Below are 115,857 nucleotides of genomic sequence, written 5' to 3' on the forward strand. Positions count from 1 at the left end.
TGTTTCTGCCCCTCATAGTATGCTATTTCCAGGCCCATGTGTGGCCATTTCTGATTAAAGAAATTAATTTAAGAATTTATCTATTTTCATTTTTATGGTGTATGAGCATTTGCCTGCATGTATGTATGTACACTCTATGCAATGTCTGACTAGAAGAGAGAGCCAGATCCCCTGGAACTGGGGCGACAAGCAGTTGTGAGGCACCATGTGGGTGCTGGGAACCAAACCTGGGTCTCCTGCAAAGGCAACACGTGCTCTTAACTGTTGAGCCATCTCTCCAGGCCCCTTCTGGCATTGCTTTTGTCTTGTCTTTTTCCCCCTTCTCCTCTTCCTCCTTCTCCTCCCCATCCTGTGAATTAACACTCTTGATTTTATTATCTTCATAACACAAGCACTTAGAACGGATCACTCGGCTCTATCTCTGCGTATTGCCGCCCAGCATCCTCTTTGCTCTGAGGCTGAGCTCAATGTACTCAAGCTTCAGCAAATTTTCTCTGTAGTCTTACCTTCTTTGCAGAAAACAGGCTAAGCTGCCACCGTAGCCGCTTTGTTTCCTGTCAGAAGGTCACTTTCCTTGGGCACACAGAGAATCCTTGGTCTTGTTGTGCTGTGTCATTTTGTGTAGTTAATACTTACCACATTTCTTCTTTTTCTCTCTTTCTTTTCTTTTTTTGTTTGTTTTTTGGGGTTTTTCAAGACAGGGCTTCCCTTCGTAGCCCTGGCTCTCCTGAAGCTTGCTCTGTAGACCAGGCTGGCCTCAAACTCAAAAATCTACCTGCCTCTGCCTCCCGAGTGCTGGGATTAAAGGTGTGCGCTACCACTGCCCAATCTAGTTTTTAGATTTTTAAAGGTTTGTTTTATGTGCATGAGTGCTTTGCCTATATATATGTATGTGCACTGTGTTCGTGTCTGGTGCCCATGGAAGACAGAAGAGGGCACTGTGTCCCCCAGAACTAGAGCTCTGGAAGATTGTGAGCCACCATGTGAGTGCTGGGAACTGAACCCCAGGTCCTCTGCTAGATCAGCAAGTGCTCACCCCGAGCCAGCTCTCCAGCCACCTGTGAAATAACACTAGGGGCTTTGCTGGGTGATAAGATTGTAGGTTTAAAACTTTTATTTTTTATGCTAATTTGTATTTTCTGTAATAAATATCTATTAATTACAGGTTGATTTTGTTTGTTTGCTTGCTTAGTTGGTTGGTTGATTTTTCAAGACAGAGTTTCTCTGTATAGCCCTGGCTATCCTTGAACTGGCTCCATAGACCAGGCTGGCCTTGAACTCACAGAGATCCACCTGCCTCAACTTCCCAAGTACTGGGATTAACGGTATGAGCCACCACTGCCCAGCTGTATTAACTGTTTAATTGAGACAAAGTTTACACTTATGCTGCTGGGCCACCGGACAGATGTTTATGCCATGTTCCTGGTCCTCAGAACTGTGAGTCAAAATATACTTCTACCCTTTGTAAATCAGCCAGTTTGGGCTACTGGGGAATAACAGTTGGAAATCAATGATAGGAGCATAGGGGATCATTTTAGCTGAACCTATGGACTTCCATAACACTGACTCATAGCATGAGAAAGCTACCCCTTTCCAATCCTCTTCACAACCTTCCAGTGGGTTAGCCTCAAACACCTCACCAGCCTTCTGACACCTCACTCTTAAGGAAATGTGAAGTTTCATTTCAAATGTGAAGTCAAAGAGACTTGAGCCGGGCGGTGGTGGCGCACGCCTTTAATCCCAGCACTTGGGAGGCAGAGGCAGGCGGATTTCTGTGAGTTCGAGACCAGCCTGGTCTACAAGAGCTAGGTCCAGGACAGGCTCTAGAAACTACAGGGAAACCCTGTCTCGAAAAATCAAAAAAAAAAAAAAAAAAAAGAGACTTGGCCTCAGGCTAGGAGTGTTCACTGGGGACAGCTACTCCCAATGCAATTGATTTGCACACTCGACCTTCTACTTAGGGTAAAGATACAATGTCGTCTTAAAAATAGTTTCAAGTTGCAAAGGATAAAAGACAAACTTCATGGTGGTGCCTATATATAATCTCAGCACTCAAGAGGACTGTGAGTTCAAGCCTAGCCTGGGTGACATAGCAAGTTCCAGGCTTTCCTGGAGAACAGAGAGAGACCTTTTCAGAGAGAGAGAGAGAGAGAGAGAGAGAATGTTGCTCAGTGAGTGAGAGTGCTCGCTGTGTAAGCAGGAGGTACTGAGTTCAAATCCCCAGTACTTACATAAACACAAGCATAGCTGTCAATGCTTCCAACCCCAGCATTGGGCTAGAGACCTGTGGATCCTGGGAGTTCACTGGCCAACTAGCCTAGTAAAAATGATGAGCTTAAGGTCCTCTCCAAAAGCAAGGTGAGATGGCTCAGCATCTCATTTGCCATACAGTCCTAGTGACCTGAGTTAGATCCTCAGATCCAGACATTGAAACCCACGATAAGCCGGGCGGTGGTGGCACACGCCTTTAGTCCCAGCACTCGGGAGGCAGAGGCAGACGGATCGCTGTGAGTTCGAGGCCAGCCTGGTCTACAAGAGCTAGTTCCAGGACAGGCTCCAAAGCCACAGAGAAACTCTGTCTCGAAAAACCAAAAAAGAAAGAAAGAAAGAAAGAAAGAAAGAAAGAAAGAAAGAAAGGAACCCACAATAGAAGGAAAGAACTGACACTCAGCTGTCCTCTGACCTCCACATGTGTGTCATGCCATGTGTGCATGTGTTCATGCACACACAAACATACACACACATATGATGATGACGCTGATGATGATGGATGAGGTATAGATTCATAGTGGAAGAGACCAGATACCCTTCTCTAGCCTCTGCATGGGTGTCGGGACTAGTGCATACATGCACATGAGAGAAAGAAAGAAGAAAGGAAGGAAGGAAAAGAAGAAAGGAAAGGACGGAAGGAAGGAAGAAAAGAAGGAAGGAAAGAAAGGAAGGAAGGAAGAAAAAAGAAGGAAGAAAGGAAGAAGAGAAAAAACAGAGAAGAGGCGAGAGTGGAAAGTGCCAGGTTTTCCAATTCAGTCTGGGGCCTGGTGCCTCCTGGTAGAAGCCACCAGCTGGGACCTGGGACACCACCATCCTTGTCCCTGGGGCTCCCAGGATGTCTAGTAGAGAAACTCCGGTCTTTGGAGTCATCTGACTAGGGCTCCTGTTTTAATTGCTATTGAGTGGATATCTCAAGGCAAGTTGCTTATTTTGTGACATATTTTTCTCATGGCTAAAATGGAGATGATGTCAACCTCTAGGGTCCTGCTGTGAGGTTTGAATGAGATCACACACACACACACACACACACACACACACACACAAAGGGCTGGCCTTGACCACGTAGCATACTGTGAATGTGCATTCCAGGGAATTCCTCAGGTTCCTGGAGAGATGAGGAAGTGGCCAGAGTGTGAAATGTCACAGCATCCGAATCATCGTTTGAGGGGAAATTGTACTTGAGACATTCTTTACGTGAGCACGAGGCTGAACTCTGGGGGAGTCTTGCAGATGTCAGCTTCCAGCCCAACTTGGCCTTCCAGCCACACCTCATCACATCAAAGTGGGTTCCAGAAGCCCCAGACTCAAGGCCCTACCCTTTGAGATGAGGGAAGCCGAAGACAGAGCAGATCTTGGAAGCAGCAGCCAAGTGTTCCCTGACACAGAAGACTCCGGGGCCTAAGGAGCCAGCTGGAGGTTCACTGTCTGTCTGCTGAAGCCTCTGCTAGACTTTCTGGCTCCTCTACCCCTGGGAACCCAAGCATAAGATGTACTAAGCTGGCTCCCCTTTGTACCCATTGCCCCCATCAATTCCCTTCGTGTGCTCTCTGGGAGAAGACAGAGGCTGGGAGGAGAGGGATGTGTCTGGGAGGGCTGGTCCAGCCTGCTGGGCCTCCATGTCTGTATCCTTACCAGTGGCCTCTCCATGTCTGCTTCCAGCTGGGAGGGGATGGGACAGCCCCGATTCCTCCCAGGAGACCGCGAGATGACTCACTCCCCAGGATGAGCCAAGGGCAGCCTTTTTCCTGTAAAACTCATGTAGAACAAAGGAGTTCATCGTCCCACCTTGGAGAAGCAAATCGTGAACCAGAACATAACACCAGCTTTAACAACATGGAAGTTTATTAACTTTTAATATAAATTAATTCTGGGTGGAAATAGAATAGAACAAGGAACGTAGGAAAACCTCATGATGTTTTGGGGTGATTCTACTTGTCATACTCATAGTCCAAGATGACTGCCACAGCTCCTACCAGCAGGCTTAAGCTCCAGGAAAACTTGGCAGAGACTTTAAGGGTGCTTTCAAGAGGTTAAATCCATATCCAGTCACAACCCTAACAAGACCAAATGGGTAGGATTCAGCTAGGGCCAGGGCCACAGCTGGCTCCAAAGACAGCTGGGACATGACATCCTTTATCCAAGAGGCATTGGAACTAAACCTACTTTGAGGCTAAACTGTCCTTCTGCCCCCAGATGCTTCTCCAAATGGTACGTGCAGTCACGCCACTCTTCTGCTCAAGAACCTGTGAATTCTCGACATGGTCTTCAAGTTCCTCAAAACAAGGCCCCACTTTCCCTCCCAGCATCACATCCAGGCCCAGTTTGCCCTCCCCCCACTTCCTTTCATGCTGTCTAGCTCCTGCCCGGGCGTCCGTGTCCCTTAAACAGCCCACGGCGTGTCAACCCACCCTCCTTGATCACTCCACCCTTCTTCTGATTCGTCTTGTAGGATGCTAAGAACATTATCTTCACTGTGGTAAAATCTTTCTCCACTCTGTTTTGTCTGCTCTGGGGATCTTTCTCAATCTTCTGGAGGTTTCCAAAACATTGTATTCTTCCTTCCTTCCTTCCTTCCTTCCTTCCTTCCTTCCCTCCCTCCCTCCCTCCCTCCCTCCCTTCTTCCTTCCTTCCTTCCTTCCTTCCTTCCTTCCTTCCTTCCTTCCTTCCTTCCTGTCTTTCTTACTTTTAGATGGTAGTTCATATTAGATGTTCTCAAATTTGCTATGTAGCTAAGCATGACCATGAACTTGATCATCCTGCCTCAACCCTCTGAATGCTGGGATTACAGAATGAACTACACTTAGTTTAAGTAGAGCTGGCGCTGGCATGTGTTCTACCAAGCGAGCTACTCTCTAACCCAAGAATGTTCTTTTATATCACTAAGTTGCTTGAGAGCCAGGCATTTGGAAGATGTCTGGGACTGGTCACTGGCAGAAACCAGGGATCTATGTCAGAAGCCCTGGAGACGCGGTATCAGTGACGACATTAAGTCTCTCCCTCCAAACTGGAGCCCCCCACTCACCATCATTAAGTTGGCATCCCTACTTAATGAGTGAAGGATGCTATCTCCTGGGAGATTCAGCCCACTTGACAGCCCAGATCTCTCAGAGCACTGGGTACTGGCTCAGAGCAAGTCCAAGGGACCTTCTGATCTCCCTGTCTATAAAGGACAGACACTGACCAAGGTGTGACATCCCAATTAATCACTGAAGCTGTACCAGTGACCCTGCCCAGATCTGCCTGATATCCCCTCCTTTCGAAGGTCCAGGGCTCTTGGGATCAGCAAACACTGTGTTTCCCGCCACAAAGAGTTCAAATGCCCCACTCTGTAGCTCAGGGACAGCCACCCATAGACTGGCCTTCAGGCCAGCACCCTTCAGACTACAGCATGCTCTACCTGCTCTGTGGATGAAGTGGAGACTCCAGTTATCAGCCCACAGAAGTGTTTCACAACCCAAAGACTCATCTGGGCTGTCTCGACTCCTTCCCTGGGAAGCCTTCAGCCCTGGCCCTTGATTCCCTATCCGTTCACAGACTCTTACAGCACTAAACATCTTCCCTGGGGGAAAGGTAATCAAAAGTAGTCTCCCCAGGCTGGGGAGATGCAGGACTCATTTTGACCCTCTGCTTCTGTGTGTTCATGAAGAGGTCAGAGGACAACTTTCAGGAGTTGGTTCTCTCCTTCCGCCGTGTGGGTCCTGAGGACCAAATTCAGGTGTTCAGGTCTGGCAGCAGGGCCTCTACCCCCTCAGCCACCTCGAGGCCCAGCACTGTCCACTTTGGCCGTTTTGCTTGAGATCAACTTTTAAAAATGTGTCTATTTTATTTGTATGGATGCTTTGCCTGCATGTATATTTGTGTACCACATGTGTGCAGTACCTGTGGAGGCCAGAAGAGAGTGGAAGACCTCCCGGGATTGCAGCTAGATGGTGAGCCGCCATGTGGACACCAGGAATCCAAGCCAGGTCCTCTGGGAGATTAGCCAATGCACTTAACTGCGTCTTACCAGTCCCCTTGATACCAGTTTTTAGAAATTATATTTTATTATTTTGTCGAGTGAGTGTGTGCGCGCACGTGTGTTCACATGCTTGAGAGATTGTGTTCAGAGATCAGAGGATAATTTTTGAGAGTCATCTCTCTCCTGCTACAGTGTGAGTCCTAGGGATTAAACTGAGGCCCAAGCACCTTTACCCACTGAGCCCTCTTGCCAGCCCTCAAATTTTTGTCTGGGGTTTTTGTTTGTTTTGTTTTGTTTTTTGATTGTTTGTTTGTTAAGACAGGGTTTCTCTGTGTAGCCCTGGCTGTCCTGGAACTCACTCTGTAGACCAGGTTGGCCTTGAATTTAGAGCTCTGCCTGCCTCTGCCTTCTAAGTGCTTGGGTTAAAGACATGGGCTGCCACTGCTCAGGCTAAAAGTTTGTGTATGCCAGTTACCTTATTTTTGTTTTCTTGTTTGTTGTTGTTTGTTTTTGTTTTGGCCTTTTTTGTTAATTTCTCTCCCCTCCCACCCCCCACCCCCACTGAAGACCAAACTAAGGGCCTTGTTCTTGCCTACCACTGAGTTAAATCCCCTAGCCTTCTCTTGCCATTTTTTTGAGACAGAATCTCACTCTATACTTTAGAATGGCCTCAAATTCACCATTCTGCTTCAGTCTCCTGATTCCTAGAATTTCAGGGGTGTCACTATATCTGTCCAAGATAGAATACTTAATTGACTCTGACTGACTATGAACCAGGGCTGTGTCTGTCTCCTTACCTGCCTGACAAAGTGAAGGGGTCAGGTGGACAGGTTACCCCGCCCTTTCACCCCACTCCTCCCCAGTTCCTTGCTCTATGGAGAGAGGCGCCTTTAATCCTCGAAAGTAAAGGAACAGAATAGATACCATAAGCCTGTGATAGTCTTGCCAGCTCAGCACCCACTAGGCTGCTGCTAGACCATGGCAGGAAGAAGCCAGCTGGTCTCTGTTCCCTACAGCGAGAGTCACAATGGCAGCTGAAGTTATGACGCTGTGCCAGACCACGGCTCTTTGTGATCAGCTTCTGCTTTCTTAGTTAAGCCACACTAAGAGAGAGAGAGAGAGAGAGAGAGAGAGAGAGAGAGGTAAAAAGACTTGTCCAAGTCTATACATTTTAAAAAGAGTAGGCTCTTAATCCTTGCCTAAAACTGCCACCTTGCCCCTTGGCTGGACCTTCCCCTTCCCCTCGTTTTTTACTGCTGCTGGCGGTGGTGCCCTGCACGGGCTACTTCACCTCTCTAAACCTCCACTTTCTTTCCTGAAATGTACAGACAATAATTCTTCCCTGGCAGGTGGAGGAGGTTTCCACACACTGAGTGTGTAAAACACAGGGAGTGGCGGGAGAGCCATCACCCGCCAGCACCCTTCGGGCCCCCCAGCCGGGTAGCGGGCAGAGGAGAAAGACTGAGTTTCAGAGCCATCCAGCTGTCCTCCGAAGGCAGGACAGCAAACTCTCCTGGGCTCTCGGGTTCTCCCCAGGCTCCGTTCCACATCACAGACGATTAGTTACAGATACCGTCCCCTCCTCATGTATCACTGACAGCGCAGAGAAAGGGGTGATTGTTCCTCAGGAGGAAGGGTCTCTGGGCCCCTCTCTCCCACATAGCTGAGAGCCCGCACGGGGATGAGAGAGGGTGGAAGAGGAAGGGAAAGAGGGCAGACACAGGAAATGAGCGTGTGGTGGGTCCCAGGCAGGTGGACAGACCAGCTGAGGGGCCGCACCGTGGACAGACAGGGGTTCCGGGCAAAAAAAAAAAAAAAAAAAAAGCCCAGAACGGGGTTAGCAGGAACAGAGGGTAGCTCTGAACATCAGATCCAGAGGCTGTTTCCTCAACAGTAGCTTCCAGCTGTGGAGGTCCCTTCCCTTTCCCCCCGCCCCCACCCCACTACTAGATAGATACAACTCAGCAGGTGCCTGGCCTCTGGGTCTCACCAGAGAGCTTTCCACATCTCTGGCTGGGATCCAAATTCCTTCCTTCAAAGCAACCAGGGTGGGCCAGCCTGCCAGATCCCCAGCTTTCTGTAAAGCTGACTGTCAGGCCAGAGCCTGGAAGAGTCTAGAAGGAATCTGCATCCAGAGACTATCCGGATGCACAGTCCTGGCAGTCACCGCCGGAGCTACCTCGTGCCCTTGCTGGTCCGTGACTTTGCTAGGCCCTACACTTCAGCACCGGGCCAGCCATGCGCACAGTCCCTCTTTGTCACTCCCCTTAACACAGCTGAGACCAGCTGGCATTTCCACAAAGGGCTTTACTAAACACCAAGGAAGAACAAAAGAAAAATAATTACAGAAAACACGAAAAACCCAGCCCCAGCTGCCAAGTTCCCAAAATACAGGGTACCATTCCTTTGGTGACAGCGCATTGCCCAAGAGGCCTGGGACAAGGCCTCAGGCACCCGGCCTGGTTTTCCTTGTTCCCAGGCCTGTGGTGGGTGCCATCTTGCTTCCCACCCTGGGAACCCTTTGGTCACCCATGGGCTCATCTCTGGCCCATTTCCTATTCAGCCCCACCCCAGGCCTCCACTTTAGGCTTTAGGCTATGGCTAAAGGCAGGAGCTTTGTCCCCTAGAAGTTAGCAAGTCTGTGGAGACCAACACAGGTCATGATTGCACGGTAATGGGAAACAGCTCTCCACACTTGCCCCTGCTCCAGAGACTTCTACCTGCAGTGAGACATCGTGAGTATAACGGAGGAGTGGATCCCTTGGCAGATGGGAAGAAGAGGAGACCTGGAGGGTTGGACTGGTCACACTGATTAATTAATCCCCTACAGTGTGCAAGGTGCTAGAGAAACACAGACACACAGGAGAGAGTATTGCTCTTATCCATCTTAAGGTCTTTGAGGAAAGCAGGTGTGTAACAGGACAGGGACAGCTCCGGCATCGGGTGCCACTCTAGAGGGTAAATCCAGGTGCTGTGGTATTGACCTGAGTGAAGGAAGCGATAGGATGATGTTTGGAATAGGCCCCAGGAAAAGGGCTCTCGGGTAGAGGTGGGAGGCCCGAGAGCAGGAGGACAAGGGGCTTTTCCTGGGCCATCCTGTCACCTCTGAGGGAAGTGTCATCTAGGAAGGAAGCATTACGATGGTGCTTGGATTAGGCCTCAGGAAAAGGTTAGAGGTGGGAGGCCCGAGAGCAGGAGGACAAGGGGCTTTTCCTGGGCCATCATTGTCATCTCTGAGGTAAGTGTCATTTATGAAGAAAGTTCTGATAAGGTGTTCGGAATAGGCCTCAGGAAAAGGGCTCTCGGGTAGAGGTGGGAGGCCCAAGATCAGGAGGACAAGGTCTTTTCCAGGGACGTCATGACACTTCCCCAGAGGCAGGATCTGAACTGCCCCTGCAGGGAAAGAGAGGTCACAGTAGGGGAAAGGTTCACACGATGACACCAAATGAGAAAGCAAGTCAGATGGTGTTTGAGACAGTAGCTCACTGTGCAGCCTAGGTGGCTTCGGCTTGCTATCCCCCTGCCTCAGTCTGCCTAGTACTGGAATGAAAAGCCAGCACTACCAAGTCTAACTGAATCAGCAAAGCTTTATGTCAAAAAGTGGCAATGGGATAGTAAGGGCGTCTCAGAGAAGGACTGGGGGGGGGGCTCTGTGCTTGGGGGCCTGTATCACGGGGAGTCCATGCTGCCTCACCCCGAATATTGACACACACTTGCCCAGCACCCTGGGAAAGTTAGCTGCCCAGACTAGGACCTTCCCCCTCCTACAAGCTGTCTTCAGCACCACCAGGACAGGGTGGGAGTAATTAAAACCTACTTGATGGAACCGTGGCAGAATTCAGTGAGTTAATGTGTTGTAAACAGCAGGTCTGCTTCTTGGCATATAATGTGTGTTCAATAAACATCAGTTTTCCCCTTAAAACAGCATCAAGGGACCATGCTGATAAGCAGCTAACGGCTGGACAGGCCTGTGCCATCCTCGTAGCAGATGGATCTACTTAGAGAATCTCAATGACAGCGGATGCCAAGATTGTGTGGAGGGCGGACGGGCTGGATTGTGATGGACAGAACAGTTGTGTGCACACGCGTGTGCTTTAGTGTGTACAAATCCTCGATCCGTTGCTCTTCCGCAACTGACAGAAATAACTTCTTATTTCCCTTTTGTCTTTGCTATGCTCTGAAAGACTCTGGGATATAACTGTAGCATTTCTATTTCATTTTTTGTCTTTTTTGTTTTGTTTTGTTTTGTTTTTCAAGACAGGGTTTCTCTGTAGCTTTGAAGCCTATCCTGGAGCTAGCTCTTGTAGACCAGGCTGGCCTCAGACTCACAGAGATCCACCTGCCTATGCCTCCCGAGTGCTGGGATTAAAGGCGTGCGCCACCACCAGACACATTTCTCTTTCTTTACTAGAGACCCGAAATTGAGTTAGAGACCATGCCCAAGAACTACTATTAGCAACACATGCAAATACACACATACACACACTCACGCACACGCACGCACACACACACGCACACACACATGTGCACACACGCGGGGCCTTTCCAGTGCTCCATGACCCTATGGAGTAAGCACTGTCATCATTCCCACTTTGCAGGTGGAAGGAATGGACTTAGAGAACGAGAGACGTGATTTGAAGTCAGTTGCATGTCTGTCCAGAAGTAGGGCCACAGTACATGGGAGCAGAGCCACTAGCTCTTCTCCAGGAAGGAGATGATGACCCTCATGTTGTGGAGGTTTTGGAGTCTTCCTGGCTTCTGCCACCTTACCCACTTTGGCAAATTTGTCCCATAAGCCAGAAGGCTGAATTTAGAAGGATCTGGAGTTTAGGGACAAGAGACAGAGGGACACTACCCAAGGGGTTGTGTTTACGCGGGAACGAAGAGGAGTACTTCAGCATCCCCAGCCATCTGTGGGAATGGAAATGTGGAGGGGTCATCCATGTTGAGTCTCCAGCGTTTGGGATGGGGCCTGTAGCACAATAGGGCTGGAACTGGGGAGATGGCTCAGAGGTTAAGAGCAATGACTGCTCTTCCAGAAGACCCAGGTTCAATTCTCAGCATCCACATGTGTTTGTAACTCCAGTTCCAGGGGGCTGACTCCCTCTTCTGACCTCTGTGGTCATAAGTGGTATGCAGACATACAAGAAAACACACTATGGCTAAAGTAATAAATGTCAAATGAAATAATTTGTGAACAAATGTATGTACACACAATGTACACATTCCTATTCAAGTGCAGTTACAGGCAAACATGCTCAATCAAATATGCTCAATCTATTCACTATAATACAGATAATTAAGAATATACACCTGGGGGGTTCTAGAGAGATGGCTTAGAGGTTAAGAGCACTGACAGCTCTTCCTGAGGTCCTGAGTTCAATTCCCAGCAACCACATGGTAGCTCACAACCATCTATAATGAGATCTGGTGCCCTCTTCTGGCCTGCAGTAATAAACATAAGAAATAATAAATAAATCTTTTTTAAAATAAAAAAAGACACACCTGGGCCAGTGACATGCATCAACAGATAGGAGTGCTTGCCACCGAACCTGACAACCTGAGTTTGATCTCAGGAACGCACATGGTGGAAGGAGAGAGCCAACATCGGAAAGTTGCTCTCTGACCATTTCCACCCACATGTGTACCATAGCAACACACACGCACACACAAAATAAGATGAATGTTAAAAGATGTTCAAAGGGCACCCACTGGTGCACAATACACACTTGTACGCACATACACAGATCCGTCTGGGAATAGACACACTTAAACGCTCATGGGAACACAAGATGCTGTGATAGAGTGTGCATTACATTGGTCCACAGCATCCTTTCCCCATGCGCATACACAGTGACCCTGCACCATGCTCTGGAGCCAGGAAGACAATCCGTCTGCTGTACAACCCCAGCATGTTGGAGCTCGTCAACATGTTCTTTGCAGCCCCCGCTTAGCTGGCCGTGACTGACTGGCCCCTGGCTCCTGGGCTCAGAGCCTGCCAGACAGAGAGGCAGCATCTCTGGCAGCCCCTTGTGGGTGGGCAGCAAGCCACAGACGCAGAGGTCACTGGGGGTGAGATCCAGGATTGCCCTGGCCTCCCTGCCTCTGAATGGAATGTGATCCCAAAGCCACCTCCCAGGCTCATCTCCTCCCCCACAGCCACCCACCGGCTTCTGACTCTGAGCCCTGCCAGGTTTCTGCAGTCCGCAGGCTAGTCACTGAGGTTTGCTAGGGTGGTAGTGATGAAGAAAGGTGGAAAAGTTTCCAAGGAGGTTACCACGGAAGCACAGACACGCATGGTCACACCTTGATGCCCAGGTATCCACACGCGCAGGACACACACTGGCAGGTATGCACTCACTGTCCCATCAAAACACACACGCGGATACACTTTCAAACATCAGTCATCTTCAAGGCCACAGGGCTCACACACATACTACACATAATCATGCAAGCACACAGAGATACCGAAAGCCCCAGATCTGTGACACACAGATTTGGATGCTCAGTGGGTAACATATACACACGGTTTCATAGTCCCACACACAATGCCCATGAAGACACCACCTCGGTTCAGTACATCCCTGCTGCTCTAGAACACGTCCTCCTCCTGCTTGGACTCAGGAGGTGATACCAGGCTAATTCATTCCCTACCTCAAGTAGGTTGGCCTGGCCTGACAGGAGGAGGTGGTGCCGGACCTAGGTCTAGCCAGGTGCCTTGGGGTGTTTCCTGTATGCTGCCCACAGTTGGGCTGTCCTGTTCTTGCCTACGAGTTCAGGTAGTAGATGGAATAAAGGCAAGGTTCCGGAGGCACGTAGCTTGCTTTCTTTCTCTGCCAGGTCCCTGTCCACGCAGGCAGATGCCCGCGGGCACGCACGCACACACAAACACACACACACTTTTCTAGGGTGAATATGAACATTGTTCAGCATCTGCAGGTGGAGCCCTCTCATAGGATCAGGTTCTTAGTTTATAAAATGGACTTAGTAATCTTTTCACTCCCATTCCACCGGGGTTGTAGGCATGGCAGGAACTGGCCAAGAGCGGTCATAGCAAGATGCCGCCTTCTTAAGGCTGTGATCCCTGCAGAGGTCACTAAAGTACTCAGCCATCTCCATGGCAGATGTTGGACGTCAGCACTTGAAGGTTCCCACCGATGGTGGCACCAGAAGAGCCAGGTGCAACCCTGGCCGTCGCGGCGGGCTGATCTCAGAGCAAGCTAGCGCCAGGCTCGCAGGGGCCTGGCGAACTCCGAGGGCAGCGCCCCTTCCACGCCCCGCGGGGTCACGCGCACTCAGGTCTCACCGCCAACCCTCTCTCAGCGCTCCTGGGCAGCTCCTGGGGCCTCGGGGCTCAGTGGGCGGGGCAGGCTGGAGCCACGCCCCATGTACAGCCTTGAAAACCAGCGGCGGACTAGCTTCAGTTCGTAGCGGAGCTGCAGTCTGAGCAGGAAACTGCATCTTCAGACTTCTGCTCAGCCACGAGAGGAGCTAGGGTCACCGGACGACTAGGACCCTTTCACAGCCACCCGACTCGCCGGGCCAACTCCCCACCAGTTTCCTCAGCCACAGCCTTACCTGTGAGCTCAGTACTTCCCGGACTTCCAGTGGATGCTCAAGCTGACGGCAGAGACCCAGGACTGCAGTGAGTGGGACACTCAGCCCCTTACTCAGCTCTCCTCCCGTATCAGCGTCTCTCCCAATGGGAAGAGCATGGTGATTGTTCCTTGAAGAACCCTGACTCTAGACGCCTGAGAAGATGCTGGCCATGAAGCTGTTCACTTGTTTCTTGCAAGTCCTGGCTGGATTGACGGTACATTCCCAGGTAAGGACCTGGCCTGGCTTCTCTTGACCTTCTCGTACCAGCCATAGCAACGTGGGCTACGGTCTGAAATTACAGACCCACTTTGGAGAGCAGCTCCTGCTGAGATGCCCACGTTTTTCCCAGGGGGTGATCTGGACCTCAGGGAGGAGACCTCTGGCTGGACAGTCCCCAAAGACTGGGGGGGTGGGAGCTGTCTTGGTGGGGGCAGGGAAGCCGTAGGGAATGAGGGAGGTTTCCTGTCTGGCCCCTGGAGCCCAAATGGTTTTGCTAAAAGCATCAGTCCGCTAATCCCAGTCAGTTCCCTGGCCTTGTGGTCAGGGTTGAGGCCCCATGACCAACCAGGCGCCCCCAGGACCTCTGACCTCGCCTAGTGGGGGAAGAAACCAGCTAAAGAAGCTTGTGGTGGGGAGATGGGGCCCTTCCCCCACCAGTGCTCCAGTTGAGCCACGGGATCTTGGGTGGGCTTCAGATATGACAAGGGATCCTGCCATGCCCTTTTCTCCTGGTGGGTGGCAGCAGGTCCTGAGTGCAGGGCCTGGGGAAGTGAGCAGGGCCCTTTTCCCAGGAGCTGGGTGAGTCTGGCTGGGAGCCAGACTGGGCAGCAAAATCCTGACAAAGCCAATGCATTCCCTTCCTGCTGCACTGCCCCTGCACTGCCCACTGCCCTAGGACTCCTCAGCCCCAGCCCAGCGGTGCATGGGTTGTGCAGTCCTCTTGCTGAGCAGCCAGGCCATCAGCCTGCTTGCTGCAGTGTTAGCCTGAGGTGTAACGTTACTGGCAGGCAACACCAGCTCATGGCGCCGCCTGCTCCAGCCCCTGAGTTCCCACCAGCTGATCACCTCCCCCTGGGCTCTGGCACCCAGCCAAGGCGGGCTGTAGAAGGCCCAGCAGGGCTGGCCTGGGGGCTGGGTAAAAGAGAGACCCCACAAGATTATAAGCACTTTGGAACAGGAGAAGCCTCCAGAAACCTCTAGTCTCCTCCCCTTTTCCAAATGTGGAAACTGAGGCCAGAGCATCAGGTGGTTTTTAGCTGCACGAAACAAGAGGCAGCTCTGAGACAGAGCGGAGTGTGTTCGGAGGATGGGGAGGAGCTCAGGGGGGACTCACAGAGCAGAGCCCCAAGGAGATGCCCCTTCCTCATAGCTGCCCCCTTTGTGTCCACCACAGGGGACCCTGTCTGCTGGGAACAACTCAACAGAAGTAGAAGGTAAGCCAGCCAGGCCAGCTATGCAAGCTGAGCCCCTCTCTTCTTTCCGAATGAGCAAGCCCCAGCAGAGAAGGAATTGGTCTGAAGGGTGGTCTCAGGCCAGTAGTAAGCTGGGGAGGGTCTGCAAGCTGACGTCCACCTCTTGTGACCCAGCAACCTAGAGAGGTGTGGTCATGGGTTAGGGTCACCAAGCACACAGAAGCAGGACAGGATAGCCAGGGTGCATCCAGCTGGCTCAGAGCCCCTGCCCAGCATGCTGTCAGAGTGCAGATGGAGTCTTAGTGGACGGGGTTGGTGTTGAGTGCCAGAGACCAGGCCGGAGTTTGGGAGCTGAATGGAGCAGGCAAGCAGTCAAGGGGCTTAGTCAGGACGAGGAGTCCTGTGTGGCTCTGACCAGGCCTTTCCAGTGATTACAAACAGACGGCCTGTGTCACACCCTCCCTGGCCCTCTCACTCTCTGCCCTGGGTTGTGTCAAGACATAATCTTCAAAGGGCAGTAGGACCTTTGCCAAAGAGACGCACATGCAGGAGGCAGGGAGCTCATGCCAGGTCCTTCCTCCTTCTCCCTTCCTGCCTCTCTGAGACACGGAGGATGGCCACATGCCATTGCTGAGGCTTCCAACAGCACCATGGGAGAAGAGATGTGCTTGTAGGGTTGTCCTCACTTACATGGATAATAGCTGAACTGCTGTCTCGGGCTGGGAAGACCCTCTGCTGGCCTGCCCACTTGTCTCTTCACCAGCCCTGTGGGAGCCTTATCTCCCCTGCCTCACACCTGAAGCCTGGGCCACTGAATGATTGAGAGAAGGAACTCCCTCAGTTCCATGGACTTGCCCATTTTCTGAGCTCTCTGACATTGGCAACATATTGTGCTCTCTGGGGGGTTGAGGAGAGCCGCCTCTCTCGCCCCAAGATCATATCCCTTATTGACAGTTTTAGTATGTAGATCAGGCACCAGCTTTCAAAGATGTCTTAGCCTCTGTCTCCTCATCTGTGAAATGGGAGCATTAGATAAATACTTGATATTAAAAACTTTTCCCAAGGCTGTAAGATTCTGAGTCCTTGGAAGAGACAAGAGTGTATATACTTCTGAGGACCCCAAGTAGAAGGCTTAGAGGTTTAGATTCGGAGTGTAGGCCAGCTCACCTGTAATCCTAACAAGCAAGGGGGGCCTGTACTGTGACCAAGGAAGCCCCAGCTGTTAAAGTCTGACATCACTATTCCCTCCCATTAACACCAGAGTCAGAGGCAGCTTGATGGGTGCAGTCACAGCCTCTGATTTCCACCCCTGTTCTTCCGGGTCCCAGGGATGGGCGTGTCCCTGTTACTTGGCTTGACCATCAGCTATGCAGTAGGAAGGTACCAGTGTGTTTCACAGATGAAGAATCTGAGGCTCGGAGAGGCCCCAGGGATCAGGCAGAGCTCCAGGCACTCTTCAGCGTAGCGGATAGAACCAGCTCGCTCAGCCCCAGGCCTCCCAGCTGTGCAGGAGCTGAGCAGGCCTGAGGAGAATGGCCCTTGTGGCAGGCTGGCAAGGTGACTTGCCAAAGGACACCAGCTAGGCTCCGGCGGGTGGCCAATGGCTACTGCAGACCTTTCCAGAAGCTGGCTGTCCGGACTGAACAGGGTCCTTCTTGGAGTTCTTCCATCCTGGGTAGTATGCCGCTGGGGACAGATGGCTGCTCACTCACAGGGCTGGACAGGTAGCGAGGAGCCTATTCTGGTCCCAGTCCTGACAGGAGGAGCCTTCCCAGTCCTCTCGCTACCCACTTCCTACCCAGAACAGGTTTAGGGTTAGTGGAAATGCTCTTCACAGCAATGAAACCCAACCTTTTCCTGAGGGGGCAGTCACACATCTGGGAGGAGCTGATGTCTGTCTTTCCTCTACCAGCCTCTCACTGGGCCTTGGCTTTCCCTGCACACCCAGACAAGGGACCTCCAGGTAAACCAGGCCTCCGCTCAACTCTTTGGGCCTTTCTAGGCAAGTAAGAAACTTTCTAGGCCTTTCTAGGCCTCGGGATTTGGGGGTCCTGGAACCCAAAATGTTTACATGATAGAATGTGGATTACGTATTTGTGTGAGCAGTAGGGAGCTAGGACCCCTTTGCCGCTGTCCCTCCCTGGTGGCCGAGATTTTGTGTCGCCAACTGCTTCTCTCCCTTATTTACGTTTCCATGCAGAGATTAAATGTTCGTAGTGGCGTAGTGCTCAAGAGGGCTTTAGACTAAACACGAAGCTCACGATGCTGGCGAAAGGGAGGTGGCCTCTGACCCATTGTACAAAGGCAGGCTTTCCCTGGACTCGGAGGCTGCCTGTGAGGAGAGAGGCCTTGTTTCCCCGCTTGGGTCCAGGGAGAGTGTCCAGCAGCCTGGAAAAGTAGAGGGTCCCCACATCCCCCTCCAGGCCCTGGTCTAGCCCAAGTGCCTTCAAAGAGCAGCGTAGGATGGGACACCAGATGCCTAGATAAGTACAGTTTATTGCCTTGGTGCCTGCCCCGGCAGCCCCGCCAGCTCCACGTGGAACAGCCTCTTGGGTGTTTTCCACCAGCCTGTAGCCTTTGCCGAGGGTCTCTGCCATGTCTGAAGTTTATTTTCCTTCCTAGTGCCACATATCCTCGCAGGATCTGTAGGATGGACTTTGGCCCCCCCTCTGCCTCCTAGGAAGTACCACGGAAGCGAGGGTCTGCTGGGGAAGGCCACTGCTTTCTGTTAAGGCCAACTTGTAGGTGACCCTGGTCCCAAGTCTCCCACGAGTTGAGAGGATGGTCATCAGATGTGGAGCAGGCTGATCCAGGCCTGGTCTCAAGGCTGACCAGGACTGTACACCAGGGCACCAAACCCAGACAGTCTGTCAGGGCCTACGTGACCTTAGCAACCATCTATTCCCAGGCTGCTTCTCGCTCCCAAGCTTAGGAAACTGATACACCTGGAATGGCTAAGTGACCTCCCCAAGGTCATACAGCCAAGTATAGGGCCTGGAGCCAGATGGTCTGGCTTTGGCTGTTCTCTGAGAGCCTGTGTTGGAGCCCTGGTACCAGGCTACCCCTTAAAGGAAGAGCATCTTTGGAGGGATTCCAGATCAGTCCCCCCAGAGATATCACTACCACCACCAGGACATCGCAGGGGTCGGGAATGTTCCTGGTAATCCTCCATGAACTGTCACCTCATCAGTCAGGAGTCACTTAGCCTGTGTTTACCAGGGGGTCAGCTCCTGCCTTCCCAGAGCCTCGTTTTGGCTCCAGGGGAGATAAGAACCACCAGTGATGGTGGGGAGGATGTGAGCTGGGGACCCGAGCTCTGCTCCCTAGCGGAGCACCGCTCCTCTCAGAGCGCCTGGAGAAGGAAGGCTTCGTGGAGGAGTGGGGGCTGGGTACAGGCACATGGTCTCCCTTGGCCCACGCAGGGCAAGATTCAAAGCTGGGGCTCAATACTGATTTGTCCTAACTCCTGCAAAGGATGGTGGGGTCGCACAGGCGGGAGGCTGGATCACGTGGTTAGGCATGCTCTCGACTACAGAGGAGTGATGTCCAGTAGAGCGGGACACGAGGGGGCTGTGATGGGCTGAGGGCAGAGGGCAAGGGAAGGCTAGCCGTTCCTGGTAGGAGGAGGCTCAGGAAGCACCAGGTCAGGCTGGAGTGAGACCCAGGGCATAGTCCTCGAAGCGCCAAGGAAGTCTTGGACCCAGAAAGAAAAATACAACGAGAACTTGGGAACTTGAAAGATTCTGCTCTATTGAAATTTAATCTCCAAAGGGCTAAAGGATCAGCAGGGACCCCAGAGTGATGGCGGCAATAGTCCAGAGCAGAGGGACCCCACATAGGTCCAGGGGCTTCGTGGGAGAGGTGAACTTTGTGTGAGCTGAATCCAGGAGCCACATCTAACCCTGCTTACCTGACCTGGCCTTCTGTCTCCCTACAGTGGTGCCCTTCAATGAAGTGTGGGGCCGTAGCTACTGTCGACCAATAGAGAAGCTGGTGGATATCATCGATGAGTACCCTGATGAGGTAGCATACATATTCAGCCCATCCTGCGTCCTCCTGTCTCGCTGTTCTGGCTGCTGCGGGGACGAGAGTCTGCACTGTGTGCCGCTAAAGACAGCCAATATCACCATGCAGGTAGGGTAGCTCTTCCTGACCTGCCACCATCTGCCATAGCCCACACCATATCTGGAAGCCCGTGGACTCTCTAGGAATTACCCAGAGAGGGACAGAGGCAGGTCAAGGCCCTACAATAGGAACCAAGTTCCCAAGCCAGTGTCCCTCATTCCCAGCACAGGGTCTGTCCATCTAGGCTCTGAGCCCCTCACAGGCTTCTTACTGGTTCTCATCTTTCCCCTCCCACAGATCTTGAAGATCCCCACCATTGGCGATCCTTCCTACGCGGAGATGACATTCTCTCAGGATGTGCTCTGTGAATGCAGGTAGGTCCCCGATGGGCAGCAGGGACACACTGTGCACCTAGCAAATGCTAAGCCTCAGCAAATCCTCCGAAGGCCCCTGGGGCAGAAGAGGGGTTGCCTCCCCTGCTGCAAGTGTTCCCCGGCAGACACCTTTCCATTTTCTCAGACACCCTCCCAGACCTGAGGAGCTGGCCTCATCCACCAGCTTAGCTGCTAAGATAACGGTAGGAAGGGAAGGATGAGTCTCTCCTAGACTGCCAGGGCCCCCCCTCCCATGCATGTCACACCTCCACCCTCTGAGATGAGCAGCACCTGCCACAGGCCTCAGGAAAGGGTGCAAAGACATCACAAGCCTGTACTTGATTCTGGAACGGGCTGCCTGCCCACCGGAGGGAGCAAACCGTGCCAAGAAGAGGGCAAAACGAAACCCTCAGAGAAGGGAAAAGACAAGAAAATGGAGGTACAGCATTGTCTTTAGGGTTGCAGCACAGTCTCCCGGGAGCTGGGGCCAACGCTCAGTCTTGCTGTTTGTTCCCCAGGCTCTTAGAACCGTTGCTGCTGGGGACAGCGGCCTGCCATGCCGTCTAGGTTCAGAAAGAACGAGATAGTTAGATGCTGCTCTTTGCCATGGCCAAGGGCACCCGATTAGGGGTGTGGGGGTCCAGTCTGGAGCTGAAAGAAGGGGAGGGCAATCACCCCTCACACATATTTATCCAGTACCCACTGTGGGCTGAGGTGCTTGGGATACAGTGGTGAGCAAGATCGAAGAGATTCATGCCCTTCCAGTGCGCAGAGGAGGAAAGTCAGGCTCCCTGCAGTTCCCTGCCTTGTGAGCTTGGAAGAGGGATCCAGGATTAGACTTGGCCTGTCTCGCTCCTGCAACTCCATTTTCCCCCGCCGCCTTTCCTGGCAGTCACCATTTCTCTATAGCTCTAGTGCTAGCTACGCCGCCTGGCCCTGCCTGGCCCCAGGACTCTAGCTGCCTGCTTTGAACTTGAGCCCTGGCTCCAGGCTCTCTCCACTATGCCAATATTGGGGGCCTTGATTCAACCTGTTCACTTCGAGTGAGGTAACAATAGCTCAGTCATGAGCCGCCCACCGCTCGGCCTTCACCTTCTCCATCAGCTTTGCTCTCCCCGCCCCTCTTAGGACAAGGTGTGACTGGGGAAAACGGGCCAGCCCAGGACAGCACACACTCAGGGCCCCGTTCCTGGGAAATCCTGAAGTTACCCCCTTCCGTCAAGCCAGGCAACAGGGACACCTTTCTTCTCACTGCTGGGCCAACAGCCACGGCCCCAGAAGGCAGAGCTGGGACATGCCTGGTGACTGTGAAGCAGGCTCCCTGCTGTTGCCACGGTGGGGTGGGGGTTGGGGAGACTCTTGAGCCCAGGAGAGCAGCCTTAGCTGGCCGCCACCATTGCCCTGTCGTCCACAGGCTTGTCTATCATTTACTTTCCTTGAGGGAACTCCCAGAATGCACCCTGGAAAGAAAAGGGGGAAAGTGAACAGAGAAAGTATAGTAGCTAAGGACGGATCCGAGATTTGATGCCAAGAGGCTAGGGCGAGCAGAAACATGTGATGAAGAGCCCCCAGGGGGAACTCCGGCCTCTCTGGAGGTTGCCAGGACCTAGGTAGGGCAGGAGCCCAAGCACTGGGACCTCTGCCGCCGTTTCTTCACCAGCTCCCGTGCTGCCCCCTAGTGGCGCTGGCGCGGCTGCGTTACCGCGACTTAGGAAAACCGGGAAGTGGGGAGGTAGCAGGAAGCGCCCAATTACTCTTCTCTCCTTGTGTCTGTTTCCCTAGGCCTATTCTGGAGAAGACGAAGTCGGAAAGGTAAGCGTACTGGCTCGGAGCAGTTGTGGGGCCTGCCAGTTCCTGTCCTAGCTGAGGAGCCTCAGCCATGTTGTGCTGATGTTTTGCTTGTTGCAGGAAGAAAATCAGGGGGAAGAGGAAGAGAGAGAAGCAGAAACCCACAGACTGAGGAACCCCACCTGTGAGTGTGCTGGGGCTCAGGGCTGGCATTAAGGCTGGGCCTAAGGGGTGGGGGCTGCCCCGGCAGCAAGGGCCAATGGTCAGGGGTGGGTGAGATAAAAGCTTGATTGAGATCTCGAGGTAAGAACAGGGAATTCATGTTTTTTAAGGTCCAAGGTGCACCAAGGAACCTTAGTTCTTGCCCCTTATCTCTGTGTGACCTTAAAACAATCACTTTCCTTGTAAAAGGATGGGGCTGGCATCACAGCAAGCATTGGGCTAGTCTACAGGCCTCTGCCAAGCACTGTTGTGTGCCAGGCATGCGGTGACAGCCACACTCTTCCAGTGTTTGCCTTCTGCTCCACAGCTGGCCACTTCTGGGCAGCCCTGGGGAAAGCGCAGCACCCCCCGGTCGGGTTCCCTGGTCAGTGTCTCTGTCTTTGGGTCCCTTCCTTCTTCTCTCTTCTCTGTTTCTTGACCATCCTGGCTTCGCACCTCGGGGCAGCAGGTGGTAGTGCCAGGCGACAGTGAGCTGGAAGAGGAAGACCAGGGCAGGGACTCCCCCACCTGGTAACCAAGCCAGCGGGAGTTGCATGTCACACACACACACACACACACACACACACACACACACACACACAGATTCAAATGCCACCAGGCCATTTCTCAAACGTGGGTTCTTGGGCGTCTCGTTCAGGTATTTTCCCAACGAAACCATCAAAAACTCATGTGCCTCTTGCTTAATTTTAGATTGGCCATGAACTTATGCAGGGTTGTTTTAAATAGTATGCTATGTAGGCCACGTTGGCTTTAAACTTTCAGCAATCTTTCTGCCTCGGCCTCCCAGGGGCTGGGTTTACAGACTTGCGCCACTGCAAATTCTCTCTCTCTCTCTCTCTCTCTCTCTCTCTCTCTCTCTCTCTCTCTCTCTCTCTCTTTCTCTCCTTTTAAAATCATTATAACAAACAGTTGGGTTTAGAGGATCTAGCTTTCCGTAAGGGGAAAGGGCTGCAGGGAGGCTGTAGCGAGGACGCACCTCCTCACACAAAGTTAAAACGGAATATCCAAGAAGGCTGAAAACTGAATTCTTACAAAACAAAAACAAAAAACACCTGTTTGGGGGGTGGGGATGTAGCGTGGTGGTAAGGAGCTTGCCTCTCGTGTGAAAGAATCCCCAGTGCCACCGAACATATAATAAAAGAATACAAGCAGGCCAGGTGGTAGTGGAACATGCCTTTAATCCCAGCACTCAGGAGGCAGAGGCAGGTGAATCTCTGTGAGTTTGAGGCCAGCCTGGGCTACAAGAGCTTGTTGCAGGACAGAGACACCCTGTCTCAACAAACAAACAAAAAACAGACGACCAAACCACTGTCACCAGTTCTCAGTCTTTGGAACGTTTGTCTAAAGATTGAGGTAACCAGAGACCCTGTTGCGTGATGCCAGATTGGCTTCAAGTGTCTCTGTCACCGAACAGTTGTGTGGCCTTAGGCAAGTTTCTTAACATCTCTGTGGGGGGTCGTGAAGAGGGAGACAGTAACTGCTTGCTGGCCTGGGTGTGAGCAGCGTTCCCAGGGTGCTGCTCCTTGTTCTCTGCACCGGCCCTCCTCTATGGGAGGGGGCCTCGTCCTCCACAGTGTCCTGACCTCCCTGACTTGTCTGTGTTTGGTCTCTGGCAGGTTTGGTGGTGCTGTTCCCCCGGAGCTGACCAGCCCCTCAGAGGAGAGACCCCACACCCCGCTCATATATTTATTACCGTCCCCCTCCCAAATCCCTCCCTGCTGGTACCTACCCTCTATTTATTAGCCAACTCGACCCTGCTGAATGACTTGCTCCTGCCAAGATAAGGAGCATGGAAGGACAGGACCCTCAGGAATTCAGTGCCTTAAACAGAACGTGAGAGAAAGAAAGAAGCCAGCCACAGTTCCGTGGGAGCTTCGGCTTGGGAAGACGCAAGACATGGACGTGGCCTCACAAGGGGCAAGCCAGGCCCCTGAGGCTCTGGTTCTCCAGGGAAATGGAAAGAGAAGGCTCAGTAACTACCCTGGTCCCCACTTCCACCCGGACAGCAGCTCTGGCCATGGCTGCATTGAAGACATGCAGTAGAGGGGACCCAGCCATGTCCTCCTCCTGCTGCAATCAACTGTTTACCCTGGAGACCAGGACAAGACATTTGGCTCTGGAGAACAGAGCCTGCCTGTGGGCTTTGCCTTTCAGCCTAGAAGTTCACTCTTCATCCTTTGCAAAGCACCCACCCTGCCCCCTCTCTGGGACATAGGCAGAGTGGCCTGGGACTGGACAGAGGGCAGGCTGCATGGGGGATAATTGCCCAAGGACTTTCATCGCTGTGAGTCAGGGGCGTGTGTCCTAGTGTTACGGCTACGGAAAGCAAGCAGGTTCCTGGAGGGCCCTTGCAGCTCACCGGGTGTTTCTGCCGGAACTGTCTAACTGCCAAGCCAGATTCTCTTGAATAAAGCATTCTCGTCTGAAACCAACCTGTCTAGGCTATGTGTCTTCCAGATCAGAGAGGGGAGGGCTGTGGGGGAGGCAAAGACCCGCTTGGTGGCTCTGAGCCTCGCTAACTCATCTCAGAGAGCCTTCTCAGGTTGGGAGGGGGCATGTCACCATGGATGGCATCATAGATGTTTCCCCTTTCACAGCTGGGGAAACCGAGGCCTGAGAAGGCGGGATGGACGGTGCTGAGAGTCAGAGGTCAGCCTTACCCCAGGCTTGCCAGGGGACACTGCGTGTCTCTGCCTTTACTCTTGGCTGGACCTCTCGGCTTTGACACATGATAAAGGAGCTTTGCTACTGTCTCGATGGCCCTGGGTGGTCTTCAGAGACTGTCCCTAGATAATTTCAGGACTGCCCCCAGGGCTCGCCCATCCCCAAACATACAGTTCCACCTCTAAAAGTTGGGGAGAGGTTTGGCTCCAGGCTCCTCTAAACCCCATTTTCCCAACCCAAGGCCACCTTACACCCGCCTGGAGCCCGCACTCTGGATAGCCTATAAGTGGGACTTCCGGGGTCCTCAGACCTCAGGAAGGCCCCCTGTCCTAGGTTTGCTGAAGCACAATGTCCCCTCACTACTTGGGCCCTGGATGCCTGGCTTGGCTGCCACCTTCTTCCTTTTGCCTCCCAACTTCCTTCATTTTCCTCCCTAAAAAAAAATTAAATAAATAAAAAAGGAAAAAATTGTATTTCTTCGAGTTCAAATCACTTTCTAACAGCCGCTCAGCTGCTCCTGACACATGAGGCAGTGTGGTGTGAGCACCTTTTTCTGCTGTGTGTGCTGGTTGGAGAGCCCTACTATATCTTTTGAGGCTGAAACACACAGGGGCTCAGGGGGCCAGAAAGGTGCCTGCTTATGGGGTGCTGGTTCTCTCGCTTCCTAATACTAAGACCTTTTAATACGGTTCCTCATGTTGTGGTGACACACAGCCCCCCCAACCATACAATTATTTTTGTTGCTACTTCCTAACTGTAATTTTGCTACCGAGCGGTGTCTCAGTTCCTAAGGCCTTGGGAAATAGGTGTTGTTTGGTGGTCACGACCCACAGGTTGAGAAGTGCTTCTTTGTTTGAAGGTCATGACAGTGAGCAGGGTCGAGCAGGCTCTGTCTGTTCACAGAAGCTTGGAGCCCTGGAGGACGGTCCAGCAGTCCGGTCAGCATGTGTTCCTGGCGAGGGATCAGAGAGGGTGTGGGCTGGCCCCGGGGGACTCAGCTAAAGAAATGGCTTGCTTCTCTCTTCATCTGCAGCTGTTGGAAGACATCTTCACTGGCTGGGTTCTCTGAAGAAAGCACCCCTCCCTCACTCAGGCCTCTGGCTGGGCCCTGAGGACCCCAACCCCACCCTGTAGTATCTCCAAGGTGTTCAGCTCCTCCTCAGTCCAGCAACCTCTGCAGTAACCTAGACAGAGACCAGGGCAGTTCCTGGGTTAGAGGAAGAAACCCTTGTCCTTGGCCGGGCTGTTCACTGCAGGAACAGTAAGAAAAGGAACACCATGGTGGGTGCATTTGTGCAAGCCAACGGTCCTCTCAAGTCATCTGGGTCCTCAGGGACCCGGGTAATGGGCTTTTCACTCTTTGGTGGAATACCACTCAGTCAGATGTTCTGAGACGCTGTGGGGAACTGCGCACGCGTGCCCTTTGCCCTTGGCTCTCATTCCACTGAGAGTCGTGTGTTAGAGGCTGCAGGTTGTCATTTCGGTTGTGGGCTCAAAGCTAAGGAAAAGGGGGCTCTCGAGCACCCAAAATTCTAAAACAAGAAACTTTGGGGCTGGACCAGAAACACTTGCTTAATTAACTCAGTAAGAGTTAACTTGAGGGGAGAGGTGAGTTGGTTCAGTGGTTAAGAGCACAGGCTGCTCTCCCAAAGGACCTGGGTTTCATTTCCAGCACCACACATAATAGCTAACAACCATCAGTTCTGCAGGTCCAGGGAATCTGACACCATCCTTCTGGTCTTTTCATGGACCAGACACCCATGTGGGACACAGACATATACACAGACAAAACACTCATACACGTGGATGGATGGATGGATGGATGGATGGGTGGATGGATGGGTGGGTGGAGCTGAGGAACAGAGAGGGGGACATAGTTAAGGGGGCTAGCTTATCAGATAAAGGTGCTTATCTTAAAAACTCTGTGGCCTGAGTTCAATCCTTGGACCCCACAAGAGGGTAGAAAGAGAGAAATTACTAATTCTGCAAGTTGGTTTGTGACCTCTACATGTGTGCTGTGGCACATGCCACACACACATATACACACGTCATGCACACACACACATACACACACACACACACACACACACTAATAACAACAATAAAAAATTAAAAATCTATAGTTGAAGGTGGGCTGGTGGTAGAAATCTGTAATTCCTGTACTCTGGAAACTGAGGCAGGAGGGTCAAGAGTTCAAGGTCAACCTGAGCTACACAATAAGATTCATACAAAATTAAACAGAAGGGAGGAAAAAAGGAGGGAAGAAGGCAGTAAGGAAGGAGGGAAAGGTTTTGCCTCTCCAAAATGCAGCTGTGGAACATTAGAGATGGCCTTGACACTGCTCTGCTGGAGGTGACCCTTTGGTGTCTCCCCCTTCGGCTGAGTAGGGCTGGCTGCCTTGGCCCATAGCCAATGGTTCTTATACCAGCGTTCAAGAACACTGGTGCTTCGCCTTGGTCCCTTGGAATGCTGGGCTGTGATGGTGTTAGCCACCTTGAGGTCACCGTGTAGGAAGCAAGCTCAGACGACCATGGAGGTGGGAAGCAGAGGAAAATGCTCCATCAAACCCAAGCTCCCCCCCCCCCCGCCCTCCCGCCCCCGCCCCCGCCCCCGCCCCTCCCCCCCGCCCCCATAGTCATCTCAGCTGATGCCTCAGGAGGCTGGATGGGGAGAGAGTTCAGTGGCTTAAGAGCACAAGCCGTTCCTGCCCAGGACCCGGATGCAGTTCCCAAAGTCCAGTTTAGGTGGCTTACAAACTGCCTGTAATTCCAGATCACAAGTATATGAGGCCCTGGCCTCCAGGAGAGCAGCCCTGCAGTACACAGGCCCACACATAGACACATAATTACAGATAGAGATTACGGGGCTGGAGAGAGGGAGGGGTCAACAGGAAAGAGCACTTGTTGCTCTTGCAGAGGACCCGTGTTCTGTTCCGTTTTCTCATGTTTGTAGGCACCAGTCATGCACATGGCACACAGACAGACATACAGACAAAACATCCACATGTGGGAAATAAAATAAATAAATATTTAAAATCAAATTTTTAGTGATTTATCTTTATTTTATGTGCATCGGTGTTTTGCATGCTTATATGTCTGTGTGAGGGTGTCAGATCCTGTTTTGAACTGCCATGTGGGTGCTGGGAATTGAACCCCAGTCCTTTGCCAGAGCAGCCAGTGTGCTCTTAACTGCTCAGCCATCTCTTCTGCCCCTAAACAAATCTTTTTAAAATAAAATAAAGGTTAGAAGGGAGTTTACAGGCCTCAGAGAGCAAAGACAAACTGTTCCCGCCACGTCCAGCTTCCTCTCCTAATGGTGGGACCAGGGATCAGGAGACCCCATAGCGACAGAATGTTTTAGAGCAGCTCGCTCTGCAACAATAAGTAACCGACACAGGAACTCGGGAAAGGCAAAGAGGCAGCGTTCCAGGGAGTGCTGTCGACCAGGGGTCACAGGAAGCCTCATTGTGGGGGAGAGGTATGATCACACATATACAGCATTTATGACATTACGGTCACTCAGAGACGAGAGTGCTCCAAACGAGGATGCTGACAATGGGGTTAGGAAGGTTCCAATATGACTGGAGCATGATGGGCAAGGGAGGGAGCCAGGAGCCAATGGCTTTACTCTAAAGACAGGTGGAGAATCAAAATTTGGTGCAATGTGACAGAAAACCTTCAATGTGACAGAAAACCTTCAAAGGGTGTTAAGCCTTAGAAGAAAATGACACACACCTTTTTTCTTCTCTCTCTCTCTCTCTCTCTCTCTCTCTCTCTCTCTCTCTCTCTCTCTCCTTCTCTCTCTGAGACAAGGTCTCTCTACATAGCCCTGGTTATTCTGAAACTCGCTCTGTAGACCAGGCTAGCTTCAAGCTCACATAGACCCACCTGTCCTGCCTTCCACGTGCTGGGATTAAAGGTGTACACCATCACCGCCCGGCTGCCACTGGTCACTTGGAAAATGTTCTCTAGGGACACAAGGTTGAGAGGTCACAAATCTTCATAAGGTGGTAGCAAATCCGGGTGCAATTATGGTAGATGGTTCTAATAAGAGGGACAGGGCACAGAGAGATGAAGAGATTTAGGGCGTTCCCACGTGTGCTCTGTCCAACTGGTTCCTAAACTTCAGCTGAATCTCAGGGCCAGGCATTTTGGAGTAGATACATAGTAACTGTAGGTAGTAGACAGTGATGGGGCAAAATACATCCGCATGCAAATGTCCCACACTCCCACTTCCCCATCTGCTAAAGGAAGTTCCATTCTAAAGTATTTAGGAAGCTAAGAGCAGTCATAGCAGAAAGGCTACGTTGAACTACTTAAGAGGAAAGATAATTGAGAAGGGGCTGAAAGTAGAAAAGGAGTTTGGAGTTTGCCAAGGAGCCTTTGGTGGTGGAGAACATCTTGGGGCACGAAAGAAGGGCATTGGGAGCATGCTGCTGTGCTCCCCTGGTGCTAAGGCATGCTACTGTGCTCCCCTGGTGCTAAGGCTTGCCGCTGTGCTCCCCAGGTGCTAAGGCTTGCTGCTGTGCTCCCCAGGTGCTAAGGCTTGCTGCTGTGCTCCCCTGGTGCTAAGGCATGCTGCGGTGCTCCCCGAGTGCTAGGGCTTCAGTGTTACTTTAGAGTCTATTCGGTAAGACCAGGCAGAAACTGAGCCCAGCGGGTCACACAGAGCTGGATGGGACATCGCCTCTGCCCTTGGAAGTTTTGTTAAAAGGGGTTGAAGAACTGGCTCAGTGGTTAAGAGGATTTGTTCCTCCGGGCGGCGGTGGCGCACGCCTTTAATCCCAGCACTTGGGAGGCAGAGGCAGGCGGATCTCTGTGAGTTCGAGACCAGCCTGATCTACAAGAGCTAGTTCCAGGACAGGCTCTAAAAACTACAGTGAAACCCTGTCTCAAAAAACCAAAAAAAAAAAAAAAAAAAAGAGTATTTGTTCCTAAAAGGACTCGGGTTTGGTTCCCAGCACCACGTGGTGGGGCTCACAACCATCCTTAACTCCAGCTCCCGGGGATCTATCACCTTCTTCTGGCTTCCCTGCACACCATGTATGCATATGGTGCATATACATACGTGCATATCAACCACTCATATACACAAAATAAAAACTAAATTTAAAAAATTGAAAGAGTATTTATTAAATTTATATTAGCATTGCATTTATATAAATATTTATTAAAAGGGCCAGAGGTATACCTCAGGAGTAGAAGACTTGCCTAGCACACAGAAAGTTCTAGGTCCAATTCTCAGAACTAGGAAAAAAAGAGTTAGTCAAAGGATTAAGATTATAACTAGAAGGAAGGAGAAGTTAGTGGCATTTGAGTTGTTCCTTAAAGAATAGGCCATCATGGACCAGATGTGGTGGCATATGCACTCAGGGGAATGAGGCAGGAGGATGGTGAGTTCAAGGATAGCCTGAACAACAGTCAGTGTTTCAACAAATAAAATAACAGAGAAAGAAGGAGAGAGAGAGAGAGAGAGAGAGAGAGAGAGAGAGAGCACAAATCACCTCCCAGCTCTAGGTGAAGGCAAACTGCCGACTGAATTGAGAAACAGGTGTTTGAATGGTGTTTGTTCTCAAGCAGTTCTGGGGCTGCCAAACTGGGAGCCACTGCCGTTTTTTAAACAAACACTATTACTGGACCAAAAGAAATTTACAAATTTTCCTTTCCTTCTACAGATGAAGATATAGAGATCCAGGCTGTCAAAAGCCATGTGGATTAAGTGAGCCAGAGCTTTCATATTCGCCAGGAAGGACTGCCATGGAATGGAATCCAGCCCTGAAGCGGATGCTTCCTGCCCCAGCCATGGTACCTCCTCCACGGGATGGAGAGCAGAGTGGGGACGAAGACGGAATTGTACTCCCCACTGGAGAAGCTGGCCAAGCCATCTGTGAGGTGTGTCTGGGCGGGTCCACAGAAACAGCCTTTCCACAAACTCGGGTGGGAAGTCAAGGCTCCAGACAGGGCGGTGACAGGACGGAGTCTTGGTGTGGAAAGATGGCTGTCTGTCAGCAACAAAGCTTAACAGCTGTTGTTTCAGAGAAGCCCAACCCCTCCCTTTCCTGAGGGAAGCCTGAGCACCCCCTCCCATGACATTGGCTGTGTCTGAGGAAGATGAGGCCCCACCTCAAAGGCTCCAGGCCAAAAACATGGTGTTTTTGGTCCCTGCAGCCATGAAAACATCAGATGGCCAGCAGGAGGAAGGGGGCAGAGGCGGTCTCATAGCTGGACAATGGATTGTCACCTGGATGGCAGGTAGACACTATTGGCTCCCCCGCAAGGCTGTTCGGTGCAGGAGACCCATGCACTGTCCTCCTGTCCCTGCTCCCTCCTCTGTGGCCCTGCCCTGCCCTGCCTCAGCCAGGGCCACCCAGCACCTTAAGGCCGCTGCAGTAACAGGAGCCTCAGGCTGCCCAACTCACAGTGGCAGTGCCGAGAAGTGGTCCAGGAAGAGGGGGTCTAAGATTTGGCCTGAGGTCGGACAGTCCCTACAGGATCACCCTCCTCTCTCCCATGAAGCCTGTGGAGTCTTCTTCTCACTTACCAAACAAGTCCCCAAGGGGTGAGATCAGCCCTAGGAATTCCTTCCCCAGCTTCTTGGAGGGTCAGAAACTGACAGCTGGCCATGGCTGGCTGCCGCACAGACACAGAAGCCATGGTCTAGGGGAGCAGAGCCAGGCCCAGCGGGCTAAGATCACATGTAGTGGACTTCCTCCCTCCCTCCCCCATGCATCAAGCCAGGCCTGTGGGCCGTGTGTGTGTGTGTGTGTGTGTGTGTGTGTGTGTCGGGGGGGGGGTCCGCTAGAATTGCATAATTCCTAGACGAGTGTTCCCCAGGAGACTGGAAATACAACCTTGAAGAGGGGTCCCTCTTCAAGTCAGAATCTCTAGGAAGTGCCTTTGACTCCCCCTTTTATTGTCAATTTATTATTTTATAAATATGAGTGCTCTATCTGCCAGAAGAGGAGGGCATCAGATCCCACTATAGATGGTTGTGAGCCTCCATGTGGCTGCTGGGAATTGAACTCAGAACCTTGGGAAGAGCAGTATCTCTCCACCCTCCCTTCGATTCTTTGAGAGAGAAGCTCTGGCCAGTGGAGATTAGCTCCACCAAAGACACACAGTGCCAGACTGGGTGTGGTGGCACTCGACTGTAATCCCAGTCCTACAGAGGCAGAGGCAGGAGGATGTCTGTGAGTTTGAGGCCAGCCTGGTCTGCAAAGCGAGTTCTGAGACAGCCAGGCAGGGCCACACAGGGAGAGTCTGTCTCGAAAAAAGAAAAGAAAGAGACTCACAGTGCCTCAATGAGACTCCATCTTTGTGGATGGAGAGTTTTCTGACCCTCACCTTCCTTCCCCATGAGAATATAAAGTCTAATTCTCTTAAGAGAGTCTAATCATTATGTAGCTATGACAGCAGGTAACTCTTAGAACAGATTATAAACCTGATTTACACGGCCACTTGGTCCAGTAACCAGGCTCCTGAGACCCACACTCAGTCAGTAACAGCCCCCCTGCCTCTGAAAATAGCCAATCCACTGCGGGTGCTCCTAGAGTCAAGGAACGGCCAATGAAAGTTGGCTCATTCCTGAACGCTGTCCTTGCCCCAAGCCCCTCCAGTAGTCTGTCTATGTTTTCTTTTCTTCTCTTTTTGGTTTTTCAAGAAAGGGTTTCTCTATAGCTTTGGAGCCTGTTCTGGAACTCAGTCTGTAGACCAGACTGGCCTCAAGCTCACTCTGCCTCCTGAGTGCTGGGATTAAAGGCGTGCGCCACCACCACCCGGCCTTCCATATTTTCACTTTCCAAAGCCTGAGTTACTTAGAATTGCGAAACATAAAGGGGAAACTTCCAGAAATAAACAATCTGCGATTTTAAAACCATACGCTGTTCGTGGTGGTGTGATGCAATCTCTCGCCATCGCGGGCTATCCCACGGGGTGACGAGCAGCATCCCTTTCTTTGCTGTATCCACACTGTCTGTGCTACCCTCCGATTGGTCGCTGACTAGCTGTCTGCTGTCGACTTTCATTTCAACCGTGATGGTGTCACAATGCTTAGATACGGGGTTTGGCACAGGGCAGGTTTTCAAGCATCAACTGGGAGTCTTGGAGCACATCCTACCCTTAAGACAAAGGGGGCTACTGGATCGAAGGACTCTCTACCCTCCTCAGAGATGCTGTGCCCTGCCAACACAGCTCTCTCTCTTGCTTAAGCAAGCAGCAACTGCTTCTTGTTTCACATAATTGGTGGCCATATCTTCTTTCAATATTCTCCTCCAAACTCTTTCCTACAATCGGCCACAAATTCTCCTAAAATCCAAAGAACAAGCAATAAATTTGTTTTAAGGCTTTGGTACAAAACCGGCCTAGCTGCAGATGGAAATTATTTCCCCAAAATACCTCTTTATCTTCTCTGCCCCCTCCACCAGAACCCGGTTCAATCCTGGCAAAATGTCTGTGGACCATCCTCATGTGTTTCTCTTTGGACAAAACACCTCTTGTCATAGTTTGTATAAGGGTGTTTTTTTTCTTTTTTTATTTTTTCTTTTTTCTTTTTTTGGTTTTTCGAGACAGGGTCTCTCTGCAGCTTTTTTAGAGCCTGTCCTGGAACTAGCTCTTGTAGACCAGGCTGGCCTCGAACTCACAGAGATCCGTCTGCCTCTGCCTCCCGAGTGCTGGGATTAAAGGCGTGTGCCACCACTGCCCGGCTCTGTACGAGGGTGTTTTATATCAAAAGACCCCACTATTATACCATCATCATCATCAGGATGAAGATGGAAGAGAAAGGGAGAGATGCAGAGCCATTCCAAGTCTACTTAGCTTACAACCCAAATGTAACCAAGATCCATTGTTTATTTCATAGCCTGCTTTTAAAACTTAGTCTGGTCAGGGGCTGGGTGGATGGAACAGTGGTTAAGAGCACTGCCTACTCTTCCAGAGGACCTGGGTTCAATTCCCAGCATGCACATGGCAGCTCTCAACCGTCTGTAACTCCAGTTCTAGGGGACTCGACACTCTCTCACAGACATGCATGCAGTCTAAATAAATACCAATGTATATCAAATAAAAATAAATAAATTAAAAAGAACTTAGTCTGGGCACTGGGGATGGCTCAGTGGTTAAGATCACTGGCTGCTCAGTACCCAGATGGCAGCTCACAGCCATCTGTAGCTCCAGATGCCTCTCCTGGTCCCTGTGGGTCCCAGGCATGTATGTGGTGCTCTTACATACATGCAGGCCAAACACTCATACACATAGAATAAAAATAAATAAAATCTTTCTTTTGAAAATCATCTGAAAGAGCCGGGTGGTGATGGCACACACCTTTAATCCCAGCACTCAGGAGGCAGAGGCGGGTCAATCTCTGTGAGTTCAAGGCCAGCCTGGTCTACAAGAGCTAGTACCAGGACAGGTTCCAAAAGCTTCAGAGAAACCCTGTCTCAAAAAAAAAAAATCATTTGAGGGCGGTGGTGGCGCACGCCTTTAATCCCAGCACTCGGGAGGCAGAGGCAGGCGGATCTCTGAGTTCGAGGCCAGCCTGGTCTACAAGAGCTAGCTCCAGGACAGGCTCTAGAAACTACAGGGAAACCCTGTCTCGAAAAACCAAAAAAAAAAAAATCATTTGAAAGAAAAGAAGAAAAATCAAAATCATCTGGTATGGACTGTTTCCGATGACATTACCTATTCTCCTATGATATGATTTTAAGTTCTGCATTGTTTTTCATCATCTGGAATTCCCACAGTTTGGTCAACAGATGCACTATTGGGCATTTAGGTTTTAGTGGTGGTTATTATTAAGAAAACTGTGATAAGCGTCCTTGTAGCTAGCTCTTTGTGTGCAGGAGTTTCTTGCTTCAAAAAAGAGCAACAGCCTTGGACATCAAAGGCGTCCCTCTACTGTAAATCTCTGTCCAGTTCTTAATGCAATAAAAACTTCTCTGTCACTCACAGTTCATACCCAGCTCACGTCATGGTTGGAAGAGAGGGCCGTATTGCTGTTTCCCCAGCAATCTAGGCTCTCTGCTTCCATAATCATTCCGGTGGGAGGAAGGGGAAGATGAATTAGCCACCGGCTTTTGAAGCTCCCACCCTAAAATACCACATGCTTCATCCCGAAGCACTTCAAAGCAAGTCCGATGACTCAGCCTAACTTGTGAAGGGTTGGAGCAGCAGCATCCTGCCTTCTGCCAGGATGGCTGACTGTGGGAACGCTTCTAAGTTACATATGGGGTTTGTTCGGTTTCTGGAAGATAACCCATTATCAAGTTAAGAAGAAAATCTGCGAGCTTTGCTTAGTTTGTGAAGAAGTGTTTGTCTATTAGGAAGTGGTGCTGATGTCTGTCAATGACTTCATGCTTTCTATTTGATCGGCAGATGTGAACCCCTCCTCCCCACCCCTGCCCTTACTTTACCAGGGCATTCATATGTATTTTGTCTCTGTCCAGAACCTTCTCCGCAGCCCTTCTCAATTGCATTCCCTGGTTAATTTCTTCTTAGGTTTTAGAGCTCACTCATTCACTCAACAAACATTTCCTGGGCAATACTAAGTGACATATGCCATTCTTGGCATTTGGGGACAGCAGTGAACTAAGCAGACCAAAGCCCATGAGGGTCACACCAGAGGTGAGAGAGAAACATAAGCACAGAATGAAATGAGCGGATTAGAGGCCATGCTATCAGTCTAGGGGAGACAAGGGGAGCAGGTGGGGAAGAGGGGCCAGACTAGACCATTTCAGGGGCCTGTCTCAAACTAGGGGCAGGGGAGCTAGGCAGATTTCTGATGAAGACTGTCTAGAAGGAGGCAGCACAAGGGCCAAGGCCTTAGCGTAAGCCATGTCTGGTTTGTGGAGGAGCTGAAGTGGGATGGGTGAGGTCAGTAAGGGGGAAGAAATTAGGAAGGGCAGTGAACGGAAGCCTTGGGAGACACAGGAGATCCTTGAGCACATCCTGGAGCAAGATGGGAATCCTCAAGGTTTGAGCAAGGAGGGGCAGAATCTTACTGATGCTTTGAGGAGCTCCCCAGGCTGGCAGTGGCTGTTGCATTTAGGACAAGATTAGGAAGAGAAGAGCAAGGTAAAGAATCTTCAACAGTAAGCCGGGCGGTGGTGGCGCACGCCTTTAATCCCAGCACTCGGGAGGCAGAGGCAGGCGGATCTCTGTGAGTTCGAGACCAGCCTGGTCTACAAGAGCTAGTTCCAGGACAGGCTCTAGAAACTACAGGGAAACCCTGTCTCAAAAAACCAAAAAAAAAAAAAAAAAAAAAAAAAAAAAAAAAAAAAGAATCTTCAACAGTAAGTCAAGTGTGTGTAACAGGATTCGGGAACTCTACTATTGCAGTGTGTGTGTGTGTGTGTGTGTGTGTGTGTGTGTGTGTGTGTGTGTTTGGAGACAGGATTTCTCTGTGTAGCCCTGGCTGATCTGGAACTCACTCTGTAGACCAGCCTGGCCTAGAACTCAGAGATCCACCTGTCTCTGCCTTCCAAGTGTTGGGATTAAAGACGTGTACCACCACCCAGCTACTGTGTGTAATTTTTATGGTTACTTGTTTATTTCTTGTGTAGGGGTGTTTTATTTGCCTCTGTGTCTGTACCACGTGTGTGCCTGGTTCCCTCAGAGCCTAAAGAGGGTGTTAGATCCTGGGACTGGAATTACAGACCACCGTGAGCTGCCTTGTAGGTGCTGGAAACTGAGAATCAAGCCTGAATTCTCTGGAAGAGCAGCAAGCGCTCTTGACCACTGAGCCATCTCTCTAGTCTCCAAGTTGTTTATGTTTTTTGAAAAATTTATGTTTATGTTTATGATGTTTTTTGAAAAATTTATGTTTTTTGAAAAATAAATTAATAAGACTGGGCAAGGTCACTTATGCTTGTAATCTCAACGTTCAGGAACTTAATGAATCAGAGAACAACTTGGACAACATGGGAAAATCCTTTCCTAAAAGCAAAAACGGGGACAGTGAGATACCTCAGATGGGAATGGCCCCTACTGCCAAAGCTGGCAGCCTGAGCTGCTTGACCTCTTGACTTATGTAGTAGAAAGAGAGAAACTGTCTTCTTGCTCCATATGTGTCATGATGCACATGCGTGTGTGTACACAATACATACAATAAAAAACAAAATGTTAAAAACCCAAACAGAAACAAAATTAGTTAAAAATGCTCTCACAGTAAATGAATAGCAAATTAAGATGTTCACATCCAAGGTATTGTTGCAATGTGGAAGAAATGGTTGAAATGGGATATATATATATATATATATATATATATATATATATCACTTTATAGTTCACAGAAAAAAACCAGCAGGCATGGTGGTGGCGCACGCCTTTGATCCCAGCACTAAGGAGGCAGAGGCAGGTGGATCTCTGTGAGTTTGAGGCCAGCTTGGTCTATAGAGAGTTCCAAGACAGCTAGGGTTGTTACCAAGAGAAAATCTGTCTCAAAAAAAAACCCTAAAAAATATATAAATAAATAAAATTTACAGTCCACAAGAAAACTCAAAATGATTTTAAAAAAATAAAATTTACAGTTCACTGAGTTTCATCATCATTACAAGTCTGTGCAACAATCACCACTGTCTGCCTTCTAGCTGTGGATAGGATAACCTCCTCCACTGTCTGCCTTCTAGCTGTGGATAGGATAGCCTCCTCCACTGTCTGCCTTCTAGCTGTGGATAGGATAGCCTCCTCCACTGTCTGCCTTCTAGCTGTGGATAGGATAACCTCCTCCACTGTCTGCCTTCTAGCTGTGGATAGGATAGCCTCCTCCACTGTCTGCCTTCTAGCTGTGGATAGGATAGCCTCCTCCACTGTCTGCCTTCTAGCTGTGGATAGGATAGCCTCCTCCACTGTCTGCCTTCTAGCTGTGGATAGGATAGCCTCCTCCACTGTCTGCCTTCTAGCTGTGGATAGGATAGCCTCCTCCACTGTCTACCTTAGAGTTTTGGATAGGATAGCCTCCTCCTCTGTCTACCTTAGAGTCGTGGATAGCCTCCTCCCCCCCCACAAAAAAAAAACCCAACATTCATTCTCCCCTCCCTGACATCTAATCTCTGTTTCTACATATCTACCTGTCCTGGGAACTTTATATAAGTGACGTGCAGCCTGTTGTGTCTGACTTCCTTCACGTGGCCACTCCTTTCTAGGGCCATCCATATTGAATTGTCAGTACTTCATCCTTTTATACCCAAATAGTAGTCCATTTTATGTAAGTTTTTTCATACATTGTTTGACTTTTTCTATTTTCTTTATTTAAAAAATATTTTTCTTTTGGAGAAATCAAGCATGGTGAAATGTACCTGCAATCCCAGCCCCCTGGAGGTGGAAGGATCAGAAGTTCAGAGTCATCTTTAGCTACGTAATGAGTTTGCAGCCAGCCTGGGCTACATGGGACTCCATTTCAAATATAGAGAGGAAATGAAGGGGGTGAATCAGGATCTCCTGTAGCTCAAGATGGCCCAAACTCACAGTGTAGCTGAGGATAACCTTCAACCCCGGTTCTTCCTTGACTCTACCTTCCAAGTGTTGGGATGACATTTCTAGCATGTGTGGCTTACTTTAAAAAAAAATTTTTTTTTGGTACCCCAGCTGGCATCAAACTCAAGATCCTGCTGCATCAGCCTCCCGAGTGCTGGGACCGCAGTCGTGTGCCAACATCCCACTTCTGTCTCCCCTGTTGTGACTGCGGCTGCTAGCAGCATTTGTGTGTGGACTTGAACATCAGCGTGTGTTTGAGTCTCACATAGATACCCGGGAGTGGGATGCTGCGCCGTTTGTAACTGTCCCTTTAACTTTGGGGCAGCTGCGAACTCAGTTTCTACAGAGCCATTACCACTCAATCTTGGCAGCGCACAGTTCCAGTTCCTCCAGAACCTTGGCAAGCCTTGCTGTGGTGATCATTCCATTGTGCACAGCCAATGAGGGTCAGTGGTATGTTGTTTTAATTTGCGCTCCCCTAGGGATCAATGATATTGGATATCTTCTCATCTATTGATTAGTTGTTTTCATACCTTCTTTGAAGAAATTATTAAAATCTTTTGCTCAGTTTTGAACTTCTTATCTTTAAACTTTAACAAAAACTTGAGATTTTTGTTAAAATGTGTAGTGGTTTGAGTAAAAGTGGCCCCCGTAGACTCGTATGTTTGAACGCTTGGGGAGCAGCACACTCTTCCATAGGATTGGAAGGGTTAGGAGGTGAGGTCTTGTTGGAGGAAGTGTCTGTTGAGGTTTCAAAAGCCCATTTAAGACCCAGGCGCCCTCTCTCTCTCTCTCTCTCTCTCTCTCTCTCTCTCTCTCTCTCTCTCTCTCTCTCTCTCTCTCTCTCTCTCTCTCTCTCTCTCTCTCTCTCCTGCTTGTGGATCAGGATGTAGCTCTCTGCTCTAGTATGCAGCCATTCTCCCTATCATGCTGATAATGGACTAAACCTCTGAAACTGTAAGCAAGCACCAGATAAATGCTTTCGTTCATAAACATCACCAGGGTCATGGTGTCTCTTCAGAGCAATAGAAGATTTGCTGCTATCTTCTATTAGAACCGTGACTAACACAAAATGTAAGGTTTTTTTGGTCTTTCTTTCTTTCTTTCTTTCTTTCTTTCTTTCTTTCTTTCTTTGTTTATTGTTTTTCGAGACAGGGTTTGCTATAGTTTTGGAGCCTGTCCTGGAACTAACTCTTGTAGACCAGGTTGGCCTCAAACTCACAGAGATCCGCCTGCCTCTGCCTCTCAAAGTGCTGGGATTAAAGGCGTGTACCACCATCGCCCGGCTAAGAATTCTTTTATATGTTCTGGATACCAGACCCTTATCAAATACATGATTTCCAAACATCCCTTCCCATTCTACTGGTTATGCTTTAGTTTTGTTCTTGCATGTTGGGTTGCAGATGTTTTATTATATTAATAAAGAGATAACTTGGGGGCTGGTGAGGTGGCTAAGTGGGTAAAGAGCTTGCAGTTTGAGACTGGTGACGTCAGTCTCCAGAGAAGGCGACAGCTCTGGGTGAGAGGGCGAGCGGAAGAGGAGCCAGAGGATACTGTCGGGGAAAGCTATGAAAGAGACAGGCCATAGCGAAGGGCAGTGTGGCTTTCGACAGTGTGGCTCGGGTCCGATGTGGCTTCCTTGGGAATGCCCTTCTGACTCCAGGTTAGGCCATAGCCTTCTGTGCTGCTCATCTCGGTACCACAAACTTGACCTTAACGCCCAGAAAGACCAGGGCAGTTCTGTTGAGGCCGTCAAGGCATCCCTACACCTAGACCCTGGGACAGACGACACACCCAACCAAGAAACATTGCCTAACTGAAGTAGTGAATGAGAAAAGTCTCAGAAGAGGTGTGGTGCGTTTCGTTTGCCTAGAGGTCCAAGGCAGCCCCTCCCGCATCCCTGGCTGTCAATAGACTTCTTCCCTCTACCCTACACTCACTCATCCCCATCCATCCCCACCCATTCCCACGCCCACTCCCGCCCCAGTCCCAGTTTGGGGCCAAGCAAACTCTAGAGCTTTAAGAGCCGTCAGAAGCCGAGGAGGACGATGATTGGAGGGTTATTCTAACGGGTTGAGGATGAGCTCATCCGTAGCCAATGGCCAGCAGGCACCCGGCTAGATGCCCCACCCCCTCCCCCAGGCACCTGCAGAAGGGTGGTAGGCAAGGATCCTTGCGGAGGTGAAGGGACAGCATTAGCTCAGAGGCCCGGAGCTGGCACGCGGACAGGTACAGTGTTTGCCCTGCTCTTCAGCCGTCCTCCCAGGCGAGGAGGAGCCTTCCCCTCCCTGCCTCAGCCCGACCTCCTTGGACGTTCCCCGGATTGATGCACCTTGCGCGCCCGGGACGTACTAGCTTGTAGTCTTAGGCATGCGGCTCAGAGAGCTGGCTGGACCCGAAACCCGCAGCCCTGCGCAGCAGGCGTTAGTCACCCCGCTAGGCCTGGCAGAGCAGGAAGGCCTCCTATCTCCATCCTCGGCCTCATCCTGGCCAAGGCACAGGTTCAGGCTGCTTGAAGATGTGTTTGCTCCCCACCTCTCCCTTTATCCCGTATGATAAAAACTCCCCCTTAGTCATTCATTCTCCAGGTACCTGAGACAGCAGAGGTGGCTGCCGGGCTGCTGTGAGGGACGGAGATCATGCTGCTGGCTGCTTTTTCTCTGCCCTTTCCCGTCTGGCAGCTGCCGCTCTAATCCCTTGGGCCACTGGTGTCACACGTTGCTTAGGGAGGGGTTGGTGTCAGGTCCTTGGGAAGGCGCGCTGGTCCCCTGGTCTTGTCAGGAGGAAAAAGCCAGCGACTCCCGCTGGCAGTCACTGAACTCCACGTTAACTGTCTCTCAGTCATCTTATCTGCCCATGGGCTTTGATGAGCTCTGTACTCCCTGCTTGGTGCTTGGGAGATGAGGGGACTCCTCGCTCACCGCTCACCGGCTCCTGACCTCAGGGGAAAAGCTAACAAAAAGCCTAGACATGTGTTTTGTCTAGGGGAGAGATCCCACTGAGCTGAAGCACAAGGCTGGATGAAATTCCACATGAAAGCAGGGGGGAAAAGTGAGGTGGGTGACGAGTGGGAGGAGAAGTTTAGCGCCAGTGTTTGCCTTCGATATGCTTTCTGTGTGCCAGACACTGAGTTTGCTCTGCGGTCGCCCCTTGAAGGCGGCTGTGGGCCACAGGCGTCCCCAGCTCTCAGTGCTCCACACAGCATCCTGGGGAAGGACTTGAGGAACTGAATCTAATGGAAAGGAAAAGAAAGGGCCCAGCTATGTTATTCTATCATGACCACCCCTGAGGTAGGACTCCGCTCAAGGAAGGGACCTTCCCAACGTTAGCTCGACTCCCTCCAGCCTCTGTATGCGGATACCAGGCTCTCCAATGTTTAGTGGAGGACGCGGGAATCCAGGTAGGGGTGTGACTCCCAGCAAGCGCCTCCCTAATGCATTTGCTTCTTGCAGGTCACAGCTGCAGGGCCGCTATGAGCCTGGTAGCCTGTGAATGTCCACATGGCCCAGGTCCGGAGCCGGAGCCCTGTTCCCGAGCTCGGTCCCAAGCCTGCCTCTACCTGGAACAGATCCGTAACCGGGTAGCTGCGGGGACGCCTGACGTGACCAAGCGGGACTACCTGGTAGATGCAGCCACTCAGATCCACCTGGCCCTGGAGCGAGATGTCAGCGAGGATTACGAGGCCGCCTTCAACCACTACCAGAATGGTGTGGATGTACTGCTCCGTGGCGTACACGGTGAGGGCGGGGATGCACGGGGACAGAGGTGGGCAGGGAAGGGCCAGTGAAGGGTCTTTTGTCTGTCCATACTTGGGGTGTGGGGCACTTTACTAACCCTGCCAGGCCTCCATGAAGGATAATAATGAGGACTTGAATTTATTAAGGCATTCCTACATGGCAGACCCCACTAGGCTTTACCTAGAGTGACTCATTTGAGTTTCACGTTAATAAACTTTTTAATTACATGTAGTTACAAATATACAGGAAATAGTATTACCATCATTATCTGAGATAGGTCTTTCACTATTACCCAGGCTGATCTTCCTATCTCAGCCTCCTGACTGCACAGACTACAAGTGTGTGCGACTCTGGGCAAGAACTCATTTTCATACTGAATCTTCCAGATGAAGAAACTGAGGCATGGAGTGGTCAAAGAGCTTGCCCAAGGGTCTGCACAGGCTCCACAGCTACCAAGGGGGTACATGGGGAGTTGGAATGTTTCGGCTCCTGTGGCTGTGTCCTTGGCCCGCTGCACTTGGCTGGCCATAGAGCTGGGCAGGGCAGTGGCCCTCTGGAAGCTTGCTCTCCAGATGACAGGAGAGGTCACGGTCAAGTGCATATGTAATTATAGTCCCGGGTGGGGCAGCATGAGGGGAAAAGGAAAACCGAGGTCAGATGGGCCTAGCACAGGACATTTTCTAGACGTGAAGACCAAAGGGGCTGTTGGGGGACATTATGTGTGCCGTCCAGTGGAGGGGATGGCAAGTGTTCCAAAGAGGGGGAAGGGGTCCAGGCTTAGGAGGGAAAGGGGAGGGCTGATCAGGGCAGATGGAGACATTTCCAGGCTGAGGCCAGTTTGAGAGGCTAGAGCCTTGTGGCCAGGCTATGGTAACCAGGATCACTCCAACTCTCCGTCAAAGAGACTCTACCATGTCTGGGCTGAGGAGTGCCTGGCACATGCCTCTTCCATCTGGTCTGGTTTCCATCCTGGCCTTTTCCATGACTGGCAGAAATAAAGGAAGCACTGTATTCTGGAAGCTTCTCTATTCTGAAGGAAAAGGACGTGCAAATCTCTACCTTGTTCCTTCCTAGGATATGAGAACAGCTAGTGAGGTGGTGAGTACCAGCTATAAAGAGCAGCTGGCAGCCGCTGCTCTCACCCCAGAGAAGGAGCCAGGGGATGAACCAGCTAAAAGTGTCTAGGAAATAGGAGCCATTGGCTGTGATAGGCAGAGACAGTTAACAGGAGCTCAGCCCACCAGTAAAGCTCAGGACACAGGACAGGGGTGCAGTCCTGGTGACCACAGATGGTGACCCCGCCCCCACAGTTGACCCTAACAAAGAGAGACGTGAAGCTGTAAAGTTGAAAATTACCAAGTACCTACGGAGGGCAGAGGAGATCTTCAACTGCCACCTGCAGCGGACACTGGGCAGTGGAGCCAGCCCCGACACGGTGAGGAGGCCCTCCCTGGATCCCTAGGGAAGAGAAGGAGGACTTGGGGAGAGACAGCCGCTTCCCACCCCTGTTCCCTTCCTGCTTCAGGGAGGAGTGGGTAGTGGAGGGTGTGCGTCCAAGTGTGAGCCAGGGGCTCCCTCCCATCCTTCCTCTCTCTCCCACACCCTCGCACCTCATTCAGCCCCACAGAGCACTTGGCATGCGTGACACAGATGCCCACCCCAGTTTGCTTGTGACGCTATGCCATTCCCACATGTACACTCAGTGCCTCTGGATTCGGTTTCTTTTGAGTAGGCACAACATAAGTATTAGGAATGTGCGCGTGTGTGTGTGCATTTGGTGCTCTTTCTGCTATCAGCTCATTGACCAAACGCATTCTCCAGGCCACAGATCTGCACACTCCTCAGTTCACTGCATCCTGAAGCTTTTCCTTTCACAAAAGTTGTCTAAACTTTGAGGCTGAGACCCGGATGTTCCCACCCCAAACCCTGAGAGCATCTGCCTTTTGTAGACAAGGCTTTTGAGAAGGGGCTTCTATGTCCCCAAGAAACACTCCTAGCATGACCGGATAGGGGCTGAGCAAAGAGTCAGCCTGAGTGCCTTGAGCCAGTGTGCCCCCTAACTCTAGGTCAAGAGCATTCCTCTGCTCAGTCTGTCCCTGGGAGGCAGGCTCTTCCTGGGCTCCAAGTCCTACCCAATGCAGCACTCTCTTGGCACCCAGACACGTCTACCCACAGCCAAAGCTGATGCAGCCACGGCTGAGGCCTTGTCTCCTTCCTCTGCAGGGCTTCAGCAGCCTGAGGCTCCGGCCCATCCGCACACTGAGCTCTGCTCTGGAGCAGCTGAGAGGATGCAGGGTGGTTGGGATCATTGAGAAGGTGAGCGAGCACTGAGTGTGGGAAGGAAAGATGTGTGCAATCAGGAGTGGTGGGGAGCAAGTGGCAGGATGGATGGGTAGTGGGGTAGGGTGGAGGGTGGGGTAGGATAGAGGGTAAGGTAGGATGTAGGATAGGGTAGAGTGGAAAGTGTAGCAAGTTTTGTTGGACTATCTTTGGATCACCCATCCCCAAATAATGACACAGACTTAATAATTAGGAAAGCTTGGCCTTAGCTTAGGCTCATTCCCAACTAGCTCTTGTAACATTCTGCCGTGTGTGTGTGTGTGTGTGTGTGTGTGTGTGTTAACCTCTCTTCCATTCTGTATGTTCAACTTGTTCTGTACCTTGCCATTGTCTTATGCATGTCTAGATTCATCTCCTGAGACCCTCTCTGCCTGGAAGTCCCGCCTATTCTCTTCTGCATAGCTATTGGCCAGTCAGGTCTTTATTAAACTAATCGCAGCAGCACATCTGCACACAGTGTAAACAAAAATTCTGCAATGGGAAGGCATCTGCAGCAACTGTCTGCATCCGGAGGGTACTGTGCGGGCTCAGAGGGGATGGCAGCAGAATCCAGTGGCTCCTCCTCTCTCCCAAAATACACCAGCCAGGTTCTAGAGAGGAAACCAAGGCTGAGAAGAGGCAGCAGTCTGCTTCTCTCTACCTTCCAGCTAGAGACCATGGGAGGGGCTATGCCCAGGGCCTCTTCAATGCTCACTGCCCTGATCACTCCCATTTCCCACAATCCTCCACGTTACATTCACTCTGCTGGGGGGACTGTAGCTCCCCAAGTATCCCTGACACCCACCGCTGAGCACTTCCTGTGCCGACAGGTCCCTCTTCCAGCTTGTCCAGTGGGCATACGCACTTCTGAAGAGCGAGGTGGCTTGTATTGTCCAGGGCCTCGACAGCCCCACTCTTTCTCCTCTGGTTGGGACTCCTGCCCTCATCCAACCCCATCTTGTTCCTTTTTCCTTTTCCTTAATTCAGGGTGGACGAGAAGACAAGACATGATGGCCCAAACCCCTACTAAAATGGAAAAATCTGAGGGACAAAGAGGTCCTCTAAGGGCTGAGCCTGTATCAGATTGCCCTCTGCCTCTGGCCTAGGGCTCTCTAAACAGTTCTTTCCCAAACTGGCCATTTATGGGAGACACCTGGTGGGTTTCTCAAATATGTCGGTGTCAGGACTCCATCCCAAACCTATGGAATCAGAATGTCTAGGGTTGAACCCAAGAATGTATAGTTTAAAACACTGGGCAAGTTTGGGGGCTCTGGGAGCCCACAGAGAAGGGGGCAGTGCTGTGTGATGCTCTGCCACACAGGGGGGCAGCTGTCTGGGAGGAGGGTCTGGGTTTGGCCAGTGAGTGGCAGACAAGTCCTCTCGCAGCTCTGTGAACTGGATTCCTCATTAGTAAAGTAGGGTGGGGGATTTCTACCCCAAAGGGGTGATCTGGGAAGGAAATGAAACCATTTTTGGGAAAGGCCTGGCGCCTACTTAAGACATTTATGCGGGGTTGACGGCTCTGAGTGCAAGCCACAAGAGTGGGAGGTCCTCGTTCCCATCTCTGGGCCCTTGCTCCAGATGCTTTTCCCGGGTCCCTGGAACAGGCCCCAAGCTCAGTGAAGGTTCAGCGCTTTCCCATCTGTCCAAGTCTCCCCTCCCACTGAACTGCGCAGTGGCCACAGCCTGACCTTGGTGAACCACAGCTGCTCTCACAGACAGACTGACACCATGTCTCTGAGTGAGATGCCAGTTATGAAGGCAGGGTCCAAACTAAGTTAAGTTTGGGGAACAGTGAATTGAAGTTACACCACTTGGACTTCCATTTTAGGCATTCGCAGAGCCTTCGGGGTGTGCATGGATAGGAGTCCCCAAGGGAATCTGTGCCTCAGAACACTCCGATTTGCTGAACCCTGGGACACCGCGTGTGCAAAGCGTTTTAAACATCAGTGCCAAGTCCTGTGCAGAGGGGAAGTGTGCACTCAGATCTTTAGGTTGCTTCTCTCAGATACTCAAGTGGTGAATGCCAGCTCCCTCCTGGGGTCTTTCTTCCTCCCCTGGGCTATGCCCAAGCCAAGGACAGTTATTTCCCCAAATTAGGGAAGGTGTGAAGGCCATCGATCCAGTTCCACACCTCTGCCCAGACAGATGCAGGGGGCAGAGCCGGGCCAGTGCCTGCCGGTGGCAGCCCTCGGGCTCAGGAAGCAAGCCAAGGACAATCCCGTGTCCCTTAAAGGCGTTGGCTGTGAAAGGGAGGGAAGCAATCATGAAGCGGTGAAGTGAGCAGGTCAGGGACTGGGTGGGCAGCCAGGATGCTCAGGGGCTGCTGCAGGGATTGTCCCCACCTGCTCTGAACCTCCTCAGAGTGCCATGCTCTGAACCAGACATGAGAAAAAAAGTCTCCTGAGGTGTTTCTTGTTTTATTTGGCTCAGATGGTTTTTGTTTGTTTATTTATTTGGTTGGTTGGTTTCTTTGAGGCTGGTTTTTTTTTTTTTTTTTTTTTTTTTCTGTGTAACAGCCCTGGTTGTCCTGGAATTCACTTTGTAGACCAGGCTGGCCTTGAACTCACAGAGATCCGCCTACCTCTGACTCCCGAGTGCTGAGATTAAAGGCATGTGCCACCACTGCCCGGCTTGTTTTTTTTTTTTTTAATTGTTACCAACATTTTCAAGTGTGCAGATTTCATATAAACGTCCACATTTCAAGCTTCTCCTGGAGAAAAAGATCAGATTGGAAATGTGGGGCTCATACTCCTGTGTAGTACTCGGGAGCCAGGGAGGAGCTGCCCACTTCAGAGCCCTGGTCTTGTCTACCCTCTGCTCCAGCTTTGCATGAGCGTCTTTGAGTTTAAGAATCTGCCTGAGCTGGGCATGATATCTTTAATCCGAGCACTGGGAGAGGCAGAAACAGGTGGACCTCTGTGACTTCGAGGCCAGCTTGGTCTACATAACAAGTTCTAGGCCAGTCAGGGCTTATAATAGAGACCTTGTCTCGGGGCTGGAGAAGTGGCTCAGCAGGTAAGAGCACTGGCTGCTCTTCCAGAGGTCCAGGTTCAATTTCCAGCACCCACATGGCAGCAAGCAAAATACATGTGCAATGCAAATAAAAATAAGAATAAATAAATTATATTTTAAAAGACCCCTGTCTCAAAAACAAACAAGAACATCTTTGAATCTTTGGGGCCTGTTAGCTTTATGAGAGGTCCCATCGAAGATTTAGATTCCTTGTGTGTCTTTAAAGAAAGGCCTTACTATATTTCAGCAATGCTGTATCACCATGCCCCCCACAATTCTGTCTGCCTTCCTTCTTTTCTTCCTGCGTGTGGCGGGTATGCATGTGTGCCCATACATGTGTCCATGAAAACACACAGGACACTGGCTGTCCTCTCTCCTATATTACCCTGGGGTCTCACACTGAACTGGCTGGTGGCCAGCCCGCCCCAGTGACCTTTTGTCTATACTCCCCAACAGTGCTGCTTCTTACATGGCTGCTGACGACTTGAACCCAGGTTTCATACCTTGACAGTAAACACTCTTGCTCACTTAGCCATTTCCCTAGCCCCTTGGGAGTGTGTGTGTGTGTGTGGCCACAATTGCCTTCCTCCTTCCCAATTATAAGGCTAGCATCCCATTTGTGGATTGGTTAAAATCCAGTGCTCTGTGTCTCAGCTCCACGGCTCCAGTGCACAGAAAGCTGTGCTTGGCGGTGTTGTATTTTAATAATTGTCCCCACTTTTGAGAAAGAGTCTCATGTAGCCCAGGATGGCCGCAAACTTGCTATGTAGCCAAGGATGACCTTGAACTGATTTTCCTGCCTCCGTATCCTAAGTACTGGGATGGCAGGTGTATCCCCAATTTATACGACACTGAGGATCAAACCCGGGGTTTCATGTTTGCCGGGCAAGCACTCTACCACCTAAACAACATCCCCAGTCATTAATAATTATCTTAAAGGAAACAAAGCGAAGTTTTGTTTCAAGGAAGTTTTTTTTTTTTTTTTTTCCCGAGACAGGGTTTCCCTGTAGTTTCTAGAGCCTGTCCTGGATCTAGCTCTTGTAGACCAGGCTGGCCTCGAACTCAGAGATCCACCTGCCTCTGCCTCCCGAGTGCTGGGATTAAAGGCGTGCGCCACCACCGCCGGGCTCAAGGAAGTTTTGAAACAAGGAAGTCAGGTGCTGGGTATTCTGTCCCCCAAGCTGCTTATCAGAGGAAGGGGATTTTTTCATTTGTTTGGTTTTATCAATTGGAAATGCCTGCTCTGCTGGGAAGACATGGAAAGAGAAGGGAGTTCAAAACAAGATAGAAAGTAGGTAGAGGAAGGAAAAGAAATTAATTCACCACCGTACCTAACTTCAAGATAATTGCTGTTAACTTTTAAGTCTATTTCCTTCTGTAAAATGGGTTTTAAGGTGTTTTAAATGCGGAGGTTTTTGACACATGGGTACTCTTTCATTTCTGGCTCCCATCCTTGGCTAGGTTTCAGGCTGTAAATCAGAGGGCTTGATTAAGAAGGGGGTGGTGGGGAATCCCACTTGGGGAATCATCAGGGGTGCCAGTACTTGTGGGAAACTTTTCTTAAATGACCCCAGCTTTTACTGCCTCTCCAGATATTGCACAAGTTTGGTCAGGGAGCCAAGGCCCGCCTGAGTTAGGTCTCTAGCCACGAGAGGGAGACCTCTTGTGGTCAAAAGCGATACTGCTGCCCTCATGTAGGAAGGAGGTGGTGCTGTTCACACGGCCCCTGCTCTCTTTTTACTAATGATGGAGAAACTAAGGCCCAGTGTGGCAGGCACTTACTCATTTTAGGATCAGCCTGTTTGTATTCAAATTCTGATGCTACCACGTCTTAGAAGGAGAGATGTGAGTCATTTCACTTCTCAGAGCCCCAATTTCATCAATAAAGTGGCTCACCCCCACCCGGTCAGGAGAACACAATTAAGTAAGCTATGTAAAGTCCTTAGCACAGAATAAACGCATTATAGCCAAAGTTTCTTTCTTCTACAATGACATGGATAATGACCATAAATTTATACTTGGATTCTCTGCTTTTATCAACAAGCACAATGATGCTATAAAGTATGAACTGCCGTGATCCCATTTTTAGGGCACTTAAGGAAATGGCTCGATTGATGGAATAATTCCTGTGAAAACATGAAGACCTGAGTTTGATTCCCAGAAATTACATAAAAAAGCTGGGCATGGTGGGGCACATGTCTGTAACCCCAACACAGACGAGGTAGACAGGCAGATCCCTGGAGCTTGCTAGTCAGCCAACCTAGCTGAATAGGTGAGCTCCAGGCTCAGTGAGAGACTTTGCCTCAAAAGATAAGATAGGGAGGGGCTGGAGAGATGGTGCAGAGGTTAAGAGCACTGCCTGTTCTTTCAGAGGTTCTGAGTTCAATTCCCAGCAACCACATTGTGGTCCACAACCATCTATAATGAGATTCGGTGTCCTCTTCCGGCATGTAAGCACACATGCAGATAGAACACCGTATACATAATAAAATAATAATAATAATAAACCAAGATGGGGCCTTAGAGATGACTCAGTGGTTAAGAGCTCTTCCAGAGGACCTGAGTTCAAGTCCTACCACCCACATGGCAGCTCATAACTGTCTGTAACGCCAGTTCCAGGGGACTCGACACCCATGGCAAAACATCAATGCACATAAAATAAAATCTTAACAAATTTAAGAGAAAAAAACAAGATGGAGAACAATTAAGTAACACACCCAGAATCATCACCTCTGGCCTACACACACACACACACCCCCCACAAGAACCAGGTGTGGCTTGGCAAGTGTATCATATATTCTCATAGCTTTCACTGACCAGTGATACAGGAAAGGTGGGTTTATAATTCCTCTTTGATCAGTTTATTTGAAAGTCAGTTAGTTTATTTGCCCAAGCTCTAAAACTGGGGCCCTGGGCTAGGGGATCTAAGAGCTCTCAAATAGCATGGATGAGGCCCTAGGTTCAACCCCCCAGTAACAGTAAAGAAACAATCCAGGGTTCTTTCCCCTCCTCCATCCCTAGGCTACAGCTTCCACCACTGTCTAGCAGGGTGGGCCCAGCTTCCCTCTCCGGCTAGCCTGTCTGTTCAAGTAGTCACATCAGAGTGCTGTCTGGCTGTCCTCGTCCTGGCAGAATCCTGCCTTCCTGCTCTGCTACAGCCATTGGCCACTCCTTCCCTGTCCTACAGCTGGGCCCACCCTTGCCTGCCCAGGAGATGATTCAAGGGCACAACTCCAAACAAGGCTCAGTGGTGAGTGGACCACTGCCTGTCAACAAAGCCACCCTGAGAAGGAGACAGCCACTGCCAAAGGGCAGCCTCAGGTGGTTGTTGTGCACAGTCATGCTTGATTTATTTAAAGGAAGGGAAGCAAGGCAGAGAGGTTCCTGGTCTGTCGAGCCTGCATCCTTCAGTCCACCCAATCTGGAACCGTTTTCAAGAGCCTCAGCTCCTTCGCTTGTTTGGGGTTTGTTTGCTTGTTTTTCAAAACAGGGTTTCTCTGTAGCCGCAGCTGTCCTAGAATTCTCTCTGTAGACCAGACTGACCTTGAATTTACAGAGATCTTCCGGCCTCTGCCTGCAAGTATTAGGATTAAAGGTGGGCGCCACCGCCGCCTGACTGGTTTGGGTTTGAGACAAGGGCTCACTGTGTAGCCTTGGTTGGCCTTGGATTCGCAGAGATCTGCGCGTCTCTGCCTTTCTCGGTCTCTGCTGGGGTTAAAGGCATGGACCACCACACCTAGCCTAGCTTCACTTGTAAGCAAAGCTCAGGAGAACTGACTAGCCATTAGGTCCTTCAGCCATGCCACCTTCAGTCCCTGCCAGGATGCTGGACTCAGGCCAAAGCCTGTAGTGGGGGATTGACTCTGGCTGTCCTTGGGCCACACAGGGCCTAGCTAATGTAGGTAGGTGGGGGTGGAGTGTCCTAATGAGGGTTCTGGCCCACACAACAGAGGGAGGTACTTACACCACTTGCTGTCATACATGAAGTACCTAAATCATCCTTCCATTTTGCAGAACTGTGGGGTCCCCGAGTTGAACAGGATGGTCCCTGCCCTTGTGGAGCTCACAACCGGGGGGCCAGGGGGCTAATGTGAGAAAGCTCCCCTGACGATAAGCCCAGAAATCACTCAAGATAGGGTAGGCGTCCCAGATGCTGGAGGAAAAAGCACCAGAGATCTATGAAACTTCGGGCATAGCAAGGGTAGGTCACTAGGACAGAATGGATGTCAGCCTCAGGGCATGGAAAGCCAAGAATCAACAATGCCTTAACCAGTGCCTCCTTTGGCAGGTGCAGTTGGTCCAGGACCCAGCAACGGGAGGAACCTTCGTTCTGAAGGCAGGTGTTGCCCAGCTGCTGCCACGTGGCAACTCCTCTTGAACTGTCGCAGAGCTCTTGAGACCACTGCCCACCCTTTCCCCAGAACACACAGATGAGGCCCATGCTCCCTCCAAAGCCAAGCTGCTTGTTCTTCTGGGCACTGCCCAAGGCTTGGCCTCCACACTATCTCATCCTCAGACATTAGACTCCGTGGGGCTATGGGGGCGAGGGCGGGGCCAGGGACTGGGAGAAGCAGCTGTTGCTCTCTGTCTGACTTCCGATTCAGATCCTAGTGTCCTGAAGTGTCATGGGCGCTGTCGGCTCATGGACATACCCTGTCCCCTCCCCAGAGCCTCCCCAGGTGCCACGTGGTGAGCCGGGAGCGGCTGACTATCATCCCACATGGCGTCCCCTACATGACGAAACTGCTGCGCTATTTTGTGAGCGAGGACTCTATCTTCCTGCACCTGGAGCATGTGCAAGGTGAGGGGACCCGTGGGACCCCATCAACTCCCGAGCATTGGGGCATTCCTGTTTCCCACACCCCAGAATAGGATGCTGAGCCCCGAGGAGGGGGTGCAGCTTGCTCCAGATTGTGGCACAGACAGGGAACCCAGTCTTTCTGAAGGCTGAGGGCAGGCCCAGGCTGTTGTGAACCTGTCTGTGGTGCTGAGGGAGCAGGGGACATCCTGCGGAGGAGGTCCCCACCCTAGGCAGGGGACGAGGGCATTTATGCAGCTGCCGTCCCGTGTCACCGTTTCCTTTAGTCTCGGCTCTTTGCACTTTCCCGGTCACTGCCTGTCCCCAGTGGCCACGGAGCGGCTGGGAACTAAAGCTGTCAAGACGGGAACTGAGCTGTGTGGCCGATATTTAGTGACTTTAAAATGTGCGGCACATCCTCGGGTCATGGCGCAGTCGCTGTAAATCCCATGCTTGGCTCTTTACCCTTTGGTGACACCACTCTCCCTAAAACGAAAGAGAAAGTCTGGACACTGGCGCTCAAACTAGTGCTATACTCAGGCCAAGTTCACTAGCGACCGGGGTTGTGGGCTGTGAAGCCGAGCCCTCTGGAAGTGGGTCACAGCAGGGGAGCGGGTGTCCTATGTCACAAGGTGGAAGAGCAGGGAGATGAGAAACGGGGCATGCTGAGATGGGGGGGTGGGTGGGCCTGGACCTAGTGTCCACACTTCTCCCTCCTTGTTTGGCCCAGGAGGCAGGCTGTGGTCACATCTACTCTCCCAGCCCCACCTTAAATATTCTGGGCTCAAGTTCGGCTCTGCTCAGGAGAAGTCAAAAGTCCAGCTCAACACCCGCCTCTGCCTAGTGACTCCAGCAAAGCTCCTGCCAGGCCACACTTCAGGGCAGGACAGAATCCCAACGGGGCCTCCATGGACTTCTCAGAGCCTTCCCCCGGTCAAGGAGATCCCATCCCTCCAGCCTCAGGAAGAGGCTGACAGTGAACCTTCGGCCAGGACCAGTCCTTTCTGCTTTTCGGACCTCACAGAAGCTCCATGTGGCCACTCACACAGCCAAGTCAGGCGAGCCAGCCAGAGTTCGAACACTGCACCCAGCCGGAGGCTCCACTGGGTACGGGAAGGGGCTGACCGGGTGCTAGGGGTCTACGGCCGAGGCAGAGGCCAGAACCCCCCATCGGCAAACAGGGCCAGCCTGGGGTGTGGACGAGCAGTCTGGAGCTCGAGGGAAGAGCAGGTGAGGCAGTGGGCAGCTGAGATGCTCGTGGCGTTGGAGGCACTCCATGAGCAGGGGGTGCTATGCCGGGACCTTAACCCACAGAACCTGCTTCTGGATCAGGCAGGTAGGAGCCCTAGCCCCCCTGCTCCAAGTCCACTCCTCGGGTGGGAGCCCAGAGTCAACAGGACCCCCAAGGTTATAGGGCTACATGTCGTCCCTCCCCATGCCCCTTCCTCATCTGGCCCCTCATGAGAACCCGAGCCTGGGGTTGCCCCAGGAACATTCCCCAGGCCCTTAGGGAGACCGCACTTGTGATGACCTTTAACCCCTAACATGACTGTATTGGGGGAAGCCTGGGGACCACTTAGGGATTCCAGCTGCTCAGTGATGCTACTTTCAACCTTTGCCCCACAATTCCTCCCTACACACCCTGGACAAGGTCACATCCGACTCACATATTTTGGCCAGTGGTCAGAAGTGGAGCCGCGGTGCAGCCAGGAGGCTGCAGACAGCCTGTACAGTGCTCCAGGCAAGAAGGGAGTTGGGGGAGGCTTCTAGATCTTGGGTGCTTTCTGTGGGGGTTAAAGACAGGGGAAGGGCAGTGGGTGCCAGAATGCCACCAGAAAGGGCCATCTTACATGTTCCTGTTCTCGCAGAGGTCGGGGGGATTTCTGAGCTGACGGAAGCCTGTGACTGGTGGAGCTATGGGTCACTTCTGTATGAACTGCTCACGGGAACGGTGAGTAGCTGGGCAGGGTGTAGAGCCCTGGTGGGGACCACAGAGGAAAGGCCGAGCAAAGGCTTCTTAGCCAGCCAGGGTCTAAGCACAGGCCGCCTGGTTCTCCATGCCTGACTTTTGGCCTGGACGTCCTTCTACCTACCAGCCCACCAGTAATAGAGGGAGTCACTCCCACCAGGCCGTCAGAGGGACTATTGTTAAGAAGACAGTCAATTTCTATGAATTACATGAGCTGGGATAGCCAGGGGTTTAGGGAAGAGTATGCCTGGGTAAAGGGCTGAAGAAGCCGCAACCCCTCCCTGGAAGGCTTCTGGATCATGTCCTAAATCTCCTCCTATTCACCCCCACTCACCCTCCAAGGCTGTGATCCCTAGACCTGGAAGGTGGGAGAAGGTTCTCACATCCCAGCCAGCCTGGTCAAGCAAGCCCACTTGCAGGCTGGGAGCTGGCTCAGTGGGAAAAGTGCCTGCTGCTCCAGGATGAAGGCTTGAGTTTGGTTCCCCAGCAACCTGTGAAAGTCAAGTGGAGTTCAGTGAGACAGAGAGCAATAGAGGACAGACATCCATCTCCAGCCTCTGGTCTCCACATGCACACAGGAGAGAGAGAGAAAGAGAGGGGGGGAGGGAGGGAGAGAAAGAGAAAGGGGGAGGGAGGGAGAGAGAGAGAGAGACAGAGGGAGAGAGAGAGAGCACGCGCACTTGATAAGACTTTTTGCCCTCTTTACTCCTCTCAGATGGGCCCAGAACTCCATCTAGGGCCTGTTAGGTTGGGGACAAGCGAGAGGACAGACTACATTTGAGCAGGAAACAGTTTGCGTGGCCCCAGCAAACTACTGTGTGACCCAGAGCCAGGCCTGACCTGCTTGTTCCCCATGCTCAGGGGTTCTGAGCACTCTTTATACAAATACCCTAGGCCCCACATGGCTCCCCCCCCCCATTCTTGCTGCTCATCCTTACCTCACATACTTCTGCTTCTCTCCACATTCCTGCCTTGCTCTCAGTGGCTGTGGGCCAGGCCTGCCATCTCAAGTGTGGCTCGTGGAACCTTTTTTTCTGTAAGGAAAGAAGTTCTAGGGCTGTTCCCAATAGTGTCCACCCTAAAGACAACGGAGAGAATGCTTCCAACAGGCTGCAGGTTCAAACCCCAATGCTAACCCAAGTCCCCTTTCTTGGACCAGTTTCTTGTCTTTAGTGTCAAGGGTCTAGCTCCGTGTCTGGGTCATCAGTAGATCCTAGCAACTATCAACATCATCCCACCCCTGCAGTGTGCCATGGGAGTGGGCCAAGTCCTGGCTGCCACGAGGGTGTAAACTTCCCCAAAGTGGCCTCTTCAGTGCCTCTCCTTGTGTCCCCTTCCTCTCCAGGCCCTGTCCCAGAGTCACCCCTCAGGATTCCAGGCCCACACCCAACTTCAGCTGCCCGAGTGGCTCAGTCGCTCAGCAGCCTCTCTGCTGACTGAGGTGAGGTATTGGCTGGCTTATTGGTATGTGGGCAGCAGTGGCAGGGGTTGGGGTGGGGTGGGGGGGACTGGAGGAACCACCTGTCCAATGTTAGCTGGAAAACACTAGGGCAATAGGGCAATAAATGCCCAAGCATGCCTGTGCCAGCTACCACCAGCATCATGGGGAAGGGGTTGTTGATAGGAGTTCCAGGAGGGGGTGCCTACCTCATAGACGGGAAAGGAGGCAGAGCACTGATTCTTTCCCCACAGCTGTTGCAGTTCGATCCCCAGAGGCGCCTAGGTGCTGGAGGTGGTGGCACCAGCAAACTCAAGTCCCACCCCTTTTTCAGTACTATCCAATGGAGCCGACTAGTGGGGTAAAGGGTGGGTAAGTGCACAAAGATTGTCTTGTCTGCCACCTGGCTGGCCCTACGTCAGTGGACCTAGGGGACGAAGGTGGGGCGGTAGCTGCTTTACCTGCTCAGAACCTGATTGGGCCTCAGACGGGTGACTGCTTCTGTCCTAAAGAAATCAGCCCATAACTGTTGTGAGAGGCGGTGAGGTGCACCCTGCTGAGCAACCTACACCCATCAGCAACAGATGCCTGTTGGACACACACCTTGCACCCTTGGCTGGGACATCTCGTGTTAAAGGTTGCCTTCTGTTGCTCTGGCTCCAAACGTCTCAACACCTGCTGAGCAGACTGACACATTTGGTGACAGACATGTTGTACACCACTTAAGACATCTCAGGACACTGATCCCATGGGTCAGTAGACCCAATCCAAGACTGTCCTGGGTCCATTTTCACAGGCTGCTTCTACCAGATGTTTGTTCCCACAGGGGCTGGAGTACTCGGAAGTAGGTTATTCTGTAGGGCTAAGTGGGGGAGAGATGGGGAAGTATGGCCCACTGACTTTGGAGAATCAACTACGGGGAAGAGACGTCAGTAGGGTTACAAGTGGGTCAGACTGAGTTTGCAAACAGAATAAAGAGCTTTATCCTCTGGCTGGCTCTCCTGTGTGGAAGGGTCTGCCCCACGGGCCATCAGTCTTTTCTCAGGCTGGCTGTCTCCATTCTGCATTTCGGTATGAAGTTTATCCAATCCATTGTCCGCTTTTAGAATGAGACACCACAGAACATACGGACCGATTTTACCCAATGCTTTAAGTCCGGTATTGCTGGTTTCTGAAGAACTAGGTAAGTGGGTATCTGCAGACAGTCCTTTCCCTAGGTTTGAGAACTTGCCTCAGGACAACCCAGTCGCCAAGGTGTGGCACATGCAACAAAATTTCACTTGACCAATCTCCAGATCCCTCCAGTGTTACAACACAGGTAGCATCTGGTAGAGTTCACTAATCGGGCAACTCACCAAACACTTGTGTGTGTGTGGGGGGGGGTGGCAACATAAGGAGACACCCAATATTTCTGGTGCTGAGTCTGGAGCAGAGGACAAGGAAAGCGCAGCTGCTCCATGGCTGGAATCCCAGCAGCCCCTGGGGCTGGTCCTCTCTCTAATAAAGCCTTCTCTTGTGGTGGCACCTTTGCCTCATTACTGCAGTCAAAGCGGTCTGCAAGGAAGCAGCCCCTGCTCTTCCAGAACCGGCTCAGGAAAGGAGGAAAGGGAAGAGACGCCCTAGAAGACCATGGTGCCTGAGGAAAACACTATCTTAATCTCCGCGGTGAGCCCATGGAAGATCCTCCTGAGAAAACAGACGTTCTGGAGAGGTTAACTGGGAACCAACCACTAGAGCTGGCTCACAAGTGTAGGCTCCTGTGGTAGACCATGCAAGCCAACTTCTGCCACTGCTTTATCAAGTACAAGCCACTCTGCTGAGCCTGCAGTTTGGAACACCAAGGTCCCAGCTCTGACAGCAGCTACTCCGGAAGTTGCTGGAAACATTGTATCTGGTAGCATGTCTAGCACTACACCTGACTCACAATTCACTGAACCACATACCAGCTTCCTCAGGCAGGACCAACAGATGGGATTCTGCGTGGAGAAGTAAGGCTGGGAGGGAGGAAGTCTACCCTCCATCATACCCATTATCCCTTGTGGTCACCCTAGGAAGTGACCAACCCTGTCCTGTCCCTAGGCGACCTCTGTTTATTCTAACCACAAACGTCTTGGTACACATGTGACAACTCAGTTAAGTGAAATTAGAAGTGTTCATGTGTCTCCACTCCATCTCAGAAATAACACAAGTCCCTCGAAGGGGCAACTGTTCCCCGGTGTTTTAAAGGGCTTCACATAGGTAGGAGCTACGACTGTCGGGCTCCCCGAAAGGAACCCAGGGTACTAAGTGGTTTGTGGGTGCCCCTGGCTGGCAGTTAAACTAGCATAGCCCTAACATGTCTAAAGTATGGGATGGGGGCCTCAGGACACCACAAGATAGCAACTCAAGAAGTACTTTTCAATGATAAAGACACTGTGGCTGCCAACCAGTGGCTGTACAACCTCAAGGGCCAAAAAGAGCACAGATGCTGGAACCCTGTTTGAGAACATTTGCCCTTTAATTTTCATTCAAAATCAGCCTCTTTAAATATTTTAGTTACAAGTTCTGGATAGTGAAGATGTAGTTGCAGACGCCGCAGGCACTCTATACTGGCCTCTCCCCCTCCCCAGCTTGTCCTGGATGACAGAAAGAAGGGCATTTAACACTATGGCCCTGTGTAATTGTCAGCAGCCTTGGGCCTCGGTGCAGAGGACACAGGCCTAGGAGCTTCCTTCCATAACTGGTCACTTGCAGTTTCCCATGCTTCAAGAAATTCCAGTGACTGTGCCGCACCCACAGGGCAGTACTTAGAGATGACGTCAGCCCTTCCACCACTCTGGACTGACTCCTGAGGCTGGATCCCACCACAGTGCATCCTTCCCTGTATCTGTGTCCTGCTAGGAGTGCCAAGACCTTGCACCCCGCAAGCCATACCCAGAAAGGGAGAGAACAGCCCCTTCCCATCACATGCTGATACCACCTTGAATTTGAGAGCTCTAGCCAACCTGATCTGGTCAGAGCCAGTCCCTCACCAGGCTCTTCACTCACTCACTCACTCACTCACTGCCATGATGTACTAAAAATCTGCTCTAAATGCAAACAATGTCTAGAATGATCCCCAGAATCCTGGGAAGGGTTGGTATGACCAGAATTGTATATGATTACGCCAAAATGAATCTTCCCAGTGTGAGCTTACAATGAAGCCTGTGAGGCAAGTCAGCTTTCTACCCCCATCTGGGATTATAAAAGGTAACCTCAGGGGACTCCGCACCACGTTGTCTATCCCCAAGGCCCCCGGGCCTGGGCTTCCTGGAGAGGTAGAGAGGCACCATGAAGCCACTGACAGCTGAGAATGGTGGTGCATTCAAGAAGTAAAGTAGCGCCTCTTTGCCTGTGTCCGGTATCTCCACACAGGTGGCATCAGCTGAGAATATGCACAGCTGGGACAGAGGCTTAGAGCCTGGGAGGCAGAGCACCCCGTAGGCATCTCTGGAGAACACTTTCCAAAGACAAACTTGGTCTCATGGTCCCTGGCGGCGTCCCTGTAGTACTGTCCCTGGGGAGAAACAAAGCTGTCTCTGCAGAGGGCTGGGAGAAAGGCGGGATATCAATGGGCGTCCACTAGGGCTCTCACTCTCTCTCTCAAGAGAAGGACGCAGAGAGGGAGAGGAAGAGTCTAGAAGGAACACGAAGGAAAGACCTGTGAAAGCTGGTTATACAGTGCCCTGGCTTCCTTGCTTGAGGCCAACAGTATGGTGCCTGCCTGTTGCCAGGCGAACTCTGGGACTGATGAGGGACAGGGAGAAGACTGTTTTCAGTTCCTGCATGATCGATAGGTAGGGGGCGTGGCTTCCTCTTAAAGGTCTAGGAGGAGGACTCTTGGATCTTCTACTGCTGCCTTGATTTTTCGGAGGAAGGTCACAGCCTCTCTGCCATCAATCAACCGGTGGTCATAGGTCAGGGCTACATACATCATAGGTCGCACTTCCACCTACAGAGAAGAGCAACAGGTTTGTATCCAGCAGATCAGAGAAAGCTCCACTGAGGGAAGGGGAGAGAGAACAAAGCCCAAGCCCATACTAGCATTCCCAGTTCCAAGTCTCCTACAGTGATGTCTCGGGGTAATGTGGGTTTATTCTGAAGACCAAGCTGATCTTTAGCGCAAACCTCTGGGACTCAGAAGCAAGGTCCAGACAAGAAAGCAGGTCCCTCAAACCACCTTAAAAGAAATATGCAACGCCACATCCTACTGGCTAATTTGGTCCCTAATGAGAAGTTGTGACTGCCAAGTGAGATAGTCTGAAGATACAATCTTTTCTTTTTGCTTGTTGCTTTTTGTTTTTCGAGACAGAGTTTCTCAGTAGCTATGGCGTTAGTCCTGGAATTAGCTCTTGTAGACCAGGCTGGCCTCGAACTCAGAGATCCTCCTGCCTCTACCTTGTGAGTGCTGGTATTAAAGGGTGCATCCAGCAGTTACAATCTTTGTTATTGTTTTTTAAGACAGGGTTTCTCTGTACACATCTCTACTCCCACCACTGTCCTTGAACTCAGAGACAGCCTCTGCCTCCTCAATGCTGGGCTTTAAAGGTTCGTGCCACCATTGCCGGGCTGAAATTACAATCTTTATTACTATTATTTTTTTTTCAATGATGTGGAACCAACGCTAGGCTTTGAGTATGCTAGCCAAGCATCCTACTACTGAGAAACATCCCAAACTTTTGAAGTTACAATTTAAAGAGGAAAAATGTATGATGTTTTTTGTTTGTTTGTTGTTGTTTTTTTGCAGCTGGTCACTTGTAGCACAGGCTGTTCTCAAACTCACTGTAAAATTAAGGATGACACTACAATCTTGGGTCTCTGGCTCTACTTCCCGAATGCTGTAACTACAAGCATGTATTACTATCACACCTGGTGTATCAAACTAGGGGCTCTGAACACGCTGGACAAACACTTCACCAATAGTTTATACTCATAGTATGAGGGGGAAAATTAATCTTCTGAGTTCAAATTTCCTGCTATCTGGTGGCACTACCTTTAACCCCAGCACTCAGGAAGTAGAGGCAAGATCTCTCAACTCAAGGCCAGCCTGGTCTACACGGAGAGTTCCAGGAAAGATAGGGTTACACAGAGAAACCCTGTCTTGAAAATCCATAAATAAAACAAGAATATCTTATGTATAAAGTTAGGCGTGTAACTGTTTTGCAGAAAGAAGACCCACGGTTTTGGGATGTACAAGGGACTTTGTGACCCACACACGTTCCAGACACAGTGGTCTCAAATCTCTTTATTGTTAAACTAACTTATCTTCAATGGCTAACTCAAGCTCTTTGGCCTCAATCCTTGACCTCCCAGAAAACTTCTAAGTTTCTCACACAATTCTATAGCTCATAAACTGCAGTGCATTGTGCTGTTTCCCAGGGTCTCCCAGTCTATCCATCCCTGACTCCCTGGGGGACTCTGACAATGAAGCATGTCAACAAGTCCTAGAGGCCTGGGTGGGAGTAGTTAGCTCAGTAGTTCTCAGACTTTAACATATCAGAACTGTCTACATGTTTGCTTCTGTAGTTAATTTGCTTTTTCAAAAAAAAAATTATTTTAATGTGTATGAGCATTTTGTCTCCATGCATGCATATGTACCATGTGCATGTCTGGTTCCTGAAGAGGACAGAAAAGAGTGCCTGATCCCCCAGAACTGGAGTTACTGATGGCTGATGCTGAGAACTGAACCCAGGTCATCTGCCAAGAGCAGCAAACGCTCTTAACTGCTAGTTCATCTCTCTAGCCCAGATGACGCTGACATCCACAAATCAGTTTGAGAAGCAGTGCCTTAGCTATAATTTAGTAATTAAAGAAATGGAACTTAAGCCTGAAATTACAGTGAATACTTTATAATAAGGATTTGGTTAAAGAATTAAAAAAAAAAATCAAAGATAATGGTTCTTACCTTGCCTCCCACAGCCACAGGCCTGTCAAAGATGCCATGCATGCCCAGAATGGCAGACTGAGGAGGGTTGATAATGGGTGTTCCAAACAGTGACCCAAAAACTCCTCCATTGCTAATGGTAAAAGTACCACCATCCATATCTTCAATGGCAAGCTCGTTCTTTCGGGCCTAAAAACAAGTTTCATAATTGAAACATTAAGTCAAAACAGATTTCTTCACTCCAAAAAAGTAAACCTAGAAAACTCTTATCTGAGCTCAGTAGTACAAACTCTGGCCAACAAGACAGGTATTCAGGTAAGGGGGCTGTGAGAAGAAGCAGGATTCTACAACCAACATTTTTTTCCCATCAGATCTGACTGCTGAAGTTTCTATCATCTGAGCATGGAAGGCTCTTGGCAGATGCCTCTCCTGGACTCACATGGCCAAGGCTTTTCTAGGTGGCTCTGCATCCTTTGATCCCAGATGCCTGAGCAATGACGCCTGTGGAGGCTGTGCTCCCTCAACTGCCCAGCAGCTCATCCACATACTCCGCCTACCATACCTTCTCTCCTAGTTCACTGATGGTCCGTTCAATATCTGCATAGTTCATAGTTTCCACATTCCTAATGACAGGAACCACGAGACCCTGGAATGAAAAGTTGTTTTCAGTTGCAAAATAACAATATTCTTTATAGTTATAATTTCCTTGATTTAATCCACAGGTCTCCCTAACCATAATACCCTAAAACTCACTAGAATTAAAAAGACTCAGGTATGATGTAAAAAAAAATTACTTTTACTAATGACCCCCTTATATAATTGTAGAAATGACCCCTTCCATGTGCTCTAATATAAATAAGGTGAGATCTGTAGTGGTTTGAGTGAGAATGGGCCTCATGGGACATATATCTGAATACTTGGTCTGAAGTTGGTGGAACTGTTTAGGAAGAATAAGAGGAGTGTCACTGTAGGCAGGCTTTGGGATTTCAAAAGCCATGCCGTTCCCAGCTACCTAGCTCTCTCTGCTCTGCTGACTGTGTCTCAGCATGCTGAGCTCTCAGCTAGTGCTCCAGCAGCGTGTCTGCTGCCTCACTCCCTGTCACGACGGCAGTGGACTCTGACCCCTCTGAAACTGAAGCCCACCCAATGAACTCTTTCTTTTCTAAGTTGTCTTGGTTGTGCCATTATCATAGCAATAGAGAAATAATTAAGACACGATCTAAGCAAGCACTCCCAATTCTTGCCCCACATACCCTTGGAGTAGCAACAGCAACACTGATGTCAATATAATCTCTATACACCACTTCTTTGGTTGCATCATCAATCACTATGAAAGGGAAACACATGTTACATACAACCCTTTTGGCCAAGACTAATGAGTTAACAAAGTGAAAATTTGCAGTGGCCAACGCAGTGTGGATTGACGAATCAACAAGAAAATAATTACATTACAAGCAACTGACACTGTCCTTGCTCCCATCCCAATTTATGACAGCATTTCCCAAGTTCTGAATGAGCCTGCACTAGGAGCACAGCTCACAGAAGGTTTCCACAGTGAATGCACATTTTCTATCTATGCAAGCCTTCTCTGAGCAGAGAATAACTAGTTACTGAGTACTCTGTAGAAAGGCAAAGGAAGGTGGAGGATACTGCCCAATCCACTTCCTCAGCAAGTCAAGGGATTCCTCTCTCTAGAGATCCAGGTAGATGTGGAAGTGGTTTGGCTTTTAAATGCGCCATCTGGAAATAGCAAGCCACCTGCTGAAAATTGTAACTACATAAGTGATAGCTTTATAAGTGATAGCTAATAAAATCAGGGCTTGAGACTCTTCCAAAGAGTCTACATTGTATTGTCAGAATGCATGGAAAATGGATGAGAATGCTGAGATTGCAAGCAAAGACAGCCTCCAACTTAGCTAGAGCACAGCACTCAAAGGGGGAGAGACCAGGGATTTTATGCTGAAGACTCCAAAAGTGTCAATACCCCCTTTTCCTGTCTTCTAACAGAGAAGCCTCAACAGGAAGGTACTGTGAGCTAGATCAACGCTTCAGTGATGAGAGTGGAAGGGAAAGAAACGAGTACCAAGCCCACGCTTCCCAATGAGGCCCCTAACGCGAGACCAAAGTCACCCTCCAGGGTGAGCCTATGCTAAATGTGGAAGTCAAGCCCCAAGGGCCCACGTGGTGGTGAGAAGCAGCAGCCTGGAAAGCTGGGCTGACCCTGAGTTGCCTGCTGCCAGAGCGACTGCCAAGCAACCCAGTAGGGGAAACCTCTCTGCCCACTTGGAGGGCAGATAGTAATCATGAGAGTATTTAGAAAAGGAGAATGGAAAAATTCACTTAGGGAAGGCAGTTATGTTTCCACAATTGTGAAACAAGAAGCCTTGGTCAAGACCCCTAAATGTGACAGCAGGTCTGTAGTCATAAACAGCTCTAAAGATCTCTGCCACACTGGTCTTAAGAAACTCACCTGCATTTACAACCGGCTGCTCCTGCAAGGCAAAGGCAGAGGCCTTTACAAATGCCGACATGAAGCCGAGTTTGAGGTTATGTTTCTTCAGGAAAGCATCTTTGTGCCGAGCTCTCATCTCTTGGATGTTACTGTAAATACATAATACAAAAAAATCCCAATGAAGCTCTGGTGTGTGTGTCATGTGTACACATGTGCACATTGCCAGAGGCTGAGTCAAAGACCTCTGAGCCATGCTGGCAAGTGCTGTACTCCTGAGCTATGCCCCTCACCCTTTAAAAATTTGAAGACTGGTGTCATGAAATTGCACAGGCTAGCCTTAAACATGCAATTCTCCTGAGTCAATCATCCGAGGAGCTGGCTGTACTACCTACCAGGGAGGCTAAAGCCCAATTTTGGACTTTCATAGGTTTTTACCCATGTATACAACTGGATGAGCTTTTCCCTTAGTCTGTACTATCTAAGTTCAAGTTTTGAAACATTCACTAGCAGCCAATGTAATAACCTGCTCTATCACAAAAACACTGACCTAGAAGAATCAGTGCCAACCTATCTTTAAGGGGATCCTTTTTTTGTTCGGGAAGTCAAAGATTTCAGTGTCAGATACATGAACAAAAGAGCACATCAAATATCAACATCCTTTCCCTGAATGAAGAAGTATTTCTGGCTACACTAAAGTCATGAATTATCCACACTGGACACAAATTAATTTTATTAAAAAATACTCTTAAAAATATTACTTTTGTTAGAATTATATTAAATAAACAAAAACTAAAGCTGCTTATTTTGTGATACTTCTACCTAATTGGCAGAAAAAGAAAAAGCTATCCATGAAGTATGGGCTCCATGCAAGTCCAAGCAATTTTAACTGCACACGGAAGGGTAAACCCAATCCTCTTTCAGGCTGTGCAGAGCCAGCAGACTATTTCCTGAGTTAGCAATTCTAGCTACTTGTTCATGAAATGGTTACTAAGACCCATCACATGTGAGGGCTTGGCTGGGCACCAAGACAAGGCACAGTGCCTGTCCCTAAGATTAGTTTGACTGAATGTGGTTTCCTTGGTATTTAGAAAGTGGCTCCGTGTGGGCTGTGGCCTGTCTTTCAGATTCAGTAGCAGGGAATGTCTCTGAGAAGACTGCAACTTGAACATCCTCTGGTCTATCAAGCAGGGTTTTTCTTTCTTTCTTTTTTTTTAATTAGTTTGTTTTCCACACAAGCACTACAGAGTTACTGAGAACCATCTCTCCTATCATTTCCCCAAAGGAACTTCTATGATTATAGGAATGATATTCTGTGATGGAAATTGAATTTAACTTTATCTCAGGCCCAAATGCTCAGTTCTCCCTTTCCCCCTATAATGGCTTAATTCAACATTAACAGGAAAGATAAGATGTGGTACAGTTTTAACTGCCCACTTCAGACCTTTCGTTTTTGAAAAAAAGAAAAATTTCCTAGGGGGACTGATTGGGTTTAAATGTTTTTTTTTCCTGAGTCTAACCTCATTTAGTGCTAGGATTACCACCCTAAAGACATTACTGGTTCCCAAGATGCAAGGCAGCAAAAGCGGGAAAAGAGGCGTGATAAGTGTCTCTGCTCTCAGACCTGCCTGAATGCCATTTTCTGGTCATTAAGGAGTTTCTATTTCAGAGCTCTGTCCTTGGAGGCAGAGCTGGGACAATGGAGGAAGAAGCAAGTCTCAGAAAAGCCTCCTCTGGGTTAGCTGATAGGCACAAGACCCAAAGGGCACTCAATCTAAACCAGATTACTGGCCACGGGGAGGCCTCAGGCCACTGCTAAGTGACACTAGATTAGCCACTGAAAGGAGATCCAGCTATTAAACTTACTTGCAATCACGGATGTTGGGCCAACTACATCTTTTAGGGACATAAATATTTACATGCTTGTCTTAAGAAACTGGGTAAAATTTCAAAGTCCAATTTAATTTGTGTACAATTTGCCCCTAATGCAGGAAACATAAGCTGCAGCCTTGGTGATTCATTACTGAAAGTCCTTCTATACTGTGGATGGTCTAGAAAATGACATGCAGCATTCAGAAAGCTTCCTAGTAGAACAATGACTCTAGTGAGATTAAGCAGACTCCACTGTCAATAAACCAAGGAAACAAATTTCCTCACCGAAAAGTACATGGGAGAGACTTAATACTCACAGAAAAGGAGACGGGTGCCTAGGAGATCTGATGAATTCTTACACTGACATTCAAAACCTAGTGAAATATGGATCTAACCATCATTCTTCTTTTATTCATGGCAGAAATGATCTTTTCTGTTTCTTGTACTTTCTTGACTGTGTCATAACCCAGACTGTTAAAACTACCTGGAATGATTTTCTCTTCTTTTTTCTTTTTTTGGTTTTTCGAGACAGGGTTTCTCTGCGGAATGATTTTCTCTATAACACTACTTCACATTTTGTTTTCAGTTTTCTTTTTGTTTTTATTGAAACAGGGTCTCATATAATACAGGTTGGTTTTGACCTCTAAGTAGCTGAGAATAACCTCAAACTACTGATCCTCCTGCCTCCAACCCCCAAGTACCAGGATTACATAAGTGCACCACTATACCTGGTTTAAATGCTTGTCATTCTTTTTTTTTTAAAGATTTATTTATATATTTATTATGTATACATTCTACCTCCATGTATGCCCGCACACCAGAAGAGGGCACCAGATCTCATTATGGATGGTTGTGAGCCACCATGTGGTTGCTGGGAATTGAACTCAGGACCTCTGGAAGAGCAGCCAGTGCTCTTAACCACTGAGCCATCTCTCCAGCCCCAATGCTTGTCATTCTTTTTTTTTTTTTTTTTTTTTTTTTTTTGGTTTTTCGAGACAGGGTTTCTCTGTGGCTTTAGAGCCTGTCCTGGAACTAGCTCTTGTAGACCAGGCTGGTCTCGAACTCACAGAGATCCGCCTGCCTCTGCCTCCCGAGTGCTGGGATTAAAGGCGTGCGCCACCATCGCCCGGCTGCTTGTCATTCTTGATAGATCATTCAAACTCCTTCCTCCTGGAGACCTTCCCTGACCCTACCTTTGCTAATGCTACCCTTATCAAGAACAAACCCACTCTCTTCTCCACTTCATACTCATTTTTATCTTTTGGATGCTTTTTTTTTCTATATTTTCTTTAGTGTTCACCAAAATGAGACAGTAAGTGTCAGAGCTTTTATGCTCATCTGCAAATCCCCCTGAACTTCACACTTTACTTGCATATAATAAACACTTAAAATGCTTGTAAAATTAAACTATTTTCTCTTCCCCACAAAATTTTGAACAAATTTGTATTGCACAAACAAGTAAATCAACAATTATCTCATTACAGGAATGGGTGTAGTAAACAGAGGTTTATATTTTAGAAATATAATTATTTTGGGGCTGGGCAGGATACCTCAGATCCCAGGCAAGCACAAGGAGTTTGAACTCCAAAACGCACATAAAAACCAACCAACCAACCTGGGTGTAGTGGCACACACTTGAAATCCCAGAGTTGGGGAGGAGGAAACGTGCAGATCCCTGGGGCCCACTGGCCAACCAGCTGAGCCTATTTAACAAACTCTTAAACAAGTAGAAACCCTGCCTCAATAAACAAGGCAGATTACTCCCTGGAACAACACTAAGCTGATATTTGGCTTTTCTATGCACACATGCACATCCACCCACATTCATATTTATATTCCCTCCCTCCCCAACTTAGTTCCAATTCCATGATCAAAACTGGGAAGAGTGAGAGGTGGTAGTGGCTGCCCTTTGGTCTGCTTGAGATTCTGAGTTGTTTGGGAACACATACAATAAACAGTCCCTGATAGAAAGAAGCAGAATAGGGTGTCCTGGCGCCGGGCATGATGTGAAGGGTTTCCCACTCCAGAGAGTAGTAGGTATGGAAGTGGACCAACACAGCAGTAGGCCATGGTGCATGAACATCATCCTCAGCTACAAAGAGTGTAAGCCTAGCCTGGGTAACATGAGAGCCTGTCTCAAAAACAACCAAACAATAAAAACAGGTTGGGCATTATGGCACACATCTTTAATCCCAATATTATGGAGGCCCAGGCAGGCAAATCTCTTGTGTGTTCAAGGTCAGCCTAGTCTACATAGTTATTTCTAGACCAGCCAGGGCTACAAAGTGAGACTTTGTCTCAAAATCAAAACAGGGTTGGAGCAGTTATCAACACATGCTGCTCTTCCAGAAGACCCAAGCTTAGTTTCTGGCACTCACGTCAAGGGGCTCCCAACCCTCTGTAATTCCAGTTCTAAGGGATCCAATGCTCTTTTCTGGCCTCTGTGGCCACCCCCACACACACACACACAGAAGTAAAAATAAATATAAAAACCTAAATAAAAAAAATAATTACTGTGGCTCATTTATCAGAAATCATAATAGTTCAGGCATGAAAGTTCAAAAGGTGAAGCTTTTTATGTTGCAGAAGAGGGAGACATAGCATCAGAAAAGTAAATTAGCAAATGAAACTAGCAGGCCATGCTGAATAAGTCAACAATGAGCAAAGCTGAAAAATACCTTTCCCTGTTCAGGCTAGTTTTGGAATCAGCAGTGGGTAAGGAATGGGGTACGTCCAAGTACTCTAATAGAAACACAGACTAGAAGTCTAGAGATCCCACCTCATGTCAACCTCATTAAAGGTGGTCAGCATTGCACACGTATTCTGGGCTTCCTTCAGACGCTGAGCAATGCGCTGCCGCATCCGGTTCATTTTCTCCTGAAAGGAAAAGTGGAACAAGTGTTGACAACCTGACTACAATCTCACTCCCCAGGCAGTGACAACTCAGCACGCCAGAGATGGATGGCAAGCACCACAGTTTTGTTTTGAGATGGGTCTCACTACTTAATCCTGGCTAGCTGGGAATTCTCTATGTAGACCAGGGTGGCTAGAGACCCTCCTGCCTCCACCTCCCAAGTACTGAAGTACTGGGATTAATGGCATATGCCACAATGCTAGGCCCAATCATTACTGCTTAAACTACAGGCTTCCCTTTTCCTGAATGGCCTCAAATTAAGAACAAAGAAACAGAGATCAAAGTATTCACTCAGATGAGCCTGAAATTTGACCAAGAACCGAGGCTCAGGAAATAGTGTGATTTAAAAACCAAAACCAATTTATAAAAGGAAGACTGTGGTGTAGACCAGCCAGCTTAAGAGTCATTACAGAAAGGGCAACTTCTGTTGATAAAGGTTTGCGTGAGAATAGTTACTTGGGGAACGGAAAATCAAAAAACAACAAATTGTTGAGGCTATGGTATTTTTAGGAAGTATTCTCAAGCAAAAACCCACACTTTTGACCATACTTCCTTGAGGTTTTGTCTGCTCTGACAGCTTACGGTTACAATACAACAATCTGGCCCCACTGCCCCCCACCCGGAAGTTTGAGAACACAGAAGTTTAAGGCTCTCAGCAGACTGCCTCTGTGAAGTGCACGTCACTGTGGGAAGGAGAAGGTGTGCTCCAAAACTGCTGTTCTCCACAGATAGTTTACTCATCGGAAGCATTTCAGACAGACAACACAGCAGAGAACCCACTGGACAAGTGCTCAGAAGACACTATGTTTTAGTCACACCATCTGAGAGCTTAACAAGTAACTTTCCACACCCTCAAAGCTGAGGGAAGGAGGCACCAGCTCTTTAGAGACGAGCACCACACTCGCGCTCAGCAGCCTTCCGCCACTTCCCTGGACGTCTTCAGAGGCTTACCCGATGTTCCGAGCGCACACCTTTAGCAGCTCCTGGCTCAGCCAGGGGAGGGGCAGCAGTGGGTTTTATTGCAGAAACTGAAAATGAAGAGAGGGTACAGCTACCTTAGACATGGAAAGCAATACTCTCACAGCATATTATCACTACCGTCAAGATACTGAGGGTTATCAGCATCATCCCAAAGTCACAGATAAACAATCTGCTCACAGAGGCATTGAGACTAATGTCAGATGGTTAGTAAATAGAAAGCTCGGAGGCAAACCCAGTTCTTAGAAATCTAGAGGTCTTTCTACAAAGCAGTCAACGTGGCATGTTTAGAGCCATGGACAGCCTCAGACTGTACCTGCGAGGGAAGATGGTACTAGAAGAGGCTGGGCAGTAGTAGTACATGCCTTTAATCCCAGCACTCGGGAGGCAGAGACAGGCGGATCTCTGTGAGTTCGAGGCCAGCCTGGTCTACAAGAACTAGTTCTGGGGCAGCTCCAAAGTTACAGAGAAATCCTGTCTCAAAAAAAAAAAAAAAAAAAAAAAAAAAAAAAAAAAAAAAAAAAAGGAAGGAAGGAAGGAAGGAAGGAAGGAAGGAAGGAAGAAAGAAAGAAAGAAAGAAAGAGGCACTCTCTCCTTCTCTCCTATAGAAACTATGAGGATTAACCTTGACTCAATTTGGCAGAACTTAGAACCACTCAGGAGATAAAACCCTGGGTGTGTCTATGAGGGTTTCCAGAGAAACTGATGTTCTCATTCTCAAGAGTGGGAAGACTCACTCTGAATGTGGATAGCACTATAACTTGGGTTGGGGTCTGGGAGTGATTTTTTTTTAAAGAAGACATTCAGTAAGTGGATGGAGCAATGTTCATCTTTCTTGCCGCCTGGCTGTGAAGGCCATGCGACCACCTCACACTGACACCATACCTTCCCTGACATGATGGACTCACTTATCCTCAAAACAAGCTCAGATCAACCAATCTTTCTTAAGTTGTTTTTCATGAGGTGGTTGTTACAGCATGAGATAACTAGCTAACATAGGGTCTTACCTGGTTTGCTAGAAGGAAGTTGTGAGGGTGGGGGCACTGGTGGCATCTGGGTGGGCATAGCTGCTACAGAGGGAGGAGAGACTGCCGGTGCTTGCGGCTCTGCTTTTGGGGCTGCAGCAGGAGCTTCCGCTGGTTTGGCCTTAGCAGGAGCAGCTGGATAAAAAAAAAAAGAGAGAGAGAGAGATGCCATTGGGACTGTCTGAAAGGGAAAGCAACTGAAGCACAGATACTAAGGAGGATTTAGAGACAAAGGTCTATTTCCAATCCTTTAGGTTTGCTATGGGCAAAACACCAAGAGATATACACACTAATATAACCCCCTACTTCTCAGGCTTCCCTAAATGTTCTACTGGATCAATTACACTGCCTTCCTGATTTCACAAATATTAATGTCTATTTTCAAATCCTGTAAATACTTTCAAAACACCTACTAAGTCCAAAGAAATAAAACTTTTAGTACAATGGGTTCTCAACCTTCCTAATGCTGTGACCCCTTAAGACAGTTCTTTATGTCGTGGTAACCGCAACCATAAAATTAGTATTATTATTGTTATTGTTGTTGGTTTTTCGAGACAGGGTTTCTCTATGTAGCTTTGGAGCCTGTCCTGGAGCTAGCTCTTGTAGACCAGGCTGGCCTCGAACTCACAGAGATCTGCCTGCCTCTGCCCCCTGAGTGCTGGGATTAAAGGCGTGTGCCACCACCACCTGGCTCAGAAAATTATTTTTGCTACTTCATAACTGTAATTTTGCTAATTTTATGAATCATCATGTAAATAACTGATATGCAAATGGTTTTAGGTGACCCTTGTGAAAAGGTCATGTGACCCCACTCCCCAAAAAAGGGTTACAACCCACAAGTTGAAAACCATTGTTTTAAGTCACACTCTAGGCAACTGAAAAATGTTAAAATGGACATGTAAATGTGACATACTTCGAATTATAGCAATGCTGACATATTCATCTTGTTTTAACATAATGCACAGAAGGAATACTCTTATCCATTAAAAATAAAAAAGGTTACAGAAACAGTATTTCACTATATCAGCTCTGGCTGTCCTGGAACTTGTTTTGTAGACCAGGCTAGACTCAAATTCACAGAGATTCACCTGCCTTTGCTTCCTAATTTCTGGAATTAAAGGCATACGCCGCCACCACCAGACCTAGACTTATTTTTTAACTGTGTGTATGAGTACATCACATGAGGTATGTGCATGTAAATGCAGGTGTCCAGAGAGGCTCACCGGAACCCACGGAGCTGGTGTTCCAGACATCTATGAGCAACTTTTTAAATACTGGGAAGTGGGGGCTGGAGAGGTGGCTCAGAGGTTAAGAGCACAAGCTGCTCTTCCAGAGGTCCTGAGTTCAATTCCCAGCAACCACATGACGGTTCACAACCATCTGTAATGAGATCTGGTGCCCTCCATGCCAGAACACTGTATAATAAAAATAATAAATCTTAAAAAAATAAAAAATAAAAATACTGGGAAGTGAACTTGGGTCCTCTGTAAGAGCAGTATGTACTCTGAACTACTGAGTCAACCCTCCAGCCTCTGAACTCTTTAATCTTAAATGAGCATTTGATAAGATAAAAGTTTTATTTTGGTGCCTAGAGATATAGTTCAGGAGTTCATAGGACATACTGCTCTTGCAGAGGACCTGAATTCAGTTCCCAGAATGCATGTGGATGGGTCATAACTGTCTGCAACTCTAGCTCCAAGGATCAATGCCTATTCCTGGACTCTAAGGTTATCTGCACATTCATTCACAGTCTCTCTCCATCTACTTATGCACACGCGCACACACACACATACACGCATGCACACACACACGCACACACACACATACACGCATGCACACACACACGCACACACACATACACGCATGCACACACACACGCACACACATACACGCATGCACACACTAAGTAAAAGATTAGACAGTTCAAAGCATTTCGTCCAGAATAACTCTTAATAGGAAGCAATTAGATGCTCAAGTAATAAATCTACAAATTTAATATGGACATTATATTCAGTTTTGTAGTTAAATTAGAAAAATTTTATTTTAAAACTAAAAATGAATGATAAAGCTGGGTTTGGCAGCAAACACCTGTTATCCCAGCATTTGGGAGACAAAGACAGGCAGATCTCTGTGAAACTGAGGGCACCCTGATCTACAAACTGAGCTGCGGGCCAGACAGGGCTACAGAGTAAGACCTCGTCTCATCCCCGCCCCCTAAAAACAACAACAAAAAACTATGACACAGTTCAGACTGGAGAGCTGGCTCAGTAGTAAAGCACTCGCTCTATAATGTGAGGATCTGAGCTTAATTCCCCAAACCCAACGTAAAGCTGGGTGCAGCAGGTACATCTACAATCCCCATCCTCCTACGGCAGGGCAACAAGTGGATAAATCTCGGAAACTCTCCAGCCAGAAAACCTGCCCTGTGAGGCAGAGAACAAGAGACTTTGTCTCAAACAAGTTGGAAAGCAAGGACCAACACCCAAGACTTGTCCTCTGACCCCACTAACACATACACACATGAGCACACACACAAAGAGGCACACATTAAAAAAGCAAAGAGGGGAGGATGAACTTAATCCAACAGATTCATTCTTCCTAACTACTTTACATTTTTTCCTCACTTTGAACTTAATCCTGGCCTGACCAACCTCAATAGTCTAATTTACACCATCTTTCTGTTTGACTATTTTAGCAGTTAAATGCTACAACTACAAAAATCTTTACTACACCTGTTACCAAGTCTGAGAACCTGAGTCTGATTCCTAGTGTCCACATGGCAGGAAGAGAAAACTGACTCAAGTTATCCTCCAACCTCCACATGCATACCTTTGCATGTACGCTCCCCGTCACAGATACAAACATACAAACACACACACGCCTTTAGTCCCAGCACTTAGGAGGCAGAAACAGGTGGATCTCTGTGAGTTCAAGGTTAGCCTGGTCTACAGAGCTAGTTCTAGGACAACCAAGGCTACATAAAGCAACCCTGCCTCAAAAAAAAAATTAAAAGAAGAAAAAAATTACACTGAATAGTCTATAACAGACAACATAAAACAGTAATTCTCAATTTTGTGTTTGTTTTGTTTTTCAAGACAGGGTTTCTCTGTGTAACAGCCTTAGCTGTCCTAGAACTCACTCTGTAGACCACACTGGCCTCAGAGAACTGCTGCCTCCCAAGAGTTGGGGATAAAGGCGTGTGCCACCACTGCCTGGCTATAATTTTCACTTTTAGATAGAGGTTCTCAGGGTTGACTATACATCAGAATCACTTGGGAGAACACTAAAAACAGAAACAAACAAACAAACAAACAAAAAACAATGCATCTATTATATCTGGCGCTCAAAGCCTTTCCATTTGTATTTTTCAGGTCAGTGTGGAGAAAATCACTATCTTTATACTCTTCACTTCCGTTAGTTAAGAAAAGGTTCAATCTGAGAAATATGGAAAGAGCAGAGTATTATGGGCTATTGTCTTATATTACCCTTGTTCTAAAACTTGACAATTAAACACCATATAGCAACAGGATTTCTCCTATCTCTCAATTAAAAGTGGAACCAGAATGCCAGTGTGGGCCACAATGAAGTTGCTACCACGGGAAAATACTGGAGACCTTGACCACCAGGAGAACTTCTTTACCACCAGTTTTCCTGAGTGTGAAAAGAGGAGTTCCTCCTTCAACTTTGCCCCCATCAGGTACCAAAAGAGCTTCAATAATGCCATTTGCTGGTGATGGAACCTGCACAGAAGTCTGGAAAAGAAAGAGATAGAGACACGTTCTACATTTGTATCAGCATTAATCAATTGTGTAATCACTAACAGGCTGAGTCATAAGAGTTGCAACACGTTACATCTGGATGTTACATCTCCTCTGCACACGGAAACACCTAAGGCCACATTTTCAGAGTTAGAGAATGACAAGTCATTGCTACTGTGACAATCACCGTCTGACCTTTCTTAGAAACATTAAAACAAACGTTAGTTAGTATGTTTCCAAGTGATACAAGGAAAAACACTGAAAGCAGGCCAGGAACCACAAAGAAAACAATGAAATCTATCAAATGACGAATACTATACATAGTACATACAGAATAATCAAAGCTAAACTTTAATAAATCTTTTTTTCCACGATTCCCTCAAGAAATTTTTACAAGTGAGGTTAGAGCTACTTAAAATTGATCTTTGAACAGTAAGCTCCTCTCTTTCCTTAGACTAACATGGAAACGTCACTGATTTAGAGTAAGCCCACCTTGTCAGTTTCAATCTCACAAACCACTTCATCTTCTGCAACTGTATCTCCAACAGCTGAAAGACAATCAAAGGACATCTCCTCTTAGCCAGGAGCCTCCGCACTCTTTCAGCCTAATGTGTTAAAGACCTTTCCTACAAGACTGGGAGGAAGCAGGCACGTAGGAAAAGAAAGGGTGGAGTCACAGGTCCCACTGGCTGTGGTTCAGGTAAGAGAGACCTTAGGAACTTTTTAACTCACATCAGAAGGAACAAAATCATACCTTTCTCCCACCTGACATCTCCCTCTGTAACTGATTCTGCAAACGCTGGGGTTTGAACTGTAATCACATCATTCTCTAGGAAAAAAACAAATTGGGAAAATCATGAGTGCTCCATTTTGTCTTTTTAACGATTTTCTTTAATAAGCTCAGTCAGTCGTTGCTCTTTCCAGTAAAAGTCCATTCATGAGAAATCAGGTACTTACTGCACACAGTCGTGGTTTGGAAGAAGCGAACACTGAAGACACTACTGTTGTTAATGCTACAAGAGAAACACAAATGTTAGCTCATTCAGACTGTGAACCACTAGTATCTTGTCCAGTCCAGGCTCCACAGATCACCTCTTTAAACTGATGAATCTTGACCAGATTACCACGCAGGGAAGCTTGTCAAAGCACACAGGCCAGGCCAGACCTAAAGAGACTCTGACTTACCAGGTAGGACCCTAAAGACAAAGACATGACCTAGGTGCCATAAGAGTGCTCTGCTCTGTACTGTAACAAAATGTCACTTCTCCAAAAAAAAAAAAAAAAAAAAAAAAAAAAAAAAAAAAATCTTGGTTCTTTGCGAACTAACCAAATGATTTACCTTCCTGACTAGATTCCTTTACCCAAATCTAAGACACATGGCACGTCCTCAGCAGTGCCAGCCGCTGTGCCAAATACAAAGGTGTTTCCATCCTCAGGGCACAGATTTAGATCAGATAAGGCAGCAAGATGAAAATAAACCCAGAAACAAGCAAAGTTTTTAGGCAACCACCAACTCCCCCACAAAAAATAACCTAAAAAAAGAGAAAAAGGAAGGAAGGAAAAAACAGAAGCAAAAGCCCACCTACATGGCATTTCCTTTAGCACACTCTTGCTTAGAGGCAGCACACCTGCCCAACCTGGACTCACTGCAAAGAATTTCCAACCAGGCCTCTTTAGACCTGGGGTAGTACAAGCTGGAAAGAGCTATCACCTGTGTGCACACTCATTAACAGTTACTTCTGGGAAGTGAAAGATACATAGACACACGGCTACTAAGGCTATGCCAGTCAGCAGGTATTTCTACATTTTGAGAGAATGATTAAACTGATGGAAACTTCTGCTTTTTACACAAGGATTTTGAAGGACAGTCTCAACAGGTATCTTTTTTGTTTTCTCTTTTTCTGAGATAGGGCCTCACTATGGAGCCTGGATGTTCTGTAACTCACTCTGTAGACCAAGCTGGTCTCAAATCAGAGATCCACCTGCCTCTGTCTCCGGAGTGCTGGAATTAAAGGTGTCTCCACTACACCTCAACAGGTATCTTTACAACACATAAGTAAAATGGACTTAATTGCCGTTTGGCCTTTTTACTTTGATGTCGAGATGATTTTATAAAGTACATTATGTAGCACCAAAAGGAACAACAGAAACTGTGATGTACAGAAGAATACGGAGTGCTGTGTATAAAGTTTGTACAGATACATAACTGTGTAACAAAAGCACATGTTCATGGGCAAAGACTAACGGCTAATGTGGACGGGCAGGGACTGCTCTGGCAGACACCTAGGACACTGGCTACCTCTTGGAAGAGGTGTTCAATGTGCTAGAGGACAAGGATAAAAAATACCTGATAGTTTTTTTTGCCTTTTGAAACACGTAATAACCTATTAGATAAAAATAAAATAAAAAGTTGTACGTTAAATGATCTTTCAAGGAGGTGAGGTGAGATTGCTCAGGGGAAAAGGTTCCGTCGGGCCTGATGGCCGAGTTTGGTCCCCCTGGGACCTACATAGGAGAAAGAGAGAACCAGCGTCTGCAAGCTGGTCCCTGACCTCCAATCAGTGTCATGCTGTGCTCCCTTCACCCCACCACACAAATAAGTGTAATAAAAAAGTAGATAAGCATAGAAGAAAGACAATATGCAACATAAAGGTATTATTAGGGGGACATAATTAAGAGTGCCTCAACTGGAAGTTTAGATATTTTTCACAAGTAACATTCAAATAGCTATGCGATGTATTCATTACATAAATCACGATTACTCCTGATTTTATTTAAACCACACAAGTAATACGTTTCAACTTCCTCTAAGTCACTTTCTTAAATTATAAAAGCATTACTTACTCACTGCAGAATATTAGAAACAGGAAAAAGAACTCTATAATGGAATTACACAACAATCAGAAAATGGAATTCTGTAAATCTCTCTTTTAACATGTCATTGTTGGAACATGTTAAAATACTAAGCATAACCTTTGGTTGTTTCTCATTTTTGAGAGGGATCTGAGTATGTAAATTTTTCAGTATAGATTCCTAGAAATGCAATTTCAGAGCTGGGCATGGTGGGGCATTTCTTTAACCCCAGCACTTGGAGGATCTGAGTTTGAGGCTAGTCTGGTCCACAAAGCCATTCAAGATAGCCAGAGATACACAGAGAAACCCTGTCTGCAAAACACAAGTTTCAGGAGTTTTTATACTTATAATAGCACGTTAATGAACCAGTTTTGGAATAAAAGGCAAACTTATTGTGATGCATAATAAGAAAGTTCTCAGGCCAGCTCTTCATGCACCCTGTAAACAAGGCAGCTCCACAGTTCTTCAATAGGTTACTAGAAAGGAGCCTCTCAGCACCCTAAAAACACTTGGAATGCAAAGTAATTCAAAACAACATTCACAAGTACAAGTTAATCTTGATCACACGTGGATGGCCCTCCTCCAAACTCTCCATTATGCAATAATAGCATTCCTACAAACCAGTCAAAAGTCCTAGGCTTAACGGGTCTTTTGCATTTAAATGAGTAACTATGCTACCAACAGAATGCTCTCAATTTTTACAACTGTGACCTCCAGTCCCTCAGCTGAACTTATATCCAACTAGAATCTTTTTTTTTTTTTTTTGGTTTTTTCGAGACAGGGTTTCTCTGTGGCTTTGGAGCCTGTCCTGGAACTAGCTCTTGTAGACCAGGCTGGTCTCGAACTCACAGAGATCCGCCTGCCTCTGCCTCCTGAGTGCTGGGATTAAAGGCGTGCGCCACCACCGCCCGGCTCCAACTAGAATCTTTTAGTTATCTTTTACACCCATTCCCCCCCCAAAAAAGTTCCAAGTTAACACTCATTATATTTAATTATCCAAGAAGTTCCGGGATACTCTTGGTTTAACACCTAACCACTGAACTGATGACAAAGGTAGATTCTAATAAAAATGACCATGACCATCAAGGTTGGGTCTAAGGGTTCAATATAATGACCTCAACTATAGGACTGGAGGTCTGTGAAGACATGTTTAAATTTAGAATCTGTGTCTAAGTAAATCAATCATGGCCACATATCTATATTACCCAGTGATACTTACACCATCTTCCTGCTGTCAGGGTAACCTGGTCCCTGACATAAGGAGACCCCTGCAAAGAAAAAAAAACAAAAACCAAAACTCTTAATCAAGAGCTCTTACTTTACATAGTATATTAAATGGAACTATTCATCCCACATATCCTAGACGGAGTGGACCAACTTCAGGCAACGACATAACCTTTATTATATGGAATCATGCTTATTAAACATTCTACTTGTCTGACTGGCAGAGAATAGGTATGAGAGATTAAGAGCAGGTATGCATCTGGAGAGGAAGACAGCCCTAGAAGTTGTATAATCGACCTGCCTTTATGTTTGCATAATGTCTCTAGCCCCCAGGTTGTCAAAGACAATTAAAACTTGAAAATAAGACAGTGGCTTACCCTGTGACTTCACAGGACCTAACATGAAGTGGGGAGCTGGTCTGGGATTTAAGGATTAGGCTAGAATGTTTGCTGACTGACCCCTAGCAGCAAAGACTAGGCAGCTTTAGGCCTAGGGTCTCCAGTTTGTCTGTGACTGAGCAAATCATCTCTCTCCTCCTAAGTCTTCCAAGCCCGGTCACTCTAACAAAAGATGAGTCATGAGTTCTAATTCAAAAAGGATAACTTCCCCCTTTCTTTTCTGGACAGTGGTCAATGACCCAAGCTTGCTTTCCTTGGCACTCTGGGTTCCCACTGTCTCTGTGAAGACTGAGCTGTCTATAGTTGCTGCCCACAAGGTCCACTGCTGAACACGCCTGCTTTCCTAGACCCTAAATCAAAAGGTCTGGGTATTTCCTCCTCATGGCAGTTGCCTGATCTACAGCTTACTGACCTGCTGTTTTTCTCTCAAATTCTAACAAAATGATCTGAGGGGAGGGGGAGAGAGAGAAGTATCTACCCACCAAACTAACTGTCCTTATCATAAATTCATTTCCCCAATATCTACTAAACACAGCTGTTTCTTCTTAAGATATTATTTCTCATGTTTTCTTTGCTGTTATTTGTGTCTATTAACAATCCTTTCTACACTGTGGGTGCAGAAGGTATGAACTGCGAGACAGCTGGTCCTTATGCACACTCCCTAGCAAACATTCCCAGAGTCAGGTCAGTCGGTCATCTCTGCAGTGCACATTCTAAACAGAGTCTGTCTTGGAGCTAGAGCACAGCTGGCCACAGAGATGCTTGGAAACTGGAGTTCAGCACAAAGCCTATCCTATAATAAGTTTATAAAGAAGTTCATACAATGACCTCTTCATTTTCTACTCAGAGCAACACCCTGAAGTAGAATGGCCATCTGCCATTATTCTTATTTTATATACAGCTAGGTTGGTGACTAGCCTAACCAGAATGCCAACCCCCAAGCACAAGGCTTTTCCTTTTCCTGACAGATTAAAAAGGAGAAAAAACTTGTGACGTCTCTCAGCACTCCCGGTTAAAAAGGAAGGCTATTACTGTGAACGCACTATGACCTGTGCTAATGCCTTATGTCCTCCTGACATGAGCTTAAAGTCCAAGCACCTTACCGTCCGCCTAGCCTGCTCTGTATTTCCAGCTTACCACTTCTATACCCAGGCAAACCTCTTCCTGCTTGGAAACCTTTGCACAAGTAAATCCCTACCTGGAATACCATTCCCCTAGCTAACTCACACATTCTTTAAGTCTCATCTTAAATGGCAATTCTCTGGGGAGGCCTTCACCAACACTCCCCTCTACTAACTTCCCATGCGACATCCTGTATTTCTTAGTAACCCCAATGCTATTTTGTCCTAATGTGTACATAAATGTGTATTCGCTCCGTCAATCCAGCTAGCCCATGAGATTCTTGCAGACAGAGACCATCCGTACGTATCCCTATCACCTAGCACAGCAGCTGGCAGAGTAAGCACTCTAGTCTGCTGACAAGGCAGTTTGGTAAGAGTTTTGCCTGGCATGCACTAAGAAAGCCTCAGTTCTGATCCCCAGCACTGTATAAAATCAGGCATGGTGGAGCGATCCTGTGATTCCAGCACTTGGGAAGTTAAATGTCATCCTGGGACTACTTACCCAGTTTGAGTTGAGCCTGGCCTACATCAGATCCTGTCATTCAGACTGACAGTCATACTCTGTTGAGTACACCAGTAAATAAGAACAACACTTATTCATTCAGTAGTTTGGACTGAGGAACGGTGGGGGGGGGGGGGGGGTGCGTGTGACCTTGGCCTAAAACTCTAACCCCTTGGAAATGCTTTTGAAAAATAAAGACACTAAATCTCATTTGGTTATGATTAACCCAAAGTTGCACAGAAGGCATTCAGAACAATGTTTGGCAAAGGAAAGCCTACAGTAAGACTGAAACTTTCAACAAATAATTTGTCAGAGTCAGATGTGGTAGGCACAAGATTGTAGTCCCAGCTCTCAGGGGTCAGAGACCAAGAGGAAGCTCAAAGTCAGCCTGGTATACATAGTGAGCTCTAAATCAGCCAGTGCTAGACAGCAAGACCTTGTCTCTCAAACGGGGGGGGAGGGGGAGAAAGAGAGAGAAAGGGAAAATAAATGTTTGCCAGGCATATGACAAAAAGTCAGCTACATAAGATTGTTAAAACGTTCTCTCTCCCTCCCCTCTACCAACAACAACAAAACCAACCTCAACAAGAACCTGCACACAGCTGTGAGAATGAAAATCAAAATTTGTGGGGCCGGAGAGATAGATGGGAAGAACCTGGACTGCTCTTGCAGAGAACCCAGGTTCGGTTCCCAGTACCCACACCAAGCATTTCACAACCACCTGCGACTCCAGTTACACCACATAAGACACCTCCCGGGGCCTCCATGGGCACAGAAGGACAAGCAAGTACACACATGCATGCACACACACACACACATACACATATAAAGAAAATAAATTTAAGCCAGCAGGGGCAAGGAGTTGGGGGAATCTAAACCTCCAATAGCTTCTCCACCATCCTTTGTCTTAGGATACTGTTGTCTTTGACTAAAGTCTTCTGGCAAGTCACTTTGTTTCCAATTTCAAAAGACTACCACACCTGCTTCTTCTCCGTTGACTTCATGCATACTATCCCATTCTTCCTCTCCTGCGGGTCACTTCACGAGCTCTGTCACATGCTCCAAGTCACAGCTTTAATGTCACCTACTTAAAGAACTCTGTTCTGTCCACTCTCGCGTTTCCAAGCACTTACACAATTTGGTCACTTGGTTAGCAATTTACGCTTGGCCTTTCTAACTTCAGCCCTTAAGCTCCAGGAGGACGAGGCTGTTTAATCGCTGTGTCTCTAATGAGTAGCTAGCTCAGTGCCTGGCAGTGTAAATCCAATAACCAAGGGCCGGTGGTGTAGCTTAGTGGTAAGGTGCCTGCCTCTCATGCCCTAGGTTCCATCCCCAGCACCAGAAAGAGCAGAACAAAACTTAAGTCATTATGTACCGAGTGGATAAAAGACAGCCGTTAGACTTGAGGAGCATTTTGCTTCGCATCTATCTAACTCACTGTCTTTAAATAGCAATGAGAAGAAACATCACATTTCCTGACCTGCTGCTCTGCCCACGAGAAGAGCATTTTAGGTGACCACAAGGGCAGAACTTACCAGGCAGGGAACGTCTCCCTAGAGGGCAGTTCCCCTGTTGAGAAAGAAGACATTATCGACGTCACCCAAAATGAAAAGAGGCAAGAAACATTTATTTTAAGTGCACGTTTAACGAGCTGCTGACAGGTGAATCTCGTAACTCAGAAGGTAATGCGAAACACCGAGTCGGCCCAACCATGTCACCCTCCCCACGAGGACTTGACACGCGCTGGTTTTGAGGAAGACAGGCCGCGGAATCCGGTTGGGGGCCGTGCCTCCTTGCCAACTCTGAGTCAATGTCGCGGCGGGCGCGGCTCCCAGCCCCGGAGCTAAGGGTCCGGGACAGCAGGAAACGGCCGGCGCAGGCTGCCTGGGAGACGCCAAGGATGGCAGGACTCGGCACACGCGGCGGGGCGGCTCCGAGGGCGTCGGCTGCCTCCGCGTCCCGGTGCCCTTGGTGCCCGGCCTGGCCAGCGCCCCTGCCCTTCAGCCCGCCCGTCCGCCCACAGCCGGCTTCCGAACCCGCCGGTACCCCGGCCCCGCCAGACAGTACCTTCTGGAAGGCAGAAAGCGAGCGGGCTGAACGCCCGGGACACGCAGCGAGACCGGGGACAGCATCGCGGAGGGAGCGGGATGGAGGGCGGGCGGACACCGGATATAGGGCCCCCGCAACAACCGGAAGTGAGGCAGGCCGCGGCACCCGCCGTGCAGCGAGGGGTGTTCGGAGCGAACCACTAGCAGGTTGAAGTGGAAGGAGAGTGTGAGCCAGGCCCGGAGCGTTAGCAGCCCCGGTGCTGGGGATGTGGTGCTGTCAAGAGGCGGCCAACTTGGACAGCCATCCCGGAGCGCCCCCGTGTTCAAGCCTTCCCTCCTTTTCCTCAGAGCTAGTTCTGTTTGGCGCCCTTGGCTGCCCCAGGCTATTCTGCTCTGCACTCTAGGAAGAGAACGGCTTAGGACGTAGGCTATGAACTCGGATCTCAACCTGATGTGAGACTTTGGCGGACTTGGGCAGGTGGCACTGCCTCTCTGAGCCTGGAGCTCCTCAAGCATATGCATGCACTTTTTATTGCCCCGTCTCCTCGGTCCCCCGAACAGGCTAGAGTACCGAGGAACCTGTAAAGGGCTCTCTCATTTGTTCTTTTATAACTTCGGTTCTCAATCTATGAGTCGCGACTCCGGGGGGGGGGGGGGGCGCATATCAGTAACCTCCATCTGAGATATTTACATTATGATTCATAACTGTAACAAAATTACAGTTATGACGTAGCAACGGAAATCACTGTGTGGTTGGGGATCAGCACTACATGAGGAACTATATTAAAGGGTGCAGCATTAGGAAAGCCGAGAACCACTGTTTTAGGAGCTGAAAGGCATCAACTAGCTTCACTCTGTCTCCTGACCTTTTCCGATCCCTAAACAAACTCTCCAGCCAAGCTAACTTCCCCACCCATCTGTGCATTCTGTAAACCATTTGTTGCCCAACTCTGGGCGTGTAATCTCAGGGGGCTTATATTGTTTAGTTCAATGATGTATCCCACTGGCATAAGTTATACAAAATAACATTTGTAGGCTTCCCACTCCCCAGCTCTGGGTATACCATTCTGCCCACCGCCCACAATGAAAGCCCATGGCATCCCTTCCCCCTCCTCCTCTGCTTGCTCTCAAATCCTGTAAGCCTGACTTCCTAACAGAAGAGGTGTTCCATGGGGTGCAGCTGAATAAATAAACGAATGTATAGACGGATGAACGGAACCACCTATTGCCCGTTGTTTGCTTGTTTTACTTGCCTTATCTTGCCCAATTCTCAAAACCTTCACATAACCTTCACTTGCCAAACCCTGGAAACACTGCCACTTTAGTCTTGGAGCACTGGACAGAATTGCTACCTAGAAATAGAGAAGTCGCCCCGTTCCCAGCTGCTGCTCATAACTGGGTCTGTAAGGGCCTTCATCTGGCTGGTTCCAAAGCTTCCTAAACAGGTGAAAGTCTCCACTTTCACTTTCTCCACCCTGCCTTCACACCGCTGTCAAAAGACTTAAAGTCTTCCAGTTGCTTCTGCCTTCCTATAAATACGAACTCCTCAGCTAACCAGAACTCCTGCCAATCTGCCTTCTGGGCTCTGGTCTCCACTTTCGTTTTCACAGATGCCAAGCATTAGTCCTAATGCCCTGCTGGCCATCACCCCCGGGCACTATTTCACGCCACATCTTTGTGTAGGCTGCTCCTTCCTTCTTATCCCTTTTAATTCCCCTTTAAACCTCTTCCGGAATCCTTCCCTTTTTCTCTCTGGCAGAGGGAGCAGGTACTTCATCTTCCAAAGTGGTGTGTCTGTATCACTGCAGTGCTTTATACCATGACGATGTATTTAAAAACTGTCTTGGGGCCAGAGAGACGGCTCAGTGGTTAAGAGCATTCATTGCTCCTTCAGAGGCACCAGAGTTCTGTTCCTGCACCCACATCAGGTGGCTCACAACCACCTTTGTCTCCAACTCCAGGGGATCCAACTCCTCAGGCTCCATGGACACTTGCATAGTCCCAGAACAGACAACAAATAATCAAAAATAATAAAATTTTAAAAATACTGACAAACTGTATCATCTGTTGGCTAAGCAAAAGGAAACAGAGACCATTCCCCTCGTTTTCTGAATCGTCTGTTCACAGCACAGTGAGTAGCTGGCCAATAAGTAACTGAGAAATAACCAAATACTTCTGTGCTCACAACACTGAGAGGAATACAAGACCAATAGCCAGGAGATGTGTCGATCTCCAGCTGCTGAGGTTGCTGCTAACGTTTCTTAGATAGCTGCTTAATACTCTGTGGTGCTGTGCTGAGGGTTGAAGCTAAGTGCTCTGTCACTGAGCTACGCCCCAGCCTTCCCCACCCATAGTTACATAAGTTTTTCATGGTTTTTATGATTAATTTTTGACATCCTTCTCTAACTTTTAGATTGTGGCAAGCATATATCCTGGAATTTCAGTGATCAACCCAAATTCGTCTTTAATTTTATAGTCTTCGGCAGGGCATGTTCACGCGTGTTTATAATCCAAGTATTAAGAAGGTCGAGCAGGCATTGGTGGCACATGCTTTTAATTCCAGCCCTTTTAAAGTAGAGGCAGGAGAATCTCTGTGAGTTCAAGGCCAGCTTGGTCTACAGAGCTAGTTACAGGCCAGCTAGGGCTGTTACACACACAGAAACCCTGTCTTGAAAAAACAATAAATAAATAAATAAATAAATAAATAAATAAATAAATAAATAAATATTGTATGCAAAGCTTTTCCCAGAGAATAAGGGTTGAAATTGTCTTCTGTGGTCTACAAGCTATGATCCTACAGGCTGGAACATTTTCCTAGTAAAGCCTAGGCCAGTGTTCCCACCCTCCTAATGCTGGGGCCCCTCATGTTGTGCTGACCCCCAACCATAAACTATTTTTGTTGCTACTTTATAACTATAATTTTGCTACTTCCATGAATCATAATGTAAACATCTGTGTTTTCTAATGGCCTTAGGCAACCCCGATGAGAGAGTTGTTCAAGCCCCAAAGGGCCCCCAATCCACAGGTTGAGAACCACTGGACTATAGGGACTTGTGCTCATAAAAGCAAGTAGCAGCAGGGTACAAGTTTCAATTATAGCACCAATGTGCATATACATGCACATGGTTTAGTTCATTGTTAGGAAAATGCACACTTTCAAATTCCATAAGGATTCTGTGGTTTTAGAAAAGCTCACCTAGTTCCATGAATGGAAAACACCACTCGGTGGTCAGTTCCCCTTGAATAACACAACAATATTCTTTCCCCTAATCTCAAATCCTCTAGTATTTATGTATGTGGTCTGAACTATGCTTTCGCATCTTTACGTGTGTGTGTCTATACGTATGTGTCTATATGAATATTACTGGATGGTACTATACAGCTTGTCCTTCCATCTATGGACTAAAGCCATAGAGGGTCACTCTGTATTACCAATGGCACCCAGATTTCATCGACTGATATATGCAGCTATAATGTAAAATAGTAAATAGATTTATCTATAGTGAAAATCCAACCCCTTTGGGGTGCTGTTTTTGAACTTAATGGAAATGGAATCACAGTTCTTGTACCACTCGGCGCTGTACCATACTGACTTTTTTTTCCCTCCACATTATGTTCGAGGATTGATTCACGCTGATAAGATGAGCTATCCTGTGCTGATTTTCTCTCCTTTTTAAGACTTTTTTAATTTTATGTAGGAATGGAACCTGGGACTTCTGAAGAGCAGCTAATGCTTTTAAAACCGCAGAGTCATCTCTCCAGCCTGGTGCACTGAATTTCATTGCTGCATTTTACACATCATGAATTTCACTTCCCAGGGTGAAGTGGAGAAAAAATGTAAAAGTCTGGGTGATGGTTTGGGTAAAAGCGGGTTCTTGACTCTATCAAAAAATGGGGCCTCCGTAACAGCAACCAGCCTCCCTAACTATGTTCCACCAGCCTCTCCTGCCGGGGCAGACCTCGCACTCAGTTCGTCCTAAGATCTGAGGAGCGAGATTTTGATGCTCGTAGAATTCAGACTCCTAAGGTTGCTGGAAGGGTCCGAAAGAATGATCACTTTGGAGGTGTCTCACCACGGAACTCGGAGGCAAGAGGTCAGAGCTGAGGCAAAAGCGGTGGGAAGCTGGCAGTTCATGCTCCAAATCTTCAAAGAGGTCTGCAAAATTCTTAGCAATGATGGAAAAGATGGCATTTCAAGAAACCCTCTGAGCTGACTTTCAGAGAACCCGATTGTAATGGGGGTGGGAAATGACAGGGGTCAGCCAACCAGCTCAGGGGCTCCAATTTGCAATTCATAGCCCCCATGCTGGTTGGCTGGGCTAAGCAGCCTACTATCCCCAGTAGGGTTGGATCTGACAGATAGTGTCTTGCATTGAGAAGTGGGCAGAAGGCTCCCCCAACCCAACCACAGCACCTGGCAGACAGAAGACAGAAAAACCAAAAAATCACTTCCCTGACCCTGGCTCTCTCTGCCCAAAGTTGCTGAAGACCTGCTAGCTGCACTAATGGGGATCAGACCTCCATGAGGACTTCTTTTCAGTAAGTGATGCCACACCCTTCCTCTTGCCTCACGAGAATCCATTGTTATTATTATTGTTGTTGTTTTAAATGCTTGTAATGAGTTTTTCAAATATAACTTCACCGTTATTACATTGTCACATTTTGCTTCCTCTGTTTATTTTATTTTATTTTTTGCTGAACATATTTTCAAGTGAATTCCAGGTACGGAGACTGGTTTACTCCTCAGACTACTTCATGTCCAATATCTGGGACAAATGGAAGCTCTTCGTAGCTAGGGTCTCACAGCATTTCTCCGGGAGTAGGGGATTACCATATCCCCGTTTTAGAAAAAATGCTGCTCATCAAAAATTTGCGCGGCTCTGGGCCAATTCATGAGGGCAGAGCCCAGACCTCTCCATCTATCCCAGACTCCTATGCAGCTGCACAAGAGATACACCATCGTGGCGCACAACATCATCTCTGAGGTCCGGAGCTATTTTCCCTAAGTCTGTACCATGGGCATGGCTTGGGCATGGCCGTGGGCACTGCGCTCCAACCTCTCTGGACTCCTGTAAAGCTGAGGGCATGCCAGGATGAGCCAAGTTCTGGTGATGTTCTCATCAGTTTACATGGAAATACAAAAGGCAGGACAAACATTTTCCCCCAAGCTACGTTTATTCTGTGTGTAGTGTCCGTCTTCTTCCTAAGACTGGATGGTTAAGATTTTCCTTTATGGAAACTAGATGATAAAAGATTAAAATATTTTAAAAATGCTTAGTTTTGCGCCTTTACCTCCAAAATAAAATGTCAATTCTCCCAAGGGTCCCATTTCTTTTCCTTTTTTTCATTTTGTTAATGGTCAATGTTTATAAGTCTGGGAAAATCGCTGTATCAATTGCTCCTTAAGACCATGTAGGCATCACATTTCTGTGCTCTAGGAACCAGCAAGGGGAAGGAAAGCAACTATTCAGTGGGAGAGACGCCTGTTCCCAGGACAAGGTTCCCTTCTTAGGAGGCTGACTGCTGTCAGCACTGTTTTATAGACAGAAATCCTAAGCCGGAATGCAGGAACTTGCATAAGGTCACTAGAGAGTTAACCATTCTGATGTAAGCCCAGGATCCTTGATCTCTGTAACCTACGGCCATAATGCCTCAGATCACCAGACGTCTCACTCAGGTGGGTCCGTGCCTGCAGAAGGATAGGGCTATGCAGAAATGGCCTGGACGTATGATCCCCTTTCCATGTCTGCCAGCAGCAAGTTGCAGTTCAGAGTGGGGCAATGCGAGGGCCCCTTGTTGTGGATGATGACAGAGATGAGGTTATGCACGAAAACACCTCGGTATGACAGAAAGCTGGCAGGACGTTGGGATGTGCCACCCGAATGGGGTCCTAAGTTGGCAGCTTCAGTTAGTTGTGCCAGGTATTTGGGTATATAGGTGAGAGGCAGAGTAGGTTTACAATGAGAGAAGGAAAAGGGCATTCATATAAATGCAACTTGAGTGGCTGTTAAGAATTAATCACCAGCCGGGCCGGTGGTGGTGCACCACCTTTAATCCCAGCCACTCGCAAGGCAGAGGCAGAAGGATCTCTGTGAGTTCGAGGCCCACCTGGTCTACAAGAGCTAGTTCCAGGACAGGCTCCAAAGCCACAGAGAAACCCTGTCTCGAAAAAACCAAAAAAAAAAAAAAAAAAAAAAGAATTAATCACCAATGGAGGGTCCTTAGGTCTTCTGCATAGGGAAGACACTTTGCTCCTCATCTCTCTGAATGGAATTGTGGCTGACAACTACCAAGACACTAGGCTAGTCTGGTTGGAATATAAGAGTCAAGGGAAGGAATGGGCGAAGTAATAATCCTGAAGGCAAATCCTGAATTGTCCTTAGAGGAAGCCGGCAAGTAGCTTTATCAAGGAAGCCAGATAAATTGTCTTGTATGAATAGGATTTAGCTTCGGCGACAGTGCTAGAACAGTTAATATCTCTCAGACTTCCCAAGGGGCCCTTTACCCGAAGACTCCCCAGAACCCATCTGCTTTCTCAGCTGTTCCCCTGCCCTGGTTGGAGTATGCCGTGGCATAAATACGCACTCACCAGAGAAGGGAGATATAGCTTGAGAGGAAGCTGCTCGCTCCTGAGCTGTGCCCAGGGGCAAGCCGTCCTTCCCCTTCGCCCCACTTGGGCAAAGCTTTGGGAGATTGCCAGGGGATCTGAGAGGAGGGCATAGACCTCACGGGAGAAGGGGCCATGGCACTGGAGTATATGGGAGCAGCTGGGGAAGCCGGGGGCTCCAGATGTTCCTTTCACGGCTTGTCCATGGGCTCCAGCAACCAGCTGCAGGGGAGTGCAACCCACCTCTCCTTTGTCTATTATTTACTTGACATTTCAACCTCAGTTCATTTTACACCTTTAACTACAGAAAAATCATATATAAATGTCCCATTATTTCACCAGTTCTGCTTCACATTTAAGCAGTAAGCTAATTTTGCTTCTTTGTTTTTTAAATATGTGATACAAGAGAAAAATGAAGTCAGTTTTTGTGCCTGAGGACAAAGTCCCATTTGGCACAGTTGCCCTTGAACTTGCTAAATAGCGAGAATGACCTTGAGCTTCTTTTTGTTGGTTTGTTTTTGTTTTTCTAGACAGGGTTTCTCTGTATAGTACTGGCAGTCCTGGAACTCCCTCTGTAGGACCAGGTTGGCCTCAAACTCACAGAGATCCGTCTGCTTCTGCCTCCCCAAGTGCTGGGATTAAGGCGTGAGCCACCCCCGCCCTGCGATCTTGAGCATCTGATCCTCCTTCCTTCACCTTCTGGGTGCTGAGAATTACAAATGTGTGCCATAATGCCTGGGTTTCATGGAACCCATGGCTAATGCAGGTTAGACAGGCATTCTAACCAGCCCAGCCCTGAAAGTTGTTAATACACACACACACACACAAACACACACACCGTTAGTTGTGTGGATGTGTGCGCACATGTGTGCAGTATGCTTGTCCATGAGGACACGTGTGGGGCCAGAGATATTTTCTTTCTCTTCCTTTACTCACAGAACAGCCAACACTTTATCCACTTAGTCATCTCCCCAACCCCTATTTAATTTATTTCTTAACTGATTATTTATTGTGTGTGCATTGGTGCTTTGCTGTACATATGTCTCTGTGACGGTGCCAGATCCCCTGGAACTGGAGTTAGACACTTGTGAGCTGTATGTGGGTGCTGGGATATGTGAACCTGGGTTCTCTGGAAAGAGCGGCTGTTGCTGTCCACTGAGCGTCTCTTAGAGCAGTTGTATGTTCACAACGAGATTGAATGAATAATATAGTCTTCCCCTATAAGACCCTGTTCCAACTAGTATAGCTTCCCATACAAATCTTACTTTTTGTTGTTGTTGTTTGCTTGTTTTTTTCTTTTTTGCGACAGGGTCTCACTGTGTAGTCTTTAGCCTGGTACTCACTAGATAAACCAGGCTGGCCTCTTACTCACTGAGACCCGCCTGCCTCTGCTGCCTCTGGAGTGCTTGAATTGAAGGCATTCGCCACCATGCCTGTGGCAAATACAAATGTTAAATAAGAGCAAAAAGTTTCCAATTTTATTATTTATCAGCATTTATTCTTACTACATTTTAGTTAGCAAGCAAAATACTGGCTTTGTTGTGAGGTTTCCTTCCATTTCATTTTGCGCATGCTCATCTCCCCACCACCCACTCGCACCCTTCCCTCTCTAGTCCCAGGCTGTCTTCTTCTTTTAGAATTTTATTCATTTATTTCTCTCCTCTCTCTCTCTCTCCTCTCTCTCTCTCTCTCTCTCTCTCTCTCTCTCTCTCTCTCTCCTCTCTCTCTCTCTCATCTCTCTCTCTCTCTCTCTCTCTCTCTCTCTGTTTCCATGTGTGTCCGTGTATGTGCGCGCGCGTGTCTGTGTGTGTGGTGTGTGTGTGTGTGTGCGTGTGCGCGCGCGCGCTGCGCGCGCGCTCGTGCATTCTGTGGCGAATGTACGCGCACCTGGAGGTCAGAAGAGGGCTCATTCTCCACTTCTTCATTTCGAGCAGAGGCCACCCTCTAAACTTGTATTTCCTATTCTCCTCGGCAAGCCAGGAGCCTCACCCATCCTCCTGTTTCTGCCCCTCTCAGAACTGAGCTACAGGAGTTCTCAGGGGACACCTGGCTCATTAACAAAAAACGGGTGCTAGGCCTCCGAACTCCTGTCCTCATGGCTGCTGAGCCATCTTCTCCAGCCCAGGTTGTCTTTGTAAAGACTTATTATGTGTAAGTTGTATGTATGGTGTTTTGCACGCACGTTGTTTTGTCTGTGCCACCCCGAACCCAGTACCTGTAGAAGCTGAAGAGGGCGTCAGATCCCCTGGAACTGGGGTTACAGATGGCTTTGAATCACCATGTAGGGAACTGGGGCTTGAAACCTGTGTCCTCTGGAAGAGTAGGCAGTGTTCTTAACTGCCGTGCATTTCTCCAGCCCTCTTTTAAATTACAAGGTGACGAGATATTCACTTGAAAATATAGAATCTTAAAATGAAAAAGATTACTCATGGACGCCACTATCTACAAATGATAGTTGTTAATATTTTGATGTATTTTTGTTTATATTTCCAATTGACTTTATTTTTAAAAAAACATTTGTGTTCGTGTGTGTATGTACTGTGTACGTGCATGTGTGCCATGGTTGTGTTTGTAGGTGAAACTAGTCTCTCTCCTCCGCTATGTTGGGTCTCGGGGGATAAACTCAAGGTCACCAGGCCTTGGCAGCAGGCAACCTTTATCTTCTGAGCTATCTCACCAACCCCTATGTGTGTTTTTTAGGACAAGGTCTGGTGGTACTCACTATGTAGCCCAGGCTGGCCTCAGTCTAACTCAGCCTTCCTAGTGCTAGGATTAAAGGTGTGTGCCATACCCAGCTTTGTTGTATTTTTCATTATCTGATTTTCATATCTATTTCCAAGCTATTATAAACAATGTTACATATACTCTGCTTAAATATACATTTAGGCGGGCGGTGGTGGCGCACGCCTTAATCCCAGCACTCGGGAGGCAAGAGGCAGCGGATCTCTGAGTTCGAGGCCAGCCTGGTCCTCAAGAGCTAGCTCCCAGGACAGGCTCTAGAAACTACAGGGAAACCCTGTCTCGAAAAACCAAAAAAAAAAAAAAAATATACATTTTAAATGGTCAACCACCAGATAGTGTCGTGTAGATGTCTCATACTATATCATGACTTTAACTCATTCCCACATTTTATTTTATTTTATTTTTTTTGGTTTTTCGAGACAGGTTTTCTCTGCAGCTTTAGAGGCCTGTCCTGGAGCTAGCTCTTGTAGACAGGCTGGTCTCGAACTCACAGATATCCGCCTGCCTCTGCCTCCCGAGTGCTGGGATTAAAGGCGTGCGCCACCACCGCCCGGCTCATTCCCACATTTTAAATTATATAGGGTGGCCATCTTGATGTAAATTCATGAAAATAGTCAACCATTTTCTTTTAATGTTTGCTTGAATAAATCATCCACTCGAATACTAAAACATTTTAAAGTTTCTTTTGATTTGGTGTGTATGTACATGTGTGTTTAGTATGTGGGCACACGTTTGTGTGTTGACTTGTGTGCAATGTGGGAAGCCAGTGGTTGATGCTGACTGCTTTCTTTGATTGCTAGCCACCATTTGTGATATCACTGATTTGGTTGGTCTAGCTAGCCAGCTTGCCCCAGGGATCCCTGCCTCTTGAACCGTGAGATTACAGGTGGCCACCACCCTCTCCTGGCATTTATGAGGGTGCTGAGAAAATAAACTTGGAATCTGCATGCCCGATAGAAGAGCATGCTTCAACCAGCAAGCTCTTTAACCGCAGAGCCACTTGCCCGCTCCAAGTTTCTTCAAATATGCAGCATAAATATTTCCTAAAAAAAATATATGATCAAGATTATTGAAAGCAAGGAGCACAATGAGATAGCAATTTCTGTTGTGCATATGTACAGCCTCAGGGATTGACCTACTGGCAGCAAGGGAGTGAAGATCAGCCACAACACAGGAAACCTGGAATCAGGTGGGGGGAGCTCTTGGAGATGCTCGGCATGCTTATAAAATACAGGAGAATGGAGAGGTGAGGTTAGTGCTTACCGCTGAACAATGAGGCAGGTCATTAGATATGGATAAACGAGGGGACAGGACTTACAGCATGCAGCTGAACGAGAGAACAGGTTTAGCTGATCTCGAGAGCAGTCTTTCTGGGCAGTGAACATCTGGAAGGAGAAAGTTACAGTGGAATGTGCTGCGCTTCCGGACTAACATTTGCACCCAGGACCAGAGCAAGGTTTGCCATCCCTCTGGCCTTACCCAGCAGGCTTTGCCACTCCCATGCAGCTGAGGCACTGAGATCCTTGACGGGGCCGTGCCCACGTCACAACACACATTTACTCAGGACATCAATCCTTCTACACATTTCACACCCATTATAATGACAAAAAATTAAGTGACAATGGTCAGTTGCATTGCTGAGGAAATAAAGGCCGCAGGTTCTTCCAGATGTGTTAACAGGAGAGTGAATTGAGAGCTAACTTAAAGTACCACAACACACACACACATGTATTTATACACACAAGTACAAACACACATGAACAGGCTGTTATAAAATTTCGCTATATTCGGTAGAACTATACAAAATGAAAGGCAAAAGTTTCCTTCCACTCTTCAGTTTACCCTTGGTCAGCTGATACTTTTCTGGGGGGCAGTTGGAATAAAAGTATCAAAGTTTAATAGATGTTTCGTCTTTGTTACACTATACTACTTCTAAAAACTGTAACCCTAGAGGTAAATAGGGGGCTGGGAGAGATGATCAGCACTTAAGGGCACTTCTCACTCTTGTGAGACCTGGGTTAGTCCCAGCACTCACACTGGCAGCTCACAACTGTCTGTAACTCCAGTTGCACAGGGTCCAATGACCCTTTGACCTCCACAGGCTCTAGGTAGGTGTATGATGCACAGACAAAATACTCAGATACATAAGATAAACAAATCTAAAAATAAAAAAAGTTAAAGATGGGGCACGGTGGCTCAGGACTTTAATCCCAGCACTCGGAGGCTGAAGCAGGTGGATCTCTGTGTGTTCCAGACCAACCTGGTCTACATAGTGAGGCCCTGTCTCAAACAAATATACAAGGAAAGTTCCTCTGAGATTTATGTTTGAGTGCTAATGCTAGTATTACTCTTTAATAGAAGAGGTAAACACTCCCATGCCAATCATTACGGACCGGGAACTGTAATGCATGCCAGTATTCAGTTCACCAGTTCCTCAAACAGCTCTCAGATATTATAGTTTTTTCCCATCTTACAAAACGGAGATGATTGAGGTCTACAGAGTTCTCACAGCTAGTTAAAAGGCTTGGGGGCCCATTTAACATGCTTTTAACACTTAATTTGCATTGATACCATAATACACATTATACTACACTACTAGCAAAAGGCAGAAGGAGTTTAGTTATCAAGAGAAATCCTTTTTTGTTTTTGTTTTGTTTTCAAGACAGCTGTGTCATTATGTAGCTCTGACTGTCTTGGAACTTGCCTATGTAGACCAGGTTGTCCTTGAACTCACAGAGATTCATTTGTCTCTGCCTACCAAGTGCTGGGATAAAGCAGGGGCCACTATGCCTGGCCAAGAAAAAACTTTTAAAAATAAAGTTATATTAACATATATTATTAATAGATAATTAATATTACTATATATAATTACTGTCAGTTTCCATGGTATTGTTTGAAATTGGTGTTAATTAGCATGAAAGAGGAAAACTGATGCTATAGAATCATGTCTATAATACCATTTTAATTTTAAAATGACACTATTATAAGGAGAGTTATGTAAATTTTCTCTGGTCATGGGGAAGATGGTTTGGGGGAAAAATGCTGGCAGACGAAAGAACGGTCCTGGTGATTGTTCTCTGAGAGATAGCATTATAAATCTTGCCTTTTTCTTACCGATGATTCTCCTTATTTGGGGAGTAGATGCTCTCCCAGTTTTCACAACCTCAGGAGAGCAATGAAGCTGTTTCTGAGGTTGTGCTAACCGCACCGGCTGCGGAGCATTTGTGCGCAGGAGTACTGCCAATTCATCTTCGAACAAAGCGCGTCAATGCTTCGGCTGTGCTTAGCCGGACAGGGGCTCTGGGTGGCATGCTGGACCCAGCACTAGGCTGTGCTTAGCCGGGCAGGGGTGTCATGCTGGACCCACAGGGGCTCTGGGTGGCATGCTGGACACCAGCCTAGGCTGTGCATAGCTGGACAGGGGCTCTGGGTGGCATGCTGGACCTAGCACTAGGCTGTGCTTAGCCGGGCAGGGGTGGCATGCTGACCCAGCACAAGGCAGCTAGGTACCCAGCACACACAGATGTTCTATTCCCATGACTGCCTTGCAGACATGGCTGTAAACATCTCTATCTATCTGACCACATAGAGTCCTAGCTGGATTTCTGGTTTTCGAGCTCAAAGTATCTCTGTTCCTGTTGCTTCATTAAACACACTCTGGCCTTGGGCCGACGAGATGGCGGAGTAGGCAAGGTGCTTGCTGCCAAGGCTGGTGATCAGAGTTTAATTCCCAAGAGCCATGAGGTGAAGGGGAGAATGGACTCCGCAGCTGTCCTCTGACTTCCATATGTGTGCCATTGCATGCTCCTCCTCTCCACCACCAGTAAACGAACTGATGTTTAAGAAGAACACTGTGGCCCGTTGTGGTGTGCACTGCTTTAATCCCAGCATGGGGAGGTATGAGCGGGTAGGACGTCTGTGGACTTCAAGGCCCACCTGGTCTACACAGCTTGTTCCAGGCCAGCTGGGGTAACATAGCAAAATTCTGTCTCAAAACAAACAAAAGATAAAAAGCAAAACAAAATGCATAGGCACACAAAACAAACCAGCCCCCAGCCTCCGTGTTCCTCAGTACTGCCTTTTGGAGCACATGGACTGCTGGGACCCTCAGGAGCAATTCAGTGATCTAAGTAGCCCACAAAGAGAACTGGCAAAAGGGGACCTCATAAGTAATTCAATGACCTAAGTAGCCCACAAAGAGAACTGGCAAAGGGGACCTCAGGAGCAATTCAATAATCTAAGTAGCCCACAAAGAGAACTGGCAAGGCATCTTTTCTGATAATTTTCCAAGTCATCTATTTTTATTTTTTTAATTAAAAATTTCTTTTAAAGCTGAGCAGTGGTAGTAGCACATATTTAATTCCAGTACTTGGGAGACAGAGGTAGGCGGATCTTTGTGAGTTTGAGGGCCAGCCTGATCTACAGAGCAAGTTCCAGGACAGCCAAAGCTACACACACACACACACATACACACACACACCACACACACACCCACACACACAACTGTCTTGAAAACAAGGGAATTTTTTTTCTTTTTAGACAAGGGCTGAACAGATAAACTCTGGCTACCCTGGAGCTCACTATGTAGACCAGATGGCCTGCCTCTGCTTCCCATGTGCTGGGAATAAAGATGCTTTGTGTCATCAACAGGGCTCTGTGACAGATGCTGAAATAAAGGACAGTTATCCTTTGGTGGCTGAGGGGACTGATTCTAAGCCTCCCATTGGCAGGTACCAGAATTCCTAGATCCTCACACCCCTTATGTCCTATGCTTAGAGCTACATACACTACACCAGGTCCTCACTCCCCCATGTCCTACACAGAACACACACACACTACACCCAGATCCTCACACCCCCATGTCACACACAGAACACACACACACTACACCTTGATGCTCACACCCCCATGTCCTACACAGAACACACACACACTACACCCAGATCCTCACACCCCGTGTCTTACACTTAGCACCACACACTACACCTAAATCCTCACAGCCCATGTCCTACACTTAGAACACACACACACTGCACCTAGATCCTCACACCCCTGTCATAGGCAGAACATACACACACTACGCCATCAGCTTTAAATCCTCTCTACATTGCTTACAGTTCCTAAAACAACTGCACACTATGTGGACAGTTGTTAAATGTATTGTTTAGAGAATAATGACAAGAAAAAACTTTGCATATTAAATACAGATGAACTTGTTTTTGAGACAGTCTCATGTAGCCCAGGCTGCCCTCAAACTCACTAGGTACCTGAGGCTTGGACTTTAACTCTTTAGTCTCCTGCCTCCACATTCAAGTACTAGGATTGCCGTATGAAACTCCTCTCCTGGCCCCAGATGCTTTTACAATTTTTACTATTTTTTAATTGTGTGTATATATGTGTGTGTGCTAGTGTGTGTGCATGTGTGTGTGCGTGTGTGTGTATGTGGTGTTATGTGTATATGAGTGCAGGTGCCATGGAGACCAGAGGCAATAATCTCCTTGGAGTTGGAGTTATAGGCATTGTGAACCAGCTGATGTGGGTGCTGGGAACCAAACTCAGCTCCTTGGCAAGAACAACTGCATGCTCCAACAACTGAGTCATCTCCCCAGCCCCCTCAGGATTACCTTTTTTAAAGGAATATTTTCAATCCATGTGATTGAATCTATGGATGTGGAACATGAAGATTTGCAGGACCACAACCGAGAAGATGAAAAGATTGGTAAAATCAAGTATCTGCCAGAACACTGGGCTCCACATCTATTTGATGGAGTACGCAACATCTATTTGATGAAAATTGGCAACCAGGCCTCCGGAGGCCACAGAGAGGGAGCCTGATACTATGTGGAAAGAGAGTTGATGTGTTCAGAGATGAGAGGAGCTATCTGTTTGCATTTTCTGAAAGGCCAGGAAAATGACAGAAGTGGGAGGAACCACTCATGCAGAGACACAGGGGGCAGAGGAAGGTGGCTGCCCGAAACACAAAGGTCAGCATTCTGTAGGACCAGGTTCACAAGGAGCCGAGACAACCTGCCAGCTGGCGGGCAGTCAGGGAAGACTTTGATTCCGTGGACAGACATAAGCAGATCCACATTTCAGAACATTCAAGCCATGGCTGTGTCACTGAGAAAGCAGCAATAAGCCAAAAGGGAGATTATAGCACCCGCATTTATAGGAGATCTCACCCCCTTCCTCATTGCTTGAGAACGCAAGCGACTCTTGCCCTGTATACACAGTCTAAAATACAAATTATTATTTTAGGGGCTGGAGAGATGACTCAGTGGCTTACTGATCTTATAAAGAACCAGAGTGCAGTTCTTAGCACCCTATAAGGCAGCTCACAACTGCCTGAAACTCTAGCTCCGGGGCTCTAAAGCCCTCTTCTGGCCTGTGCATCTACATGCACACACACAGAGGAGCACATGCCTTCACACACACACACACACACACACACACACACAAGAGAGAGAGAGAGAGAGAGAGGAGAGAGAGAGAGGATAAGTGTTAAAAAGATTTTTCATATATACATTACAATACTCATGGGTCAAATATCAAATTATCACAGGAAGTTAAGGAAAATCTCTCTTCAACGGGGACAAACTGTAATGGTCTGTTCTGTCCCTTTAAGAGACAAGTCCCTCCCTCTCCCCCCACCTCTCTCTGCTCTTCTGCCCTTCTCTTATCTCTCTCCATTTCCCCCTCTCTTCCATAACCCACTAATAAATATCCAACCTCACTCTGCATGGTGTGCCTATCCCTCTGTCCTCTCACCTGCCACTGCCATGGCTTCATGGGACTGGTTGCCCCATTGAGGTGTCTCACCTGCCACCCATGCTCCCTGCCTAGGACCCGCGGGCCCTCGTGGCCTGCAGGCCACCTGTGGGGGGGTCTCCCGCCTGGGACTGACTGCCTTCCTGACCCACCGTGGTCTTGGGACCCGCTGCAGGCCACTCGGGAACAGTGCCGTTTTATTTTTACCATTACGCAAACCATCATTATTACAAATGTAACAATAATAAGTTTTCGGTCTGCATTAATTTCCAATTTTCCTCTTTAATAAAATATTTTTTGAGACAGGTCTCACTATGTAGCCTCAGCTAACCTAGAACTCATTATAGAGATCAGGGTGGCCTGAAACTCAAAGAGATCCACCCGCTTCTGTCTCCACAGTGCTAGGAGTAAAGGCTTCAGCTACCACAACCCAGATCTTTATTTTAATAATTTTACAAGTGTCTTATTCAAAATGAGACTCGCCCAATTAATGTGGCCGAAGATCCTAACTTTGTTAGCGGTGTATTCCCCATGATATCACTGCACACACCACTGCCCTCTGCTCCTTAACAGAGCATGGGGAACTTGAGTGTCTCTACCTGGCATCTGGCAGCCTGGTGGAGACTGAAGCCAAGGGTAGATGTCACTAGCAGGCCTACAAACCAACAAAAGAGGCAGCCTCAGATGACAGTGGGCAGAAATAAGTCAGCTCTCCACTGCCAGGAGTGTGTGTGTGCATGCTTGTGCACACGAGTGCATGTGTGCACGCATGTGTATGTGATTGAACCTGAAGTTGACTGGTTCCGCTAGACTGCCCAGCCAGCCAGTTCCTCCAGATCCTCCTGTCTCTGCCTCCCCAGCGGTGGGATTATAGATCCACACCGCCATAGCTGGTTTTTATGTGGGTGCTGGGGGTCCTCATACTTGTGTGGTGAGCACTTCACTGCTGAGGCAATCTCTTCAGCCCCTTCCGCCAGTATTTGGTTCAAGAGGGGCAAACAGGAATGGATGTTTCTAGGAGGGAAATTCATTTATCTCCTGTAGAAAACAGTGAGAACTAGGAGCTGCTCATGGCGTCACAAAGCCCAAGGGTACTCATCTGCTCTCCCTCATCTGTTAGAAGCCTCTAAGTAGACTTTGAGTGGACAGAACATTTCTGGGTGACTCTCCCGAAAGCAGCTCCCTTCTTATCTCTTCTCCCAGTTCCTTCTTTCAGTGCTTTCTTCACGGCAGGGTTCACACCCAGAAACAGCCTTCTGGTCCCCTCCTAGACCAACAGGATCCTAGCAGCAGATCGCTAGCTGTTGTGGAAATTTAGCAGTCATTTTATCTGTTTTTTTTTTTTTTTAAATCCTTTGACCTTGAAGAATCCTTGTGGAATACAAGGATTCTTTGTTTTCTGTGATTCGTAGAATTGCTTTGCTGAAGGGTATTGTAGCCATCCCACGACATTGGTCACAAGACACCTCAGGCACACCTGAGGCTCTTGCGTTGTGTATCGCAAGTGTTACATAATAAAGACTAAAGCCTTGAGGGCATGGGATGTTGTCCTTTAGTAAACCGCGTAAATTAGCTTAGGGACCTTGGTATGAGGAATATTTTGTGTAACAATTAATAAATAGGCCTTTGTAAGGCTGTTTGGAGTTCAGGTCCAGCAGAAGAGGCTGGACCTTCTTGCTGCCACATAGGTCTTAAAAGTTTATCTTGGACTGCCTTCTTCCTTCAGCCACCCGGCACCATATGGTACACCCCAGTGCGCTCCCCGACAGTCCGTCTTCAGCCCTTCCACTGCACAGGAGGCCTGATCCGAGCAGGGGCTCCATAGTAGTTGTGGAATAGATAGTTAAGTTAAAAATGCACCTTCTGGGGCTGGAGAGATGGCTCAGCAGTTAAGAGCACTGGCTGCTCTTCCAGAGGTCCTGAGTTCAAATCCCAGCAACCACATGGTGGCTCACATCCATCTATAATGAGATCTGGTGCCCTCTTCTGGCCTGCAGGGGCACACAAGGAAGGAATGTTGTATACATAATAAATGCACCTTCGGATCTCAAGGTTGCAGGACAGTGTTTCGGTCAAGTAGCAACGACTCAAACTTGTTTCAGATAAGAATCCTGGGTTCAGGTGCAGTAGCTCCCAATACTTGGGCACCAGAAGCAGCAGGATTTCAGGGTCAAGGGCAGCATATAGTGATATGCTGTCTCATAAAAAAAAAAAAAAAACCAACCAAATCTGGGGCTGTAGCTCAGTTGGTAGTGCACACACATAATCCCAGCGCTCAGGAGGTAGAGGCAAGAGGGTCCCAAGTTCAGAGTCACTTTCAGCTACAGAGTAAGTTCAAGGCTAGCCTGGGCTATGGAAGATCCACTGCCAGGGTCCTGTTTATTCTAACTGGACCAATGGACGTTGCTGTTTTAAATGAGAACCCAGGTGACACTGTTGCTTTCGTTCCTTCTGGACGTGACCAGGCTTATTTTGACATCAACCTGCCACTTCCTAGTTGTTCCAGAGCCCAGAGCAGCTGGATAAGCTATTCAGTTGGCCACCATCATTAGCTGTTGTTTTTGACACAGTCTCACTGATGTGGCTCTGGCCGTCCTGGAACTCATTATGTAGACCGGACTGGGTTCCAATTCACAGAGATCCATCTGCCTCTCTCTCATGAGAGCTGGGATTAAAGGTGTGCACCACCACATCCTACTGTCATTATAATTTATTTTTCTGCTCCGAAAGATATTCCCCACCCCCAAGAGGTTCACTTTTGGAAGTTTCTCAAAGTGGCAACTCAATGAATATGACATGGAGCTCATTGGAAAATGCGGTCTCTTCCCGGTTCCAGATTGGCCTGCACTGAAATCTTGGGCTTTACAAGCTCCCAAAGTGATTCCTTTGTATATTCAAGTTTAAAAAAACATGGCTCCACTTTGTTTTCTTCCTGTCCTTCATTTCAGGAGACTGGAGACTGTCCCGAAGGCTCCGTGGTTCTGGTCTTTCTGAACCCCCGAGGCAGCTGATTCCCACCGCTCTGAGTGTGAGGCAGTCACTTCAGTGGGTCCGTGCACCTCTGGCTGCTCAGTTCAGCAGAGTTCTCAAAGGCCCTGAGCTCCTTCAGGACGCTCTGCACAAGTGTCCTGGGAGGCAGGCAATGGATCTACCTCCTGTTTTGCTTTCTTCTCAGCCGCAGACCTGCTCCCACCTGGCAGAAACCTGCATGGAAGGCGAGAGAAGCCCACCCACAGTAGAGCTGGGCAGAGACTCCTCTTTTCCCAGTGGTCAACTGCCCAGCTCTAGCGTAACTGACTCGGATTGGTTTTGGAATAAGCACATCCAGGCAAAGAGGGCCAGAGTAGAGACTATTGTCCGCGGCATGTGTCTCTCTCCTAGTCCCTTGGCATCGGGCAGTGCGCGAGACAGGGAGCCTTCATGCTATCCAGAAAAGGTCCGGGAGCGGAAAAGAAAGCAGAGCCTTCCGATGCACCAGGCTCCCCTAAAATCAGGTCTTGTCTGGGATCGAGCATCCAAGAAGGGGGGAACCCGGGTAAAAGAGCAGCTCCATCTACTGAAACAACAGCTAAGACATCTCCAGGAGCATGTCCTACAGGTTGCTGAGCCCAGAGCACCTGCGCAGGGCCCAGGAGGTACTGAGCATAGAAGCCCCACGAGGGCAAAGCCGAGGAACAACTCCCTGTCTAGCCCCCGGACCATGGAGAGCAAACCCCAGCCGAGTTCTAACAAGGACATCTGTGGAGCAGTAAAGCCCAGAATGGTTGAGGTACAGCAGGCGGAGGAGGCCATGCTCCATCCTTCTGGACCACGGGCTTTAGTGGAGACGCTGAGGAAAGAACTAAGCATGGCCATGTCCCAGGCTGTGGACTCAGTATTACAACAGGTGCTACTGGATCCACCAGGCCACCTCACCCAGCGGGAACCCAGCTGCCTGGGGATAGCATCAGAGGGCAGAAGCCAGCCTTCACCTCCAGGGAGGAGTGCCTATCAGCCCGCACTTGCTATTGCCACCCTGCCTAGGAGGGTCCAGGCACAAGCTGGGGTGCCCTTGGGTAATTCATCACGGGCTACACTTCTAGATTCTCCTATGTGTCCTGCCTCTCCGAGAGCAGTTCCCAAACCGTATCAGAGTCCCCTGTCAAACTGTCCCTTGACAGCTGTGCCTTCCCACATCTGGGAAAACCAGATTCTTAGCCAGCTTCTGGGTCGTGGGCCCGAAGGCCATTGGAGTGGCAGCCCTCCCCAGAACTCGTCGCCAGCCCAAAGCCGTACCTCCCCAGAGTCTGCCCAGCAGCCTTGGGGTTTGAGCCAGCAGCAGCTCCCCCTGTCGTTCACCCCTGTCCACCTGGAAAGCCGGCCTCTCCTACCCTCTGTTGAAGATGGAGCCTGGGTGGGGTTGCCAGGGCGTGGCTGACAGGAGTCCTTTCTCGTTCCATTCCACAATATCCTTTACTGCTCATGGTGCATCATGGTCACCGCCCAGAGTAAACAGGAAAACCACAATTGAGGAAAGCAAAGTGGGGACAGATAATCCGATGGTATACGGGAAATAGCTCTGGTTTTCCCAGTGTCTTTAAAAAAACAAACAAGAGAAAAGGGTCTCACTCTTTAGACCAGGCTGGCCTGGAACTTCACTAATGTAACTTCCAAAATTCCAGCTGGCCTTGAATCTTGCAGTTCTCTGACTACTGCCTCTAAAGTGGTGGGATTTTAAGTATGAGCTTCCATGCTTGGCTTCTCAGGGGTTTACTTAATATGCTTTTGGCCTTTCCTTTCCTCGTGCCTCAAAGCCTATTAGTTTCATAAGCAAGTGGAAGCCGTGTTTCCAGGATTTAAATATGATAGGGGGGTTCTTTGCTTTATACCCAGCAGATTCTGCCATCAACTGACTTGTATCCTTTGGGTCTGAAATGGTTTGTTTGCTGGCTTATGAACTCGAGGTGGGCTTACAAAAAAATAAGAGAAATGCCCCCACCGAGGAAAGAACTCGATATAATTGGGCTACCAGCTGCCATTCCTCCCAGGCAAAAAGGGTTAAAGGAATGACCTCATCTGACCTCTGTTGACAAACCTCAATAGTCCCTAACACAGAAGGTCTGCAAAGTCCAGAGTCATGATACAACACATAAGGGACCAAGAACTAAGGCGTGAAAGGGTAGCTTCCCTCAGAGAATTGACCCCTCAGAAGCAGCTGGAGGATGAGAGCCTTCAGCTTAAGAGATGGCTTTCAACTGGGGGGGGGGGGGCACAGACCTTTAATCCCAGCACTCGGGGCACAGAGGCAGGCGTGATTGGCTGATGATCCCTGAGTGTGAGGCCAGTCTGATCTACAGAGTGAGTTCCAGGACAGCCAGGGCTAAATAGAGAAAACCCTGTCCTTGGAGAGAGGAGGTGTGGGGTGGGGGTGGGCAGTTTGCAGCTATCAGAGATGGAAGACTGGTCGCACAATAGACACATCCTACTCTTTGGGAAGCCCAGGCCATCCAAGCTGGCTGGCCAGCAATCTGGATCTTACTCTACTATAGGACATGATTGTTAGGCAGAGCCCCCTTCTTTTCTTTTTTCTTTTCTTTCTTTCTTTCTTTTTCTTCCTTCCTTCTTTCCTTCCTTCCTTCCTTCCTTCCTTCCTTCTTTCTTTCTTTTTTGGTTTTTGAAGACAGTGTTTCTCAGTGTTGTTCTAGCTGTTCTGGAACTCACTCTGTAGACCAGGCTTGCCTAGAAATCAGAGCTTCACCTGCTTCTGCCTCCAGAGTGCTGAGATTAAAGGTGTGAGCCACTACTTGCCCAAAGGGAAATTGTTTAAAATTAGAAGAAAATGTAGCTTGAGTAACTATTTGGCCAAAATTCTTAGGGCTGAAGAACCCCTTTTCCCAGCAGGCACCCTGCTTTTCTTAGCAAGATGTGGGCAGGAGCCTCTCACTGATTGCATGGAAGCCCCGCCTTCAGGTTATTGGTGTCTGACGCTCTAGGAATAGTCCTGTTTGCCTGGTGGCTTCAAGGCTTTAACCCTGGGGACCAGCACCAGCCCTGTTCCTTAAGAGCTATGAGCGGCCCCCTGCTGGGATGTAGTGGTAGAAACACCTTAGAGCTCAGGCTTTCCTGGAAGGTAATGAACATTTTATTTTCCACCACTCCCTCTGTAGGCAGTAAGAATATCCTTATCCAGACTGGAAATAGGAACTTCTACCTGCCTGGACCTTTGATATCACTGGCTTAGACTCCCTATTAAAGACCGTCCTTTAAAAAAATTTTTTTTTAATTATTTTGTTTTTTTGAGACAGGGTTTCTTCGTGTAGCCTTGGCTGTCCTGGAACTAGCTCTGTAGACCACGCTGACCTCAAATTCACAGAGATTTGCCTGTCTCTGTCTCCTAAGTTCTGGCACTAAAGGCGTGTTCCACCACCACCCGGCCAAAGGCCCTGCTTAAGAAGACTCATTTGGGACTGGGTAGGTGGCTCAGTGGGTAAGAGTGGTCACTTCTCAAGCATGAGGGCTTGCGCTGGAATTTCCGGTATCCACATAAAGAGCCAGGCATGTCTCACACGCCTGGAACCCGATGGCACAGACAGGCGGGGCCTGCTTGAGAGCTTGTTAGTCAGCTAGCCTAGCTGAAATGGTGGGTTTCTGCTTCAGTGAGAGATCTCCTCCCCCACAGAAGACAGCCCTAGCCCAATCCTGATTCCAGTGTCAGAGTACAGGAGATGTGCTTTGCAATGATCTGACTCCCAGGAGCATTCTGTCACCTTTTCCTCCAATTACTCCCTCCCCTTGCAGCCTCTATGGGACATGAAAGCCGCACAGAGTAGGCTTCTTTAAAAGGGAGAAGTGTGCATTACACCATGCCGGGCAGGGTAATAATGATTGGCAGTGCTTGCGGGTTTCCTCTGTGGCAGGTGGACCACATAAACATGCTTCCCACCACACCGTGCCACTCTAAAAGCTCAATGATCAATTCAAATATTTTTGGTGGCACAACCAACTGGAGGCTATTTATACACTTTCTGCCATTCAGCCCACTTCCATGTTAGCCTTATTTATTTTTATTTCTTGTGTTTTCTCGTGCATGTATGTCTATATGACGGTGCTAGATCCCCTGCAACTGGAGTTAAAGACAGTTGTGAGCTGACATGTGGGAAGTGGGAATTGAACTTGGGACCTCTGGAAGAGCAGCCAGGGCTCTTAAGCACTGAGCCATCTCCCCAAACCCACATTAACCTTTTATAAAATAACTGAAATTCTGAACTCAGAATTCCATTTGGCCCAGTGACTCACATCAGGGCTATGGCTGAGAATCAGGTATCTAAGAGGCGAGGCAGGAGCCAGAAGCAAACTAACTTGTCCAAGGTCACAAAATAGGCAAACGAGGATGCAGGATTCACACCCAGTATCTAATGAAGTTTTAACCACTGTACATTTTAGGAAGAAGCCACCGGAAAAGTCAGGTGACTTCCCAAGGTCATACAGCTAATAAGTGGCCAAATCAGCAAACTAACTTGGGATTTTGGGTTTCCAAATCCAGAATTATTTTCACAGCTTTTATGAACCAATGGGGCAGTGGGAGGGGTTTTCCACACAGCAGATTAGCGCCTGGGCCATCTACATTCAGTGGATTTGGTTTCTTTTGGTTAACTCGAGTTTTCTTACTGGGATTGCTGTCATACAGCTACAATTAAATGGACGTGATACCCAAGGTTATTCGTGGAATGCTTCTTAGCAGCCTTGGACTGTCCCTGCTAACTCTAGACATTCACATGCTTAGGGCGGCACCACAGAACCCCTCCTATTGTTAGAGAAGCACATTCGTCTTCATGGGGAGGGGTGGCTTGAAGTGTCGTTTTCTGTATGTGTATCTGACTTAGTGCTGGCCATACCCTCACCCCTTTACCATGCTACTGGGATGGGTGTGTGGAACCTAGGTAAGATCAAGCCCTTGCCCGCAGGGAGCTCAGAGCCTCAGTGGGGAAGACAGCACTTGTAGTGAAAGTTCCAGTGAGTCTAAAATCATAATAGAGGTTTGTACAGGGCCCGTGAGTCCTGGCTAAGCAAGGCCTAATTCTGTAAGGAAAGCTACCATAGGACACCGAGCTTCTGAGCGCAGTTTAGCAGATAATAGGAAGTTCTGCCAGGTGCCAGGAGGGGCACAGATGTAGCTCAGGACACAGACTTCTCTACAGAGCAAGAGCTCTGTGGGATCGGATACTCTGCCTGGCTAGTCAGGAGACCACTGAGGCGACCCCTCTTACTCATGGGAAACTGAGGTAGAATGAAAGGGAGTCCCTACCCGAGGCTCCCAGGGCTCTGTCTGTGGCACAGCTGTCTTCTCCCGCCGTTCTGAAAAGGCACACAGGCTACAGGACAAGCCGTAGGTGTGACTCTCACACACCAAGACGCTTGAATATTGTGCAACCTAATGATGCAGACGGCTCCCAGCTCACCTGATCCATTTCCAGAAAAGAAAAATACGGCAAAATCCCCATTCAGTCAAAATAAATAAATAAAAATAAAGCAGAAACCACAAAGAACAGGCAATCATTTCTTGAAAAATCTGACAGAATTATTTGATAAACTGGTTTAATATTATTATTAATTTGGAGTCAGGCTGGGTGACCTTGAACTTCTGGTCCTCCTGCCTCCACCTCCCAATTTCTGGGATTCCAATCGCGCACCTATAACTTCATGATTTTGTAGTAACAAAATCCTCTTAGACTGGGTCACTTGCCCTTTATCACCTCTCCATCCAAAATGCTGTCATCTTAGAGGCCAGCATTGGCTTGGCTCTGCAGGTAGGTTCAGGACAACCTTCTGGTAGTTTTAGTGGAAGGGCTGAGGCTACCCCCACATCTCCACTCCGCTTCCTGCCACAAAGGCTGCTTTCCCTGGGTCGATGGAGAATCCCTGCTTCCACAGTCCCCTGTCACTCTGTAGGGCTGGTGCTTCCCACATGACTTAGAGAAAGTCTGGTGAGTTTTACAAATGTTCCCCATGTTTGTGGAAGTTCCATCAGCCCAGAATGTAAGCTGGTGCTTTAAGATGTTCTTTTCCTTGACACCAAAGCACATCCAGGAAGGCCTGAGCCCTGGTCACTTGAAGAAGGCCAAACTCATGTTTTTCTTCACACGGTACCCCAGTTCCAGCCTCCTGAAAGCGTATTTCCCTGATGTCCAGGTAAAGTCACACATTGTCTCAGCCTCTGTGTAACTCCCCAGCTGTTCTTTGCCCAGTGTGAGGCAGGTCCTAGGTCTTCACTGCCCTCCCTTCATGAGATTGATGGGACTGGTGCAATTTCTAGTTCTGAGACTGTCTGGAGAAAATCATGGATCTCCTTATACTACGAAAAGGTGGGTTTCAGAATGTTTAGGCCTTTGAGCAGTAGATAATCCCAGAAGTGCACGGGAAGTTTAAGTATGGGAGGAAAATAATAGTATTGGGTGGACTCTTTGGTCTAGTAATTACTCTTTGGTGGGGACCTTATCAAAAATAATAAATGGGGTTGAAGGTATGGTTAAGACCACTTGCTGCCCCTGGAGTGGATACAGATTTGGTTCCGGGCACCCACATGGCAGCTCACTGCCATCTCTAATTCCATTCTAATTCATGGTATCTGGCGCCCTCTTCTGGCCTCTGCAGGCACTACAAGCATATAGTGCACATACACATATATATAGTCAAAACACTCATACACATAAATATTTTTTTAAAATGGGGTTGAACCCAGGGCCTTGGGAATGGTAGGTAAGAGCTCTACCACTGGGCTATGGCCCAAGCCCCATTTTTTTTTTTAAAGAAAAAGAATGGAGTTCAAGAAACCGAGAAGGGGAACTGCTGACATTAGAATCAACTCTGTGCTAAATGCTCTGTGGTGTGAGAGGCTCGGGGTACAATCCGCCAGGCTGTTTTCATGGATCAGCTCTAAGCATGAAGTGCAGTTCAGTCTCCACGAGTGGTGCTGGCCGCTCTCCATGTAGAAGATCCCTGGACCTCACCCCTCAGACCAACAGAGAACAACCTTTGGAAAGCCAAGTAAAAACAAACCTACAACTGAAAGAAAAGTCTCAATATTTGGTAAAAGGACTAGTGGACACTGATCCACGATCGTCAACTTGGTATATTTTCCAGTTCTGGAAAAAAAACAAAGAAGAATCCAAGACTACTTAATGGCAAAGCGTCATTCAGCAATGTATTCGACAGCTAAGTTTCTTACAGAAAATGGATATATATAAAATGTATCCATGAAGTCTCTACAAGCCTTATCAATGAAAGGTTTCCTAAAGATCTTTGCCTTTCTTTATGGCTTCCTGTGTCCATCATATGAATTTCCTGATACAAAATTTGAAGAGGTCCCAAGAATTTTTAAACACCTTGGGTATCCCTTTGCACTGTCCAAAAGCTTCATGTACACAGTGGGAGCCCTCACACCGTGGCAGTCGTGGTGTGGCTGACAGACCGCATCAAGACTCATACTGCCACGAAAGGAGGCTCACCTTTATTTGATGACGGGCAGCCTTGGGGAGAAGAAACTGAAGATGGAATTATACATAATGAGTTGGTTTCGGACTACACCCTAAGATGCTATGAGGGTTTCATGATCAGTGCTGGCAGCTTTGAAGAGATGACTGCAGAGCTGCAGTCAAAGCTGAAGAACTCATTTAAGGTAGATGCATCCAAGCTGGAGTCATTGGCAGCGAAAAACAGAGTTCTAAATGAGCAGATTACAAGACGGGAGCAAGGAAGAGAAAAAGAACCAAATCATCTGATATCATTGAAGAAACTGAAAACTTCCTTGCAAGCATATGTCCAAAAGCATAAAGCATACATGAGCAGTTTGGAATTGCATTCATCCATTCTAGACCAGACATTGAGTGGTCTTGATGAAGAAATTGATAGAGTATAACTAGAATGTAAAACAATAAGACAGATACAGAATAGGCTCACCTATAGAATATTGTTGATAACCAGAAGTACTCAGTTGCAGACACTGAGAGAATAAATCATAAAAAATGAATTGCTGCAGATCATGGGATTGCAGTAACCAGAGACCTAGAGGCTGAACAACAAACGCGGACGGAGGTGAAGGGGCGACTGGAGCACAGCTAGCAGAGTACCACAGGTCGGGACAACAGGAAAGCTTATTCCCACGGGTGCTGACAATTTCAAAGGTTATGACTTCAAAATTATGCTTAATCCCGAAGTTGGTGGCAAATGCCTTGTCAAATACAGGGCTCGGTGTATGTACCTCTCAAAGAGCTCCTGAATGAAAGAGAGGAAGAAGTGAACAGAGCTCTAATTAAAAAGATCGGCCTGGAGGATGCTTTAGAACAACCAAACGCCATGAAGACAGAGCAGAAGTGTGAGGTGCAGAGGCTGGACAACCTTTACCAGCAAAAAGCTCAGGGAGCTGAGGAGGATGAGAAGCGTGCCAGGGAGCTTGAACTCCTGGAGAAACACCAGTGAAGGAGGGCCTCGGCGAAGCCACGGATGCGCTGCGGGCTTTCCAGGTGGAACACCAAGTCGTACTAACCTCAACTGAGGAAAGGGGAAAAGTAAGGAATGACTTGCAGCATCTTTTAGAGATGATTACTACACATGTAGGGTCCTAGGAAGAACATCTTGAAGAACAGATTGCTAAAGCTGACGAAGAATATGAAAAATGCATGTCTGGAGATCTCTTGGGAAATATCAGAGATCACAGAGAAGTTTAAGAGTAACGGTGCTCTATTTAAGGCTCCTGGTGAATGAGGATAAACTAATGGTAGCTATCTTGTATCTGTCACAGATATAACATTAGCTGAAAATATTTATGTCCCAAAATTATGGTAACTTGGTAGATTAACTTTGTAGGTATAACAGACCAGTTAATGAAGTACATTAGTAAAGAGGAAAAAAGAAAAGGAAAAAAAAATGAAGCACAGTAAAAAAAAAAATGTGTAAAATGTAAGGAGCTTGGGATGTAGCTCAGTGGTACAGGACATGCTTAGGATGCATAAAGACATGGGTTTGACCCCCACTCAAAATACATAGAAGACACCAAACTAACAACTAGATGGCTGTGTCTCAAAACCAAGTGGAAGCACATACAGATCAAGTGTGCTGGTGAGGTAAATCAAACTTCATGTTGGAACCAAACCCTGCCTGTGCCCACAGGGGGTTTCTGAGATCCACTACTCCTAAGCTGTGGGGCAAGGGCTCTTATCTCAGTCATGAAATCCCTGCAGTAGACACTGACTCACATCAGCTCTGCAGCTCCCTGAGCCACACCCTTACCATCCCCCTTGGCCCCTTCCTCCTCCTGTTTCTGGGGCCCAACCCAAAGTCTTGCTTAGACATATGGACAAAAGCCCAAAGGTCTAGCACATAAAATCTATTTTCTGGTGAGGGTAGGAGTTTTGAGACTAACTGCACAGGGTTGGCCAGCACCTGTGGCTCCTTTTCCTGTAGTAAAATGGTTGGTGGTTGAAGCCATTCACATTGATCCCAGGTTGGACACTGACAGTTGTGACTGTGAGCACCCCATGACAAATGTCTGACTTGATGAACCCCTTGTTCACACAGTTCAACCGCTGCATCACCTCCCAGATGATCAAGTGGTTCAGCAACTTCCGTGAGTTTTATTACATCCAAATGGAAAAGTACGCCCGGCAAGCTATCTCAGACGGTGTCACAGACCCCAAGATGCTGGCGGTTCTCCGTGATTCAGAGATTTTTCGAGTTCTCAATACACACTATAACAAGGGAAATGACTTTGAGGTAAGTCAATGCACTGGGTCCCCTGAGATCTGAGATGCTTTCTCTGAATGGTTGGCTAAGAACATCCCTTCTGGGTCAAATGCTGGGCTCTGTTGTAGCATCTACTGTTTACCTAGCTTTTCTGACAATTTCTGCTCTTACTAACACGTGGTTCTTATTATTTTCTCAGTTCTGTATGTGTGGCAAATTCAAATTCCTTCTGGATATAACAAGGCTGAAGAATTCTAAAACTCTTGGGGCCTCCGTGAAGGTGCACAGTGGTGCCTTAGAGCCTAGATGGCGAGTGGCATGGGTAGCCATTTGGCTGCTCTCTTCCTCTTCAGGTGCCCAGTGTGTCTGGTCACAGGCTGCATTTCTTTCTTCTTGCTTTTCTCACTGTGATCACAGGAGTTTATGGATTCCTTCAAGAGTGTAAAGTCTGCTGGTTTCCACAGCCAGAACATGTTGGAAACTGAAGGCTATCTATAGAAGAGGAAAGGGTTAGAGGGCAGCACCGTTCTACCCCACTGTGTGGGGACGGTCATTTGGTAGGCATTGGCAGCAATTTCCTACCCAAGCTGCATCTGAAAGGCCTGTGGGAATCCTGTCACCTATGGTGCTGGTTTGGGTGAAGGTCCCGGACCAGCCCCTTCCAATGGCTTTGGAAACAGGGATTTAAGTCCTTGGGATCTGAGCCCTACAGGATGGAGGGTGAGGCATGACAGTCATAAGCTTGAGGGCCCACCTTCTCACAACAGGTCCAGGGAAAAGAACGCTACTACCTCTCACTTCCCTTCAAGTCATTTCCCACGTATTTACAAAAATATGTCTCATCAGTGGAACCAGTAACTCCTGTAAGTCTCTGATACTTGCTCCCAAGACTGTTTCCCTGGATGGTCATCTAAGGTTTGGGTTTCACTAGGGAACAGGGAAGTTCTGGGCTGCAGAACCTGGGGTGGCAGAGCAGGGATACTCTAAGCCAGCAATAGGCATCACTGCCAGAGGGCTCGTCATGGTGCCAGCTCTTCCAGCCTCAATTCTTCCTTTTCTTGGGGGGTGTCTTTGGGGATGCAGGTCCCAGATTGCTTCTTGGAAATTGCCACCTTGACATTACAGGAGTTCTTCAGGGCTGTCTCCACAGGGAAAGATTCAGATCCTTCCTGGAAGAAACCCATTTACAAAATTATTTCAAAACTGGACAGTGACATCCCAGAGATACTCAAGTCTTCCAACTATGCCCAGGAACTGTTTCGAAGTTAAGATTAAAAAAAAATGAGGTCAAGTACAATGTCTTGTAATCCCAATACTTGGAAGGTGGAGGCAGGAGGATCAGGAATTGGACAGCCTTGGTTACACAGACAGATGATCAAACAAAAATGAGAAGACTGGCCCAGGATGGCCCAAGGGTTGTCATAAATGCCAGTCTAGCTGTAGTCATGTAAGAGGGCGGAAGAGGACCCCTCCCATGGGTACAATTGCCATTTTGAATACTTGTTTTCTTGTCCACAATCATCCAAGACTTAACCTTAATCACAGTGTATTCACTGAGACTATCAGTGTGTTGGTCAGTGCCACTGTCATCAAGTGCTGGGACACGGGTCATCCTGGTATTTCTGCAGCTCTACAAAGAGATTCAGAGCCAGGTGGTGGTGACGCACACCTTTAATCTCAACACTCAGGAGGCAGAGGCAGGTGGATCTCTGAGTTTGGGGATGGCCTGGTCTACAGAGGGAGTTCCAGGATAGCCAGGGTTACTCAGAAAAGCCCTGTTTAAAAAAAAAAAACAACCCACAAAACCAAATAAACAAAAACAAAACAAGAAATTTTGAACTGTGGATAACTCATTGATCCTTATGCCAGGAAACTGATTGGTCAGGAGTGTGGAGGAATCAATGACTATGTAAACTGGACTTGCGCTGGGCAACTCATGCTGTCTCTCAGGATCTCAAACAGGAAGAAGTCATACCAACAGGGCATACGCAGAGTGGCATTTTCATCTGACAACTTCGGCACTCAGGAGTGCTTGCTTCATCATCCAAGACTTTCCCTGATGACGTCAGCAAACCCAGCACAAGCTTCCTAACGATTTGCATCTGTCTGCTGGGAAAGTAGGTCCGCAGAAAATCCTAACAGTCCTACCTGACCAATGCAACAAGATCCCAGGCTGCCTGTGCAGAGAAAAAATCGGAACTTCATGATGAGAAAGCCAGGAGACCATCTGGTACACCTGTTTAACTCGTGGAGGAAACTGAGGCTAACACAGGCTGCACAGGGCCTCAGAGGCCATAAATGGTATGGTTTGGACAAATGCAGAAATGGAGATTTTCCTACTCCAAAATGGTTACAGTCCATGACAGAACTCACACATATGAACAAATGATGTCCATTTTTTCCCTCAGGCACCTGTAAAGCTGAATGACTGTCTTCTAGTCAGAGTCAAGCTCGTAAGCACTGCTGGGGTGGGCAGGGTGGGCATGCTTCAGCTTTCATAGTGCTGAATAAGGGGCAGCTGTGCCCACAGGGGCTCCCTTCCCTGCCATCAACACAGAACACACTCCTCATGTAGCTGCTCTGCCTTCATGACTTACGGGTGTGGTGCTGGCTATTGCTAGACATGCTAGAACGCACCAGCATCAACAATGGCTTCCCTCTCAATTTCCTGTCCAAATAGTGGAGAGAAGAAACACACTTAACCAAAATTAATCCTTATAGATTACTGGTGTTTTGGGTGTTTTACTGGATATTGAACCTAGGGCCTCCTTCCTCTTGCTAAGCATATGCTCGGATCATTGAACTCCACTCTTCTGAGACAAGGTCGATGTAGTCCTAACTGTCCTTGACCTCACAGAGATCTGCCTGCCTCTGCCTCCAGAGTGCTGGGATTAATGATGTGCACCTCCACAGGAGGCAAGTCTCATTTTAAATGCCCCTCAATACACCTAATTATACACACCCACTCCTCTAGTTTATTGCTGCTTTCACAAGACTCCCTTTGATCAAAATCAATGAATTTTCCTAAGCTGTTTTAAAATCAGCAAGCAAGCATTTAACCAAGTCTGTGCAAGGGCACCAGTTGTTTGGAGACAGAATGACTCTCTCTCTAGAATGATATTACAGCTATTCCAACATTAGTAGGAAACAACTCCAAGTCTATATGTTTGTCCCCTGTCCCAAACCTGAACTTCATTAGTCTATGTTTTTAAAACTTGAGTCAAGCCATCTCCAGGGCAGTGAACTTTATCCTGAATACTAATTAGATGAAAATGCGCCAGCTCAAATTGAAAACGTTTGTGTACTGCAGTCAGGCCAGAAAGCACGCTAACCACTGAGTTCGACACAGAAGAATGCATAAATATGTGTGCTCTGCCAGCGGAGAAACTCTCTTACTCCAGTTTTCTGTTCCTATCAAGTATGTTTATGTCAGTGTTGGGAACTGAGGGTGAGTGTGAGCTGAGCCAGCTATTACGTTCTTTCATCAGTCAGAACACTGCCAAAGGTGTGGTCATCTTTTCCACTAAGGTATGTGGGTGCTTATCTCTCCCCAACCAGACATACTCAGGATCTGGTCAAGTCCTGCACAATGCCAGAACCCTTCGATGGCAGACAACTGGCATGGGCTATGGGGTGTGCGCAATCATCTATCAAAAGCAGGTAGTTCAGTGACGTTCTACAGGGTAATAGTTACATTAGGAACTTAGTTTATGCTGAGCCTAGTCTTTGTAGCCCTGGTTGGCCTAGAATAAATCATTTAGAACAAGCTGGCCTTAAATGTACAAGTGTTCTCCTGCCTTTCTGGGGCTTACAGGCATGCACCACCCTGCCTGACATAAGAGCCTTTATTTCAAACATTTTTTAAAACAATCTTTTCTTTATTTTACATACCAATCCCTGTTCCCTCTCTCTCCCCTCCTCCCACTCATGCCACCTTCCCCACACCCTACTCCCCATCCGTTTCTTAGAGAGGGTGAAGCCTCCCATAGGGAGTCAATGAAGTCTATCACATCACTTCTTCATATCTAGGCTGAGCAAGGTATCCCTCCACAGAGAATGGACTCCAAAAAGCCAGTTCATGCACTAGGGATAGATACTGGTTCCATGGCCGGTGGCCCCACAAATTGCCCAAGCCACATCAACTGTCACCCACAAACATTTTCATATAAAAACTCCAGACCAGACTCAAACGATAGGAAGCCAAAAACACCTCCTGGGCACATAAGTGCCTGGATCATACTTATTTTTCACTAAAGGAAGGCCAAAACATAAATGGCAGAGATAAAACATTCTTTAATAAAGTTTTATACCCTGGCTTTAATATGGCCATGATTTTTCAAGTAAGAGTCTTATTGTGTAGCCTTGGCTGGCTGGGAACTCACTATTTAGATTAGGATGCCTCCCAAGTGCTGGGATTAAAGGTGTACACCACCATGCCCAGCTTGGAGGTTCATTTTCTAAACAGTCTCAGGTATAAAGATATAGTTCAGTTGAGGAGTGCTTGTCCAGCATGCACAAGGCCCTGGGTTTCAGCACTGCATAACCTATGTGTGGCTGCACATACCTGGAAATCCCAGCACTTGGGAGCCAGGAGGATCATAAATTCAAGGCCACTCTTGGCTGCACAGCAAGTTGGAAGCCGGCTTGTTCCAGATCAGCTAAGCTATATAAGATCTTGCCTCCATCCGGGCAGCAGTATCACACACCTTTATTCCCAGCACTCAAGAAGCAAAGGCAGGTGAATCTCTGTGAATTTGAGGTTAGCCTGGTCTATAGAGCAAATTTCAGGACAGGCTCTAATGTTACAGAGAAACCCTGTCTCAAAAAAAAAAAAAAAAAAAAAAAACCCCAACAAAACAAAAAAAGATCTTGTCTCCAAAATAA

At 48.3% G+C, this 115,857-nt stretch overlaps 4 protein-coding genes and 1 pseudogene across 9 annotated transcripts; 4 read left to right on the top strand and 1 right to left on the bottom strand.

Moving 5' to 3' along the window:
- The first annotated feature begins 13,933 nt into the window (after positions 1–13,933).
- On the top strand, positions 13,934–21,655 carry Pgf (placental growth factor). 2 transcript variants are annotated; one of them, XM_038337995.1, is made up of 6 exons: positions 13,934–14,054; positions 15,222–15,261; positions 19,178–19,374; positions 19,603–19,679; positions 21,462–21,491; positions 21,592–21,655. In XM_038337995.1, the coding sequence occupies exons 1-6, from the start codon at positions 13,989–13,991 to the stop codon at positions 21,653–21,655; spliced, it is 474 nt and encodes a 157-aa protein (XP_038193923.1). In that variant the 5' UTR covers positions 13,934–13,988. The 2 variants fall into 2 exon arrangements, with proteins under 2 accessions (XP_038193923.1, XP_038193924.1); XM_038337996.1 differs by lacking the exon at positions 21,592–21,655 and having other exon boundaries at positions 13,989–14,042; positions 15,198–15,261; positions 21,462–21,495.
- Positions 21,656–41,291: 19,636 nt separating this feature from the next.
- Rps6kl1 (ribosomal protein S6 kinase like 1) lies at positions 41,292–56,604 on the top strand. Of its 5 annotated transcripts, XM_038336799.1 has the most exons (11): positions 41,292–41,556; positions 42,867–42,991; positions 43,780–43,872; positions 51,179–51,226; positions 51,559–51,691; positions 52,419–53,024; positions 53,340–53,429; positions 53,557–53,639; positions 55,003–55,098; positions 55,350–55,467; positions 55,608–56,604. In XM_038336799.1, the coding sequence occupies exons 1-10, from the start codon at positions 41,292–41,294 to the stop codon at positions 55,458–55,460; spliced, it is 1,650 nt and encodes a 549-aa protein (XP_038192727.1). In that variant the 3' UTR covers positions 55,461–55,467; positions 55,608–56,604. The 5 variants fall into 5 exon arrangements, with proteins under 5 accessions (XP_038192727.1, XP_038192725.1, XP_038192729.1 ...); XM_038336797.1 differs by having other exon boundaries at positions 55,350–56,604; XM_038336801.1 differs by having other exon boundaries at positions 41,292–41,526; positions 55,350–56,604.
- Positions 56,605–58,209: 1,605 nt separating this feature from the next.
- Dlst (dihydrolipoamide S-succinyltransferase) lies at positions 58,210–82,275 on the bottom strand. The gene is made up of 15 exons (XM_038336416.1): positions 82,159–82,275; positions 81,627–81,660; positions 78,066–78,114; positions 74,951–75,006; positions 74,748–74,822; positions 74,486–74,541; positions 73,876–73,987; positions 70,218–70,370; positions 69,184–69,260; positions 68,098–68,195; positions 63,468–63,598; positions 62,251–62,324; positions 61,560–61,643; positions 61,019–61,186; positions 58,210–59,065 (listed from the first exon to the last, which is right to left on the bottom strand). The coding sequence occupies exons 3-15, from the start codon at positions 78,068–78,070 to the stop codon at positions 58,931–58,933; spliced, it is 1,224 nt and encodes a 407-aa protein (XP_038192344.1). The 5' UTR covers positions 78,071–78,114; positions 81,627–81,660; positions 82,159–82,275; the 3' UTR covers positions 58,210–58,930.
- Positions 82,276–101,398: 19,123 nt separating this feature from the next.
- On the top strand, positions 101,399–112,242 carry Prox2 (prospero homeobox 2). Its single transcript, XM_038337717.1, has 5 exons — positions 101,399–102,654; positions 105,625–105,655; positions 107,314–107,424; positions 110,809–111,003; positions 112,057–112,242. The coding sequence occupies exons 1-5, from the start codon at positions 101,399–101,401 to the stop codon at positions 112,240–112,242; spliced, it is 1,779 nt and encodes a 592-aa protein (XP_038193645.1).
- LOC119819489 lies at positions 108,175–109,995 on the top strand (annotated as a pseudogene).
- Positions 112,243–115,857: the final 3,615 nt, after the last annotated feature.

The sequence above is a fragment of the Arvicola amphibius genome, chromosome 7, assembly GCF_903992535.2.
Source record: "Arvicola amphibius chromosome 7, mArvAmp1.2, whole genome shotgun sequence".
NCBI lineage: Eukaryota > Metazoa > Chordata > Mammalia > Rodentia > Cricetidae > Arvicola > Arvicola amphibius.

What these genes read in the sequence shown, in the direction of transcription:
- Pgf (XM_038337995.1), top strand. Translation starts at nt 13,989, where the DNA reads ATGCTGGCCATGAAGCTGTTCACTTGTTTCTTGCAAGTCCTGGCTGGA. An exon ending in GATTGACGGTACATTCCCAG is followed by an intron (nt 14,055 to 15,221) that starts GTAAGGACCTGG and finishes TGTCCACCACAG; the next exon opens with GGGACCCTGTCTGCTGGGAA. An exon ending in CAGCCAATATCACCATGCAG is followed by an intron (nt 19,375 to 19,602) that starts GTAGGGTAGCTC and finishes CCCCTCCCACAG; the next exon opens with ATCTTGAAGATCCCCACCAT.
- Rps6kl1 (XM_038336797.1), top strand. Translation starts at nt 41,292, where the DNA reads ATGAGCCTGGTAGCCTGTGAATGTCCACATGGCCCAGGTCCGGAGCCG. An exon ending in GCACCTGGAGCATGTGCAAG is followed by an intron (nt 51,692 to 52,418) that starts GTGAGGGGACCC and finishes TGTTTGGCCCAG; the next exon opens with GAGGCAGGCTGTGGTCACAT. An exon ending in CAGCCTCTCTGCTGACTGAG is followed by an intron (nt 55,099 to 55,349) that starts GTGAGGTATTGG and finishes CTTTCCCCACAG; the next exon opens with CTGTTGCAGTTCGATCCCCA.
- Dlst (XM_038336416.1), bottom strand. An exon ending in GTGAGATTGAAACTGACAAG is followed by an intron (nt 73,988 to 74,485) that starts GTGGGCTTACTC and finishes TTTCTTTTCCAG; the next exon opens with ACTTCTGTGCAGGTTCCATC. An exon ending in TTGCTGTTGCTACTCCAAGG is followed by an intron (nt 61,644 to 62,250) that starts GTATGTGGGGCA and finishes TTTTCATTCCAG; the next exon opens with GGTCTCGTGGTTCCTGTCAT.
- Prox2 (XM_038337717.1), top strand. Translation starts at nt 101,399, where the DNA reads ATGGATCTACCTCCTGTTTTGCTTTCTTCTCAGCCGCAGACCTGCTCC. An exon ending in GAAGATGGAGCCTGGGTGGG is followed by an intron (nt 102,655 to 105,624) that starts GTTGCCAGGGCG and finishes TAGGCAAACGAG; the next exon opens with GATGCAGGATTCACACCCAG. An exon ending in ACAAGGGAAATGACTTTGAG is followed by an intron (nt 111,004 to 112,056) that starts GTAAGTCAATGC and finishes TTGGGGATGCAG; the next exon opens with GTCCCAGATTGCTTCTTGGA.